The sequence below is a fragment of the Rhea pennata genome, chromosome 2 (genome assembly GCF_028389875.1).
Source record: "Rhea pennata isolate bPtePen1 chromosome 2, bPtePen1.pri, whole genome shotgun sequence".
Lineage (NCBI taxonomy): Eukaryota > Metazoa > Chordata > Aves > Rheiformes > Rheidae > Rhea > Rhea pennata.
This window is the reverse complement of record NC_084664.1, coordinates 52,074,071-52,187,094: the sequence shown is the minus strand read 5'-3', so window position 1 is coordinate 52,187,094 and position 113,024 is coordinate 52,074,071. Positions and strand designations below refer to the sequence as shown.

Below are 113,024 nucleotides of genomic sequence, written 5' to 3'. Positions count from 1 at the left end.
GCGGCGCGGCGGGGGGCGGGGCTTGGGGGTGGGGCTTGGCTTGGCGGCAGCGCATGTTAGCGCGCGCGCGCGCGCCGCTGAGCTGCTGGGGTGCGGGAAGGTCGTTGTGTGGCACCTGGAGCGTGCTGTGGCGTGTAGGAGTTGGTCGTAGCTGCAATGCCAAGAAATGGGAATTATTCCAGTTCAGAGTGCTCTGTTACTAGTACCTCTTCGTCTAATTTAATCAAGCATCAAGGATTTGTCCCGTTTGTAAAGGGCTGCCTTCGTGTTTGGGGTCACACATTAATTAAAAATAACATGTTGTAAGCAGTTTTCACTTTCTAGAAAACTAAAAAAAAAAAAACCCAAAACTAAAAAACTGAGAAGTGTACCTTCGCAGGTGTGTTTTGAAACAGGAGGGTCATGAGGTAGCTCAAGCTCTGGCAGTGTTGCAAGGAAGAAGATAACAAGCCCTGCAAGGAATGTGTGAAGCGTGAGGCAAATCAGGTGAGTCTTAAGTGTGTGAGACATGGGTTGGTGATATCTCAGCATTAGGTACATTGTATTGCAAGGAGATGTTGCTCCTTCACGCTGTCCGGGCTTTTGCTGTATAAAGTATCATTCTGCCTCATTCCTGCCCATAAGGAGAGGAGCCTGCAGTGGCAGCAGACAGGAGGGATCTTAACTTAAGCTACTTTAAGGCTGACTTCAGGTTGCCTGCTCGTTGTTCTTGGCAAAACTACACAGGATGAGGGCAGCAGTCCTGCCTGCCATCTCTCTGGCAGTGTCTTCCTAAGCCCTGGACCATTGTGCCCTTTTGCTTGGCTGTGCAGGGAGCAGTCCAAAATCTTGGTACAAGCTCCCCTGTTAGCACGACCGGGGCAGGTGGCAATGGTACAAAGAGGTGAGTGACTGTGCACTGACCTCGGGAGCATCAGGCTGCAGGTGGGTGAATGTGGCTCTGCTCCAGGATTTGCACCTCGGGGAGGAATCTATCTAGTTTTGGTGACCTCAGGCAGCTGGTGAGAAGACTGAAAGCAGAAGGCATCAGGTAGGTCCAAAACAAAATCTGGAAGAGAACACATCAATTCAAGCTCTTCACTGACAGTATTTTTTCTGACTGTATTTATGCGGTCAGTATCTGCCCTACATCAAACAGGAAGGAGATTTCCACAGATACTGCTTGCTTACACCTGTGCTATGGTTGCAGTTCATTCTGATGTATGCTGCTTGCATGCACCGCTCATGCTAAACTGTCAATTTACACATTCAAACATGCAGACAAGCCTATTTCTCTGTTTGGCAGCATAAAACCATCAGAGGACTTTTCCATATTTGCAACACAACAGCACCAACTGGAGGTCAGCTCTGCATGTTCACACCATACAAGCTTTGATCTGACATGTTCATTAAAAACTATTGTTTTGCATTGCAACCTGTTAAAAAAGAGAAACAGCAGTCACAAATTAGTCACTAAAAATAATTTACCAGAAAAGCCTGATAAAGACATACATGAAATATTGTCACGATAATACACACCTTTGATTTTTTGCTTTTCTTTTTCCCCTAAGAGAATACTGAGAAAGAATAATACATGAATTTGATTTTGCTAAAGCAATTTAAGAACAAATGATCTACATTTCATTTTGAATAATTTAGGAAGACAATGTATTTTGACATCACGGCTCAGTTTTCTAAAGAACTGATATAGAAGTGGCAAAGTATTAATGAAAAATACTTGTTGGAATCTTCATGTTTTTTAAGATCCCAAAGAAAATCTAATGAATACTAGAGAAATGAATGCTAACAAATTTCAGAGAGCAAACATTATTTTCTTAGGTGCACAAGAAACTTTAACAGCCCTTTAGTCACTTGAGGAATGTAGTAGGTTTTCCCTTGGAGACAGAGAAGATTATTTAATAAAAAGATGATGATAATGTAGTGGAAGAACTACAATCTCATCAAAATCATTCTTAGTACTGAGACCAGGTGGCCCAAGTGCCAGAAATAAAATAGATTTTGAATTCCTTTTTATTATAAAATGTATTTTGTTCCTAAAAACGCAAATGCATCTCTAATGGCTTAGTTTGATAAACTTAATATACTATATTGTGTACCATTTTCAACTCTTACTCACTTTTGATCTGCAGCATGTATTCACTATTCTGACTCAAATGTATTAAAGAGCCCAGAAAACAGTTTTTACAGTACAGTCTGAGCCCATGTCTCCTCAAATGTTTTAGTTTCAGCTAAGTTGAAGCCTAGGATATAGTTTAAATGGCAAGATACCATGAGTGGGAAGAGGTGTTTAAGTACCTTATGAACCTTATAAAAACAATTAAATTAAAAAAACATCTCTTGGAAATGTGATTTTGATGGCATAACCATTTGAAATGACTGATTCTTTAATGTAAATGGATGCTGTAGTTATTAATGCCTGAAAGTTGCTTTGAAATCCCTGTACTTACCCTCTGTATTTACAGTAGCCTTTCTTCACTTGATCCTCAGCTCCAGTGAAAAGCTGCAGAGGATCTCTTCCAAAAGATATTTAGGGTCTCTGAATTCTTCAAGACAATAATAACATCTTCCATTTACACACTAGTCACTCTATGGAAACTGTTGCTTAACAAGAGCCTTGGTTGGGAAAAATATCACTCTTCAAGAAAACACTTGAATGTATGTAAGACCTTTCCTAAATAAGGGCCAAAAAAATTTCATGCTCCACTGGAATCGGTATTTCACTGGAAGTAAGCCTAATTTCGATTTGGAATACTTCATTTCTCTATTTGTAACAAGTATGTGCTGAAAGATAGTGTTGAGCTGGAAATAATAGGTTTTATTTTCATAAATGATGGCTTGCACCTGATGCTAACATCTTCCATTCTGAAGATCTGAGCTCTGAAAATGCTTGTTTGCAGCCTGTACTGCAAACATGACTGTAGTTTCTATAAACTGTTTTTTTTTTCCTAGTTTAAATTCTTTTAGTCATTTTAAAATTATATGTAATTTGTTAGTGGCCCCCTTCAAAGTGAACATTGCTTTATTTGGATAAGCAATTAAAATAGAGTATAAGAAACAGTAAATAAGTTTTAAGAAAGAATTATATGCCTAAGTAATCTCTGGCTGGCATAAAACTATCGTTTTGCTTCATGAAACAAGACTGTGAAACTGTACTCACTGTAATATGATGAGTCAAAGTTGCAAAAAGGCAGAGACCTGCTACATTGAAAAAATGACTGAGGAATGCAGTATTATAGCAAAAGTATTCAAAGCTAATTAATGCTTTCCTGGGATCACAAGAAGCTAGGTACCCTAGTGCTTTGGAAGCAGCTGATTTTTCTCTGCCAGAAAAAGTGATGTTGTTAATACTGTTTAAAATCTAATGAAAGATTCTTGTGTGTCTTGGGAGCTTTAGCTTGATGAGATAAAGTTAGAAGTCTAAAATTATTAGCATTTCAGAATATAGCTCAAGCAGGATAGGAAATCACAACATGAAGATTATTTGACAAAAAAACGATATTTTTCTTTTAAGAGAGAGGCAAGCTGAGCATCATTCCGGGAAGTAAGAGACTTTTTCTTTGCTAGTATTTTATAAAACTCTTTGTGAGAATAAGCTCTTTTCATAGCTGATACTGCAGCCTCTGGAAATGTCTTCTCATTTGGCCTGAAATAATTTTTGTGATTGTGAACGTTACGAGGAAACATTGCTCTTTTTTTTCTACTTCTTTCTTACACTTTCTTATAGCCAAACAGAAAGGAAGCAGAAAAAAAAATCAGACTCATGTTCCAGCTAAGTCAAATTATCTTATGTTCAAGTCTCAAGTTACTATTCCTCACCTGACACAGGATAACTTGTTAAGCTGCAATAGTTGTACTCTGAGCTGATACCTCACTGCTCAGTGCCAGGTAAAAACATGTTCTACAGGTAGAAAGGTTGTTCAAGATTGTGTGTGTGACATGGCTTTATATATAGCCTTTGGCATTTACATATTGAAAGAGCAGGTTTTGCTAGAAAACAATGCTCTGATTTTTTTCCCCCTTAGATTGTAGTGAATATTTCAGAGCTCCGATGGTAAGCAGGTTCTCTAGAAGCTCATGATGAGAAAATACTTTTGAAGTTGATATGCTGTGCCTATATCTCTCCTCATCATACTCTGTGAGCACAGTCCTGTCAGATAAAGAATCACTTGATAGGTAGGACCCTGAAGCACAGAGAAGAACAGAGTAAGATCATATGGGACACATCTCATGGAAAATCAAAGCTAATTCTTTTGGTTAGTATATTAACTATAATATGGTTTATCTACCTAAAATATGGTCATGTGGACCTTAAAACATCCAGAGATGCATTTCCAATTTTACTCTGATATGTAAGCTGAAGACTTGTTACACTCAAAATCTTGTGGGTAAAAGGGAACAAACCACATATGTGGAATCAAGAATTTATCGTTAGTACAATTTTACAGTCTAATCACCATACAACAAAGCATTAATGTTAGCCCAATTACAATACATACAATAATAATACAAACTAATTCTGGAAAGTCACAACATTACAGTTAAAATAGTTATACAGAAAAGCCTTCCTAGTACATAACTTCTTTCTCTGGTGTCATGCTCCCTGTTCCAGTGTCCCTCCAGGTCCTGAGGTTGGCAGCAGCAGGTTTCCTCAAGCAGAGAGGTTGCAGAGAGTGTCACTGACACAGCGGCATCCCAAGTCATTCCCTGGGAGGAGTCTGATGCTACTGAAGGTCCTTTGCTCCTTGGTTGTGGGGACCACTAGGTTTTATTTTTATATGTTTTCTCAAGACAGGTTGCATATCTGAGCTTTCTCTTCATTGGTTCTCAATTATTCCATTTTCTGTTCTGTTCTATCTAAACTGGTTTTAAAAAGATATGTTCCTGTAATGACCATTATGATTTGTGTTTATAGCCTGGCACCTCTGCTGGTAACATCCCATGGTCCTTGCAAATCACATTTTATTCTAGGATAACAGATAATTCAGTCTACACAAAATAACTACGTTTTCTCCAGAAACTAAAGCTAACTTAAACCAAACCTGACCACTGAACAATTGCTCTCACTGCTGAGATAAGGCAAAATCAGCTTTGGCCAAGATAAGCCCAGACCAGTTGTGAGACCCTGTACTGTCAGGCCAGTGAAAAGCCTGCAGCCTGTTACTAGTAATGGCAAAAATCATATTTATTTAGCTGCAGACTAAGTGCTAACTCTCAGGGAGTACACTGCCATAGGCAGGCCATTCTGCAATTGTCTGCTACAGATACATCAGAGCACTATTTGTTATCTTTTTCTTTTCACTTGATATTGAAAATTGTCACAAGCAGAATGCCAATGTAAATCAGTCACACACTGATACAGAGGCAGCATTTTCCATGTTGCTGAAACAATGTAAAAATTGAATTTAGAGATTAACTCTATGCCAACTTTTTTTTCCAATACAGTAATTAGATCATTCCATAGTGTTTAGATTTTTCTGAGCCAGTATGCATAATGATGCTATTTTTCCTATCCTGTGTTTTACTTGTCTCTGAAACAAATCGTCTACTGAACTAGTCGGGAAGTATGAAGCAAAATCCTAATTTTTTGTTTAATCTTTTTAGTTTATTTACTATATGACATATCAACTGTATTCATCAGAATATAGAGCTTATCCCATCTTTTTAAAGCATTTATACATATTGTAAAATACTACTGCTGCATATATTCTGCATTGTTTTTTTTCCCCTTGGGATTTAATATATTCTGAAAGATCAGTTCTTTTGGCATAATCTGAGTGATGGCAAGTTTAAGACAAACTTAAAGCACACATTAATTATAGATAAGCTATTATAAATTAATGGTTATAAACTGAAGAATAAACATCCAATTATATATAGTTCTCATTGCATGTCTGGACTAGAGGAAAAAGTAACTGTTTTGTAATATTTGCTTTTGCAGCAAATATTGGGGGTGTTTTAACCTACTTTTGTTTGTGATTATTAGAGTATGAAAAAATCCCATTTTGATTCTGCTCTTTAACTTGAGCAAAACTCTTTTAACTTATATACTTGTAAAGTATTTACTTTACAAGAATGGACAAGAAACATACGAACTTTCAATACCTTAGTCTTTACTTTAGTAGAGAAACTAGCTCTTAAGGGACATCTAAGTCTTCCAAGAATTCTCTAACCAGCTACAGAAGGCAACACTACATTCCTGAATTTTTTAAGGTAAAATAAATGAAAAGGTTGAAACGCTTAATTTTAAGGAAGAAGTAAAACAGGAGACAACCTCATACTCTCTCACCTTTGGTCAATGATCTGCATGTTATAAAATTTAGAACTCATATTTTAGTATGTGTGTTTAGTTACTGGCAACGGCCCACGCCTATTTTCAGAGTATTTAATTTTTCTGAAATGGATTTCAAGATTGCATGGATTGCAAAAGCACCGTGGACTTCATTCAACCGAAAATACATGCAGGGTTTTGAATAGGTGGAGGTTTGCACAGTGATGACTACACTGTGATCAGTATTTAATGAACATGACCTGTAGTTTGTATTATGGTTTACCCTTTTGCTGTGCTGTACTTTGCTTTAACATGCTGAATTTGCATGAGGCAGTATTGGAGGGGTGATAGTGGTGAAAATATAAAGAAAAAAAAGAAGCTTTTATGTCAGTGAAGAGCAAGTGGGTGGCTGAAGCCCTGCTGAGTTTTCACTTTTTCCCTGACACAGAGAGACCTTGCTCCAAATGACAGAAAAGTCCAAAGTAAATAGCTACTGGCACTATCAGTGCGAGATCGTGCTGCACATGTGACTGGTGTTCAGAGGATCCATACTATCAGAAGGGCACAGTGACCAGGGCTTTTGCAGAACTGTAGAAAATTTGCATCACATTCTGCAGAGACCTATGGGCCTTTTAGGTAATAATAGCTGCAGCTTGTAATTCAGAACTAGTTGCCTGCCTGAGTGACGGTTAAATAGGTATATAAGCCTGTGAGAGTTGAAGTACCATGGAAGACTTTGTGACACATTTGAATAAGTTGGATTCAAACATTATATTTCAGAGAGACCCCTCACTTTTAATCAAAGTATATCATACATAATATAACAGATTTGACTGAGTTGTCTGATTTAGTCTGTGCAGATTCCCGACTGGTCTCCTGATGCACAGATATCTCTTGGCCTTTGGGCAGCACTTCCTGGGACCATTCCTCTTCCTCTCTGTCACTTAGACTGTCACTTCTGTTTCTCAATGCTGCTCTCCCTTGCAAAAGTCCTATTCAGTCCTTGCTGTCATAGATTGACATATTCTTTGCTGATTTGTAGAGAAACTTCAAGCCGTTCACCTTCATGTTCCAAAGCAGCTGGTAGCCCTTTGCTACTGCTTCCTTCATGATTGGGTTCACACTGTCTAAGTCATTGTTGACTGCAAACACAGAATTTCTGCCTTCCCATAACACCGCAATGACCACTGTCCTTAGGTGGTTGCACCCTTTAAAACATGATATGGAAGCATGATACATGACTCAAAGTTGTTTGCTCAAAATTACCTGAGAATAGAACTGGAACAAATTTATGGATTTACTTCAAAACAGTACCGATGCATGTACCTTTGTTTTATTATTATTATTATTATGGGTTTCTCCAGGATGATTTATTTCTGATGACAAGGGCTGTGTTTTTGTTTGTTCTGTTGCCACTGGGTGGTGGTTGCTCGCTCTTCAGATTTTCTTTGCCACTGCTGCCCAGTCTCACTGAGACTCACTGGTTCCACCCCATAGCAGTTGTCCCACCCTGTACCAGTGAGCCTCAGCCTTTTGCCCAGCCACCTTCTTCTCACCTCTTCTCAGTTTTCCACTTTTCTCTCTTCCTTTGCCCCCACTACCTCTTACTCAGCTATCTTGTCTGTGTAAATAGACTGAGTTGACAGGTACAGTGTAACACGTTTCTTTACCCTTGTCACACCTCCTATTGCTCTTCCTGCCCACTCTGTCACTTGCTTGGGTAAGTTTCTGCCTCTGGCGAGGCTATTTGAACTGCTCTCACAGGAAAGACTGCACCTCATGTAAACACTCTTGAACTTGCTGGGGTAGAGCAGATTGTTTAGCAGCCATAAAAGGATGCCAGAGAAATGACAGAAAAAGAAAATAACTATTTGTGTGAAACTAAAGAAGTTAATGCTGCTGTAGTTATGCTGCTATCTTTAGCCAGGTTAAAGTCTAGCTAAGATATATCTCTAGGGCAGTCTTCTCATGCTGGTGTTAAAGATTATGTTGCTTTCCTAACAATGCATACAGTGCTTGCTGTCACAGAACCCCATTCTCAACTCAGGACATACTGAGTTAAGTTGCTTAACACTGGAAAATGGCTGTGTACTGGGGTGTCGGCAAACACGAGAGGAATAAAACACCTTGTCTTGGGAAGAGCAGCAATGATTGTGGGTAGATCACAGACAATGGTTCATACAGTCATGCAGACCACTTCTTGGAGGGCTATAAAATGCCTTAACAGGCTTTCAAATGATTTACAGGAAGTATGTTAGCTTAAGCTACATGATGCTGAGAAGGTAAAGTTAAGCAGTCAGGGTTCTAGGAAATGGAAAAGCAGGAAAGGATAATAGGGAAGAAACACTGGACAGGAGAGATGTGACGGGATTTTCAGCATTAGGCCAACTAGAAGCAAAACAATAAAATAGATATGCATTTGCCATCAGTTGTGTTGCATTATTCTTTTCTTTGTCTTTTTTTTTTTTTTTTTTTTTAATCTGGTTAAGATTCCATTAAAAGTTCTTTTAAAGCTATTATTTTGAAACATCTGATTTCCTTCAGACTAGTTTCTTGACCCGAGACATAAACAAGTTCATCACCAGTATTATTACATCAGTTTGGAGATATGCCTTTAAAATCAAACATCTTGAAACAGTCACACTGAGAGAAACTTTAGCGTGGATGCCTTCGTGAAACCACACCCATGCTACACACTTTTGCCCTCATAGCAGTAATAGTTGGAGATATTGTTTGCAGCCAATGTCCTTTTGTTGACAGAAGATTCTAGTATAGGACAGTTATATCAAGAAAACAGTGCTTTTCCATGTATGGTGTCAGGATGCCATGGGTACCCTCATACTCACCATCCTAGCTGCCTGAGTGCTTTTGCACTTAGATACACAGGACTGGCCACCCTGAGGATCCACCATTTCCACTCCTGTTCTTTCCAGACCCTTTCAAAACAAGGAAATGCAAAAGTTTGCAGACTTCCTAATTCATTGTCAATGTGTGTACGTCACAGGGCTGCAGCTTTAGGACGTGTTTCACTTTCCACAAGAGGGAAACATGCTACAGTGCACAGACGCAAAGAGTTTACATGCTGCAAAGTTTCATTTTTAACACAGTTATGAAAAAGTTTCGGTTTCTGCTTTGTGACTCATTTGACAAAATACATCCTGCCAACATATGTAGCAAAGACTGTTTATTGTAAAGGTGATAAGGTCAGAGTCCCTTTTAAGTCAAAAAGCACTTTTCCACTTACTGCATCAGAATTTATATGGGTTTTCTGCACTGAAGAGAGACACTTAAGCAATGACGATACACAGTTGCAAAACTACATTGAAGGCTGGATAAGTTAGTCCTGATGAGCTTCTCACTATTCATATTTTCTTTTTAATCATGTGAGCACTTTAGCTTGAATAAGAACTGCAAAATCCCATGTATGGATTTTCATTTCCTTATGTCATTTAGCATTTACTAAATAAGATTACACCGAGGAGCGTGCTAATTTTTCCAACCTGATATCACTGTAGTTCCCGAACAAAAATTGTGGCAGTTCTATTGAGCCCTTTTCTTTTGCCCCATTATTTTGATGTATTTGATGTGGGGTGATGTGATGTGACAAAAATACACACATTAAGGTTAGCACTACTTTTTTTCCTCCAGTCAGTAAATCTGTATCAGGATAATTTATGTGAAAGCTCAATATGGAAGACAGAAACCCGTGAGAAATGTGTTTTTATATGAGAAAGATGTGCAATTTTAATACTTGATGACATAGAAAGACCCCTTTAAAAATGTAGTTTATGAAAAAGTGAGTTATTGAAGGATCTCCTGCAAATTATCAGTCTGTGTGGGTTGCTAATTTACTCTTCCTATATATTAAAAGATAGTGAGAAGTGATGCATTAGGAAGCAGTTCTGAATTACCTAAAAATGGGAGAAGCCTATGTTCTCTAAGTTTTCTCTAAGCGATAGAAGAGTGAAAAAAACCCCAACTACTTCTTTGGGCAAGGGTTTTCCTGAGAAATCAGTAATAATAGTAAAATGCCTCAAGATGAAGAGACACAGCAGAAGTGACAGCTGCCATTTCCACATATGCTGGTCACTGCTAAGCAACTGAAAAAAGATTACCTTTACACACCTCATATGATGTTAAGCATAAAATTATTCTACAGATTTCTGAAGCTGTTACAAGCTGGTTGTGTGTCATCATCTCTATTTTATACATACAGCAACCAAACAGCCCAAAAATCCCATGACTTCATCTTCAGGGGTGCTCATTACTCGTACTTAGCACAGAAAATCAAATGCTAGCGGCGGAGGGCAACACCACAACCAAATCGCACTGTGGAGAGGGACCTCCGCAGGCTCCCCAGCTCTTACTCTACCAGTCTATGCCACCGTGATCTGTGACTTTTTGCGAGTTACTAGATTTCAGAGTCATCCATAGCGCACCACATTTAAACACCTTAAGGGAAAGCACGCAGCAATGGGGCGTTAAAGAGAAGTCCCAGAGAGTAGCAGCCAACAGTTGTCTGCACGGTCCCAAGGCGTGAGAAAAACTCTCGAGAAAACAAAGAAAGAAAGAAAGAAAGAAAAAGAAAGAAAGAAAGAAAGAAAGAAAGAAAGAAAGAAAGAAAGAAAGAAAGAAAGAAAGAAAGGCAAGCGAGCAAGCGCGGGAGAGGGCCGGGTGCCGGGCTGCGCCGCTGCCGCCCCTTCCCCTCACGGCGCCCCCGGGGCGCGCGCGCGCAGCGCTCAGTTTCGATTCCCAACGGCCGCGCCCGGTGACGCGCGAGGCGGCGGCGGCGGCGGCGGCGGCGGCGGCGGGGGGGGAGGGGGGGGGCAGGGGGCGGAGCGCGGGCGGGGGGGGGCAGGGGGCGGGGCGCGGGCGGCGGTGGCGCCGCGGGTAAAGGGGCAGCGGGCGGCGCGCGCGGCCTGTGGGTCTCGGCGCGCGGCAGCGGCAGCGGCAGGTAGGTAGGTAGGTAGGTGCGTGCCGGCCGGGCCGGGCCGGGCCGGGCCTCACGGGGCATTGCAGCGAGCTGCCCCTCCGGGGGGAGGGAGGGTCTCCGGGGATGTCACCGGCCCCGCTCCCGCAGGCGGGTGGCGGGGGCGCCGCTGCGTGCAAGGTTTGCGGCTGCGCTTCCCCACGCGTGGGTCGGGGCGCATACCCGCCGCGGGAGGGCTGCTCGCGGCGCGATGCGGGGTGGTGGTGGTGGGGGATGCGCTGGGCTTGCGCTGCGCTGCATTGCGCGGAGCTCTGCGCGAGTGCGCTGCCTCGCAGCGGGGGAGGCGCCGCTGGAGCGTGGCTTCCCACCTGGGGCGGTGAGCTCGCCCGAGCTTATCTTCTCGTTAACGTAAGCGGGGGGAGGGTCCTGCCGTTTGGGGGTGCCTCGCGCCCCCCGCGACGAGGGGCCGCTGCGGGGTGCGGGGGGTGGATGGCGGGGCTCCCCGGGAAGCTCTCCGGGGGGGGGGGGGGGGGAGTGCATTCCTGCTTCTGGGAGTGCGTGTTCGCTCCGTGCACGGTTTGCATGGAAAAGCAGCGAGAGATGTTGCCATGTGCGTGTGCATAAAGAGGAAAAAAAGGGAAGAGGACTCCTTTGGCATAGCCCTGAGCGAGTTACTGTCTTCAGCGGTTTTGGATCCTTTCCCTGGAAAGCAAAACTGTTGCACAAAGTCGTGGAGTGGTCCCTTAACAATCACGCGTTTTATTTGAGAAGTAATTTGACCACAGCATGCTCTTTGGAAAAAAAGGAAAAAAAAAAAAAAAAAAAAACAGATCTTTCGTCAGTATTTGTATTGGTTGCTCAATTTACAGAAAACAAACTTCAGGGTGATGGAGTCAGTGTATTGCAAATGGGAAGAGGTTTTACACTCCCACAAAAACATGCAAAAGGGAGAGTTTCATACCTGTTTTTTGGCTTGCAGAAGACAGCTAGACTTGTCAGAGTTGACTGTGAGCTATGCACAAGCTTAAAAACTTCCCTGTTAGGAGATTCCTGGTATTTGTTTTGTTTTGTTTTTCCATTCCAGATGTCACATCATCTTGAGCTAATCTATACAAAGGAAATATTGAGACTGCTTGTTACCCTTGCTTTCTTGTCTGATCGGCTCTGTTTGATGGCAGGAACGTTGTTAACCTGAAAAAACAAGGGCAGTGGTGTAAATGCCTCTTCTGGGCTGCATCAGGGCTTGTGTGGCTGAGCTGGGTGAGGGATTTCGAGATAGTTTCAGACACAGGAAGCCAGGTTAGCTGTTCTGCTGTTTGGTGGGATCTTTTGCTTATTGTTTTTCCTTTTTAGTAACACAGTAACAACACTATGTAGGCAGAATATGGAACATGTTTTTTTATTACTTTTTTCTGCATAAAAATGGTAGATGTGACTCCTTTCTTAGCTTATTTAAATAAGCTGTGCTTCTGGAGACCATAAGTAGGCATACATACACCCAGTTTCTCATGAAAATGAAACTCCATGCCTGTCTTAATCTTTTTTTTCCTCATAGGTATAGCTTGTTATTGGCAGTTTATGAGGGCGAGAGGATCATTTGAATCCAAAAGCAAAAATCCAGTTTTGTTTTGCTTAGCAAAACAGGATACGCTGGGGAGCAGTGCCAAACTTGCTGCTGGCCCATCTGTGAAGCTGCCTTCAAAGAAAGCTGATGTTTGCGGACACCTGGAGGAGGTCCAGCCTCTGCGGTGGGAGGCGTGGCCGGAGATGACACCTGAAGTCCAGGATGGTGGTATTGCTGCCAGGGAGCCACGGTGCTGGGCAGGGCCAGCTCTGGGGCTTGCCCCGTGGCAGATGGAGGTGTTGGGCAGCTGGGCTCAGCTATCAGCAAGGGCCTTGTGTTAAGGGCTTGCCTAAAGTGAAGCCAATGTGCACAGGTAACGTGGAGGCTCGAGTCTTCGTGCATTTGTGTTGCTGTGTTGTTACGCCCCAGATGTTAGGCTCTTTTCTCCTTATCCGCTTCGTACGTGACTTTCCAGGTATTAGCAGACCACTGAGGCATCGGTGCTAGTTATATCCTGGTACGTGCAGGGTGGTGTGTTTGCTGAGCATCGATAAGGAAGTATGTCCTCTTTCTGAGGACTTCTGTACCCTGCAAGCAGCAGTACGAAGGAAAGGGTGCTCAGGGATGTTTGATTAAGCTCAGTGCAGCAGCCAGTGAGCACCTCCTGTAACCACAGCCACCGCATGGAGGAGACTTGCAGCTGACTCTCAAAATAGAGACTTGGCATATGCGTCCTAGACCAGGCGTGGGTCCCAGATATCTGGCCCTGGGGCAAGGTACAGTTGGTGTCTGCATGTGCAGCGGCTGGTGGGCTGGCTGCAGTGTGGTGGTGTACCACTGAAGCATGGAAAGGTAGGTTAGAGAGGGACCAGCTTCTAGCGGCGGCAAAGAGACTTCTGCGCAGCCGGGTTCCTTTGTGGGTCTGGTGAGAGGACTGGCCCCAAGAGTGGTTTTTTTGGTTTGCACATCAGAGCGGAGGAGCAGTGTTTTGTTTTCTAGATGACGTGCTTTTGGTTTGAGGTGACAGGCTTCTCCAAAGCGAGCCCATGTTTTTTGCAAAGGCTGAACGCAGTCTTCGTGAGGTAGTGACAGAGTGTTTGATCACAAATGCCATTAGCAGCTTTTCCAGACTAAACAGATCCTTGAGAATGGCCATGTCTAAGGCTGAACTTGTTTCCTCTCCTGTGTGAAGCTTTCTGTGGAGTCTAGCTATGGCCTGGCCATGCTGATTGTAGGATTTGTCTTTTTGTCCCTGCTGTTTTTCCAAGACCTCCTTGGAAAACAGCAGTTTTCAAGGGTTTTTTTTTTTTTGTTTTTGTTTTGACATTTTGGCAATTGGTGGAAAAGCGCAGCACCCTTAAGAAGGACCTTTTCTTGGCTTTTCACACTCACGTCTCTTAAGTGCTGGAGGTGTCTTTCAGAAGACCTGTATGGAGTGTCCCCTTTCCAGGTGATCATGGGACTTCTTGGACAGACAGACAGATGGATGGACAGACAGATGGTGGCAGGCAGCTGGAGCCATCCTTCTGGTGTGGTGGGTCTGGGTGACGTAGCTGTGTGTCCTCTTCTGTGGCGCTAGGCTCTTGCAGCCAGTGTGCTTTCACAGGGCACGAGCTATGGGAGGCTGAGAGACTTCCTGCTGAGGAAGCATAGATTGTGAGTGCTGATGAAGGTATTTCATTTTTTTTATTCAGCCACATCTGGGTGGTGGTGTTTTTTGTGTGTGTGCTGGATTTCTAGTTCCCTACCTGTTGCTCGTTGGTGATGTCTGCCTTTTAGGATAAGGTACAAAGAGGAAGGATTATAAATCCTATATCCCATTATAGTGGGAGTGGGGAAGTCAGATTTTGTGGAAGTGGGAGGATGCTCATTTTCCACCACTATTTAAATTCAGATACAGAGCTCCCCACATTAGTGTACTTGACTTGCTGCTTGCATTATGGAAAGCTGCTATGCATAAAACCATAATTCTGCCACAGAGTTTTGCCATAGGGATGAGCCCTCAAACTTAACTTTTAGCAGCAACAGTAATTAAAAGCTTTGCTTTGCAGAACTTCCAGATCTAGTTTCTTCTCTGTGAATAATTGGTACAATGCATAGTTTCTCTCTTAAAGTATGCAAACCAAATGCATACAAGCTGCTCAGGGTCGCTCTCAGGTTTACTGATAATAAAGTTTTGATACTGCTGCCTCAGATGTTCAGAAATCACAAGCTCGCCTCTTAGAATGGTACTGGGCATAAGGAGCACAATGTTTTTCAAAATCAATGAGCACACTCTAGTCATGTTTTCCGACTTACCTGCTTGAGTTGGAGGTGTCTTATCTGTGTGTGTGTTTTGTCTCTACATTGTACTGACAGCAGTGGGAAAAGGGTCTCCCAAACCTTGATATGTTTCCATAAATTTGTGTGCTTAATTGGCTCTGTATCTTAGGAAAAAATCCTCACTTTGGGAAGGGACTGTGTCTTACTAAGAAAAAAAAAAATCAGTAAGTTACCTTCAAATGCAGTTGCAGTCCTGGCTTTTTGCCTTCTACAGAGGCCAACTGAAGCCACAGGAATAAATGATGTTTTTGTTCAGTGCTTGCCATGCTCAATAGACTTTATATAATAGATCTTCATTCAGTTAATCCACTGGTTTTGAGTTAAAATTGTTTATGCTTCAGGAAGATGTTAGGCAATAGCAAGGCATGCTGCGCTAGGCAGTGCAGCAGTTCTTTTGGGTAGCTAAATGGATGCCAGATTTTCAAGCCTGGCTATCTCTTGGGCTTGCAGACTTGGGTGTAGTTGCTGAAGCCCTCAGCAGACATCCCAGTTACATAAATGATGTGCAGTTTGGAGCTTTGGCTGGGAAATGCCGGTGCTGGCAATGGAGCGGTGTGTGTGCTCTGCTGGAAGCAGCCCAGCTGCCACCAGAGACCAAATGGGATCCTCTGGTCCTGCAGTGTCTTGGCACGCAACGCACTTGAAAGTCCACTGGAAGTGCAGGTTGCAGCGGAAGGTCTTTTTCTGTATTGCAGGGAAAAAAATAGTGCTTTAGACTTCTTTTAAATACTTATTTTTAAATTTTACTTCAAATAGACACCCTTTTCTCCTCCCTCCTCCCCGCATGAAAAATAAGATAAACTAATATAATTCCAGGTGAAAATTTCAGCTGATATAGAAGTACAGAGTTAACACACACACACACACACACACACACACACACGAGAGGAAAAAAAAAGAGTTTGAAATTCAGCTGAAATTGCAAACTCTTGTATTCCCGTTTCAAGAAACTCCTGTGTTGATGAACTAGTTTAGGATTCTTCTTGGTGAAAGTCATTTATTTAATGTTTTTGTGATGCTAAAAAATTAAAAGCTGGAAGAATTACAAAAATACAAGGTAGAACCATCTATTTAGGATTTACTTTTTAGCATTTACTTCTGATTCTTTGTACTGCTACTCCACTTACTTTTTTTTGTCTTTTTTCCTTCTTCCCTCTCCCCCTCAGTATTTCCCACATGTGGAATGTGGGAAATTACACTGTGAGTGCAGTAACCTTGCTGGCTAGTTTAACGTTATACTTAAAATATAAACTTCTTGCACATCTTTCAATGAAGTCATGATTTAATTTACCTAAGGTAACCGTATCGTAACTAGTCCTCCAGCAAAACCTGGTCGTCCTGTCCTCCCTCCCCTGAAATAGATGGGACCTCTTATTAGTGTATGGTCGGGAAATTTCACATGGGTTCTTCATGCCTTTTGGAATTAGCAAGGTGGTGTTTGGGTTGCAGGTCTTTTTCTGTACTGAGGGAAGACATGGTGCTTTTTAGTGCTGGTTGCAGGTGGCATCACAGGATGTTTATTTACCTAAATAAATAAAACGTATCTGATGGGTCTTGCCTGGTGCCTCGGGTGTGCTACTTAGTATAGACGTTGTCCTGTTGACCGAGTCAATTTTTGCCCTTAAATAAGGGAGACGAAGCGGGATCTGTTCGTGATGTGCTTCTTGGGTCATGAGAAGTCCTACAAAGTATGTCAATAACCTGTTTTGTGTGTGCCTTCATCTGTTTGAAAACACCTGAGCACATCATTTTCTCTGATGTGAAGCCGTTTGAGTGGTTGTTTTAGTAGTCATGGTCTTGCAGGTCGTGTCACTCTTTGTTCCAGGCCTGCTGATAACTTGGGTAATAGGAAACCCGCACATCCCCTTTTGGGGAATCGCTCTTGCTGGCTAGCACTAACATTTGTGAGATAAATGCAGCCTTCCGCGTTGTGAGGAGCAATTCTAACTGAGGCTTTAGAATTTGACTCTTCGCTGGTCTGTGACTTTGACCTGCTGTCTCTGAACATGCATGTAATATTTTTCCCCTTTCCAGCTACCTGATTATCTGATTAGCTTTGTGTGAGGAACCAGATTTTGCTGGTTTAATTGTGACTTTTAATCAGCTGCAGTTGATGCCTGTTCCAACTCTTATTTTCTCCAGGCGCTTGCCATGTTCATTTTTATACCTATTTCGGAGTCAGTTTAATCTTTTTCTGCTATATTAATATACTTTTGTTTCAGGATTTTTCTGATGGTAGTCATTTTTAATGCAGTTTTGTATACATTGGGTTGTTAAACGTATAACCCAAAAGACTAGAGAAAAAGAAAAGCCATAAAGATTAAAAAAAAAAGTGAATAAACGTTGTGTTTAACTAATTGTATATATTCATGTATTAAGTATATGGACTTTTATCTCAGCTATTTCCTCCTGGATTTAGTATGTATGGACGTATTTAAATAATCTACAGTCTTAATTTTAAACATGTCATTTAAGACCCGAGAAAAAAAAATTGAAAAAATACATTCAAGTGGTAGATCAGCTTGGCTAAGGTTGATTAAAAAATAGAAGGAAAGCTGAGATATCAACAGCAAAGATGAGATTAGCATCTGAGCTCTATTTGACTATTTCAGATGCAGCAAACAAAACCTTTTTTTTTTCCCTCCTTTTCAAATGTGCAAAACCTGTGATGAAATTTTCAGTGGATTCGGGGGAAAGAAGAACTTTATAACATAGTACTTTGCTTTTGCTTTCATTTAGCATGGATGCCATGGAGCATGCACAGTTTATGAAACAAGCTGGGAATCAGGATTTTAAAAACGGAAATTACTCTTTGGCCATCAGAAAGTACGATCAAGCTTTACATACGCTCATTTGTTTGAGGCAATGGATCCCGTAAGTATTCTCTAATTACCAGGTATAAACCATTATGCAGTCTGAAATTTGTGCAGCGCTGCAGTTAACTCAGAACTGTATTTCCTGCTTTGACACCTGACTTTCCTATATCTGTTGTCATACTCTTTAGTGTACCAGGAATAGTAATTCCTGACATGTATGTGGGAGGTTAGGTACTATAATCTGAAAGTTTTTCTATAAGCATTAATTAAAAAAGTGTAATGAAAGCTTGAGAATCTGATCCCACTGCTGATTTGTTAAATGTGTTTCTGTCCTTAGCTGACATACTGTAGATTAATATTTCTGTGTTTCTGCCAGATACTAGTCCTATCTATGGCCTGTTTTGTATTGGCCATCAGATTGTTTTTAAAATGGTTCATACAAATTGCTTTGTTATGGTTATTTGGACATTCTTATTATTCTAAGATTTGGTCAAAAGTAATTTTTCAGAGGAAGAGTTCTCTGAGTACTACTTTTTCAAGTGTTAAATGCTTTTCATCCTGAACATCGGTTGCTAATGTTATTAATTGTTAAATAATTAAGTAGTAAATATTCATTGCTACTACATATTAGCACTGTTAACCTTATTTAATACTAAACATTCATTCATTTTGACTGTTTCTCTTTAGTATTTGCCATTTAGGCAAAGAATGGTAAAATGCTGTCTGGAGAGTATTTGGGAAGTGAAAGGAGGCAAGTGCAGTGACCAGCAGTCCGTTTTGGTCGGCTCTTCCATGTCTCCATTTGCCTTCCTGTAGGCAACGGCAGGATGCACGCACATAGAAAACACTACTCTGAACGCATTTAATGCAGCTGAAACAACTTTCTTGAGGGTAGGCTAGTAGGTAGGAGTATGATGGAGGATGCAATGCCATGCCATGTATAACTTGTCTGAGTGCAGGCAAAACAGGCTTTTCTATTTCCTCAGTCCTCTGTGGACTGCAGCCCTGTAAGTTCTGTGCAGCTGTTTCCAAAAACTCTTTTGGATCCAGATGGCTCTACATTACCATATTTTGTTCTCTCAAATGCATATTTCTTCATCTTGTGTAAATGTGGATAATTGTTGGCCTCATCAGCTGGTGATATAGTAAAATGTTTTCAGATTACCAAAATATTTCCACCTAGCTGCTTTCACTCATGTATCTGTTTTTCCTTCCATCCATTGAATATTTGTTGTGTTTCTAGATGGTCTCTTAACCTCCTCTTAAATCCTTATACCATGATATTCTGGTAGGTTGACTTTAAGCTTTGGAAGTGTCCAGCAGATGTAGGGACAGGCAGGTCGTTTTGCATTTTGACTGGCATAGCAGATATTCAGTATTATCCAGAGATTAAAAAAAACCTATGAAAATAGTCCATTTCATAGTGTTAGTGTCTCAAACTTGTGTGAGAAGGGATGGGGTACAATCAGGTTTGCTTGATGAATCTTCATACTGATTTTTCATGAGTCATCTGTGTAACTTTACTATTCTTTTAGAGTAATCTTGCCTCAGTGTTTTCTGTAGCTATAACATCTCTTATTAACATACTGAGATTCCAGTTATCTTTACTTTCTGAAACTTTTTTCTTTTTTTTTTCCCCTTCTAATTTTGTTAAATAGAATGATGGTAATTTTAACTAGTTATAAAGCACAATGTGTCTTTTTTTCTTTTTTTTTTTTCCCCACTAAATGGTTCTACTGTTAACTTTCATAGGTGTTCCAGAGACATAGCTGTGTTACACTGCAACAAATCAACTGCCTTATACAGTCTTGGTAAATGGAGAGAAGCAGCTTTTTCAGCCTATGAGAGCTTACGGTGGGATCCAGAGTATGTTAAGGTATTGAAAAGTTTAAGCTGACGATTTTTGCCTACTTCAGATTTTCAAACAAATGTCAATATTTGTTTCTTGTTGCTTTTATTTTTTTTAAGATGTAATAAACAAATATAGAATAAAATGCCAGAATCTGTCTCTGAGTATGTAGGAATTACTTCTGTAATACACTAATAAAGTGGAACAGATCCCAGATACTCTAGTAGGAGGTACATGATTTTAAATCTGGTAGAGTTGCATGCAAACCTCAATTTAACTTCCGCTGAATCATGGCATGCTGATTAGGTGTTTTGAACAAATTGATTCCACTGTAGCTCTGAGACATTAGTTCGGTGGTGAATTTGAATATATTCAAGAACCATTGACTGAATAATACAAGCATTATAATAAATATTGAAAAGTGCTGCGGAACAGTGAAATAAACTTGTATTCTGGACATTGTGGTGAAGACCCTATCCTGTCCAGAGGAGTCAAAATACGGTTATTAGCATTATGCGTTTGCATTCTTTGGGTGTTTTCCAAATTTTGTATTCCAGGATTTATTGCTCTTTCACAGTATAATGACCTCAGTAACATATAATATACTAGAATATCAATTTTGGGGGATATTGATTGCATGTTTTTTTTTTTTTGAATGTGTGTGAGAAGCAATGAAAATTGCTGGTCATGTTTTAGCATAATTAGTGAATTTAGGAGAAAATGCTATTTTGCTGTGTAGTATAGATCTCTGAATGTTTTCCCAATAAAAACATTGAATGTACCAGACCAGTGATTCTTTAGGGGGATAACAAATTCTTATCTTCTCACACCATCACCTGTTTTTGCTGTTAGGTTGGTACTTAAGAATTTCTCTCAGCTATTTCAGTGCTGATAACTTCAATGCAAAATCCCTGTGCGGACATTTGCAGGGGGATTTCTCCAATGGGTCTTTTTATCTCCTAAATTGTTGGCAGCTCATGGTGGTTTTTGTTCTTTTTTTCCCAGGCTTATTATAGAGCTGGCCACTCACTGATCATGTTGTCAAACTCTTTTGAGGCAGTTTCTGCATTTTATAAGGGTTTGAGTCTTCTGAATGCTTCTGCAGATCCATCTCAAGTTGCTGATTTTGTAGCGGGAATCTTCATAAGTGTCAATGGTAAACTCAAACTTATTTTTCTAAAAGCCTTTCAGCCATAGGGACAACACATGTCCTTGGTAGGACATTACTACCACAAGTATATCTTGAATATATTTAGTGGTGCTTTTCTGCACCGTTGCATGCTTCTTTTTGATGAATCTCTACCTTCAGTGTGTCTGTTCTCTTAAGCACTTCATGCTCTCCTCCCTGTCTTGCTTTTGGGTCTGAACTGCAAGCCTTGTGTAATGGGCTTGCAGGTGCTATGCACAGTTTCTGGCAGTTGCCCTCCTTCACTCACTCAAGCTTGTAGCCTTGTGCTAAGGACTTTCATTAATTTCATACCATCAATATGTGGATTCACCTACAGTAAGTGGAAAAAACAGCATAAAGTTCCAAATGTCATAGTCTAGAGTTTTTTTTTTTTTTTTTTTTTTTTCCCCATTGGCAAGGATTAATGTTTTCATATTTAATGAAGACAAACTACTGATAACAGGGCAGCTTTTCAGTTTAGTGGCCAGAAATACTTAGTATTAAGTCAGGTATATGCCCACATTTGACGTTCTCTTGGGTATTAATCAGTACTAAAGTTGCCACTGTACAATGAAGTAATTTATTTGGGAACCACAACTTCAAAAATGCTGCATGTGCTAAGTAATTCTCATAACTGCTTATTTTGGTAGATGAAAGAATCCTTCCACCGACTTACTTCCAGGCTCTTACTTATATTTTCAGTGCAAAGTTCGATGCACTGATTTGGCAAACGGTGATAGAAAAGTTGGCCCAGAAAGGAAAGTGGCGGGTAAGTTTGTTACTACATAAAGAAAACAAGTGTCCTATATTTCTGTGCAGAGCTGTGTATTTTTCTCTGTTCAGGGTAGGCTATCATTACCTTTAAAATCTGAAACAATGAATACTTACTGTTTTCCTTGTTGAAATATCCTGATTTTAGACTTCGAAAAATACTGAGTGGTAAATCTCTGAGATTCGGTTTACTTTCTCGGAGGACTAAAATTGACTAAAAATTCCATTTGTCTCATTATTTTCCTGTGATAATTACACTGCTATCTAAAATGATTATTGTTGAAAGATATGAGAGGAAAAAAATGTTTGTCGTCTCTTGCTCTTCCTTCTGTATGAGCAATTGGATTTTTGAAGTTGTCTGTGAAAGACCCAAACGTAAGAGACATCTCAGTGGGAGTATGTAACCATTAACCAAAACCAAATTAGTTAATAAACTCAGAAGGTGTATCACCTGAAATTTTTAATTCTCTTTTTATAGTGACTGTATGGAAAATAGATCATCCTTATGATTATACCCTGCAAACTTTTTAAAGTAACATCTAGATGGATCAATACCTGTTCAGAAATACTCCCCCCTGCTCTTCCCTCTCCCAAAAATTAATTTTGTTTTTGGAACTTGGAGCTAAACAGACATTGCACAAAAACATTTCCAAGTACCTTAGTATAATAAACAATCTCCAGTTCCCTCAAGGAGCTGCTCCAGCTGATTTCTGTGAAGATAGGTAGGTTTTTCAAGGAGCAAGGCACAGTTTTTAGGAAAATAGACAAAACAGAAAAACAAACAGTTGATTCCTGCTAAGGATTTTAGCATAACTGGGGAGCCTCATGTTCCTGAATGTGAAGGTCCACCTCAAAGCAGAGGGTCCATTCCAAAGTGGATTTGAGACTTCTAGGACCTGACCTTTCCATATATGTGTTGTTTTGAAGAATTTTTCATCTGTCATAGTTTTTCAGTCTGCTGCAATCAAGTAAAAGTGTTTTTGCCATTTTTGTAATTCATTGCTTGGTAATTTAAGACCATCCTTCAGTAATTCCTTTCCTTGCTGGGCTGCAGTGCTGTCTGCTTTAGCCAGTGTGGTTAATAAATAAATGGAAAGATGAGCTCTCGACACTAGCTGTGCTGTTCCAGGTGCATGATAGCACATGCCGTGGGGCAGGGCAGCTTGTTTGCAAGGTAAAGGACACAGTGAGGGAACATGTTTAAGTTATTAATGGAAGGGAAGGTTCAGCTGATAGTGTTTGAAGACCTGTCAAGATCCTAAAAATCAGAAATGTTGTTAATACTCGCTTAGTTTTCCCAAAACATCTGCTGAGGTGGTGAAAGACAGACAAAAATTCCTAAGTATGCTTACATGATCTCAAACGCTTTCCTTTTCTTTAGTCTTGTCTGCTTCTGTTCTCTGAGAAGAGAGAATTGCCCACAAATCTCAGAGTCAAGCAGTTATCACTGAAGAATCTCTTTGAGGTAGTGTCCATTTCTTTATTTTATGCATATTTCTTCATGTCGTTTACTGAAAGATTTTCAATCTTGTGTACAATGCTGTAATAGATCAAAGAAAAATAAAATGGAAAATAACTTATACTTTATATGGTTGTATTGAATCATCTATTTTGTTCTTTTTTATTTAGTCATTATAGAACAATTTATACAAATTAGAGTCCTAATTTAATACCTCTAATTTGATTAAAAGAAGATACTTTCTGTGCTTAAGAGGAACAAAATACATGTCAGACTTGGAAGCTGACATTTATATTAATGTAGAGAAATGTTTGACATCTGTTAAGTTGGATATTTTCCAACCACAATAATTTATGGTCTTCCTGGGATAGTGTATTGTTATGCTTTGCCAACCAGTCTCCACACTGTTACTCCATGCTGAGCATGATTCAAGGGAGATGAGCTTGGATGATAACTTTTCCTTCCCTCTACACCCCAAAGTTTTGGTAGGCTGCTTTATACCTAGGCAGCAATTGCTAAACTTTCTCCCTGGAAGCTCCAGATATGTAGAGGATTTCATCAAGATGTAAACACAGAGCCACAGGCTGAGTAGCCGCAATGCCTAGTGCCTTTTACTGAGATGGTGGCATCTGCAACTAGTAGAATTTAATCTTTTTATTGCCTTTCTGAAGCTTGCTGTGTTTTTTTTTCTTGCAATTCCTCATGTTCTGCAACACTTGGATGTCCAAAGCTATCTATACGGGGAAGCGTCTTCCAGCTGTCAAATTTCCAGCTGTCAAATTGCCAGTTATCCTGCATGGTTTGACAGCTACCAGCCCCATGCACATTGATATGTCCTGGGAGTCTGGTCACGTAATTGAGTGAACTGGATGGCCTCGTGGGGCTCACTGTTGCTTCCTCCCTGCCTGCATGTGCAGGAATCCTGCCAGACTACCTAGGGCATGTGGAGGGTTGTGCAACCAGTGCTCCTGACCCATGAGGAGCTGGGATGTGCCTGGGGGGCTGACTGTGCGGCAGGAGCTGCCTGGGGTTCACCAGCTCTGCAGCTTAGGAGCAGCCACTGTCTGCAGCAGGAACACGTGTGGCTTTTAAAGGCATCAGATAGTATGTCGGTCTGCTCTCATGCAACTGATGCCCAGCCTGTTTTAATTGCAGTTGAGGTAAAGCGTTCCTTTTGGCCGATTTAAGCAAAAAAAAAAACAAAAAAAAACAAAACAAAAAAAACCAAAAAACAAACAAAAAAAAACCCTGTATGCTTTTTTCTTCTGTTTTTCCATCTGTATAACTCAATTACAGTTCTGCTGTATGCAATGTGTTTTTAAAATATATGATTAAACCTTCATGGAGAAATTCTATTTGACTTTAACCTGAATTGTACTGTATTTCTTACACCACTGATTTTCCTAATGGAAGCTTTAGAAAATGTTAACTGCAGGCTACACAGTACCATTCCTTGGCATTTACTGGGTAGCAAATTAACAGTTTAGGGCATATTAATGGAATATATTGTAATTTGCCATTTAGCTGCTACAATGCCAGCGGTATTTCTGTCACAACAGTTTCAAATTGGGCTTTTTCCATAAGTACGTTTCACTTAAGTGACTGACAGAGCGAACAGGAATAATTCTGAAAAAGAAGGGGAGGCAGCAAAGGAAATATATCAGCAGCTTATTAGTCAGCTTGCATGTAACGATAGCAGAAGAATTATCAGATGGGGGTGCACAGACATGCTTTAGCTGCTGTCCAGGGTGTATGTTGTGTTTGTGCCAGTTGAGTAGCCCCTGTGGGGCTTAACGCTACCCTTGGTCACCCTTTGCATGTTGGCTCCCCTTCTTTGGAGTGCACTCAAGGCCCTGAGAGCAGAGCTTGTCAATGCCATCAAGGACCTGTAAGGCATCTTAGCAAAAATCTTCCTTCCTAGGTAGGCAATCAAGGCACTTCAGTGAGAGAGCAGGATGACCATGAGTTGCCCTTGCAAAATAGGATGTCATTTCTTGTTTAATGGCTCTTCCAGTCTTTGCTCTTGAAATTTTTTCTAGCAGGTGTTTTGTATGTGCAGAAGATTGAAAGATTAGAGATGAAAAATCCCTAAGCACTGCTTTTCTTTTGTAAGAGTTAGAGGAAAATACGGCTTTCTGACAACTGGAACTTCCCCTGCTGCCACTACATGTTCACTGTGTGTGGTATTTTGAATTTGTAACTGCACAAACAGTAATTTTTGCCAGTCAAAATCTGGCAAGAGGCATTAGAGAGAGACTTAATTGTGGATGTTGGAAGCATGTTTGAAGGCTGATCCTTTAAAAAAGTGACAGACACAAATGGAAAAAGTATGGTTGGATATTGTTCCCAAGCACCCCCCCTGCCATGGCCTGATCCTTTTGGCATATTGTCCCAACTTCCATCTCTGTTTCCTCTCTCCCCCTCCAGAGTTCCTCATATCGCTGTGCCCCTCTCTGCTAAGCTGTGCTTCATATTCATAAGTCATTACTAAAACATCTGTTTTTGGTTCAGCCTCCTTATGGTCAGCTGTACACTTCCAGTCTTGGACTGTAAACTTTCCTGTAAAATTCATACTGTTACCACATCACCTTTTTTTGAAGCAATCTGGCCTAAAATCTGCCTTAACACCTTTTCTTTATGTGAGCAGGCATATAGTTATTGCTGTCCTAATAACTCCAAATGTTTGCTGAGCTGGCAGAGAGAGTGTAAGGCTTTGATCTGCTATCTGTCTGTGGGGTTTCAGAGCTATAAAAGGCCCAATTGACTGCACTCCCTTTATCTCTTTCCGCAAGTCACTAACTCCCTTTAACCAATTTCAAGTATTTTTCCCCCCTCTTTGCCATGGAGTAATTGGCTTGAAATAACTACCTCATTGAGTTTAAAGGTACAATATACAAAATGACGCATTTGTTATACATGTAATTGATATGGCTTGATTTGTTATTGTCCTACTGATTCTTGTCATTAAAATGTCTTTTTGCATATATTAAATAATGTTTCACAACTACTTTCTTTTTATCAGACTTACGAGTTTTGTGGGCTTGATAACAGGATGCAGCAAGTCACAGAATTAGTCAAATGGCTAATTTCCATTGGGGCAAAAGTTGAAACCATTGGAACATGTCCACTTCATGCAGTTATCAGACTGTGTATCAAAGCAAGTGAGTTGACATCCCATGCTAAAATTAAATAAGGTGGCCTTTTCAGATAACTGATAGGTGGAGCTTTTTCTTTAATTAAAAGCAAAAACAAACAAAATCCTCAAGATCAGATCAAGCAGCTATGATCTTGCATATGTCAGTACAGTGCTATTTAAAGGAATGTTTTAAGTTCCCTTTTTTGATCATCTGTATCATTACTAATGATACGAAGCTAGTATTTGGATTGTGTGTATGGGATGGGATACCTGTAATATGGTTTGAAGCCAAAGTGTGGTTGATGAGGGTCTATCAGAGCCTGAATGCATTGGCTTTGAGGAAAATAGAGGATTTCTTCCTGCCACCTCAGTTGGAGCAACAATTTCTGTACGTGCCACGGGTTTCTGGGTCAGTCTCAGAGCTGAGCATGCTGAGAATGAGGTGCCACGTCTCGTGCGGTGCAGCTGGCTCTTACCACGATTTGGTTTACGTTTTTCTTCCCCTCTCTTAGTCTCCTTGTTCAAGAAAAGATTTCTTAAGGGTGCATCTTTCTGCTCATTAGGCAAAAAATAATGTCTGTTTATGCCATACCTCTGTTTACCATTTCATGACGAGCGAATGTCTTTAATCATTTCAGAAAGGAACCATCTTTTCAGCTGGTTACTAGCGCAGAAGCCACACTTGAAAGATAAGATTAACCAGCAAGACAGAGATGGATGCACTGTCCTACATGTTGTGGCATCTAGTGAATATTCCCGGAAATGTAGTAAATACACATCTATCTTTATTTTTTTCTTCTTTTTTTTTCTGTTGCTGTGCGGTTTTATTTTCTCACGGGAGGGGAAAAAAGAATGGAAGAAGATTTCAGACACCACTGTTAATTATTTCCTGCTAAGGAAGAAAACTGAGACCTCCGGAATGTCTGGAGTTTTCTTCCTTGCTTTTAAAGTAGGTGAAGGCTTAAAACGTAACCATAAGTAGTAATGTACCTTGGTCATCCCCTGGTCTTCTGAGGGATTTCTCTTACATTAACTTAGCCTGCCTTTTTTTTTCCTTGTATTTTTTACTATGTCCACTGGGTGGCAACAGGAAATAAGCATCAATTCCAAGGCGACAGTAGGATTTAGGTCATTAGATGTAATGACATTTTGGTCATTCTTTTTAATAATATGAATGAGATGCCCATAGCCTTTATGTAACTAAATCTGTTTTCTGTAGAGGAGTTGCACTTCTCAGAGCAGTTCCATCTGTTGCTAAATGGTTTCTGCATTTCCCAAACTGATTGTGCATGCACATATGTGTATATATATATACACATATACAATGTATATGTATACATTTTATATGTGTAAAATATACAGGTATACATGCATGCATATAGATATATATATACTCATATTTTTATATATCTAAATAAAACACACACACGCCAACCCCTCAGAACCAGCTGCAAACAAAAATAATCCCTGCAATAGCATGAATGGTAGGCAGACAAAGCAAGGAATCCGTGTAGCCATCTAGCACTGCTTTGCTAACCATGACTTGTTTTTTTCTTGTGTGGCGGATGGCGCCGCTCTCCTGTGCTCCTCTGGCTGTTTTTTGGGCATGGCATATTGCAGGCGTGCAGCTCTTGGAGGCCAGAGGAGTAGACAGCTGCTTGCAAGGCTATAGAAAGGCCCTGATAGGGGAAGGTGACTAATTAAGAAGGGAGCACATTTTTCACCCTGGATATTGCATAATGTGTGAAGGCTTTAAATCACTATTGTTTATTGTGTTTGTTTGATCTGTAGCACTTATTCTGAAATGCTACAGAGGACAGTAACTTCTGTGGAAAGAAGCAGTACCTACCATTAGTCAAATTAGAAATTTGAATAATCTTTGTTACAAGACTGCTTACGAAAAAAGTCATGTGTGTTATGCTCCTGGCTTAGGAAAGAAACTCGGTGTCTAGCTGCATGTATTCATTCCAGAATATGTGAAATACTCTCTTTTGTTGAGTCACCTTTTAAACAATAGTGAAAAGCCCATTTTTTTCCTTTTGTTCAGAGCAATTGGTTTAGAGAACAGAGAGTGGTGCTGGAGCATCAGAGAAGAGGGCTCCACACTCTGCCTCTGGCCTCTTGGATGCTCCTGAGGCACCCAGACACTTTACAGATGAGAAAATGGGAGCACAGAAAGCAATAAAGAAGATTTCAGTTTTTCTGAATAGGCTTTCTTTTCAACAGGTTTCTGTTGAGAAGTAATATCTACCAGTATCTCATTCTTATAACACTGATAGAATTCAGATTATGTTGTTTTGAGCAAAATTACATTAGAAATTGTGCCAGGAGCTTAAATCTGAAAAATGGGAATTTTGCTTCCTCTAACACTTACTCTTTTAATGCTTTAGATCAAACAGAAGATGTTGTCATGCTTCTGAATTTTGGGGTTGATCCCACCATTCCAGATGCACGGTCAAGATATGTCATAGATATCTTGAAAAAGAATAAAAACTTCAATGCTGTCAAAGCAGTCAGCATTCACATTGAGAAACATACTTCATCTGAGGAATTGTCAGGTATTGTATGGACTGTGTGGTTCCCCTGTTTTGAGATTTTAATTCTTTGGATATAAAATTGTTTTGTTTGTCATTAATAATAGTGTTTTTTTGTGAAAGTTTTCATACAAGTCATCACTCTGATTTCCCATCAGTCAATTTTAAACATTTTATTCGTGCCTGAAGGTGTCTGCTGTCTAATTACTGTTCTTAATATATCATGCAGTAAGTAACTCTAGGTTGCTCTAAATTACTGTAAACCATTATTTTTTCCTTAATGGAAAATGTGGTTCCTCCAATAAACTGCTGCTTCTTTTGATGCTTTTCCAGTTTTGACCTTTTACCTGAACCTTAGTTTTCAGAAAATGAAGCCTCTCGTAGAAGTATGGGTGGTGTATTTTAAAATACTAGTAAAATGCTTTTAATAAAGAAAAATGCTGGCAAGAAATAGAAACTCTGAAATGATGAATGTATATGTGTGAAAAGAAGCTGACTGTTTATAAGAATAAATAATATTTTAATGAGAGCTTTATTCACAAAGTTTCAGCCGTCTGATCTGTGTGGATGATGTATATGTAGAACTTCTGTGTTTGTTTGAAAATCTTAACCTCTGCACATCGGAAGGGAAAAGAGCAGCAAAGCATGCTATTAGTCTAAAGCTAAGAGTCTCTTACAACCAAAACTGGGGAGCTAAAATTTACACTCTTGGGAAATCTTCAAGTGTGTTGTAAAGGCTTTGCATTGTTGATATTTCTAGGCAGTTTGCAAAAGACCCTTTGTCTTACAGAAAAACAACAATGTTAATTGTCCAGGGCTAACATGAAATTTCATAAGCTGAGGTGATGAATTGCTTTCTGGTCTGCTTCTTCATGATAACTTGTCAGTTCCAGGGAGGATTCTGATTCATCTGTTGCTTGTAATTTTATGTGCTGGAAACTAATTATCAAGTGTGATAGTCCAAATAACTGGCATTTCTTCTTGCATACCAAAAAATGAGGATGAGAAAGCATACAAATTTTCTGATACTCCCCCAGAGTGGAAGTATCAAGATCAGCTATGCCTTATATGGTTCCTTTCTTATCTTGACGAATGGGATGACTTTGAGCTGCCTAGACTGTGGTATAGGTCAGAAATCCAGCTAGTCAGAAGATTGAAGCTGACTACCTGCAGGGCTGGAGGCTCTCTGTGGTATGTACTTTTCCAGGAGCATGGCACTGCAGCTTGGTTGCTACTTATATCCTATCTCTAAAAAATTCTATAGTGTCGCTACATATCTAGAAGGTCCAGTTCTAAGATGCCATTTGGACAAGCTTTTGTGAACCCACATGAGAACTGGCTGATCAGCTAATTAGGCAAGATGTTCCTGTGGGATTTTGAGATCCAGAAACTGAGGAGGCAGATCCTACAGCTGGTCTTTTCAAGCCATGGCTTAGACCACCATTTAAAGTTAGAAGATGAGTAAGTCCTAGGCATACACTTTTTTTGTCTTTAACCCATTTTTTTTTCAGTACAGTCTTTCTGAGGTGATGTGTTGCCTGATTTGTCTGTTTTTCCAGGCACTAACCTACTCCAGCTTTAAGGTAACATATGTATTAGCAGTATTACCATATTAGCCCAAAGCATACCCTTTTCAAACCAGAGCTTGCTCATCTTGTGCAGATCTCAGAGCACAGATGGAGCAAAAGAGGCAGGTCAAGCTCTGCAAAAAAACAAAGCTTTTAGGACTACATTTCTGATATCATGTGTACGTGGCATATGAAATTACTGGAAAGCACTGGGTTCCGTTGCACTTGTGTCTTATGGCTCCTGGCAAGCAGATTCCCACAGTGCTCCTTCTTTAGCATAGAGATCTCCTGATATGTTCTAGAGAAGGCCTTAGCCCAGTGGCTTCTCAGTTAGGAAGTTAAAAACCAATCCCCTGTGGTGGTAGTTGCTTTGTTCGGTGTTCCAGGTAGCTTGGGATGCCTTTTGTGTTCAATTTTTCTCTGCAGTGCACGGCCTCCAAGTGTTTTCTAGGATTGGTGCAAATAGGGAGGCTGGAGAACACGTTCTTGCATTACAGATAAGAATCTGGCATTAATCCTGAGTGCTAGAAAGACGACCAACCTCTTCTGTCTCTTTGATGTCCTAAAGGATAAAGTTGCTGTTTTATTTTGTTATAAAGTCAGGCTAAGTCTTTGAGTTTTCATTTAAGGGTATTTGTTAGGACAGCATTTAATCTGCCATTGTTTGTTGTATAAGTATCTTAACTTGTAGGTATCACTTTGGTGTGTAGTTTGTTTTGGATTTTTTTTAGAGGAAAACTTTATGGCCATATTTCATAAATCCCAGTGAAGATTTAGACCAGCTCAGGGCATCTAATTGAAATTGTATGCTGAAAACGTTGTATTCTTAATTGTCTAGCCTAAAAATCCTGAGCAGCATTATCACTGCAAGGCAGGGGTGTCCTGTCTGCTGCCAGATCAGTTTGTGAACTACTACAATTTTCAGCCTAGTGTATAAGGTGAAGAGCATGTTTCATGAGTGTGTGAAATACCCTCTGTGATGTAAAGTCCATCCTGGGAATTGCTAGGGCAGTAAGAGTTTCAGCTGTCTGATTTTAATCTGCCACCACACATTTCTCAGAGCCCTGAGATATTATGTATTACAGTCCTGCCCTGAAAACAGGCCAAAAAGGAACTGATTTATCAACTTCTGTGATGTTTTACAGGGGGAGGTGAAAGCAGAGCTGTATCTGATGCAGAGTCTCTCCTGGATGCTCTTCAACAGTTCCTCCAGTTCTGCAGGCCTGAAAATGGAGCACATCATAAAAATTTATTGAAGGAAGGCATGGTTCAGGGATTTCTGAAACGGCTCTCTACTGTGAAAGGTACAGCGAGTTCCTATTTCTCTCCTCTCCTTCACAGAACTTAATCAGTGTGAAAAATATTTGATGCTGACATACAGTTTCCACTCTCTTTCCCTTTCTTCACTTACCTCTTTCTGCAACTGAAATTACTGATGTAGTTTTACTTATTTTTACTGTTGTGTTTTTCCTTAAAAAAAAAAAAAAAGTATGATAAATCAAAGTGTTTAAACTTACTTGGCAGTTGGCATCAAGATAAAAGAATATAAGAGGAAAATGTTACTGTTCTTTCTTTTAATTTAATTTCTTCGGTTCATTATTCTGAAATTAGTTTACAGAGAGATGAATTTCATTATCTGTTTTGAATGAATTATTTTTTTCTTGGCTGTCTTGCAGAAATTCCTGAAGGGATGGTTTGTGACATCTCCCATGCCTGTGCTAACAACTTTATAAAACAGTTATTAGAGAAGCAAATGTGGCATGAAGTTTTGCTGTTGCTAACAGGGAAAACCACTGGGGAAAAGGCGTCAGGTGGAGGACTCTTCAAAGACTGCAGTCTTTCAGATGTTGACATTGGCAGCGTTATTCATCAGTGTGACAGACTGGATGAACCTGTGCATCTCATAAGATGCTTGATAGAAAGAGGAGGTGAAAAACTGAGCAATACTGATATGTTATAAAGAACTTGATGTTTTGTGTTGCATGTTTAGAGCAGCATAGATTCAGAAGCACCAAAGTATGACTATTGCGGCTCTGTATAAGTGCAGCGGCTTATTGGGCTTTGAGTTCCTCAGCTGCATCCACAATGTGCAGCATGGGGAAGGAAGCTGATAGAGCTGCTTGGGAAGCACAGTGTTTTACAAATGAAATTGGGCTGGTAGAGTTGGGTTTTGAGGGAAATGGCCAAGGATTATTGCTGCTCTTTTTTTTTGTGGGTTTTAGTTTCTCTATCTTCAGCCACAGTATTATCTTGATAGATACTGTAAGCCCCAGATTTTGGGTCAGTATGTTGTTGTCTCACAAGTAATTGATTACTTGAGTGACTCACGTTTTTCAAAGGCATGACCAAATGTCTTTCAGTTAGAGTGGGCATCATAATTTTGGGGTTTTTTTGTGTGAGGTTTGTTCCTGCACGTTTTCTTTTCATCTTATGATTTGATGTTTTTACATAAATTAGGGGTACACAGTAGCATTTTGAGCACTTGAGGTGTGAGGAAGCTTCTTTCTTTTTGGTCAGTGCTTGACTTTCTTGAAGAAAGTAAGTTCTGATTTTCCTATCTTCCTGTCTCAACAGCAGGACTGGTCGCTCAGTTTTGTGGGACACCAGAGGAAGCTCTGAAGATTTTCTTAGACACTTGTTACAAGCTGACTGGAGGGGAAAAAAAAAAAACTAAACCAAAGCCACCAAAGAATCCAGTCACCTGCTTAGCAGTCAAAATGTTCATCTTCCTCTTTAGCACTTTCTGTATTTTGTCAACCTGGTGTATGAAATTTAACCCCTGATATTTTCATGTACTTCACACTAGCTTTGCCAGATGGGATTAGAACTGACTCTGAAATACCATTGCAAATATGCCTGAAAAAGAACCATTTTGAACTGGTGCATTTGCTGCTGAGCAAAGGTGCAGATCCTCGAAATGTCTCCATGGCACAAGGAGATACTCCCTTACATGCTGCAGTTTCCATCTGTTTAGATAAAAGAGGTAAGGCTTCTGCTGGTGCACCTGGGCCTAAGGGACACAACGGGCTGCAGCAGATGTGCACGCTCAGTTTTTGCAGAAACTGCTTAAAACATCACCATCTCTTATATGTCTGGCTCACTATACCTTTAGCTGATGTTTACCGGTGAGGTAGCAGAGGCCAGGATGTGGGGCCATGTCTTGGTTGCTGAAGTTTGCAGCCTAGAGGAGGCGTAAAAATCTTTGAGGTGATGGGTTCTGTTTACAACTTAAAGAACTGAATCTTAATTTTTAAAGCAGACACATTTCATTTAAAAGCTTCAGAGAGATTAAAAGCATGGAAACTGCTAAAGGTAAACTTAAAATCAAAAGATTCAGAAATCAAATGACTGTATCTTCTTTTAAGTATTTTTTATTGTGAAAAATACAAGATGGATTTTTTTATAATGACTTATGTAACAGTCTTTTACAATTAAGAAAGAAATGTTTCACGTAAATTATCCAGACTAAATTCAGAAAGAGTAGCTTCCCTCCCAGAAAGTATTAGATTTATTTTTTATTTTGTAGGAAGATATTCTAGAGACTTCAGGTCTGGAAAAATAGGAGGATTCACCACAGATTATTTTAGTAACCAGAAGTTATCTGCACTAGATTCCATCTGGGTGGCATATTAAAATGAACCAAATGACCCCAGAGCAATACGTAAAGCTGCAGTCTGTCCACATCACCAGAGTCACCAGACTATCTTTGTTAGTCATGGCTGATTTTGGAGGATTAACTAATCTGCCTGCACCCAGCAGTTAAAAAAGAATGAAAATGAAATACTGTAATTGAAATGCATTGAAGAATTAAATGCTACAGGAGCAGTTGCAGCACAAGGGATTTTAATGCTCTGCTGCCATTGTACTGATTTTTGGAATCCTAGAGAAGCTCAGTTTTGAGGCATCTCAAAACAGCCTACAAACACGAAATGTAAAATTTCTCTTTTGAAAGCCCATTGATTTTTATTTAATAGCTGTAAGGGGGAAAAAAAGTATAAAAATTGTTGACCTTCAAAGCAGCATTTTAAAGCAAGTGATTTTGTTGTTCTCTTCCTTTCAGACAGCACTGGTTTAGACATCCTGAACTATCTGCTTGATCTATTTGCTTCAAGACCCTCAGACTTTCCATATCTTAATCCAAACATCCAAGATGAGAATGGAAATACAGTGATGCATATTATTTTTCAGAGAGGATTGTCAAAGCTGGCTAAGAGAATAATGGATTCATTAGCAAAATTTGATATTAACTTTAATATAAAAAACAAATTAGGAAGAGATGTGAGGCATAGAATTAAAAAAAGTGACCCACTACTACTTGCCTGGAATAATGCTGTATTGGAAAAGAAGAAGTATTGGCATGATACAGCAGGGCAGTCGGTTAAAACACCTAAGCCTGTTCCAGCTTGTAACACTTCACAGCCAAAGAATACAGGGTGTTCTTCATCTGGGGCTTCATTAAAGGCACCATCTGGCAACTCAGCATGTAATGATGTAAAAATCCTGTGTTCTCTACAGACAAAAAATGATCAGCTGGCAGAGCAAGAAACAGAAATAATAAATAGCCCGTTAACTCTGCATGAAAGTCTAGTGCAGGCAATCACAGCTTTAATTCAGCAACTGAAGTTGGGTGACACCCTGAGAAAAGATGATTCTCTAGTAAAAAAGCCTTCTTCAGCCCAGACTAACTTGGAAGGGGAAAAAAGTGAGTCCACACAACCTTGTGGAAGTGTAGCTTGTGCTGAAGGAAAAGAGGATGATCTTGAGAAAAAGAAGGGAGCAGGAGAGGGGCATGCTGAATTTAAAATGGATCTGCCTCATGGAGGGAAGGAAGAAACAGTGGAAGAGTATGAGAAGATTCAGGACATTGAGACATATGTGCAGGAGTTTGATAACATGACGTGGGAAATAGAGTGCACTCCGGAAACACTGAAGACTTTGCGCAGCAAAGCAGTACCTCATTATCTGAAAACCAAAACTATAATGACAATTAAGCATCTTGGCAATGGGGAATGGACCAGGGCCCTTCAAAAGCCACTCAAACATTTGAAATCCGATATCCAACTGTATGAAGCGAAGTTGGGCAAAGGTGAAAGAATGCTGTGGGAACTTGCAATAGACTTTTCTCCTCGTTGCAGTGAGAGTGCAGAAAAGATCATGGAGACAGAACAGTCAAAAAGTCGTCCAGAAAAGTCTGGAAGAGTTTACACCGAAATAATCAGAATTTGGGCCATTGTTCTGGACCACTGCAAGCTGGACCGTGTCTTAGATAATATATGTATTTCCTACAACCGTGGTTTGTCCTGTGTCCTGAGGAAAAAGCTCAAGGGCATAAATGAAGGACATCAGACCTATAATGTGAAAACACAGAAGCGCGTTCCACGTTGTTATATTGAAGACACAGAGGCAGAAAAAACAAAAGAACATACCATACCTGAGTATTTCCCACCAGCCAGTGCAGTGGAAATGGAATATAATATAATGAAGTTTCACAGCTTCAGTACTAACATGGCATATAACATTATAAATGATATACATTCTGCTGTTGAATACCCCTTCCGAGTTGGGGAGTTAGAATATGCAGTAATTGACCTCAATCCAAAGCCCATTGAACCAATCATTTTAATTGGGCGAAGTGGGACAGGGAAGACAACTTGCTGCTTGTACAGGCTGTGGAAGAAATTCCATTCATACTGGGAAAAATCCACCTTGGCAAAAGGTCCTCTACTGGAAAGGCAAACATGGCAGCAAAGGCAGTGCAGTGAAGTTGAAAAAGCTAAATTGGAGAAGGAAGAGAATGATGAAAAAGAAGAGAGTGATGATGCTAGTGAGGAGCAGGTCAGTGACGAGCAAGAACCAGACAGTGGCGATGAAGAGGTTCCTGCAGGCACAACTGGTGGAGAAACAAATCCTTCTGAGGACTGTGAAGAAGAGAAAGTGCAAAGCACAGAAGCATCAGACAGACTGGAACACTTGCACCAGATCTTTGTGACAAAAAATCCTGTCTTGTGTCAAGAAGTTCAGAAAAATTTCATTGAACTTAGCAAATCTTCTAGGGTAACCAGTCACTTCAAGCCTCTGGAGCCAAATATTCACAAACTACAAGATGTTAAAGATGAAAATTTCCCACTGTTCATCACCTCCAAGCAGTTGTTGCTGTTACTGGATGCATCCATGCCTGACCCGTTTTTTCTGAGGAATGAGGATGGAACCCTTAAAAGAACTGTTGTTGGTTGGAGTCCCCAGGAAGACTTGGTTATACCAAATTGGCAAGAAGAGGATGAAGAAGGTAATGCTGAAGGAGAACATGGTGATGATGAAGGAGCTGCAGGTGTATACTCTAGGGAAAGAGATCCTCGGACTTTCGTTACTTATGATGTGTTTGCTAATGAAATATGGCCAAGAATGATAAAAGGTAAAAGCTTGTACAATCCTGCACTCGTGTGGAAAGAAATAAAATCATTTTTGAAAGGCTCTTTTGAGGCACTGAGCTGCCCTGGGGGTAAACTTACTGAGGAACAGTACAAAAAATTAGGCCGGAAAAGATCGCCAAACTTCACAGAAGACAGGAGTGAAATCTATCACCTCTTCTGTCTTTATCAGCAGATAAGATCACAGAGAGGTTACTTCGATGAAGAAGATTTACTGTATAATTTATCTCAAAGACTGTCAAAGTTCAAGGAGCTGCCGTGGTCCATTCATGAGTTTTATGGTGATGAGATTCAGGATTTCACTCAGGCTGAGCTAGCACTGTTAATGAAATGCGTCAATGACCCTAATGCCATGTTTCTGACTGGTGACACCGCCCAGAGCATAATGAAAGGCGTTGCTTTTCGTTTTAGTGATCTGAGGTCACTGTTTCATTTTGCGAGCAAGAGCTCTGTGGACAAGAAGCAGCGTATTAGAAAACCAAAAAGGATATATCAGCTCTACCAGAATTACAGATCTCATTCAGGTAGAGTGCCAAGTTTATCGTATGTGCTTCTGCTCTTTAAGTGTCATAAGAGCTTTAAGTTTTCTAGTGACCCTCTCAAAACAACTTTAAAGAGCCTGATTTTTATTTTAAGAGCTCAGATGGTCAGCTCTTCCTGACATCTAGACTCTATATTTTGATGCCTCAACTAGAAAGCCAAGAATGAAGGCTTTTAAAATTGTCATTTTTGCAACACCTGTGCTTGCTGAATGTTTTGTTTGTATTTGACTGGAAGGAAAATTTAAATATATGTTTTCTTCCCTCACAATCCTCAATTGCTAGGCTTTGCAAGATTGCTGATGTACTTAAGCTTTTCTTCTTACTTGTTTCTCGTTTGTGACCTTCATTTTGTCATCGTTAAGTCTTTGTAATGTGCTTTCTGATCTATGCAGGTCCATTAGTCATATCTGGTCGAAGTAGCAGAAATATAAAATGGAGCTTACAGCTGCTTTTTTCTTTAAATAGGGTTTTTTGTTCTGATATTTCTTCAGTTCAAATTTTAACAAAATCGTTTAAAAGCATGTTTATGAGAAAGTATTAGACAGACTGAAAGTCTGTCTTTTGCTTATTAAAGGTATTCTCCGTCTTGCCTCTGGAGTGGTTGATTTGCTGCAGTACTATTTCCCAGAATCTTTTGATCGGCTTCCTAAGGACTGTGGTCTCTTCGATGGACCAAAGCCTACAGTCTTGGAGTCCTGCAGTGTTAGTGACCTGGCAATTCTACTGAGGGGCAACAAAAGGAAAACACAACCGATAGAATTTGGAGCACATCAGGTTTGCTTTTCTTAGGTATATGGCTTTTTGCGAATACTTCTGGGTTTGTTGCTAATTAAATCATCATTTTATATGAAATCTCTCTGCAACTTCTTTCTTTTTAGCCCTGCAGCTTACTCATAATGTGTACCTTTCAGACTCAGAAACCTTCTAATGCGTGTTTCAGTTTTTCTTTTCAATGTATTTCTGGCTTGCTTTTTCTACATTTTTGCATCAGATGTCTTCTATTTCTGTCTTGTTTCAAACTTTCTTTCATCAGTTCTATGACTTTCTTCTCATGTATTTGTCAGTGTTCTAGCAGCAGCTTAGCAGACTTCTTTGTGGAGTGTATGGAAGTATGTCCTGGTTGAATTTTGTCTGTTTTTGTGAGAGCTTTTGAAATATCATGACACATCTGTAAGCTTTCCCTATGTGACTATCACCTTTTTTGCTCCCTAATATGTTCTTTTTATTCATGTATTTTATGGTAGGTGGTATTAGTTGCAAATGAGATGGCCAAGGAGAAGATACCTGAGGAACTCAGTTTAGCACTTGTGCTGACAGTTTATGAAGCAAAAGGCTTGGAATTTGATGATGTCCTCCTCTACAATTTCTTCACAGATTCTGAGGTATTTAAGTCTTCCTTATTTTCTCTTTCAAGGCATTTTTTCTTAATGTCTTGATTTTATATACAGTTTAGTTGGCTTTGCAGCTAAGGAAGTGTTCACAATTTCCTCTGAAAACAAGTGGTTTCATCAGAGAGTAGAAAACAGGGTTCATAGGTGTATGAAATGAGCCTGTGTTTCCATTAGAGAGTTTTGATTTCCTTTAAGCTGTGTGTTGCTATTTGAGAAAGAGCCTTGAGATTCATCTGCACACATACATGCACACATGCATGCCCACACATGCACACACATGCACTCCTGCTGCGTTCCCGGAGTTCTCTGGTAGCTGACAGTGTGTTCCTCTGGGCTACACCCTCTCCAGGTCAAAGCAGTTGGTGGACAGGTGCTTCACAACCCCCTAGTATAGCTTTATCTTGAACTGTAATGCTGGGCCCCAAGAAAGTGCCTTAGTCCATCTTAGGATCATCACTCTTTTGACAGATTATTTTGATTTGTCAGTCATGGACTTGAAATCATTGATTTTATTTTGTACAAAGTTGACAAAATGATTCAGTTGTATTAAAAAAATAAAAGCTTAATAGAGCAACTATGATCAGAAGTAGATACTGTCTGGGGGCGGTGGGGGGAAGCATACCCTATAGCTATCCACAGTTTGGCTCCAGAAAACTCGCTGTGATCTAGCTCAGGAGTTGGCAGGAAACTTGGGAAGTCCTTACATTATACATCCGAGACCATCATCCCCAGAATGGCCTGCATTGAAGGTGGTTTTTCTTTCCTGGTAATGTTGTTGTTTTTATGTACTCCCTTCATGGTTCTTCTGGAGCGTGGACCCTCCTCCTCAAAAGCTTTCTGCAAGTCCAGACCTGGTGAGGACTCAGCTCTTAATGCTTCTCGCAAATGGCTGTTGACTGCCACAGCCTTGCTGCTGTCGTCAAGTCGTTACACTACCAAGCCGTCACCTGGCCAGGCAGTAGACAGTAACCTTACTGAATGTGGATGCAGATACTAATTAATGGCCTAGTGCTTAGTTTCTCTCCAGCGGATGTCCTCTGCTTTTGACCCTCAAAACAGTGTCTGAGATGTGGTTTTCAGCTGTTGAAAACTACAGATGTGTAAAGGAAAACTAACGGTAGCTTGCTGTTAGCCCTTCATAGAGTAAGACATTGTGGTGAGGGTGGAGGTAAACCACCTTTAACCTGGCTTACTGAGATTAGGGAATGATGATGATACTGGCTACTACTATAAATTTCTCTTAGTTGATGTTTTCAGTGATGTGAGTTGTGCTCAGAAAAATAATGAACTAATAGCAGAATATAGAGATGAGTGTGTTGAAGATTTTAACTTGGCTCTACTAATGTATGTCAGGCCTGGAGAATTATTTACATACAATTCTTCCATTTTCTTTTGAATCGAGAGTAATTGAGTTGAATAAATAAGCAGGCAAGCCGGAAACTCACACTGCAGTTTTTAGTTTTGAGAAAATCAATCTCTGGACTGCTGCAAACATAGTAAATTGGCTGTGTGCTGTTTGTAAATTGTTGGGTTTGCTTTTTATAGAGATTTAAAATGAGATTTGAGATGCATCTTGCTTTCATGAAGCAACATTGAATGAAGAAGTTGAAAGGGGAGGGGACCAACTGCTCCTCCTCCTGAACCCATAGAATAAATTTATACTGCTATCTGGTTGTTACTTTTTAATCCATAAAAGATTTAGGAATTTATTGATCATGATTTATTGCATTCAGAACTTCAAAGTACATTTGACAAGTTCTGCATTTTTTTTTCCATTAAGAAGACAGTTAATCTGTGTTAGTTTGTTCAAGGTTCTGACCTATAGAAACAAGAGTTCATGGTTGTTTATCAGCCTTAATATCAGCATTTTTCAGTTTGTGCCGCAGACTTGGCATTATATAAAACGTTTTTACTTACATACCCCCCAAAAACTCCAAATCAACATAACAATTTACCTATGATTTTATGGATTAGTTTTGTGGAGAGAGGGAGGGGATCAGGAACCTGCAGAAAAATATGATTTGTTGTATGTCATAAGTGCAGAGCGCAAATCTGCAGCAACACTTCACATATGTTTAAGCATGTTTGTACATACTTACAGAAAGTTTTTACATGTACATATGACCATATGTTTTGTATATGTGGGCACTAGTGCTGCATGCAACTAACCTCACACTGCTGACGTCTTAGGCTTACAAAGAATGGAAGATCATTTCTTCTTTTGCACCCAGTTCGGATGTGAAAGTAGAAAGCAAACTGCTAATTGAAACACCTTTAGAGGATGTTACTGCTACACCAAAGAGGCCTCCTCCTTTTAATGTAGAAATGTACAAGGTGAGTTTTTCATAACACTGGGAATAGGAAGGCATACGCTTAAATCTGAAAAGATGGGACATTTCTTCAAGTAGCACTTTCATCCTGTAGTTCCACATTTATTATTGTTGTTTTGTCTCTTTATTACTTGGTATTACCTGTATAATATAGGCTATGTGAGAATATAATTTTTTTGTGAATATAATTTTGTGAGAGAGTAAAACCGTATTAAATAGATTTTTAGGTATATTTACAGAACAGTTGTGATTAAAACAAATAGCAAATTAGTCAGTATTTGTTATTACTTTAGGCTGGTTTCAAACCAATGTCATTTCCTTAAAATTAAGGAAGCTTTTTAGAGTCAAGCAAGGCAGATATTTTCAGAATGCTCCTGAAAAAAAACAAAGTCATTGGATGTGCAAATGATTAGAAACAAAAGACAGTCCTATCTGCAGTTGCTATGTTTGCTGTAGTGGTATTTGTGTGCACATTAGCTGGACAGTTGCATATGGAATGGAAAATCACATCTTTAATATTTAGACTTACTTAAAGATACTTACTTCTGCATGTTTCACTCTGTGTTCATCGTTTTTCTCTTATTGCAAAGTGTGTCTGTCACTTTGTGACACTTTGGTTCATCCAGTATTTTATTTATTTTACTTTATTTTATTCTGCTTCAGATGCTGAATGGAGAACTAAAGCAACTGTATACTGCCATTACCAGAGCCAGGGTTAATCTTTGGATCTTCGATGAAAACAGAGATAAGCGGGCTCCAGCTTTTAAATATTTCATCAAAAGAGAATTTGTTCAGGTTGTCAAAACAGATGAAAATAAAGGTATTATTATACTAAAGCTCCTGTGAAACAGGACACTAAATGCTTTCTTGCTTTCAGGCTGCAAAGTATTTAATGATAAAATTCTTTGGTCCCACAAACTGTGCACTGATAGTGCCTTTGCAAATTGCTTTAGATTTCAATGCATCTTATTTCTTTAGGCTCTAAAGATTAGCTGTATCTGTTGATACATAATCTCATTGATAACGCATTGATACAATTTTTTTCTACACAGTAATGAAGGTGGTTCACAAAAAAATCAGATTTATCAAATGAGAAAACTTGGTTTCTGTGAGGACAGTGGATTTACTCAAGATCTTATCTGAAAAACAAGTGTGATTTTTAGAGGCCTTACAAAAACCAGACCCAACCTATTGATTTTCCATACAGTTCAAGAAGTGTAAAATGTATTTAACTCCTAGTTACCATTACTGATACGAGCATAAATCATAGGGAGTTTGGAGTACGGTGAGATGTCAATGCTTAGTGTTTCTATGTGGGTAATGGCTGTTTATTCATTCTAACATAAAATTATTACCCCTGTCCTTCTAGACTTGGATGACAGCATATTTGTTAAAACCTCAACTCCAGAAGAATGGATTGCACGGGGAGACTACTTTGCTAAACATCAGTGCTGGGAGGTAGGACGATATGTTTGTCTGAAATAAGAATTTTTGCCTGTTCTGAAACCTTTTTGTTTTTGCATCTCTAAATTTACTTTTAAGCTTTTCAGTTGCTCTGTAGCGGTACTTTTTAACCTGTGGTCTGAAGTTCTGTAGTCATCCACAGGCTACTTGTAAGCAATTTGCAAAAAGTAAGTTGGGAAGGTAAGCCTGTTGTCTGAAATTCACTGCCAAGAAATTTGCAGTCTGGTATGGGAGAAAATACTTTAATGTTCACAAATCAAAGATGGTTGAAAAAACAGTTATGCTTCAACAGTATGAGGTGATTGGCATTTGTAAATCTAAACCATGTCATTGCACATTAGTGTAGGCAAACAAAAACATATAATTGAAGTACATGGATCAGCGTGAAGATCCCAGAGCCCTTCTGTGGTTTTGTAGAGAGTAAATAGGGATGTATACAAAAAATATTAGAGAACAACATGTAAGAACCAAGGAGTTTCACTGCAATAAGAAAACTGCATAAAGGATAGCAAAATGATGGTATCATTCCTTTACTGCTTAAAGAACAATGGAGAAGTTGCTTCCAGTTGTTTTGAAACTTGATGATTTTAATCTGCTTTGCAGTTGAAATTTATTTATTGAATGATTGTTAATACAATCCAGATTTGGCATAACAGTTAATAGTATGGAACTGTTCTTAATATTTCTCAAGTCAGCAAACAAAATTTTGTGGATTTTTTTTAATGATGATAGAATGAAAGATTCTTTTCTGATGATAGCAACACATAGCTTTTTATGGAATATAGACATTAATAATAAAGCAAAAATTAAATAATTAGCTGCCACTGTACAAACAGTTTTTCTCTCCCTTTGGGGGGGAAAAAAGCAATTTCTTAAATGAACAGAAAAGAGTTTTGGTAAAAAAAAAAAAAAAAAAAAAAAAACACAGTTGTATCATCTTGAAAGTTGAAATTTATTAACTATATTATCTGCTGTTCTGTTTTCTTTATAACCCTAATCTTTGCTAATCATTGCTATATTAAGAAGAAATTATTTGAGGAATTTTGTAGTTTTAAGAGTGACTTGCAATGTTGAATTTTTGAACAGAAGACACTATTAAATTAATGGATAGAATAAACAGATATGATACTGCAAAATGAGTGAGGTGATAACTAAGCGAACCTTGCTAAGAGTTTGGTAGTTCCTGGTGTTTCTTTCTAGTCTATCGTGGAAGTTACTTTGTATGATAAAAACATGAATATATCTTCTGTGCTCTTCATTTTAACTTTGCACTCCTTGGCTTTCCTAACTTGTATTAATAGAATTTGTGGCAGATGCCTGTTGACTTACCAATTAATGGTTTAGGCTGTCATTCCAATGTATTTTTCTTTCCTTATTCCAAGCACTCTGCCAGTCTTGCTATTTTCCATAACAATGACTGTAAAGTTAAGTGTCACATTTATGTGATAAGCTATAAGTTGAATGCATATGTGTGACTGCTCTGTATTATCTCACCCCAGGTAGCAGCCAAATGTTACCAAAAGGGAAGAGCAGCAGAGAAGGAGAAGCTGGCCCTGGCACATGATGCTGTTCTTAAAGTGCGCTCCAAGAAATGCAGCCCCAAGTAAGCATAAAAACAAAAAAGTGGGCAGTTGTTCTGGGAAGCCAGACATTGTGGCTGAGAGCGTAGAGAGGCCCATGGTGGGACTAAATTGGAGACATCAGAGCAACGTGGGAAAGGTGTCTGTAATGGGAGCCAAGGGGTAGTCAGCTCTTAGCAAACACAGAAGCCCCTGTGAGGGGACGATGCTGTACATGACCGATGAAAGAAAATAACAAATTGGGAAGTCAGGCACAGGTAGAACGGAATTGGGGTTCCTGCTCCCTGTGAGAAACAGCGAAAGCAGCAATGATGCTGCAGTACGCTGTAGGCCGTCAGAGCCAAATTTGGCCACTGAAAGAGCTCTGTGGTTATGTGAGAGAAAACAAGAGGATTTGCATCACCTCAAGAGGCTTAAATATAGATAGGAGAGCCTATGTCATGAGTGGTGGCCAACTCCAGTTAAACCCACTGAGTATTCACTTCACCAAGAAGCAGAAGATGTTTCATGTTTTAGAAGAAGAGCTGCTAACAAAGTGAGTTTTGAGGTATCAACAGTGTTTGAGTCAATCTAAATTAAACGAGCAGAATGAGAGCTGAACCTAAAGCCATTTTTAAAGGGACTAATTTTGAGATGAATCTATTAGCTTGTGCTATTAGCTGGGCTGAAGAGCTCAAGAGTTTGACTGGGGAGAAAGTTTGCAGTTCCCTGGAGTCCGAAGGTTTGAGACTTGTGTCCCAACAAAGAGAGGGAAAAGCTTGTAGGGGAGGACTCTAAACCTAACTGAATTAATTGCTATTTATGCTGGGGAAACTGAGAACTAGCAGTGTGATAGCAGAGTGAGTAAGGGATGATGAGAATAGAGGAAGGTAGCTTTGAAGGGGGGAGGAGGAAGATATGAAGAAACTTTACTACTGGTGTTTCTCAAGGATTGATCTTATTTTTAAGACCCTTTTTATATTAGTGGTCCTAGCTAGGAATATGAGCATGCTGATAAAATTCACTGATCACATAAAATTTGTTTATGAGACTGAAGGTGGTGCTTGTCAACTGGATAAAATTTGAGATGAAGGAGTTGGGTATAAAAGTATATGGTAAGTTGACAGAATTTAGGTAAAAATGAATCTGTGAAAGTAGAATTTTTTCATAGAAATATGAATGCTGTTCAACAAAGCATAATTAGAATTCCTGTATGTATAATATGTAATGTTCTGTAGTATTCTGATCCTCCATGTTCAAGAAAAATGAATTCAGAGAAGCTCTGGGAAGACAACAGTTATCCTGCGATGACCCCAGAAAGGCTGGACTTGTTTAGTGCTACAGAGCAAAAGCTGAGAAGGAACTGGGTCACAGTTTTTAATGGCCTTAGGGGGGAAACAGCAGAAAGGAAGAAGGAACAACTTAAGCTTGAGAAGAAAACTGGCACAAACCACATTGGCCTTTAGTATATTTAGTTTGAAAATTAAAAGAAGCTTTTTACTACGCAGAGCAGTGATATTCTGGAGCAGGCTTCTGATCAGAGCAGTATGGGCCCAAAATCTAACTGGAGTAATGCCTCATTGGTTTATGAACAGCAGGCATGCTCTCAGTGTTGGTTGAATTCAGTGAGTGATCATGTGATCCTAAACTTGATTTGATTCTGTGTAAGCAGTAGTTTCCTCTTTCTTACTTTTGGCAGGGAAAAACAGATGGAATATATGGCATTGGCAAAAACTTACTTGGAATGTGGAGAACCAAACCTATCGCTAAAATGTCTGTTTCAGTCAAAGGAGTTCCGGCTTTGTGCAGAACTGTGTAAAAAATTAGGAAAGGTATTAAATTCTCTACCTTTATTTCTTTCCTTTTCTGAGAGCTTCCACCCATCCCACCCTTGACCCCCTTCCCGTTTGGCTTGCATTGTTTTAGAGAATTTGTAAAGGTGAACTTACTGCGAACACATGAAGTAATAAATATTTTTCTGCAACCTGGTAGCAGCTAAACATAAAATACAGCTCTTTAAGCTGAGCCGTTGTTTAAGAGGATGCATTTGTCACAGAATGGCTGTAAGATCACTGAAGAGGAGAATTATGTGATTGTGCACTGTAGATTTATTTCTTCGACTTCTTTCAAATCTGATCATCAGTTGTTTCTGCTTTGTAGTTGAAAGTTATTTATTTATTGATTTCATAAAATATAAGCTATTACTTCACTAATACAATAATCAATGATACTGAAATTTCACTGAATAATGCAGTCAACTAAAAGGAGCTCTAGAACTTGAAAGGGTTAATTAACATCCTTAACAGTAAGGTAGCAGTGCACTAATGACTACAGTATTAGATTTAATTCTGAACAGCAGACAATTTTCTAAGTGTATAAGGACATTTAGCATTTCTTATTTGCAGTGTTTCCACGAACAGATCGTGATATAATTGTTCCTATATTAATTGAAGTTCAAAGTGTCAGGTTAGCGTTCCCATTCTGCATGCAGAACTGATTTAATTCTTTTGCTTCTTATGTCAGTGAGAAGATTTTTGCATTGTGTTTTGTTTTTTTGTTCTCCCCAGTTTTTCCAACATAAATATTTTGAAGGTTTTTAAAAATCAATTTAGCTTTAACGATGGTTACTTTAATACATTTTTTGTTATATTACTTTAATTACATTTTTTGAAGTGTGTTCCTGTATGAGACACCTACATGATGAAATTACTGAATTTATTCTGTTCCTGTAGTTTTGACTGTTTAAAAGATTTCAGTTTTATTACTGGCTTCTGTGTTGCAGATGAAAGATGCTGCAGTTTACTATCAGAAAAGCCAGTGCTACAAAGAAGCATCCAGATGTTATGAACAAATTGAGGAATTTGATCTAGCAATTAAGATGTATTGTCAGGAGGAGCTCTATGAGGAAGCAGCTAAGGCTGTTGAAAGGTATGTCTTCCAAGAGGGTGTTAGGAAAGAAAATAACCTTTCTCTTTAATCTCCAGCTTCAGCATAATACAGCAGACTCTCCACAAAATGTTCAAAAGAGTTTCTTTCTAGTGACTTTCTTTTGTATGGAGTTAGTCATTTACTTCATCAGAAATCTCACTTTAGTCATGGTAACAGGGCTCATGCTGCCTCTCTGACAGATTCTTTGTCCCAAACACTGCTGTTGAGCTTTTCCATACCATCTCCCCCAAAACTGACTGGGTGCAGTTAAGATCTGTCTCACCCTGTGCCAAACTGATTTTTATTACTGTCTTTCGACAGGATTTTCATCTTGTAATATCCTTGTGATCTTTTCTGCATGTTCTTGTTCAAACAGTTCATTTATTGGCTGCTGCTTTTATTACACCTGATTTGGCTGATGCATTAGCAAGGACTTTTTAAGACTGTGTGTACCAATTATACTTTCAGCAAGGCCTGCGGTTACATTGAAATATAATGAAATCCTCTGTGATGCACCTTTAATAATTCTTATGCTATGGGAATTGCTTCTTAAAGGAACAAAAATTACTTAATGTGTAGAGATAGTTTGATCAAAAGGTGCAAGTATTAAAGTAACTTTACCATCTAATGTTTTGCTTTAAATCAGCCTCCCCAAATCATTTATGTAAATCTACCAGCAAAGGCACAAAACCTGCACTCCCACATTTGTCATGAAAAAGATAATAATGAAAGGCTAACGATAATTTACTTACCCATCAGAAAAAAAATTACTCATTCTCAGCATGGGAGAATGCTTCTTCAAGACTGAAGTTTAGCTAATAATTTGACATCAAGCAATAACAATTAACAACTGAGTGTTTTAAAGTGAATATTTTGAAAACTGCAACCATATACTCTGCTCAAGCACTTAGCAGTAAAGTGTATGTAGATGCATATGACAGGGCTGAAACAAATCTGTAAACTGACCAATTTGTGATATAAACTCTTACCCAATATTATCAAGATTGGCATGTGGAAAATTGATTGAAACTCTGATTTATTTAATTCTGATGACTGTTCACGTAAAGAACCACTGTATATTGAGGCTAACTTTAACAAGCAGAAGATGATCACTGGTAAAGTGTGATTAAATTAATTTGAAATGCAGTGATTTGACAGAATGAAGCAAGATTCATTAATGCAGTAAACCTTGTGATCTTGTTTATATTGGAAATTTTGGAGGTCTTGCTTCAGATAACCTTACGTTGCAATTAAATTTTTCTGTAGAACTTTTAAAATGATATGATTGTTTTTCATATGACAGACATAGCTTGAAATAATTGGCCTTTTAAGGAAGGGCTTCCTGGAGCAGCTGTGTGTTCAATGCTTTTTGGGCTTTTTTAAAATAAAATTAGTGGTTTTGTATCTAGGCTAGTCACCTGTGTTAGTAAATTGATGTGAATGTATCTTTTACTTTAGATATGAAGAGATATTAAGTACAAAAGGACAAATGGTTTCCAAACTCTCGTGCACAGCAAATCAGTTTTATTTGGAAGCAGCTGCAAGGTACTTGAATGCAAACAGAACTGAGGAAATGATGCGAGTCCTCTCAAAACTTGACATAGAGGACCAGCTTGAGTTTTTGAAGTCTCGTAGATGCTTGCACCAAGCAGCAGTCCTATTGAAAAATGAAGGTCGAGAGGAGGAGGCTGCAAAATTAATGAAGCAACACGGGTTTGCTCTGGAAGCAGCGAACCTCACATCTATAAAGGAGTTTCGTGCATCATGTTTGCTTGCTGCGGCTCGTGCTGGTGCAACTCCATCTTCAGAATCAGAACTTGCAGATAGAGAGGTCATCCTAAGAGAAGCCCTTGAACTTTATGAACAAACCAGACAAAAATGTGGCATTGCAGAAGCTCTGTTTTTGCAAGGAGCTCTGAAGGGAGACTTTGCAAAGCTGAAAAGTGCTTACTGTCAGTTCCTGTCTCTAAATCACTCTGCTGGGGCAGTGGAAGCCCTCTTTGTATTATCTCGTTGCAACGCTCCAAGCCAGGACATCCTGTTTTTGGCAACGTGTGGCTTAATGGCTCTTCTAAGACTGGTTAGGGGGTTGAAGAAAGCAGCCACCAATGCAGAGAAAGATATGGTGAAGTCATGCTTCGCCTATTTTGGGATTGTGCCAACAGGTGACAGTTGTTGCCAGGTGTCTCAAAATGAAGCCAAACCTATTCTCAAGTTTCTGTCAGACAACCCACGTCTAAGAGAGAGGAAGACAAAAGATGACTTCTCAGTAAGAACAGAGGAGATTAAATCTGCTTTGAAGCAGCACTTGTTAAGCAGGTTGTATTCTATCACCCATGAGTTACTGAGCAAGCATTACCCTGATATTTGTTTGAAGTTCATTGCCGGGTTGAACTGTGAAGATAAAACCTGTAAGGATTTCCACAGACCTTTGTTGCGCCATGAAGCAAAGATCATATTGCAGTGTAAAATGCATCTGGCAGCAATAAACGGACTGGTGTTGGAAGCCACAAGGATTTTCCCTAAAGAGATACTGAATCAGTACAAAGTCTTTGATGACATTTTGACTGCTGACAAATATGCATCATGTAAAGCCCTTCTAGAAATGTTTTTTCCTAAACATTTCCATTTGAGAATACTGTCTGAAAACCCAAAGGCATGCAAAGAAATACTGGAATTTAGTAACATTCTTTCCAAACCCTGTAGAGCAGTGTTAAAGGAGTACATCACATTTAAGTTTAAAAATGAAAATGCTAGAGCCAGAAGAGAATCAACTGACTTATGGCTAAGTGCCATGGAAGTTTTCATCTTATCTTCAGGATATCCTGAGGAATTTGAGAAACTTCTTTTTAAGGAAGAGGAAGATTACAACAAAGACCTAAACCTTGCATTTTCAAAGGTGAAAAACTCCCCAAAGAGTGAATGCCAAAGAAGAAAGATCAAAGGAATAGATGGCAGACATGGTATGTTGCTACCTGACAAAAATGCTGAAAATGCAGGAAGAATGCACTTGTGCTTCATTCGACTTCTTGAAAATTCACTTGAGCAATTTTATGTTTATAAGAACCCAGAAGACTGTAAATGGTTGTTTTTCCGTTTTATGAATGTCCTGGTCAGGAAATGTACTAGATACCTGATTCCAAACATACACAACACAGTGATGCTGTTGGAATTCCAGTATATTCTCTCTTGTGCTGTCCTGATGCATCTCTTCAAGAACATTACTCTGTGCCTTCCAAAGAGCTACATTGCTCTCATTCATTATTGGGACTTTTTGTTCAGAAACAGAGATCGTAATAAAGAACTTGGGGACACATTTTCCATTATACAGGAGTACAGACCAAAGGACATATATGCAGCTGCACAGAATTTCAGATTTCATCTCTGTTATCTTGCAGAAGTTTTGTGTGGAGTTTATGGGAACTTCAATGTTATTCTGGATGCTTTTGAGGATCTCGACTGCATAACTTCAGGGGAGGCTGAGCGGACTGTAGTGTTGTGCTTAGTGATGTTACTGAATGCTGATCAGGTGCATATTTCAAAATGTAAATCTCTCTTATGCCAGCACTTCCCTGAAATAAAGGCGATACTGAGATCAATGAGAAAAAATTCTCCCTCTAAAGTGCCTGAAAGGTTGCTAAAGATTGTGGAACAAGTGAGTGATGCTACACACGTAAGAGACATCGCTGAAGGCCTGCAAGAGCTGCTGACAGAGCGAGATGCAGAGTACTTAGTTGACTGTCGATGGAAGTGGGACTCTGGGTATACTCAGGGACATCCACCCATACGGGGCATCCTCTATGAAACCATAAACCTTGACAGGTTTGTGACTCCTTTGGATAACACAGAATATGCTGGTGAGATAGAAGAGGAACTTGAAAGGGATCGATGTCTAGCAGACAGAAAGGATCCCTTGGAAGTCATTGCACTCAGCAAGCAACAGAAGCAAGAGCAGAAAGCATCTGCACAACGGCAGGTGCGTCATGTCTTCCAATTTGTCTATCTGTGCATGAAGTGGAAAAGGAAGACATGCTCCAAAATGGAGCCAGTTGCAATGGAAGGAGAGGAATTTTTATCAGAGATCTTCAAAAAAGCAGATATTGACCAAACCCAGTGTGACCTCTGTGGAGTCAGGTTTATTCAGAGTCCTGAGAACTATTTCAGCCGGACAGAAAACATGGAGGTAGATGCTTCTGAAGCTGTGACACCAACAGAGATAAGTGTGGAAGGAAAGTTGCATGTGGAAGACAATGCAATTTCTGTGGCCAGTGAGGCTTACAAAGAGCACAGGAACACAGATGAACACAGAAATAATACTGCTGCCTACAAATACTACGCTGACTTTTTCAGAAGAAAGGTAGACACGATAATATATGATGGACTGGAAGTAGTGAAGGCTATTAAAGAAAAGACTTACACCCAAGATCATCTGGCGTATAAGGAAGGTTCCAAGTTGCACCAAAGAAAAATCAAAGAGAATATTAAGAAGATTTCAAATGCAGTAGAGGAAATCTATGAGAAAAAAGGCTGGGCTGAAGGTAAGATGTTTCACTTTTATTTTAAACAATTGTAATGCACCATTTTTGCCAAACACCTAGGCCTGACAAAGCTTCATTACAAAATACTTATGTAGATAAGAGACAGACCATATATTTCAGGTAGCTGAGGGAGAGAGGAACTGAGACAGTATGTAAGAAAATATTAAGTATTCTCATATTTTCCAAAACAGCAGTAAGTACATCAGATAGTACAGGTAAAGCTGTGTAAAGCGCTGCATTTTAACAACGTGATCAGGTGTGCTATGTTTTCTGAATTTATACAATCTTAAAACACCTAGTAAGGTAGCACTAGACCTGGTGATCTTTACTAATTTTCGTACTGTTTCGTACTTATTTAATTCTGCCAGCCACAGCAATTTGGGTATGCGGTGTAGAGTGGTGTATTCTTAAAGTTGATTTGCTGATTTTTTTGCATGAAAAATTTAATCAGTGATTGAGTGACCTAGGAGCAAGATTGTTTGAGGTGTTTGCTCTGGGAAAGTGATATCTGAAATCAAAACATTGTTACTGGCTTTAGTCGTAGAAATTCACAAGCCCTGTCAAGTTGTCACTTTGCTTGTGATGGCTGGCAGTAATGAAAAACTGTAAGGTTTGACTTGCTCATCAGTTCTGATCAGTGAAATATGTTAAATTTGTAACTAAATGCTGGGTTGTGCTCTTCACTTTGATGTGTTAACTTTATCTTTACTCCAAATGGAAAGCTTTTACATATGGATGAAGTTTGTAATGTTTGCTGCTTATATAGTTTGTTTTCTGCTCAGTGAACCATGGCAGTGATGGATATAATTAGTATAAATATTAATTAGTTAATACTTGATTTTGTTATGATAGTTGCTTGATGAATGTTACTTTGTTTCTCCACTTGGTGGAAATCTGTTTACAGAAGTCATTTGCCATTGGGATTACTTTTCCTGATGGAATTAAACAAGGGTCCCAGCATCTTGACTCCATGTTGTACTTTGACTTGTAGAAGTCCAGAGGGATGCTGAAAGCCAGGAACTCTTTCTCTAATGTCCCCAAAAAAGATGAACCATAATGTTTCCGGGAGGTTCAGGTATACCTTAGAAGGGTCAGCACAAGGATGGACACGTAAACTTCTCTTATTGTGCTAGTAATGTTTGACTAGCATGGAGAATAATACAAGTAGCATCTCCGTCCCCAGTAATGACGGAGTAACTTGGGACTTCTTGTTTTGCAGGATCATCATACAGCATGATTCTCTGATACCTTGTTTTTTCGCTTGGCTTTTAGCCACTATCCATCTCTCAGCTACTGTTCTTGTAAACTGTTAATTCCACTCTCTTTTAGCTGAAGAAGTAATGACCCAACATGCCAACAAATTGTCTGCCACCGTTGATGAGGCTCATAAGTGGTTGAAGAAAATGGACTCATATAGGGTAAAGGAAGAAGGTATGTTTTCAAATTAAACACGTTTCTGTGTTCCCCAGAAGTCATTGTCAGTAATAGTCTCTAAACATAATTTCAATCTCAAAGTCAGCAGTTTTGTGGATATTCACTTACCCTTAGGCACCAAGAGACAATTACCTCCTTGGTACTGGAAAACGTAAATTATCCAGTCTTCTTTCTTGGATCTTTGAAATAGAATACAAGTTTCAGAGCTGACTATGGGGTGACTCAAGTGGAGCAAACCTCCTCCCCTGCTACTGCATGAATCCTAGCCTGCATATAGAGTATATGAGTACACACACATGCACATCTGCACACACATGTAGCTTTGGTTCCAGTGCAGCCTTCAGTATAGAAACATGGGGGGAAGAAAGGAAGAGAAGCCATATTCATCTGTACCCATAAGTTAGTGCTGTTCACTTCTTAACTGTGATGTAGCAGTATGTTTATAGGCAGTTAACGGTGTGGTCCCAAGTTCTTGGAAACCAGCTTCCTAATAAAACTAGTTCTTGCCTTGTTTGTAAGATTATTAGGAAGAAATACTATGTGCAATTGAATTTCTTTTGGTTTTACTTTCATTTCACTTTGCTTTACACCAAAAGTAACACACACTGGTGCAGTCTATTGCATCACAGACCTTTGAACGCAAGTTTAATCATTGTGGCAATCTGTATGTTTAGGATTAAGCAAGTGATAGGACTGCAACAATTGTGTAAAAAGGAAGCAGTGAAGCAATGAGGCTTACAAATCACACTATATGTAAAGCATTAAAGCAGCTCTGTTTCAGAGAATTTTATCATAATAAAACTTTGTGTTACACCTTTCTATTCCAAGAAAGACATAGTTAATAAGCCTACATGGGAGTGCTCTCATAACCTTACAAGCAACATTATAGTCTGATTTGCACTCTTTTGAAGTCAGTAAGCAAATGTATTGTCTGCTGAAATTGCACCTTGATAGAAGAGATCATTCTTACTTGAAAAAGTCAAATGCTGTAACAGTAGAAGCAGGTTTTCAACATAAAAATAAATTCTAGTGCAGCAATCAGCCTAGCAGTCTCTCCATCCTAGCAGAGCTCTTAACCACAAGTGTAACTCATATGAAAACCAATGCTTCTTCAACATAATTCTACACAGACAAAGATATTTGGCTGACATATAAAATAGCTATGGCATAGTTTTGTCATGCCATTACAAGAAGAAGATGTCAGATTTTTAGACTTTACATTAATTTCTCATTTTTAATATAGGCTTTGCCCACGATAGAGACTTGGAAAATGAAGTAGAAGATGAAAGCATGGCTTTTGAAGAACTTATGTATAAAAAATCCTTGAGAAGAAAAGGAAGATATAGGAAATGGTAACTAGAAATAAAATGTGGTGGTTATTCTATCCTCTAACAATATAATTTTACAATAGAGTATTAAAAATATTTAAAAAAAATAAAAGAATGGGATCAGAAATGGGAAGAGTCTGAAGAAAAATAGCAACTTAAGAAATTGTTTTTTATTACTTGTATTCAGTCAGAATAATTACCTGTCACAATTGTTAAAACCTATGACAGGATAAATTTCCTTTCAAACAAGTGTGGTAACTTGAAAGTAATAAAAAGCCAAAGAGTAGATTTTTACTTAATCAAGTAGGAAAAAGTAATCATGTTTCTGCCTTATCTCAGGGGTATTTTTCTTTTTAGTGTTCTTTTTTTTCGCCCTGTTAATTTACGTCGTCATTCTGAGCTGGAATACTCAGAAAAAGAAGATAAATTTCTCCAATTTTAAGAGGTTTTAATTGATGGTTTTATATAATCATTGTAAACCTACTGTCTTCTGAATCTGAGTTATGTCTGGAAGGTTTTGAGTCTTAAGGTAGGATACATAGAGTATTTCTCTTATTTTAATTTTATAGACAAGAATGGTCATTTCTGAATACATTCATGTTTTTCAACAGTGTACATACTTCAAATTGGATAAGTATGAAAATTACATACTGAAATATAGATAATGTTTCTTTAAAGACTATTACACATTTCAAATATTTTATATCTTTTAATTGATAAAAAGCCTTTTTGTAATGTATGATAATGTTTTATAAAACCTGTAAGATTCTTAAAATCATTTGGTCTTGTCTCATTTTTTTAAATGCTTTATGAATGCCCTATGTGAGTGACTACATGAGTGAGGGTTAGAGGTTGAGCCCAAAGTGCAGTATCAGATCTTACTGACACTGTTTTACTTCTAGGATTTCAATGTTTTCAACATATACCTCCTTTAGAAAAGATTTCAAATTAATTCTTCTGTGTATTAAACATGCTTAGTTAGTGTATTGTTTAGTTGTTGAAATATTTTGCCTTGAAAAGGGAGTGGCTTTGTCTAAATAAAATAGTGTGTTTTAATAATTGAACTTTTGCAGAAAACTTAATAACAACTTGTTATTGTGCTGTCTTGGAAGTGGGACGCTTAATATGGGTAAAAATGAAATACTGCTGTAGAATGGGGCAATATGGGCAGCAGTAATAGTTGTCTATGGGTATATAGATTTCTTGTCTGCCAGAAGACAGTACTTTACTAATTGTGTCTTTTTAAATCCTTGTTACTTAAGTGAGCACGTAGTAGTTTGTAGAGAAGTAGTTTGAACACATACATTGAGGAAATAGAATGCCAGGCAATTGCACAGTACAGGAATTAAGAAATAAGAAAGTTAGATTGTTAATATGACTTCTTTGACTCTTTGCATATCTTTTGGTTGAAATTTCTGTTGGCTTGGGGTTTTAAAAAATACTTAACTTGCTTAGATATAAAAGGTTGGTCTTGTGATGTGTATTTTGCATTTAAGACTACTCCAAAAAATGTTTTTAGTTTCTTGACTTGAGTATTTAAATTTGTGGCATTAGATGTCATCGGAACATCTTAATGACAATTACCATTTAAAAATGCTTGCTATTCAGATTTTAAAGATATAGTGAACATATTTTTGCTTTCTCTTTGTGGGGAGAAAGGAAGCTTTGAAAACATAGTTGTACAATACCAAGCAAAGAGAAAACAAAGGAGAAGAATCTTAAGTTACATTACATTAAGAATTTCATCCAGGGTGTGTTTCTGTGGAGCCTAGGATCCTTGATATGTTTCAATTAAAACTAATGTGCTGGGTCTGTTTTTGAACCAGCTATCCCAGGTCGAAATCATTTCAGTGGCATGCAGAATCACATTTCAGGGCTCACAATTTCAGAAGTATATTAGGCCAAGATTTTGGCTGTGCTTATGTACTGTGGGAAATCTGGTTGGATTCCCAACCCAACCTCAACGCTTAAAGACTTTTTTTCTTTCTCCCTATGATGGTATACATAAATAAGTGTAAACCTTTCTCTTCCATGGTAGTTTCTTAGACAATAATGATTTGTGTGCATTAATCCTATTCGAATGTGTAATTAACAAAAGGGATTTCATCCAGATCTGCTCTTGTTTTTTCTGATTATTTAAAAATTCTTCTCAACCCTGGTAGGAAGCTGCAGTATTCTGGCATAGGTTATTTCCTTTGACTCAAAGGGACTTAAAAGGTATGACAGGTACCTTGGTACATGCAAGATTCGTGTTGTACCAAAACCCTCAGAATTGAATAGTGGATGCCAGTTGTCAACCTGAGCCACCCACTTCTACCTGTCTAAACCATGTTAAGTTGAAAAGAATTTAGAATATGGTTCAAAAGCATGGAAACCAGTGACTTAAAGTCTCTCTTGCCTTTGTAATACAAAAATGACATCTAAATGAAACAGAAGAAAGAATCATTTACAGTGGTTTGAGAGAAAGAGGTGTGGTCTAAAAATATGACAGATATTTCTCCAAATTCCAAGCTCCTAAAGAAGAAGAAGAAAAAAACTCATTTATCTGAACCTCATATATTAATATAATAATACAGCAAAGGGCTGAAGTGAAGAACATCTTCCAATATTTTTCTCCTGTATTCCTCTTAAAAACATCATTGTATAAATGCCCAAAGATATATTCCAAAGCATATTTCTAACAATAACTGGCTCTTATGAGCTCTGACTCAGCAAAACATTTAAACACTATGCTTTAAGCATTTGCTTTCATTTGCAAAGGGAAGCCTTTTGCCTTTATGCTTGCTTTATGCTCCATGTGGGAGAGGAAATGTCACGAGAACCTTGTCTGATCTCAGTGTAAATAAAATAAAAGATCTTATTGCCAGCAATCCCTTTGATGTTATTTGCTCAAAACCAGTTATGAAGTGTGCTTTCTCATCTGGAAGGTGACTACAGCCATTGCTGTTGGGCCTCTGCCTCTGGTCTTGGAGCATTCAGTTTTCACAAAAACCTTCACATCTGCACTACTAAAAGTAAGACTTTACGTCTTGATGTGTTACAGATTTGCAGCACCTCTATCATTCAGGCTTTCAGTTAGCATATAACTCAGAAATCTGTTAGCAAAATACTGTACAGCACCTGCACTCTACTTGTTCAGCTTGGTGTAGTAGTCTCTTAAGTTTTGAGTGTCCTCCCTAACACCTATGAAATAAAAGTACAGGTGCTTATTTCTGGGAAAAAAAAAAAAAAAAAAAAAAAAAAAAAAAAAAAAAACAGGTTTTAAGTTTAACTTCAGCAAGTACCACTGATGATTGGTTGTCTGTAAGGAGGTGAATTTAAAGTGCATCTTTTATAAAAGATAGTGTGCGTGTGTATGTGAAGAATTTCTGCTGGAAGCAATGTTGCTCTTTGAGAGGAGGTGCTTGCCTGGGTTTAATTATATTGGAATTAATTAACACCTCAGAAGGAGTGTAAGGTTTAGCAGTTGCTGAGTGTGTAAACTTGATGATAATGTCAGATCTGTTTATCCCAGTTTAGAACCCAATTAAGAACTAGGTGTTTTCTGGGTAGGCTGTCAGCATAGCTGAAATAAGGTGATTTGCTGTTAATGCAGACATTCAGCTCTCTCTACGCTTACCCTGTAGCCTTTCTCAGGAATGATTTATAAGAGCTGGTCTGGTCAGGCAGTGGAAGGGTTTGTGTTTTATTTTGTAGTTTTCATGACTATGTGCTTCAGACCAAGAATTCTGAGTGCAAGTACACTCAAGTGAAGTTATGTCAGACACCTGATGTAGGTACCTAAAGTCAAACGCCAGTCAAAGCAGTCAAATTTTCAGATTAATAACCATTCCAAATAAATACTCTGTGTCTGCAAAAATTAGACCATTTATTTCAGGTCCTGACCTCTGGATTTGTGATACTGTTTTAGCCCATGCTCTGAGCATGTTACGTATATGTGCATAGGTAATGTGTATGTTTTGGGTTTTTTTTTTTTTTTTGTCATCTTGATCCTGTCTTGGCTGCAGGAGGATGAATTAGTGTCTTCGAATTCTTATTTATGACCATTCTGTGCTGCTTTATCTGTGAAAGCAGTGTTTGTAACCGAACAGTTTTTTTTTTTTTTTTTTTTTTTAACACAAGTCTAACAAATACCTACCTATGGTTCATATTAGGTTTAGTCTGCATGCAAAATTTCATGGTTTAAATAAAGATTCAATTGTTAAGAATTTAAGCGATATCAATATTCCAGACACTGGGCTTTTGATCAACTTAAACTAAAAAGAGTTGAAAATTACCTTACCAGTTTTCATTGACCAAGCAAAACTGGTTTCTAAATTGTCCTTTGTAGATCAGTGCTGAAATTCTAGCACGCTAACAAATTTAGGTCATCGCTAAGATATTCTGCAGGAAAATAAATAATGGTGATGACAATGAGTAGTTTTTATTAAATTTCTAGCAGTAAATCCCTTTTGTGAAAGGCGAATAGGTCTTTACAGAAGCTGTGTCACAACGCTGTTTGCCTCTTTGGGAATTATTCATTATAATGTTTGCTTGTCCTGTGCTAGAAATGTTTTATGTAATCGTGGGAAGAGATTTTTTACCTTCAAGTAGTCAGAGATGGAACATTCAAGGCACCACACCAAGCTGTTTAGAAGTTGGCTGCTTCCATAAAAATAGAGAGGAAAAATAACATGAAAAAGATCAACAGGAAGTGAATACATATAGTACAACTTTTAGACTATTTCTGCTGCTCAGCAAGTTTCTTCTCCTGTGTATAGACACTGAGGAGAGGTTAATCAACCCCCTTTTTCCTCCTACTGCAGTCCTTGTGAAGATGGTATTAAAAAACCTTACATCTTGTAGCTATCTCCAAGCATTGCCTTCTCTTACTTTTCTCTTTTTCCTCTCTTTTTTTAAGGTAGGTAGATGAATGCTTGCATCATTGGAGCAAAACATTATAAGGAGATCTACAGCTGATTTGCCTTGTCAGCCTAGGTAATTGCTGAATGTTAAATTACTCCAATATTATTAGTAATGTCCCAGTCAAGGCCAGTATTATTTGGGGCTCTCTGCATGCACTATGTAGCCTTTTTCCCAGGGAGTTTACATTTCTAGTAGTGATAGGCAGGGTCCCCAAAGAGAGAGGAGCCATCAAAGAGGGAGCTGCCTGAAAGGACTGTGAAGTGTTATGTGATGAGGTGCCCATTTCCCATGGAGAAAGCTGGTACCTCTCTATGGGACGCAGAAGAGCGCAGAGCTGACACCTGAAATGGAATGTGTCAGCAAAAGACATGCAGAAAGGAAAACACTGAGGATAGAGGTGAGTCTCAGACTTATCTTTGGAGCTTAGACTGGGAAGCAGAAAAGTGTCGGAAGTGTGCAGCTGAGAAACTTCAATCGTCTCTCTTTTAAAGAACAAACCAGAGCTCTTGATTTTGCATTAGGACACAATCAGAAAAAGTTTGTGTAGAGGAGGAAGTGATGATGGGCACTTACATAATAACCTAGTGGTTGGAGTACTTACCTAGGCTTCTGAGACGCATGGGCTTTAAACTGATCTCCCAGGAGGATGCCCTGACCTGTGGGCTGATTTGTGTAGAAGAACATTTACTACAGTTGCTACTGAACCTTAGTTAATTAAGCTTTGGGGGGTTAGATGGATGGTAGAAGAGGGACCCATTTAGTAAAGGACTTGTGTTGTAGTTACAGGTATCAATACCGATAGTCCTACGTTTAAAAACCAACCAACCTTTAGAAGGGGACCTATAACTTCACTGTGAATTTCTTGCTGTGCAGTGGAAACAGCTTCAGGAAATTAGAAATGCCAGTAGCCTGGTAACCAGTTTACCCCATCTGGTACACTGCAGGAGATGTGGCGTTAAACGTGCATCTCCTGTTCCCTGGGAAATCACCCTTACTCAGAGGCTAGTCAGTAGTGAACCACCCAAGTTGTTAAGAGAAAAAACAACTGGTCACAAGATTCAGGATTAAAGCCCCAAATTTGGAAATAATGAGACATATGACTGAATTGGACTGTGGCAGGGAAAAGAGAAAGCAAAATATTATTTACTGTTGGATATCCTCTGTTCTTTTCATTCCCAAGAAATAGGGTGGATATGATCAGCAGTGAACATGTTGGGGTGGGGGGGTTAAAGCAGCTTTTTAGTCAGCACCTAATAGAATCATCTCTAGAATCCTATTCTTACAGAGGATGTTAACTAAGAAGCAAAGTCATATTTCAAAATGAAGCACTTGGGCAGTGGGTGTGCGTGGAGGAGAGAGTAGGATCATACTGTAAAAAGTGCTCACATTTTTAGCCAGACAGCACTTTTGCAGCAAATAAAATCTCTGTCTCCGACAGATGGAGGAGAAGTGAGTGGGAGGGAAGTTTGGAAGGTGCATTTCGTAACTTCTGTTCGTTCACTGCTGCAAGTGCAAGGGAGGATGCATGAAATACCAGTCAATAAAAGGGGGAATTAAAAAGTCTCCGCATCAAGGAGATAGCTGCGATTCTCTGTAGTTATGTAGCAGCTTTCATCTGGGACTATGTGCTTTGCCGGTGTTACTCAGTTGAGCTGTATGATATCCCAGTGGACATATATCGATCATCCCCAGTTAGAGATGGAGAAATTCAGGAATGGAGAGCATGTGACAAGCTTGGGGGATGCAAAAATGTTGACTTGTAGGTCTGTCCTACATGAGAGCTCCTCAAGCACCAAGTACAGGACCACACTCACCGTACGCGTTGCTCAGACTCAGGCTAGCTGCCTGTCATTAACATGGACATTTCTTACGTGCCTGACTGAACTTTCCGCTGGAGCACACTGTCACTAACTTCTGATCAGGCTTAATTTATTTGTCTCTTTCATTAGAACTGGTGACTTTAAAGCCATCCTGAAAATGAATTCTTACATTTGAAAATGGCAGGGGAATAGGCCTGCATTTCAGTGAGGGAATCACTAAGTGAGAGAGAATATCTGTGCTGTTACCACCTGCAGAATTGTAGTTCGTGACCATACAATTATTTCAAGTTTCCAATCTAACATGGAACTGAGTGGATGCACACCTAAAACTATGGATCTCATTTAACACTTGTGCTATTGGATTGGGGGGGGGGAAAGTATATCTGAAAATGTTTTACAATATAAATTAAGCAATTTTCCACATTTCCTCTAGAAAGAGCTACTGTTTTAAAGACTCGGGGTCAAAATCATGGTTACAGGAAGATACTCATATTTGAGTAAAATAGATTTCTGTGGCGAGTAGTGTGTGTCTCCAGGCATATAGTGATCTCTTAAGCTAAATTCCTGAATCTTTAAACTTTTGGGGTGTTTTTCTTTGTGAGGTGATTCTACTCCTGTCTCATAGGAGCCTGGTGTTCCGATTGCCTGAGTAGGCATCCAAAAATATGGACTTGGCTTCTGGGTTTATGCTTTTAACTGTGTCCTGTTTGTTCCTCCCTTGCTGAAATAAGGGAGCGAAATGCATTTCGCAAATGTCTATCTTTATCGCTTTACTGTTTTTATAATTGCAAACTATTTATGTCGTAAATGCTGATTCAAAAATCAAAATATTTCATTGAAGCTGAAAGGGAAATGACCCTGAAATTCTTCCAGCTTGATATGTCATTTCATTTTTTGTCCCTCTTTGGGGATCTTTGTCCTACTTTGTGTTTCACATATTAGTCTTGGCTGATTGATATGAAGAGATGCAGAGCCTCAAGCAAAAAACAGTTTTATAAACAATGATAGAAAATTATTTTTTTGCTTTATAAGAAAGAAAATTAAGCAGAATAAAAGAGCACTAACTGACCCATTTCTAGGCTAACTTAGGAGCAGATGAACACAGAAAATAAAATGCAAGTTTGATGGTTTATTTTTCTGCCTGGGTGAGAAAGATAAATCAAAATACTGATGGCTTCAGTAATGGCAGACATGCAACTGGGACCACTGTCAAGAGTATTTTGTGACAAAATGTATTTATGACTCATGACCTGAATATTGATACGACAACATATATTACAGAATAGATTTAATTTATGACATTCATGTAAATTGCACTTTAAAAAAAAAGAAAAGCTATCTGTATATGTGCTGCCTGTCACAAAAGTTCAGTCAATGAAAGGTCGAATCACCTATAAGAATCTGCTGGAGTGATAAATTATATGTAGATAATCTTATTTTTTGCTGCATGTTAGATAAATTCAGTATGGTGATCACTGGAGTCTGACAAGTCAATTGGGAGTTGAAACTTGGAGGAAGAAAATAAATAACCTGATGACAAAATCTACAAGACGGGGAGTTTAATATCCGCCAACACTAGATATTTTGAAGGACATATGGCCCCAAAGAATTTGTTATTCAAATAGTTTTAACTTCAAAATACTTTTCAATAAATGTTTTGTTGTTATTTATTCATAATATTTCATATATTTATATTTAACTTATTATAACATACCATGTTTTTGCCTTTCACATATAATTCAGATTTCTATCCAAAGTAGCAAAATACAAATCATGAATAAAAAGGAATCCTCTCAGAAATAAAAAGTACTATTTACCCTTTTCTAACAGAATAAAGTTTAAAAAATAAGATGCTTAATCTTACATTCTTCCATTTACCAAAGGAAAAGTACCAAATTTAGTATAAACACTACATGTATTGCAAATTAGCATGTCTTAATAATTACTAAAAATGAGAATCAGTCTTTAGAAAAATAACTCTAAGCATAACAAATGCGAGTTAAGAATAAAGCCAGATTTTGAATTAGGATGTGTTCCTTGCTATACTAAATCATGTTAAAATTAGCTTTTTCAGCCTTATCCATATGTTACCTTCCTATTTGAGCCCTTGTAGGCTTTGTGCGCATTTGATGATGGTTGTGTTGCTGAATTTAATTGTCAGGTTTCTTTCTGGTATCAATTGAGTAACGAACAATTAATAGGTGACCACAAATGAATTTTGTGACCTCAGACGTGGCTCTTTCTCTCTCAGTTTTCTGTTGAGTGAAGGCACAGTGCAGTGAACGTGTACTAAGCACTCAAGCAGCAGGTGCTTGGCCCCAGAAGGAAATCCCATATCCTCTGTTGGGATCTGCATGCAGTTCATGTTAAGAAGTTCTTCAGGATGTGATCTGGAGCAATCACTACACTGATTTATGATATGATAAAATCAACATGCAGCTGCTTCATGCTAGCCATGAAGAAACACCAAGCAGAAGGATGAACCTCTGTCTGAGGTGCCTTGATCTACACAGGAACCCTCTCTCTAAAGAATTGCCTGAAAATCCATCTTTTATATGAGTGCACAGAGGTTCAATTTTTTCCTTTAAAATGTGGCAAGAGGGAAGAGGCGATACTCTCCAAAACAACACTGAAACAGTGGGGCATTTGGACACTAAATAGGAGTGCAGTCAAATCTGTTCCTCACCCAGAACATTCAAACCAACACCTCCCCCTTCGAGACTTCAAGCCACGCTGGAGGTAAGGGTGGGAGACTACAGCAAACTTCCCCCACACCTCCAGGAGCTGGAGAGAGACTCGAGAACATGATTTTGATTTGATGAAGCCTAGTTTCACTTTGTGACATTCAGTTCTAACTTTTGCTCATTCCTTTGAGAGTTCAGGAGCAAAAGGATCGGTGTTGCTTTATTTCTTAGCACATGGATATTAATTGTTTTCCTTTGGATTTATGCAATCCCATTTTAAAAGTATGCAGGAAGTAAACAAAGCCATTAAGTCATGCACAGTCAACCTCAGCCTGGGTTCTTAACAGCACCTATTCATGGCATTTATGAGAGAGGCTCAGCTTGCCTTTAAATTTGGACTTTAAAAAAATGGACATAGGAAAACCCAAGCTCAGGCAGGCTCTACTCTGAAAGAATTGCCCTGTTCTTACTGAAAACTTTCAACAGTTCACCACAATGATTGATTAAAAGTTGTCCTTCATCGGAGCACTCACTGGAAACTTGGAAAAACTGAAAAGAGCTAATCACCTCAGTGCTGTCTGCATCAATAGGCTATTAAAGAGTTAGAAGAGTTAAAGAGGTGGCTAAGACTGTAATCTTGTCTCTGGATATTTTCCATGCCTTTGCAATGTAGGTGCATAGTAATACCGTATGTAACCTAGAAATTTGATTATATGTTTAAAAAATATCTAAAATAAATGAATCCTCCTTCCTCCTCTTTTTTTTTTTTTTTTTTTTTTTTTTTTTAACATTAAGCAGGAATTTGTTCTCCTAGTGCTGCTCTTTCCCTTGTCAACATACTGGACAGGCAATTTTTTGTTATAGTCTTAGTTGTCACATGCAGCTCATACTACAAAGCATGAAGTGCTCAACAGAGTGAAATAACGGATACAGCCTCCTTAAATCTTCCAGTGAAAAGGGTCAAGGAACAGCTAACCTATGTTCTTTTCAAAACATAATGTTAAAGGCAGTTCTGTACACACTGGATTCACTTCCTCAGCTGTGACTCTCTGGAATTAGTTATGCAGTTTGCAGTGTGGATGTATGGCCAGTGAATGGGCACATGTATGACCAGTCTATTTGATACACTTGGTATTTAAAAGTATGTGAAACTCCAGATAGCCGTAATCAATTATTTGATAATTGTAAAAATTATACATGGAAGACCCATTATCTCTTCAGAGAGTAGTCTCCAGGTTTGTCCCCAAAATGAACAGAGTATAAAAATGCATGATGCATCTTATCTGGCTTCAGCAATTAAGCTAGCAATTTTTATATCTATCTTTAGCTGCAACTGACTAACTCTTTTATCTTTGATGAAAAAACTTTGATGAAAAAATATATTATTGTAATTACTCTTTGATACAAAGATGGTGTTTTGAAGCAAATAGTTAATTTCACACAAAGGTCTAAGACATACTGCATTTCAGCACTAGCTTTGCATAAGGAAATGTATCCTTTGACTGTGTTTGATGGTCTTGCAGTTAGCTTCAGTACAAGCATGGGAGGATGAAGTACTGGCTAGCAACTACGTTCAATGATGTTTTCATTATAAACGTCTCTTCACTCCTTTCTCCTTTGGAGACTGTATTTGTATTTTGGTAAATAAATAAGAGACAAATAGCTGGTGAGATGCAGGATTTTTTATTCAGCTTAGTTCTCAGAGACTGTCCACAGGGCTTTACTGATGATGTGGATAAGTTGCCTGGGCAGCAATATGTAGTCCCCAGGCTCCCAGGCTGCAAGCAAATATCCTACCACAGGTTCATTCCTAACAAGCGTAGAGGGATTAGAAATTGTTTGCTTAGTTTGGTAAACTCCTTCTCTTCTGCTTCTTTACTTGAGAGAGATTTATGGATCGTTTAATGGAGGGGAAAAGTGTCGCTTTGTTGCAGGGGAAAGATTTGAAGTGAACTTGGATTTTTGGGTGACTTTCTATGTTTTCCAGTCAAATCGCAGCTTGACTAGACAAACTGACACAGGCAGCTTGCCCACACTGCTTTGTGGTGCCTTCACATAAAGTGAGGTGCCACGTGAGGTTTTGTGAAGTTATCTGCAGTGGATTTAAACTGGCTTTGAAGAGACTGATTTTTTTTTAAGAGAGAAGGAAATTGCTAGCTGTTTTTATTTTCTCACCTTTTCACCACTGAAATGTCAAGTCTAGTTTTCCTTGGTTTAGACAGAGACTGTGAGGAACACTGGCAAATGAGAAAAATATAGATAAAAGGCTGTAGCTATAACTATTGTCTTAATACTTCGTCCATTTCTTGTCTGAGGAGATTGAAAAAGTGCTCGTCAATGCATTATTCCTTACTATAAATAAATATAATCTCTTTTAGCAGAAGGAAACTTGGTCTAGTCTTAGGTGTCCCGTTCAAACTGGTTTTTAAAAGCTATGGTCAAGCTGTTTAGGTATGAAATTTGCGTGGAGGCCTGGTAGAAAGGGTATCTTCATCTGATGCAGAACGGCTAATTTATCCTTGTAATAGCTATCTCTGAGCTTCCGGTGAAAACAAGATCTTACGAATAGCATTGGATAGAGCACTGGACAATAAACTGGGGCCACAAATCTATGCCAGTGGAGGAATGACAGAAAATGCCTTATGCAGAGTATCTTGGGCCAAGTTCTGTTCCAAAAAGATGTTTCTGAGACAGAGGCAGCTCTGATCTGATTGAGCTGGGAAGGGGGACAGCGGATCATACCAATAATATTTGATGTGTAATGTGTGGGCAGGAGCAGGGAAGTGAGACTGCTTCCCTCTTAATTAATTTATTACTATGTGTGAAGGACACATGGCAGAGGAAAGGCCGATTAGGTGCTGTCCTCTTGGCTAAGTAGTTCTGTTGGGGGGAGTTCACTCAACTTCTCCATTTCTTTCATTGCACCACAAGGAGAAGGGCAAAACCAGAAAAACTTGGCATGCTGCTACATGGCTGTGTGCCAAAACATTCCATCTCCATCAAAAGTCTCATAAAGCATTCAGCTGCCTACTCTTCTCATTTATATCTTTCCCTTTGCTTGGGTACAGGTAACTTCACAACTATATAGAAACGCTTTCAGTACTTCAGTATCCCCTGTGTTGTCTGGGCTCAAGCAAAGCTCATTAGGGCCAGAGGAAAGCCACCTACGTCCCCACCACTTTTCAGCTTGTCCAGCTATGTGCATCTCTTGCACTCTTGTTTTGCAAGATAATAAAGAAAAGTAGTGAAGTTAACACAGGAAGAGTTCAAAACCTTGGAAATGAAGTCATACTGCATATTGACACAAGAAGCAAAGGAGAGTGCTGTCAGGGAAAAGGAGGTGGCATATTTTTTTTAAAAAAAATGCTTCTCTAAGGGGTCAATATTACTGCTGTGTGCATTTTACAATGTTTGTACTTCTAAAATTGGCAGACTGATTGTATCGTGGTGTGGCTCCTATCTTAAAGTCAGTGAGCTTTACACTAGTTGTCCTGTGAGCACTAGAACTAAGCAATCCCTTTTTCCTATGAATGCGTGTCCTTTGCCTCCAATCTTTTATCATTCCCACTTAAGTTTTCCTTCAGTCTGAATGATGTCAGCTCTCCATTGCATGCTGCTGATGCGGGAAAGAAAAATGGGCTAATGTGAAGCTACTTCTGTGTTTAATGGCCAATTGGTTGTCAATGAATGGCACATATGAAGAGCAGCTACTTTCTAGTTGCTTTTCCCTCACGAGGGAGAATGCTTTGGCTTGTTGTGCACCATGTTTTCACAAAATGTAAAGGAAGACATATGTATAGGAATAGGAAGTACATATGTAGTTATATAGGAAGTTCAAATGTCTACCCTCTTTTCAAGTTTGATGGAAATTAGCCAGTGGTTTCAAAACTCCTGGGTGAGCAGATGGAAAAGATATTCTTTCTTAACCAGAAAGGCTGAGTGTGTTCTTTATTTGATAATAGAAATTCTCTGTAACTGTAGCTGGGGTTTAAAAAAGAAAAAAAGAAACATTATTAGATAGTGAGATTCATAAAAAAAAAAAAAAAAAAAAAAAAAGAATACTGGAAGAAATTCTCCTGTTTTGGAATACTCTCACTGATTAAATGGCTAGTCCATCGGATTCCAGTGTAAATAGCTGATTCTAACCAGGGCTTCAAAAGTTATGGAATGGCACCAGTCATTCTAAGCTTGTAGAAAAGCAACAGCTGGTAACTGTTTTTAGATGCCATCTTCCTCTAAATACTTGTGGGTGCTTGGTAATGTAATATTATTATTTATGCTTCAGAAATACAAAGAGGTCCTAACCGAAAGTGGAGCCTGATGGTACTATTTTTTGTATCTACACAAAACAGAAGTTAATCCTGTCCCCAGTTCCCCTCCATCCCTTTCCCCCAAAATATCATAACAAATAATTAGGCAAAAGTGGAAGAAGAATGACAGATGCCATGAAATGAGATGACTTGCGCCTGGTTCCACAGCAGATCAATGTCTGAGCTGAGAATATAGCTCAGTCTCCTGACTCCCCATCGGAATCTTCTCTCTGGGCTCCCCTACAACTTAGCAAGTTCACAAATAAAAACATTGTGTTCTTAATATGCCATTAAAAAGCTCAGAATTTAAGGGAACATTATAAATACTTAACACTTGAAGTACACTGTACCTTGGGATGTGACTGAGTGGCATTCACACACTTTCATGCAAGGTTGTTAAAATCTTTATTGAGGCAAGAAAAAAAAAGGAAAAACAAACAAAAATATAATTAAATTTCAAGGATTCTACTTCAACATGTGTGTTTCTCAAACACTCATAAATTGTTATACTGCTATGATCTCTCATGAAAATTATTTTTTTGTTAAATATATTTGTGCTTACATTATCTTTAGCATAAATGCACGATCAGTCTATGTGTTCACTATGCATACTCTTGGCTTCTCTCTTGGCCTTGTCAAAGTGATACAAATCTTTTTCTACCACATTCTCCTCTTTAGTATGTGTTTCTCTCTTGTAGGACTCTACTTTATTTGTTGTTGACTTCAATCATAAATGGGCCATATCTATAAATCCATACATGATACAAATAAAAATATGTTAATTTCTCCTTGTGTAGGTTGTAGTCTATTAGAAATGTTCTCACTCTACGTGGTTTAACTTTGTCCTCTTTTCCTATCAGAACTGTCAAACCAAGACTAATTAAAGTGTAATTTGGGTCCCAGCTCATCGGACTGTTAGACTTGTTGGTAACAATGTATTTGTATAATTGCAGGTGCAAAGATGTATCAGTCTAAATCATTGCCTCTCAGTGTAACTGCACTATTATGATAAGGGATTGAACAACTGTGATTGCAAAGCCAGTTTTGGGGGGTTCAGGTATTACAACTAAAGGAAAATTAAGTGCCGTGAGCCCACCTCCCTGCTGGGTACAAAACACAACAGACTACCACTGGTTACCAAAGTTTAGTATTTCTGTGTAGAGTTCTGGCCAATCTCTGCTCTCATTTGGATACGGTAAGTGCAAGCTGATCCCTACAGCCTGTCTTCCCAGATGGCTTTCCTTGCCTGAAGTAATTGCCAAGAAGTCCTTTTGAGATCTGGGTTCATGGGAGCACCACCTGTATTCACTTATACTAAGAGTTGTCCTTGGGGAAGGGTGGCTAAGCATTGAACATCTCCATGCCTGAGCTCCTTTCATGTTGTTCGTGCTTGTTATGGACAGGCTGAGAAGGCCACCAAAAACCCTGTGTGGTCAGCTCTGCAAAAACACGGGGTAGCAGGAGATTGTCTCCTGAGAAAGAAAGCAAAGGAAAAGCATATTGCAAACAACCAGAAAGCAATGGAGATGGTGCTATATTTGCTCTATGTATTTTAGGTGCAGTGAATTTATTCAAGAACGAGGAGGAAAATATGGATCCATCTTTCCCAAGAATCTGAGCATTATTAATTAGGCTGAGCCTCCCACATATGACTGTTTTCAAATGTTCTTAATGAAGACCCACAAAATTGAGCTTAAGATGATGAGAAAGTACACATTTTATATTATTTGTATAGCTTTCTAAGATCAAATCTGCAGTTTTCAGGTTCTTGCTTTTCCTACTAACCATAGACTAGGACATAGTGACTACACAGTCAGTATTTTAAAAGATATGCTTTAATTTGAGCAAGAATGAATTCAGGAAAGACCTGCAACTGCAGTTGCAGTTGTAGGTTAATTCAGGAAAGACCTACAACACAGTAGGCAGACTGCTGTATCTTGGTGGGCCTCTCTGTCATGTATCTGTGAAAACATGTCAGGCTTTGGCTAAATTTAAAAGATGCAATTTGTTGAGTTTGGGCAGTTTGAGTCCAGCCCAGCTACTTTTTAAAACAGAAGTGTCTTCCTTGTTCCAGCTTTTGCATTCAATAGGGAAGGGAGGAAGTGAATTTCTTATCAATTTCAGCTGTTGAATGTGGGCAAGAAATGCGTATTGCCCATCAAGGCACCTGAAGAGATGCCTGGAAAATCAGTAATGTGTTCCCTCTCTGGTTTTGTCAGTAGCAGCTGCTTTGCTTTGGGGGCTCTCAGAAGTCAGACATCTTCATCAGTACTGATCTGCATTAGATTAAATGACCCTGAGGTGAAAGACTGTGTCATGTTGGCATTGTAATTTCTGGTTTACTGATCTATTTCTCCCATCCATCTCCTATTTTTCTGGTCATATTCCATTTCTGCAGTAAGAATATAGACATGATTAGTAACTGCAAGTTGGCTGCTTCCAAACACTCTAAATTGTGTCATTTTAAAATGTGTCTCTACAAACACTGTCTCATGCTATTTGCAGCTAAATTCTCTTCCGCCTGAGCCATTAGCGGCAATGAAAAACATTGTCTCCTATATGCAATTTTCTTAAGACTCTTCACTTTACATCAGGATATGAAATAAACAGATACATAGCAAGTAGTATAGCAGGGTGAATGATTAAAATTTTTGAGTAAGCGAGCAAAACTTTAAAGCTACATTATTAATTAGGGAATTGGGCTTCTTAAAAATGCACAAGGAGCCTACGTGTATACATAGATGTCTTAATACTTTTGAAAATCTAGGGTACCTTCAAGAAATGCATCCAGCATCAAATATTCTCAGTAATAATGATAAATATTGAGGGACAGACTGTCAGGTTTAGGTTCTGTTTCATTTCTGCCCGTGACTTGCTATGTGGCCCTCACTGAGTCTCTTTGTGCCTCAAATTTTTCACTTCTGATACTCATTTAAATATAGGTAAGATAATGTTTATGTATCTTAATTGCTTTTCTCTAGCTCTAGGCTTTGCTCAGGTCACACACACATTAATAAAGTTTCAACATGTCTTACATTATTGTATGAGATTTCACTGAATGTTTATGAGCGTTAAGAGCCTTGAATGAAATGCTTTATTAGTATTTTTAATAAAGCATTTATTAGTAATTTTAATAAAGTAAAATTTCTCCCTTGAGAGAAGTCTTCTTGAGGAACACTGAATTTTGTGAACTTTCTCAGAAGGCAAGAGTCATAACCCAGTGTGTGTCAGTTTAACACAGGTAAAGCATATAATGCAGCATGTCAGAGCATGTCAGGCAGTCACAATTTCTACTCACTTGATACCAGTGAGTCTCTCTTAAAATAATACATGAACTGTTTATAAAAACAAATTTAGAGAGAATGCTCCTGCCTTAACAAAGTGTTGCCATCTGTGATCAAGAGCCCCTTTCCATCACACTGAATTTGACACTGATTCTGTGATCTCAGTGACTTAGAAACCAAAATAGGCAATCAAAATAGGGGAAGATAATATAACCTTTTTTTTGATATGTACTTTCAAAAATATTTATTCTGAAAAGTAGTGCAGAATTACATCATTATCATTATTCCGTTTTAGGCAATAATAAGTTTCTTAAGCTTTTTTTTTTTTTTTTTTTTTTTAACTTTGAATATCTTCTGGTTTGCTGACTGTGGCTGAGAATCTTGATTTCTTTTCTTGATTGTGTGAATATGTTCAGCACTGTTGTTTAAATGACTAATATCACTGTTCTGGCAAAATGATACATTTTCTTACTTCCATTTAGGCATTGCCCCTTGATTTCTATCAGGAATTATTATTTTCATTACATTTATCCTATATATATCTAAGAGGTAGCACGTATGTAAATTCTTTCATTTTGAGGGGAGGGGAGGATAAAATCTACATTGTTCACATCTAGTTTGGCATTTGTTCATTGTGATCTGAGTACTAGCCATCATTTTCATCATTTTACTGAGAATGTTTGATTTCCTATTGAAGAAACCTGAAAAATCAACCCCTGGATTTCTAACAGCAGCTGTTAGCTATAATCACTGATCATTTAGATTAATTCCTTCATCTTCTACGCAGTATAGTTCATATGGGCAAGCCATAGCACATGAGGTAAAAATGTGTCTCTCTAGTCTCTCTAGAGACTAGACGCGTCTCTCTAGTTTAGAGAGAACTCAAATAAGATCTGTTTTAGTCTTATTTTTAGTCCTCAGTTTTTTGTCTTTATTTTTATATTAAATGCATTGGGGTTCTTTTTTTAGGCAATGCCATATTAACTGTTGTCTTATTTACAATATAGATATTTTTGCAAATATGAGTTCATCCCTGTTAGTTCTGCCAGTAACAGTGCTTTCAGGATGCCTGTTACACATGTCTCTATTTCCAGCCCTGTGTTGGTTAAAGCTGCTGTAAGCTATCTGATGTGACAAAGTTTAAAATGCCCACAGCAGCCATTGGCTACTTGGCATTTTGAATATCCCTGTCGCAGTGGTGCTGAGCTTCGTCTGAAAAGGATAAGCAAATTTTCCTTTATAGACAAAGGACAGGTTATGTTGTAGTGCTGGGTTTCAAAACATCCAACATAATTTGCCTCTTCGGGGGCTGTTAGCAAGCTGGAAAAACACTGACAGATGATTTTCACATACAAACTACAAGCCAAAAATTTTATTACTGAAGCCATGTCATGGAACTGCTACTTCTGTGCAGATTTGTTCAATATTCTGGATTAGATTTCTGGACATGAGGAAGACAGCTCTCATCAGACATTATGAATAAATAGATTAACCTTAAAGAAGCACTTTTCTTTATTCACAAGTAGTTGTAATGTATTTTAAACAAACTACATAAAACAAGTAGTAGTAAATATATATATTTGTTCCTCTACTCTTGCTACTTTTTCATGATCTAAGTGTGTACAAATGATTTATCATTTTCAAAACAACATATTGTAATATCAGAAAGAATGATCATATTTAGGGCACAACTTAATAGGTACACTGTGAAAAAATGTAGGTTTTATTTTCATAAAATTGTCCTAGAAATGTGATAAGAGAAGCCCACAAAACGCAATATCTACACACAGTCATCAAGAGAGAATAACTCATCAAGAAGATAAACAAGGCTTTTTGTTTTACACATCTCCTTTAATTTAAACGCAGCCCTTAAAACAGAGCAGGTGCCAGCAAAAGACTGTCTCAGGCAAAGGAAGAGAGAGGGAAAAAATAGGTGATATCTAAGAAGGAAGGAGACTGTTGAGTTTGGGATAAGATTGAAAGAAAGCAGAATTTCTTCCTAAAAGAGACTGACCATCAATTTCTGAGGGACTATTGCATTTACTTTAAAACTCCCATTGCCAGGCATAAGTAAATACTGCGTATAACCTGGTTCTGCAACAAAGATATAGAGATATTGTATTTGACAGCTTTCTTCTATTAGTCATTAGCTAATAATTTCAGTCCATGCACAAAAATGTTAACCATTCTCAAGGGTTAAAAGGCTTTTGTTGAGAAGTAAATCCTATGGGCCTGTTGATGCTAATTAGGAAATGGTAAGGAAGTTGCAGACGTTTAGTAGAGGAATGGAATGGTTCGGATCACTGGCTAGTTGAAAGAAAATTAAAAGAAAATGAGCATCACTGACTGTTGAAGAGAGAAATAACAAAATTTCAGAGGGAAGTAGGATATCACAGAATGTGATGCCTTCACAAGGCTATGTTAATTCTATATCTGTTTTTCATTCTACCCTAAGAAATATGAGTACTACCAAAGTGTGTTGACTTTTGAATGTATGAATATTACATGGGAAACAAACGGCAGGAAGTAATACCAAATAATTAGGGCTGACACTTAGCTCTTCTAAAGATTTTGCATCTAGAGAGAGCAAATCCTCTAGGATTGCTGGTATTATTGTCTACATTTTACAGGTGCAAAAGGTCTCACACAGAAATGTGAAATAGCTTGACAAAATATTCCCAGAGCCAGGAATAGAACACAGCCCCGGAAATCTTAGGCCAGTGTTGTACTCTGGCCTCTGCTTTTCTGGAAGTAGGTACACTTTTAATAAGGTATGACTAATTAAAAAAAAGACTGATAATCACCTTTTAAATGTATTTCTATGTTGACCATTAGATTTTGTTTGTAGAGGTGAAAAGATGGAATTCTGATTAATTTTTTAATACCAAGGAAATAATTTTGATGCTGTGATCATCATTAAAATACAATAGTGATGGTAATATAGGATTTCCAGCAGCTTTCCGGCATCTTCACACCTGCTTCATCCAGAAGCATCCAAGTTAGTTATTGAGATGCCAAGAATGACAGAAATTAGTGAGTTATAACATTGTTTAAAGAACCACCTAAAAGATGGAGAAATGCTGTTTCAGCAGAAAAAAACCTTGTGGAGTCAAGATTTCACAGCAACATTGAGTCTGATAGAACTTTTATAGTGCCTAAGCTGTGCATATAAAAATGACTTAAAACCTGCACTTGAGTTATGCTCTTCTAGGCAGTTCTAATCTTGAAGATGCCTTATTTGAAAATAACTTGGGCTTGTTTGGGAAACAAAAAAAATAATGATGACTATAGATTGAGCAAGGTCTAGATTAGGGATAAGGGAAAAACAGGAAAAAAATGGCGGCATTAGTATTTGAGGTTTTAAACAATCTGGAAGATTACAAACAGAAATGGAATTATGCTACTACAATTTGCTAACTTGCTATTATAATGAGTTATTGGTTTTGACAACCTAGGTTTTGATTAGCTTATGTGACAGGTTTTGTCTATGCTTTTATTTTGCATGGTTTTATTTACCAGATAGTCTAGCAAAACAGAAATGTTCTATGGAAATAAATCCAGAGAGCAAATTTAGGCTTTCTATCCATGTCTTTACACTCAGCTCTTAAAAAGCACACTGGAAGACTTTTCAGGAAAAATATTGATCAAAATCTACATTTACAAAGGTGTTTGTGTCAGACTGTATTGCTCCAAAACAGTGAAATACTGTGGAAGTAAAGTCATAGCAGACAAGATAGTAAAATTGGGCAGCAGGATACAACTTTCAGTAAATGAAAAAAAAAGTAGAGTGTAAGGGATATGTGTTTAAACGTTCTGATTGGTTCTGTTCACCAAATTTAAGGCCAGGAAGATGCAGCACTAAGTTGTTTAGTCTGACCTGCTATGTATCTCTAGCCATTGCATTTTATCTAGTTATCTCTGGGTAAGCCCAATAAATTGTATTGGAGTAAAGTGTATTTTCCATATCTTGTTTTATTTGAAGCTTTCAGGAGATGAAGGAACCAGAGCTTCCCTTTGTAATTTGTGCAGTGATTATTCACTCCCCTTGATAACATTTCCAATTTGAATTTGTCTGACTTCAGCTTCCAGACATTGATTCTCTTTATTCTCTTCCTCTGCAAGATTAAAGGGACTTTTAGTTCTTGGTATTTTGCCCTATGGAGATACGTACATGCTGCTATCAAATTGCTTCTCCTTCTTCGTAAGATAAACGGACCGAGTTCTTCTCATGTGAGCAGTTTTGTGGCTCTTTACTTCACTGCCAGCGATTTTTCAAACATGCCTTTACAAATGCGCGCATCGGATGTGTAGAGGGTGTTACAGCCCGGACGCCGCTGGATGCAGAGATGAAATCACGTCCTCGCCGCGGCTCGCTCTCCGCCGCGTTATCTCCCGATCCCGCTGCTCTCGTCTGGGAGCTAGCTCTGAGCTGCCTGTTTTCCAGAGCGCTCGCCCGTCTTTCCTGAGCCTTTACTTTTCCGAGGAGCGTACGGGACTGTACGGGTCCCTTGTTCTTCGGTGTGTGTTTCTGCATTTGCCCGCAGCCAAAGGTGTTGCGGGTGAGCGAGCCCAGGGTGCCAAGTGACCGCCCCGTACGGAGGCCTTGCCTCCACTGTCTGTCATGCTGCTGTTTCCATCAACCACCAAGGTGCCAGCAACCACAGTAATTCGCTTCTGAGTCACGGACAGAAACTGAATAGCGCCATGCCTGAGATGAGTCTCTTCGCAACTTCATTAAACACGGAAACAACGGGTCTCAAATTTTATGAGGTCTGCTGGGCAACCAGCTGTTCATGCACTTGATATATACTTTATTTACACTGTTTAGTACTTGTTTTTACATCCAAACCAGGTTAATGACTCACTAGGCCTACTCTGTCCATGAGTTGGCATTTAAGTGGACATTCAAAAAAAAAGGGGGGGGGGGTAAACTGATTAGTGTGCTAACGCTTGCTGTGTCCTCAATCCTTCCACCTGAAGAATAACATCGTGCCTGCCCGAAATCACGCGGGAAACCTTCGCATCACCCTTTGATAAAGCTCTAGTGGCAAACTGGAGAGTTGGCTGCGCAAAGGGAGGGGGGCAAAAAAAAAAAAAAAAAAAAAACAAAAAAAACCCCAAGAGTTTTGGGAGGGCCATGCTCATGCTGCGGGCAGGTCGCCGACACGAGGGGAGCCCCGGGGCATGGCAAGCAAAGGGCTGTAGCGGAGGGCGAACGAGAAGCAGGACGACGTTGGAAGGGTTTGGGCGGGCGGCGACGGGCGCGGACATGGCGGCAGCGGGCGGCGCGCTGCCCCGCGCGGCTGCGGGGGGAGGGCGGGGAGGGGCGCGGCCGTTGGCGCGGCCGTTGGCGCCGCGCCGCCTCCCGGCAGCTTCGCTGCCCTGACAGCGAGGAGGCGGCGAGGCGCCGCGCCACACCGCGCCGCACCCCGGCTCAAGCCGGCCGGACCGGGACGGCGGCGCCGCGCCATGCCGGCCGCCGCGCCGCACCCCGCCGCGGGCTCCTGCGGCCACTGCGCGGGTGAGTGCGCGGCGGCGGCGGCCCCCCTCGCCCCATCCCCGCTGCCTGCCTGCGCAGCTCCCCGGCGGCGGGACGCCCGCTTTCCGCGTGAGTTTGGCGGTGATCTGGGCAGGGCGAGCTGGAGGCAGCCGGACCCCGGCTCTGGTGGCAGTTGGCGGGCATGACCGGGCTTCGGTGGCGGGGGAAACTTCTTGCCTCGTTACTGTTTACCGTTACGTGTTTTTATTAATGCTGCGTGTGTATTACTGAGCTGACCGCGGTAGGGTGCGTGAGCAGGGAGCCAGCAGGGCTTGCTCCGTGCAAGCCCGGCGGTGCTCCCCGCGAGGGACGGAGGAGAGTTTCTGTGGCACTTGAGCTTGAAATAAGGATGGAGTGATTTAGGAAAGAGGGATTTCTGTTGCGGGGCAAGCTAGGGAAAAAGCAGCTGTGGCTGAATTCGGGCAACAGCTTCAAAGAGAGAAAAAAAATCTTTTAAAAAGGTGTTCCCCAAAGATGCGAGATTGGGATGTTTATTCTACTGTGCTCATCCCCTTGGTTGTGCAACATTCAGTTACTTTTCTTGGAATAGGGAGAAGTCACCCTGCTTTGCATCATAAGAAAAGCTAAATGAGGTAGCTTTGTTGTACAGCTTTGGGGAAATGAAGCAAAGTACTACTGAAAGCATAAAACATTACTAAAAGGGGAATACTTTGCTGCTTCATACTAAAGTGTTGGAGGTCAGGTTAACCTTCCTTTTCCCAGGCTGAGAGACTACCTAAGCAGCTGTAGAGGATACAAAAGCAAACTTTAAAATCTGAAGGTTAAATCATTGTTTACTATTCTGAAAGGCATGGACAGGGTTGTCTGTATTATGTTAAAAATAAAAAATGAGAAGTCCTTTGCAGTCTTCCAATATGTGGTGTGAATATAGTTCATATGAAATAAATGCTGATAGGCCAGTAAGAGAGCACTGATGCTGTGTAAGAATAAGCAGTATTTGTGCTAAAGATTTGTAGCTGTTGCACAGCTGTGTGTTAGAACACCTTTAAAGACTGAATTTTCCTTCAAATGGTGTTGAGTTTGGAGATTACTACACCTGTAGCTATGTGTGTTACAGGCTTAGGCTTAAAAGGTGGGGAAGGCTGCCGTGCCCCAGGTGTCAGATGTGGATGCCTTGACATGCAGCAGCCCAAACCATCCAGCTTTACAAGCAGCATTTTATGCCCCATAAGGCACTCTTGTGTGACCTGACTTCTGTAGTTAAATCACTTTTACTTGCTCCTGTTTAATAACAGAATGGATGTGTATAGGAAGACTATTCTGTAACTTCTCATTTTGTAGCATAATTTTTCTTCCCTTCCTCAGTAGTCAAGACTAGATGGGCTGCTGGTTTGACCTAAGGTGACAGTTTTCAATTTTTGAGAGGCAGTGCTTAGGAGCAACCTTATATTTTGAAGCTTTTGCTACACTGTGCACTGAAATACTATTTTTAAACAAGTTTGTCAAGTTGTCCATTCATTTTACCTTTGATATGTTGTAGCTTTTGATCAGATTTTTTCTTTTGCTTGTTGTTTCATGCAGTACTCTTTTCTGTGGACACTAGTCTGAAAAAATATTAGTTAAGTTATTCATCAAATAAATATAAAAGTCAAAGAGCAAAAAAGTGGGTAGATAAGAAAAGAAACAACCTAAAAGGTTTCTGGGGCTGAGTAAGTTGGAGCCAAGGAGAAGCATCTACAAATTAAAAAGGGGTGGGGAAAGCAACATTTTTGTATTATGGTTTCCAAGGAAGTGCTTCCTGACAACTCAGTAAGGGACAAGAGAAAAAAAGATTGTGTTAGTAAAAACAAACAAACAAAAAAAACCTTGGTGAGTTTTCCAGATGTAGTACAAAACTTTCGAATGCCTTCTGTAATGACATGGATATCAAACAGGTTTGACACCCTCCCCCCCGCCCCAGTCCTCTGGAACTCTTCCCCTGCCACCCTTTTCCCTCTTAACACTTTCGTGGGGTTTTTTTTTTCCTTCTACGCTCTGAATTTTGGCTCTTTGAAATATTGAGAAGTAGAGCACAGTCAAAAAACAGCTGTCAAGCGGCCTTAAGCTTACAAAATGTACTACAATTGGTTTACATGGTACAAGTTCAGTCATGTCTTCAACAGCAACTCTGTCATGCCCTTCTCAAGAGGTGGCAGCATTTTATATTTGAGGAATCTGTGCTGTGGTTCTTTAGACAGAACTGACTGATCCTGCAGATTCAGATCCTTTCTTGTATTAAAATGGATGTGGATCTACAGATATGGTATCAGTCTTCCCATAAAAGCTTTTGTAGGACATGTCAGCTGAGGGCTAGCCTCTGGTAAATCTCCATATGTGGTTCATTAACCTGAATTGGTTAATTGGACTTAAAGTGTCAGCACAGGTAAGATAATTTGATTTTAATTCAGGTTATTGGCACTTGTTCAGAAGTCTGAAGTTGAACTGTTCTAATGTTACATTGTCTTCATTGTTGTCTTTGCCCAAGTTAATTAACTTGGACATACTAATCTGAGTTTTGAATATATCTCTATCTACTACTTGCACAAGAGAATTTGTATTTGACTGTACTGCAGCTCTTTCTAGTCATGTCCTACCCAGCTTCTCTATTTTGGAGTCTGTGGGACTTTCCACATGGGGTGACTAAGGGAGGCTTTGTGGGATTCACTTCCCAATTTCTAAGCTCATTAGCTTTACATTGCTTTCTTCTACAGCTAGGTAGAGATCTGGAAGCTGGTGATCCTTCCTTCTTTTCCTACAGCTCTAGGGCTAATGGAGGGGGTTTTGTCGCTATATTCCCTCTTCTGCTTTGACATGATTATTTCTAAATATTTAACAATATTTGAAATCAGTGTTAAGTAGATTTTCTTGTAATGAACACTAGAATATTATGGAATATTCAGCAGTCTCATTTAGATTGATCCAACTCTCACTGAAGACAATGCAAATCTTAATTAGCTTCAATGTAACTTGGATCAGAGCTGAAAATGTAGAAATGGAAAGAGGTGAACGTGTCACTTTTTAACAGTACACTGTTTCCAAGATTTTCTTGTTTTCAGGGTAGATGGTCTTTTCTTTAGGAAAATGTCTGCTAGGTCCTTGGAAGCAGACTGAAAAAGGGCAGGGGAAGCTACTGCCTCAATTAGTTCTAATGTGAATTTTAGGTTTTGGTAATTTGCCTTCACTGCAAATGAAAATCGGGCACGTTTACAAGCTTCCTTCTGTTATTAATGTAATTCACTCTATGTAATTATTATAAGAACGCAAGACAATTACCTATGCTAAGTGTTCTTAGAAGCTTTCAGTAGTCATTTTGAAAACACCATCTCCCACTCAGTTTTGCTAGCCTGCAGATATATTTTAGCTTTTCAGTTTTCATATCACCACAAATAATCTGCTTAGTAGAGATGCTGAGAAGTGTCTGGTGATGTGAAGATCCTAATCTTTCTGCTTGTCATCATGCTTTTAAATATATTTAGCACTAGCTTAGAGTTTTGCCAAAAAGAAAAAAGCATTTTCTTTCATAAATGGTGCAAAACAGCTGATTTTGCAATGTTGACTTTAATAAACGACTCTCTCTTTAAAAAGTGATTCTGTAATAATGGGATTGGAAATTCTACTCTTACGTGTGAGTTAACATCTCTTAAGTGTGCTAAATTTCCAAGTAAAATGTTTGGATAATTGCCCCTTTTGCAAACTAAACAGAGAATTAGACTCTAGCTGGGTCTTCTCTTCAGTTATGCAACAGTGTTGTTAGTAATAAAGGTTCTAGAAGCCTAATTAAACCCTCAGTGACACCTCTGCAAGCCTTCTAATTTTCATTGGTTTTGCTCAGTTGCAACTGATTAGTCATCAAATTAAGATTTAGGAAGCAATCCAAGTAAAATCTGGTACAAAAATAAGCAGAATCCTGCTCCTTCCATTGAGATAGCATTGGCTAACAGGATTAAAAAGCAATGAAAACTTGCTTTGTGATGAAGCCTGAATAAGTAATTTGAAATATATGGTAATTCAAGAGTCCAGAACATCAACATGAAAATCCTTGTATACTGAACCTGGAGAAACACACAGAGAGCTTTAACAGATGGATGATTGCAAATGTGGCAGTTGTGTAAGATGCTTTTGCTTCCTTCTGCCAGTTCTACCCTCTCTGGAAAGATGCTCTTGATGGAAATGAGCTATGCAATCCAAGATCTTCCTTAGTTACTGAGGCTGACCCTAAACCTGTCAAACTACAAAAAGCAGGCATAGCTGTTACCAGTAAAATACACAGACTGTCACCTTTGAAAAAAATGAAATAAATGAGCAGTTTCATAATGTTCTTTTTTTTGATTTTATGCAGGGTAATAACTTTAAAAACTTAGCCTTGTATCTCCAAATGCACTGCTTCATTTCATGTGCAGTGCACTTCGTCTTTACAGATTATGTATCTGTATACTTCTTTAAAGGGATTTCATTATGCTTATTTTTTAATCTACCTTTAGAATGTCAGAAAGAAGAAAAGAATAATGGAAGTGGGCTTCTTCTCTTTAATAATAATAATAAAAAAAATAAAAATGATGGCACTTGTGACTCATTGCCAGACTGCATGAAATCTTTACCTTCATCTGCTGTTCTAGGGGTGATTCAGCTCAGTTTAACACTAACACATGGCAATAGCCATCTGTGTTTGCTGTAAATATTTTATTTTTTAATTACAAATGGCTTAATTTGGAAAACCTTATACTGTATAGTGGGCTTGCTGTGGGCCTGCAGGGGGAGCAGATGAGCTGGTAGGAAGGTAATTTTTGCCTAACCAGTATGGACGGATGGGGAAAGGAAGTGTAAAGCTGTCAGAAAGCAAAGCAGACTGCCCTGCAGCAGTCTGGCCCCAACTGCTGTCTCTGTGGGGAGCCAGATAGGGAAAGGCCAGGGCAGACTGAAAGGAGGCTCTGAACATTAAGCAAATGGGGGGGAGGGAGGAGGGAAAAAAGCTGAATTCATTTTTGTTGAGAGAGAAGGAAGATTGGTTGCTAAATGTCACTTATCCCTCATGGCTCTCAAATAAGTTAAATACAGTCACATGTTCCTGTGTGCTGAGCCTCCTACATGCATATCACTGTAGGTTGGCACTGGAGGTGTGGGTGACAAGGAGGCAGCATCCATCTTCAGAATGGAAAAATCCAGAGCTTACCTAGCTAGCTCTATCGAGAGATGCAGTGTGGGGATCTCTTGGTCTCCTGTCTTCAGCTGAAGTCCAGCCAGCTGCAAGGTTTTCCACCCAGGCTGTTCCTCCAGACAGCCCTTCACACCTGAGGAAATCCTTAGCCTGCTTTGCAGCCACTCTGTACTCCTTACCCTCTGGCATCTCCCATAAACTGAAGGATCCATATACCAAAACTGGCAGTGAAAAGGAGAGTCTGAAACGGGAGGAGGTGGTGGGCGGGAGGGGATTAGAGTGAATGCGTGAAAAACTGGGGAAGAATAATAGACCTTCATGGAGCTGAAACATTTAGAGATCTCTGGTTTCCAGTTTGCATGACATAACAGATGTTTATTTTATTCTTCAAATCAAAAGCTTTTTTTTTTTTTTTTTTTTTTTTACATGCTGTCACCAGATATGTTGTAGTGGTTCTTCTTGCATGCCAGGGGCTTGTGAGGGCAAGGAGTGGGTACAGAAGTGTGCGTCTCCCTTACTTTTGTCCTCTAGGACTAGTCTCTAATGATGTTTTCTTCCCTCACTGCTGATGTTTTGGAGCTCGCTTAATAGAACAAGATGTAATTTGGGTGGGAGAAACTTTAGTTCAATTGATATGTGGGAAAGAATGAACCCAACTTGACACGCAGTTGAGTTTGCAGGACTGACAGTTAAAGGAAAGATAATACTCTATGCAAATTTTAAGCATACTTGATGTGAAAGATAGTGAACTTGGAATCCATTATATTTATTTTATAGGCCCGTTGGACTAAAACTGTATATTTACAGGACATTCATTTCAATTACAAGATACATTCATAGTATATCTATATATCTTTATTCCTTTTTGTAGAACGGTCCATATTAGTTTTTCTTCAGTGAACTTAGAGTACTGTTTGAGCTGTTGAGTAATCTGTGTTTTCTACAAATTGGGTTTGATTGTGTCAGCAATTATCTCCTTTACACTAGTGCAAATTGGAGGTGGATGTGCTGGCATGAAAATGATAGCAGCTGACTGTTAAGGAAGGGGAAATGATGTTATAAAAGAGGGAAAGAGCTAATTTCTATTGTGACAGTATTAAACTTCTTATTGAAAGATTCCAGCTGATAAGCAGTGTTTGCAATATTGGATGTAGTTTTTGTTTTCATTCTACAGCAGTAGCTAATGCAATTAATAATTCCTGCAAATACTATGATAGGTAACTCCTGATGTTGTCTGCTAAAATACATGTCAGTTGTCTAAAAATACTTAGACTGTGCTTATCTCATTGGTTCAGGAAACCATGGTTATGATGACCAGATGATTTACCATACTGTTTTATTGCATCATATGATTTGTATTTGTTTCACCATCTAATATGTCCTGTGCACATATCATTTGACCAATGTGTTTCTATCAGAACAGGTACTTACAATCTAACATTTTTCAGGTTACAAAGTCAAGCCGTTACAACTATTGATTAGCGAGGTTGTCTTGCCCCTGCCCTGCTTGAATGCATTATGATATAACCATTAACTGCACTGTCAGATGTTGTTGTTTTCCCTGGAGTCTCTGACTCCATCAGTGCAAAGGATGGACATAGCTTACTTAATGAGCATCAACTCGCGGTTTACTCCGGATGTTCGTGCATTTTATGGCATGCTTTTTGAACTCTGCTGTAAATGTGGGGTTGTTAAATTCCTCTTGGGTTTTTCTGTCATGCTTGTCATTACGAGAACAGAATACTTCACAAATATGGATTAGCATCTTTGTGATAGGTCTAAAGAGAGTGTATTAACTATGTTTTTCTGAGTGGGAGTCAAGGTGCAAAAATTAAGGTCAAGTCCTTTAACTTGGAAAAGAGTGCAATTTGAGACATCCAGGCCCTCAATTTTCAGAATGACTTAGTGTTATGTATGTGGTATGTTGTGATACTTTGTATGCCTGAGGTACAGCTTCCTGCAAATTCTGTTGCAACTGTGGCCATTGAATACTTTTATGGATCAGGTCTTAGGATATTATTTTGCGCACCAGAATGTAAAGTCAATTGCTTGGAAACTCTGTGGAGCTGTCTGAGATAAAATCCAGTTCTCTAAGGCTGTAGTCCCTCACCTTGAGAACACATTCCTCCTCTTCCTGTATTCTTTCACAACACACTTTTCAGATGCTGTATTTAGAGAGACAAGGTCTCTGTAGACAACACACTTTTTCACTGCATGGTCCTGATTCTGTTTTTTTGGTTTTTGTTTTATTTTGTTTTTTTTTTTTTTTTTTTGTTTAAGAGGCTCCATCGTGGCCTGAAGAGGCCAAAGGAAAAATCTTATGCACTTGGAAACAGCCTTTTATGCAAGGAGGTGGTGAATGAAGTTGTGTTGACTTTAGTTCTGTCTTTTCTTCATAAAGAACTTAGTAATGTTCCTCTAATAGAACCATCTTCTAGTGTGCGTGCAGTTTCTCTATTCTTTGGGGGGGGGGGGGAAGAAGGTGAAATGATAAGGTGAAAATAGGAGGAGGTAGATATTCTGCAACAGAGCAGACCGAGGATGTAAGGACAATCCTGTTACTGGCTTTCTGCCCACCTTATTCCCATCCTCACGTCTACTGGTTCCCATTTCCAGTCTCCCTCTGCTTCCACTTTGTCAGCAAAGTTCAAAGGAATTGCAGTCAGCCAATATCTAAATATGGCCCTATTTGTCCAGTCTACTGCAGCCTTTTTCAGTCATTTTTCCTCCTCACTTGTGACTTCTTAGCCTTCTTTTTCTTTCATCCACTTAGTCAAAATCTCCAGTCATTCCTGTTCCAGTTCTAGTCACTGGCCCTGCTAGAGTCAATTTGGCTTCTATACAGAGTGATACTGGAAGAGCAATGTCCCCTCAATTCCCTTCCTATTGCTAGCCCTCTTGCTGTCACTCAGCAAGTTCCAGGTTCCTGTCCCAGCTCGTCCTCCATTCTGTCTCAATTGCCTTTCCCCAGCTGACTTACATTTTTAGTCTCTTTGCCAGGGCTCCTCATCCCCTGTTTTTAAGTAATTCCTTATCCTGCTGTATTTTATGATGCCAGTCTGTCTTTCACAATGCACTGGAGCACTGAGTGATGTCTCTTCTCCCTAGTCCTGGTTATCTGCATATACACATATTTGTCTATAGTCCTAGTTACTTTTGTTAGCCAAATTGTTGTGCTGCATGTTTTCCTCCAGCCTCCCTTCTGACAAACTGGTTCCACTCTCCTCCATTTCCCTTACTGACTTTCAGTAAAAGCCTGTGAGAGGCTCCAGCCACTCTAACTTATTCCAAACTTTTGATTCAACTGTCCAACCTTTTCTTATCAATATACCTCTGTAGCTGTTAAAAGGGAAAAGATATTTTTGAAGCTGGGCTGCCCCTCAAGGACATACACACCATGCCTCTGATCTATGTGAGCCTTCTGAGCTCGATCAGGCTAGAGCTAGTGGGGGGTTTTTTGCTGAATTTGGCACTGTCTCTTACTGAGATCTTGTGAAATTAGATTGCTTTTTCTAGGTGAAATCTTATATGGATAAAATTGACACGAGGTGACTATTTCCTAGTGGTGCTGAAGTAAAGGCTTGTCCTAACACTTGCAAAATCTCTGCCCTAAATGTCAGGAAAGAATGGCAAGGAGGAAAGGAAAGTGAGGGTATTCAGCTACAGTTATTTAGAGAAAAAACTCACCAGTGTTTTTGAATCTGGTAAAACAATATCTTTTTATCTTGCCTTTTTCCTAGAAAGGCTAAAAAATTTCACCTGAAATATTTAAAAAAGAGAAAAATCAACTTAAAGCAATTACTGGTATACTAGGTTCTTGCTCAAATAGTTGAAACTTGAAAATACTATAAGCTACTAAGGAATGATTGCTCTAAGGGGAAGTGTCAGCAACAATTATAATGGATGTTATGACAAACCATGCCTGTAATAAATATATAGATTTTTTTAAAAATAATCTTTTCAGCTGATGTCCTATATGCTTTCCAAGCTGGACTGACAGGTCTGTGTTTCCAACGGTAGGGCTGTAAATGATGCCCATGTAAAATTTACTTGCTGTAAAAGGATGCTGGTGAGCATATATTGTTTCCGTGCAACTAATTTAGTACATTCATCAAATTTGTCATACTACTACTACTGCTTCAGTCTTGGGCACTTACAGTATGCACTAGCCCTGAAAGTGGCAACATTTAATAATTCACAGCAAGAAGAGGAGATTAATATGGTATACTTTTAGAGGACTCCTATTGCATCCTGCAGCTGATGCGCACTGTTAACCTGCGTGAATTACAAACCTGGCTGCTCTGAGCTAAAGGCAGTCCAGAGAGACTGTTCTCCATCAATTACTTTGAAATACTTGTGGATACTTTGATATAAATATATTTTGGATGCCAATTCTTTCTGTTGTCGTTGTTTTACCCTCAACAAGAATTGCTGGGACTTCCTGAAAAAAATTTTGGTTCTACTCTTTTACTTCCCATTTGAAACAACATTTTGTCTGTGCTATTTTGGGGCTGATATATCAAAATTACTCCCAGTTATACTATTCCTGTTACCTGCAAATTTACTTCTATGAATAACTCAATGTTTTGGGGAGTTTTCACAACTGCTTTTTTAAATGGAGGCTTTTGTATTGATCTGCAGCCTGCTAAATTGTAGGACTTAAATTAAACCATCTTGTATGCTGAAAGTGATGGCATGACTAGATTCTATTTCAGTTTTCCCTTCAATTTTAAATTGTGTTGTAATACTTGTAAAAATTTAATTCCACTGCAACCTGTGACTTGATACCAGAATCAGCTGCTGGGAAAACCATTCAGTTAATTACTGAAACTGGGATCTCAAGAGGGAGAGCCAAGAAGGAATGCAAGGCGAGTGGAAACATTTTAATTAATACACACAAACTTAAAGACTGGTCAAGGGAAAGGATAAGCTTTGAAGGGCAAATGCCAGCAGCAGATTGTTAATTGTAGTGATAGTATGGGACCTCTGGCAGACATCATGACCTTGGTGTTGTAGGGCTGTAGCCATTTGTTAAGACGTAGATTGGTTGGAGCCTTGTATGCACACCTTATTCAGAGCTAAAGTGCCCTCAATTTCCTTTATCTTATTCCACTTCCAGAGTGGGAACCAAAACCCTCCAAGGAAAGGTCTGCTAGAGGAAATTTTATTTTGTTTTCAGTAGGAATTTTTGTGATTATCATAAATTATCATAAATTATCATAAATGGTTTGTGAATTGTCTGTTAAAAATGAACCCCAGAAACTGCAGCAGCTGTTTTCTCTCCAGGGAGCACTTGTGCTCTGGCCAGCAGAGGGGTGAACTTGCGTGCATGCTATCTGCTGCAGCCTGCAGATCTCTTGTGTCGCATTCTTCCTGCTTCCCTAGGGACCGGGTGCAATCAGTTTGCCCCCTCAAGACCTTTGTGTCCTCCCTTATCCAGAGCTCTGTATCTCTCTGCAAGTCTCAGTCTTCTTTTTCCAGTGCTGCTGTGCACAGCTTAGGTGGGATGCATGGTGTCTCTTACCAGTCAGGCTGCCCTACTGCTTCCCCTCCATAGCAATAGCCCTCGGCACTCACCACTGCCTTGATGCTCTCCCACAGTTTTCTGCCTTGTTCAGCTTTTGCATCATCCTGTATACTGACATTTGGTGATAACATAATAACATAACATAACCATGTATAGATAGAAGTGTATATGGGTAAAAATAGGCTTGCATGTATTTGTGCATATCAGCCTTTACAAGAAATATGTAGATTTTCAACTATTAGCTCTCACTAAGTCATTAAAAGAAAAAAAAAATGCATTTTCCAATAACTTTTTTCAGCACTGTATCATTTGTCAGTACTTGAACTCATTGAAATGTGTTTCTGATTCCCATGTCTACCTTCCTTCCTCTCCTACTTTTATATAAATACGGAAACAAGGTTTTGAAGTAATATAAATTGTAGGTATAGAATTGCGTATGTATATGCCCATGATCTTTCATAGCTTTTAAGAAATGTTTGTTATTGCTTTAGGTATGTGAACTTTCAGGAAAGATTGGGGCTTACTTCATATTTTAACAAGAATGTATCAGGTAAAATAAATGCATCTTAAGAGGAAAATAACTAGTATGTGTAGCTGTCACAGGTGAATGAAATTAATTTCTTAATTTATGTGGTATTTACATAGATTAGTCATTTTGACCACTTTGACAAAATATGGCTCTTCCTCCCTTCCTCAGAAAAGTTCAGGAGATAGTTGTATATGTTTAAGTATTTATGTAACTTCCTTTTTCTTTTTTGAAAAAGGTGCAAGATTCATCCATATTCTTAAAATGATTATTTTTAAATTTGTGATTTGTGTCAAACTACTTTTGACTAGGAATTGAACCAGTTTAAAATGTACAAAAACACATCTCTGGGCTGTTCTTATTAATGAAATATAATTGCTCACAGGCCATTAGTTATAGAGAAAAATTAAACATGTTTTCTGTTTAAAACTTAACTGATTTAGTAACCAAAGGAAACATTATCCAAACTCAGTTAATTGAAATAATCAACAGTGCAACCAGGCACTTAAAATGAATGTACTTGCAGAAAGGTGTGATAATAGCATCATAGCTGGGAGAAACATAATCTGTGGGAAAAGTCATTATTAGTGCAGCATTGTTTTTATGCTGGATCAAGATTATAAGCTGAAAAATGTTGTGCGCTGTTCCCATTAGCAAGGTAACGCTTTAGTGGCTGTACGCAAGAATCTAGAGATGTTGATCAAATTCAAAGCTTCAGCAGTTCCTGGTAACCAACATAATTTTCTGGAATTCATTTAGATTTCAGAAAACTATTATTACATCTGATTTTTTTTCCATTCAAAGTAGGCTTTTATTTTGCGTAAATACCTGATGCTGAAAAATCACTAGCACATATGTAGTCATTTTTCAATAACAAGAGATCATCTCTATAAAGTAGAATGAAGACAGAAATATCTTGCTCCAGTACAAACACCAAGCATTAGTCACACATAGCTCTTATATAATGCTTACGTCTTCAGTCAACATACTGGCAGCTGGGCTTCTTTGTAATATTTATTTGGAGAAAAAAAAATCATTTGGCAGAAGGGAAAAAATGAAGACAAGAGTTAAGGGAGGTGCCGAGGGGCACACTGTGCTTAGCTGGTGAGGCTTACGTTTCAGAAGTATCCATCGTGGTAGTACCAAATGAAGCCATTGCCAGAGTAGAGGTTTGTAGCTGTGTGTTCCCATGTCATACTTTGCACACACAGACTCTGTGTTGCCTTTTGGATAGGCTGTTTCTGAGGAAGGGTGAATGAGTACTAGAGCCGTTGTTGGGAAGAAGTAGTTTTCCCTTTTGTTAGTTATTCTAGGTGTGAAGGCATATTTTTTTTCTGGTCTGTTACGCCTTGATGAAAGGGACAAATAAAAATATGTACATTGAAATACTGAAGATATTTTAGCAGTTAAAAAACAAAACGTGGTAGGCCTAAGCCTGTGAGAGCTCTTGAACATATATATCTTAACTCTAGCACCAAGAAGAATGTTCATGAGAGTGAACTTTTTCACACTGTGGCTATTAAATCATAATGTTGTATAAAAAATGGGCTGATTTCTCTGGAGGATAAGCCATTTGTGTTTGGGAATTTTGTTGCAATGGTCCAATAATCATTTTGGCTACTTTCTTTTGGCTTTATCCTTTTAGTTCAAATTTATTGAATCTTTGTTCCCGGCTAAACTGTAAAACCATTAAATGGAGTTGGAAGCTCACTGTGATCTCATTATAAAAGTTTATTTCTTGTGGCTGAAAAGACTCCCATTGTAATCAAGTTCTAATCTTAGTAAGTACAAGAAATTGGAGTATTTAAGATACCGTTATTATTCTTAGTTCATTTATAGACAATGACTTATAACTTTGGACGTAGCTGTATATTAGGTTTTCCCTTTTTTTTTTTTCCTGTAATTACATGTGAAGAATAGTGCCATTTTCTTTGATTGGTGTTTCGAGATGAAATCCTGCTGGGAAAACTGCAAATGTCCCTGGGGAGGATTCAGGACTTCTTGCTTTTACATATGTTTTGGAATAAAAAAGTCAAACCGCAATATCAGAAAACCATGACTCTGAATATCAAACAGAATTAAGACAGTCTTTAAGAAAAAACTTATAATAATGTTTTTAGTATATTTAGTAATAATATAAAATTACAGCAAAAGTGGTACTTTTCTTTAAGGAATTTCTTTTTTTTTTTTTTTCTCCTGTGTTAAATTTACTTAACTTAGGAAGTAAGTAAATGGTCCAGAGAAAGTGAACAGCAAGATAATTATTTTAAGAATACAAGGCTGCACACAAATAGCCAACTGGTAGCAGTTTTGAAACAAAAGTAATTAATTTCTCCCACATTATGCAATTTAATTGTGGAACTTGTTGCCTCAGAGTTTGCAGGTGTGAATATTGCAATTGAGTTTAAAGTGGAATGGGCTGGGTTCATGGAAGTTGAATCTATTAAGGGATGTTAAACCCTCTGATTAGAGTCCTGGCATGAGTAACCCTATATCTGAGGATTGCTGGAAGTTGATGAGATATAGGAGAAAGATCTATTCGTTTCCAATATATTTCTCTGAATAGCGTGTCTCAGTCGCAAAGTGTGTATTTGTTAATGTAGGTATTTTATGACAAACTTAATGTTTGTAGTTGCATGTATGTGCAATTTAAGTGCTTTATAAACATTGCATGTGTGTATCCTGACTTAGAGACCATGTACACTGTTGCATGGAGTACTATTACTCAGAGACATCTGATGATGGATAATGAATAATATGCCTGCTGTTTGTTTATCCTAGGACATGGAGGCTTGTTTGACCATACGTCACACAATGCATGTTCGAAAGTAAAGGAAAGAAAACTACAAGGGACTTCTTCTGTTGGTCGAGGAAACTTTGGAAAACCATGTTTGAGTGCGCATAGTTACAGTTCACCATTTTTTAATCCCCGGAATGGTTTTCACACGATACATTCGGAGCATAGCCCTGTGAAGCCAAGGATTGTTACCGTGGTGAAGCCTGGTGGACACACACTCAGAAAGATAACTTTGCTTCTGAACAGGAGATCAGTCCAGACTTTTGAACAGCTGATGGCTGACATTTCAGAAGCTCTGGGATTTCCACGCTGGAAGAATGACCGTGTGAGAAGGCTTTACAATCTGAGAGGTAGAGAAATCCGAAGCGTTTCTGACTTCTTCAGGGAAGGTGATGCCTTCATAGCTATGGGAAGAGAGCAGCTCACTTTGAAGAATCTAGAACTGGTAATACAAGAACTTTATCCAGATAATCCGTATGCTGTCAATGCAATTCAGCAAAATGAGGAGCAGTCCCAAAAACTGAAGAGCAGGCTGTATGACAAGGCTTCAAAAGTGGATAGTGGCTTTGATGAGACAGAAGTTGCCAAGAACTGCAGTGATGCTGTGTCTCCCAAACTGATAGCCAGACGTGAAGGAAAAAGTCAAGCCAAGACAAGGCAAGAGGAAAAATTGAGAACCAAAAAAAAATGGACTAGAGAAAGTTGGGATGGTGAACAAGGGGTGAAGCCTAGAAAAGCCCGAGAAGGCGAGAGGCACTGTAACGAAGAGAAAAGTCCTGAGAAAAGAGTAGAAGAGAGTTCAGAAGAAGTTATGAGATGTGAGAAGTGTGAACGGGAGAGGCAGGCCAGAGAAAAGTTACAAAGGGAAAGGCAGGCTGAGACCTCATTTGAGAACAGAGACCTCAACACAGGTACATGTCAGAAGTACCATGTAGAAAGAAATGCAAAAGTCAGGAATTGTCGGAATTCTTCAGAAATTCCCCTGGAAGCTGAGGAGGTTGGACTGAAGGATGATGGCTGTAGGAGGACCTGGAAGCACTTATATAGGAACATTAACAAAGAGCTGGAAAAACAAAAATGGAGCATTGAGAAGGAAAGAGGTCTAGAGAGGCATGAAAACCATGAGAAAGAAGTAGTAAAAATCAAGAAGAATGTTGTAGAAGCAGGGCAGGTAGTTCATGAAGTGAAGGAAGGGAAAGGAAGTTGCTGTGTAACTAACCAAAGTGGTTGGTTAATGAAAGATACTCCAAGAGATGCAGAGAAACCACCAAAAACACACAGGGAGGGCAGAGAGGGGCAAAGGACTAAAGAGGAAGGTGCCAGAAGAGAGGGGGATATCCTACATAGGGAGAGTTATGTGAGACGACCTGAAAAAGCGGGAGGGCGCAGAATGAATACAGAGGCAAACAAGGCTCAGGGACTGGAAAACACAAGCCGGAGGCATGCTATTAAAAGCAGAAGCGATGTGGAAAAACACTATGAGATTGGCAGGACCATTGGGGATGGGAACTTTGCAGTGGTGAAGGAATGTCGCCACTGCATCTCCCATGAGATCTATGCCATGAAAATTGTTGATAAGTCCAAGCTGAAGGGGAAGGAGGACATGATGGAAAGTGAGATTCTGATCATCAGGAGTCTTTCTCATCCCAATATAGTAAGCTTAATTGAAGTGTATGAGACGGAGTCTGAGATTTATCTTATCCTGGAGTATGTCCCAGGTGGGGACTTATTTGATGCAATCATAGAAAGCGTGAAGTTCACAGAACATGATGCTGCTGTCATGATCACTGACCTGTGTGAGGCATTGGTTTATATTCACAGCAAAAACATTGTTCACAGAGATCTCAAACCAGAAAATCTTTTGGTAAGTATTGGCAATAACAACGTGTATGTGCAGGAGTTGGATTTAGTTTCCTTTTTGTTGTGGATCTTTGGATATTTCTTAAGGAAATACAATACAGAGAAGAGGTACTGTAGCTGTAACATTTGGAAAAGAGTACAATTTTGAAGTGAAAGTAGCCTTATAGTTTACTTTGCATGTATCTGCTGTACACTGCTGATAGCAGTGCCTGCAGATAGAAATTCATACTAAAGTGACCTGACTTTCATGCATAGTGAATTTTTCCAAATTTCTGGAAATCAGATCTGTTATTTAGCATCTGACTTTTAGGTACTCAAGCTTGAATGCTTTGCATGAAACATGCATTGAATCATAAGGCATCTCCTTTGCAGACCAAAATTTATTAAAATTACCAATTCAGCTTATTGATTGAAGCTCTTTTTGTCCACTGCAGTCACATTCTGCAGATCAACACGCTAGTCCTCTCCTGTAGTAGTTTCTATCTTGTGATGATTTTGTTTCTCAAAAGCAGAGGTATGATGCAGTTGACTGAAATAATCTAGAACTGCAAGGTGAGTATTTCGGTGAATATAGCACTGAACACTGAAGTCAGCCCAAGTACAACCTTTGTGCCAAAAAGCAAAATTCTTTTCTACTACACATTTCTGAGGCTACATTCTTTGCATTCAGCACTGAAGTCAGTTGTTACTCACATGAGCTCCTTTGCCAATCGCGTCTTACGCTTTTGCACTAAAGTTCCAAAATTCTGACCATGTATTTGCAAATAGAGACCATGTATTTGCAAATCTGATTTGATCTGCTGGTGGATGATTCTAATTAGCCAAAAATGGATTATAGGCAATTTAGTCTTATGCGTTCAGTTCTTTAATGGAATTAATATTGGGAAGATATCACTGGGAATTACTGGACAAAAAAGACGATGTAACCTGTAGGATAAGCAAGAGATTGGACAATGATGGGCATGAAAGGTTTACTCCTGAACCTTTTAATCAACCAATAATATGTATACTAGTTTCTGCTATGCAACCTGGGTAGTCTGAAGACGATTATTGGTATGTGGGCTGTGTTTAAAGAAAAGATGAGGAGTGTTAAGTGTCTGGTTTGTGGAAACAATTATGTTTCTATGCCCTGCCTTCATGCTTCTTGGTTTAATGTGAAAGCAAAACTTCAATCAGAACTGAAGAGTGCTCTTCCAGAGGCTGGAAGAACTTTCCGTTATGAACCAGTTTCTACTCCTTCCTCTTTCCTGAAATTAAACTGGTGCATGTGAAACACCTGAGACCAGATGCTTTATTTCCTTTTATAATGTGTAATCATCACAATGATGCAAGTAAGCAGAAAGAGGGGTATGATACAGATCTGTTCTGATTGTTTTCACGTTTAATTTGACGCTCTGCTAAACAGAGATTCTTGGGCAGCGGCAAAGTTTTGTAGCATTGAAATAATCATTCTGGCTAAACATATATGTCAGAAAATATTTTGCAAGGACAAATTTACCTCTGGCAGCAGGATTGCCCAAACTGAGTGTGAAAAGACTTATCTGTTGGAGTTTTCCCCTTGCTGCTAATTGACTGAACACCTACCTTTAGATGTAGTTTACATAAAGCTTCCCATTGAAAAGTTAAGGTAAGTAGCAAGTTCAACAAGTCAAATGAGGTTATAAGCTGTTAATAGTATTTTGTTTGTTTGTTTAGATATTCCAGTGGAACTTACTCCTGCCATTAAGTGCAGAGGTATGGGAATTGTATGAACTCTTTCCAGCAACACAGGTCCCTTCTGTAAGGATTCCTTCTCAGAAGGGTATTTTTAACCATGGTGTTTGGGAATGGTGCTTTAGCAAGGTTTTTGTGTGCTATCCAATAAGCATCTTAGTAAATACAAGTCATCTAAGCAAAGATTTCTTTATTTCTAACCTAAAAGGTGCTGTCTCTGACTCCTTGGAGTCACTGAAACAGTAATGAAGAAGGAAGGACTGCTGCTGCTAATCTTAAAGTGTCAGCCAGAGCTGAACAATAACAAATGTTGAAGAAAAATTCATGGGCTCATCCAGTGTTGGCAGGTCAGGCACTGTGGGTAGTCTACTGGAGAGGAAGCACAGTACTGTTAAGTGCTGGCATCCTGAGTCAGCACTATTTCTGTTCTTGGTGGTGGGATACTTCTCGTTTCACTTCAGATTGCCACTCAGTAGATGTTTAAGTCTAAGCTAGCCTTTCTAGGTTCTCTTTGTACCTAGTGAAAAGAAATAGGCACACACGTTAGGCTGACTCATTTGTCCTATTTTGGACCTCTGCTTTTGGTCAGGTGGATCCTGTCCTTTTTCTTTCTTGTAATTTTTCCGTATTTCTTAAATCTTAGCAAATGGAGAATGGAAGAGAAAGCATCCTTAGTCTTTTTTCCTAAGGCAATGTGTCTGTCAGCTGTAAACCTGCTCTGTCTAATACTGCTCCTAATGACTTTTGAGCCTACTGGCTAATTTCCATCAGAGTTGACAGAACAGTAATCTGAGGAGGAAGTATTTCTACAAGTTTCATGGAAATAAGTAGCTGGGGAAAGAAGAGAATCCCTATTCCCACCTCCCACAGAAGGGAAGGTGGAAATACACTTTGACTAATGAAATGTAAGGTTATTAACACAGGACAGAGTTGGAAAGCTGGTTTAATTAGTTCATTCTTATTTCTCTTGTAGAACTGTCCTCTAGTTACAAACTTCGATAACAATCCACAGTTACTCCGTTTTGTCCTTCCCTCCCTTTTTTATTGCTGTGCCTGCCAGCAACTTTCATGCTCCTTGCAGCATAACTGTGAGGCAGAAGGGTGGTGATTGCGTTACAAAAACAAAATCTGTTTGACAGCTGGTGTGAAGACAGCTGCTGTGACTCCCTCCCTTCAGCTGACACAGTCACCTGATTTAGGACTAGATGTTTAACAATAAAACCTTTGCCATTAAAGGTGAGCAATATGGTATATTTGGCTTCACAAAAGAGGCCAGTCACTTCTTTAATGCTGCCTGGAGGACCATGGGAGGAATAGAATTTTCTAACGAGGTTCTTGGCTAACGGACTTCTTAATTCTATTGGAAGTGGCATTTCTTGAGTTGTGGGTTAGAAATTAGTTTCAAAGTGTGGTGGCTGTTTTTCCAGGTTATGGCTGTAAAAGACCCGAAGTTCCATCCTTGCCCCTTGTATCAGTGATCGTAAACTTGTCTCTAAAACATGCCAGTATGGTAATTGTGTTTAACATTGGACTTTATAAGTAATATTATAAGTGCTATAGCTTTTCATACATTTTTTTCCATCTTTTTTTTTTTCTTTTTCTCTGAATTTTCATGTATATATGAGAACTTCAGGTTCAGCTCTTCTCTCATTTAACTTCAGTTTTGTGATACTATTTACAAATATACAAAGTACTGAGAAAGGTTTCCAAATGCATTGGAGTTAAAATTTTATTTAACCGATTGCCTGTCAGGAGCTTTCAGTATAAGAAGCCTACACAGGGCATTTTTTATAAGAATTTTTTCATGGAGGTATTATTCTAGCTAGCAGCAAAGGAAGTCTGAAACTTGAGTATATAAGCAGTACTTTAGCTCTGAGTAGCTCTTTAGCTCTCTTTCTAATATATAATCAGATCTTACAGACCAGATTGCTGTCATGATGTCTATATGAAGAATCTATGCTACTTTATGTATTTGCATACAGAGGAATATTTATGCTATAAATTACCATCTTAAACATCCTGTTGAAAATCACAATGTGTATGTGAAAACATATGAGAGCATGAAGAGGTGGCAGTCATCAGCATGGAAGATAAAGAAAAAACATCAGTCTGCCCTTTCTTTGAAGGTGGACTTGGCTTTCTATTAGAGATGACTGTATTAAAATCTTCTAGGCACATGGCTGGACTGGTTAGAAGTCCAAAACAGTATTTGGATATGCCACTATGGTGTCCACATTCAAGAGAGTGGTCAGTGTTCTCGGCTGCCTGCAGTGGAAGACTACTGGGCATTTGCCTTGCAGTTGAAGGACACGAATAGTTATAATACCTAAACTGGCTGCCTATAGAAAGTGTACTGAATACTATTCCTTCTTATCGCTGACTCTAGCTGGTAAGACGAGGCAGGCCTTTTAAATGGGCTTTTGGAACCATTCTTTTTTTTGAGTGCGGATGCTGTAATAGGTATCTTTTAGGCATCACAGTAAGGCTAGTATAATCATCTAATATTACCATTTTTGTTTTTTTAGCACCATTTCACATTGGCTCTGCAGAGCACATACTGTAGGTATGGGAAGAGTGGCTAGATTTCTCTTGAGCGTTTTTGTAGTGCTGCTGTGAGTAGATACGCTGGCCTCAGAAGAAACAAAAGTGACTGAGGGGCCTTTTGTTTGAGTGGCGTATACGTTTCTATTTTGAAAAGTATTTAAATGTTTTTCTTCTGCCATGCAACGGAAGGAATAGATCGGAATGTGCAAAGATTGGACCCTTCGTTTGAGCTTACTCTACCTGAGCCGAGTTTGAGTTGTTCAGAGTGTAGTATTAATGAAGATGCGGAGGAGCTTTGGGCTGAGGTTTCCAGGCGTGCTGACAGGTTACATGTTTTCTTTGAAATAGTTGTCACAAAACTGTGAAAATACACCTAAGTTACTACCTGTTTGGTTGTTACGTGAAATAAAAGCTTACTGATTTTGTCCTGGAAGAACAGGCAGTGCAGTATTGCCACCTTGTGCTCTGTTGAGAGATTAGAGTTTGATGTCCTGATAAAAGAAAAAGTGTAAGTATGTTTCACAGAGCAAGATAACCAGATGTTCCCTATTGACTTTGCTAAGATTGAGATTAGGACCAGTGATCCACCCTGGTTTCTAAATGTTTATGTAAGCATATAACAGTTATTTGTCTTAAATTTTCCACTGTAACTTTTTTAGCATGCTACCACTATTATCCATATGCTTAGATTCTAAAATTCTGTGCATAGATGCTTCTCCAGTAAGTAACTGTTACCTTAATATAATTCTATTTTTCATTTTTCTCAGCTGATGTGTTTACAGCACATCATGAGAAAGCATCATGAAGTTGTCTACTTTTAAAAATAAAGATAGCTACTACATTTTACTTTTCTCCAGCAAAAGTTTTTGCTGCCTGCCTGTAGGAAATGTTATTTTCAGTTTCACACTGAAAACTACTTTTCTTAGGAAAACAAAAAACCCTAAAAGTTTTTGTTGGATGGAAACTAGAAGAGTGTTTTTAATGTGATATAAAGAAGACAAGTAGGGATTATTTGGCTGTAATGTAGGAGAGCAAGTTTTGTCCCATCTGTGCCCTTAGGTGCCTTAATAACAGGGACTACCCTGAATTTTTGGCCTTCTCAAGCACTGTCTGATTGTAAAGTGTGATGTGTTAAAGCATGGTATATTTCTACCATATCATATTCCAACTTGTCCCTTCAAAATTGGTGAGTCTGGATTTCCTCATGTTTCTTGTAGACATGTTGACTGCAGATCTCTTCCCCGTAGTTACAGAGATGGACAATTTCTCATTTAAAGCAACGTAACACTTTTTTACTTCTTAATGTTGGAATATCAATCACCAGTATTAAGAATATTGATATGCTTTATTACCTTGCTGTCTTCATGCCTTGACCTTTGAATATTTTGTTTCTTAAAATGAAGTTACATTTCCACATTACAAATTAGAGACAGTCATAATTAGAATGGAAAGAAGCATTTTGACTACTTTTCAGGAGGACGTATGAGATGGGAACTGCAAAATAGACAGATTTAGGAGGATATTCTACTTGGATCTATTTTTCCAACTCTTAATATGTCATAACCGTGACTCATATTTGCTTTCAGGACAGCAGGTAGAGTAGCAGAGTAGTTTGCAAATAAATGAAGAGCGGTTGTTTTTTTCATTAGACTTTTGTGAGGGAGGTATGCTTTTTGGTTGACACTGTGAAGTCAGTAACTTACCTGGGAGTATCACATTTCAGTGTAAAGAAGCTCACAGCTTTCATCCTTCCAAAGGGAAAGAAGAACCTGTTTTCACAGGGGAAGAAAATTAACATTGAATTCACTCTCCTTTGCCTTTCATTCTCCTGCCTTTTCATTTCTTGGAAGTTAGTGTACCAGGGTTTTTAGAATAAAATTTCCTTTTCCATTATTGCTTCTCCTCTTAAATATATACACCAAGTTAGCATGTGCAAACAACTTTCTAAATACTGTTTATCAAAATGCTGTTTCCATTTCATTTTGATTTATTTGAAAGCATTACTATCAGGCCTTACTACTTTCTGCTTGTTATTAACTGGTTGCTTTATATTCTACTGTCTTCAAATGAATCTGGGTTAAATATGTACATTTTTTTGTTGTGTATAGGTCCAGCATAATGCAGATAAATCTACTACACTGAAACTGGCAGATTTTGGCCTTGCAAAGCAGGTTACGAAACCCATATTTACTGTCTGTGGAACACCAACGTATGTTGCCCCTGAAATACTTGCTGAGAAGGGTGAGTAAATCATATAATTACTCTGAACTTTCTAATGATGGAAATATTCTAGAATGCTTCAACCTATCAATGTGTCTTTACAGGATAGGAGATTGGCTAGCAGTATAATCTGTGGAAGGAAAGAAAATCTTTTAGCTTTTGAAAAATGTAAGCATGACACCAGTAATATCTGTAGTTTTAAAGTCTGTGGTAATGTAAATGTGGTATTTTTCAAGCAGGCAAGACATAAAATACCATAGATAATAGTTGCTGAAATGAGGTAAATGAGCAAGAGTTCCTCTTTCAAACCTGAGGATAGTCATCCTCATTTCATGTTTGCAATCCAACAACTATCCAAGGCCCATAATGATGCAAAAAGATTGTGAACGTTTATGCCATACTTATGTAACAACTCCAAACATAGTTCAATCAGAAGAAGGTTTGGAGATTTCGTATCCAAAAAGATTCAGACCTGGAAAAGAGGCAGCTCTGTTGATGACTCAAGTAAGCTATTTCTGTTTGTTGTTCTGTGGAGCTGGGTTGTGTATCTCCACTTATATTCCGTTTCAATGGAAACTTGGCACTTTCATAGTGCTTTTTTGGAGAGGAATCTGAGAAGGACTATTTTACAAATGCAGGCTGTGTTTCTTCAATTAGGCTCCAATTGGTACTGGCCGTGTGAGACGGAGAATGTGTTGAAGAAGAGAGGGACTTTGAGAACTGTAATTATTAACAAATAGTCAAGCTCAACTTGAAAACATGATGTACCAGCCACTCATTCTTCAGCTGACCTTATCTTTTCAAGAAACTATGCAAACTTACATGTTTCTTGGAGAATGGAATGAAAAAGTTCCCTACCATTTGTGATTTTTCTCTCTGAAACAGGACTTTTGGTAAAAGATAATTAACTCTTTTTTTTTTTTTTTTTTTTTCTGTTTCTCCCCCAAGGTTATGGGCTTGAAGTTGATATGTGGGCAGCTGGTGTGATCCTTTACATTCTCCTCTGTGGTTTTCCCCCTTTTCGCAGTCAGGAACGTGATCAAGAAGAGCTGTTTCAGATCATAAAACTGGGTCATTATGAGTTCCTTTCCCCGTACTGGGACAGTATTTCTGCAGGTAAGAGTCATCATTTACTCCATATCTGAGAAGTGACAGACTTCTTCCCTGAAATGGTTTGGGCACACAAAGTCCACTTTTGGACAGAACAAAGAACTTGGTGAATTTTGGGGTTGTCTTCAAGGTCTATTTTGTGTGAATCTGTATTTACTTCAAATCTGAAGTTAATCCTCTGGTAATATCCATGGCTGTGATTGTGACTATTGCCTATGACTGGCTTAACTGACTACTCCCTTTCTGAGAAAAGAGCAAAGATTTTCCTCACCTTGCTCGTATGAATTGGCTCCATGGAAAAGGCACCACAATTGTATGTCAGGTTGATAATCTGAGAAGGAAATCCTTGCTTTATAGAACTCTGTGGATTTTCCATTGAAATCAGTGGGGTCCGCACTGAATAAGTCTCTTTCCACCCACAGGCTGGTTTAGTCTCTTTGTGCATTTTTCAAAACTGAAAACCCTAAAACCCCTCTCTCCCTGCAAAACTGAAAACAAACTGTTCCTCCCCCTCACCCTGCAAAACCTCTTTTGCACTGAACTTTTAGAACTTTTACGCTCTTTGAGGGGTCAGATGCCTAACACTGATTCCTGTGAATGAGAGCACCTAGCCTGATGCCTACAGCATGCTTTCCACATTAAATTCCTTTCCCTTGCTTTTTTTTCCTTGCCCAAATCTTTCTGTAGGGCAGAAATGTTCAGTAAAGGACATGGTGAATATTTGACATCTCTTCCCTGCAGTTCTAAAATCCAGTTGATAGTATTCCTGACAGTAGCCTCAAAAGTCATTATGGTAAAATTAATAGGAAAAATTAGAAGGATGTTTTGTGTAGGTATAACTGCCTGCATTATCACATCACTTTTCTCCTCCCTCCTTTTCTATCTTTCATAATAGCAGCAAAAGACCTCATAACCAGGCTGTTGATAGTGAATCCCCAAAAGCGCTACACAGCACGACAAGTACTTCAGCATCCTTGGATCAGAACAGCTGGAAAAACTAACAACAGAAATTTGCAAAGGGAAGTGACAAAAAATATTGAGCGGCATTTCCGGACCCAGCGCCGCAAGGAAGCTGCAGATGACACCTGAAGTCTCTTCAAACTAATCTAGTCTTATTTTGGGGGGGAGGGGGGATTAATTGATTACTTTCATTTTCTTTTCTAAATGAATTGGGTCTTTACAGTTATTGCAGGCCATTGCAAGGTGTTTTTTGATTTTGAGCCTCTGGAGAAGGACAGGAATCAAATTCTAATCTACTTCTCTGATGTCAGTTGGGAGTCTTGCTGTTGACATCACTGGGGACTGGATATTTTCTGGAAGGTGTCCTTTATTAAATACTGATTAGGGCTTTTACATTACAAAATTATATCATTTATAGGCGACAAATGTTTGCTTCTACAGCCAACATTAGTGATGACAGTAAGGTGTTTTCTCTTTCTCTCTTTGTGTAATACCTTCTAGGAGTTTTGTTTATAGTATTGTCAAAATGGCTGTCTGTGTACACATCCTGAACTAATCTTCTGAACTGTTTTTCATCAATTCCTAAGAGCAATGAAGAAGGTGAGGGAATAAAACAATAAATAAATATATCCTTTAGCTGTAGGATATGTTAAGTAAATAGCAAGATACTACTTATTAAGCTGTGAGAGAAGAAAAATATAGACAAAATCAAATATTTTAGATTATCTCCCTTGGTAGCATCTTTCATTAGATGTTCTCAGAGACAGGGCAATAGACCGTACCATGTTTGTTAAAATATGGTAGTTTCTGTGTAGTGTGATAGCTTTATATATCTTTCAGAAGAGATGGAAAGATGACATGGGTGATGTATTTTCAGGACTGTAATAATAATACCTTGCAAAAGGCTTTTCCAGCTCTGTGAAATAAAAAGCTGGGCAGTTTCTTTTTTTTCTTTTCTTTTCTTTCCTTTCTTTTTATGAAGGTGCATGTATGGCGTTATTACCCCCACTTTTTTTTTGGTATTTGGTTTCTTCTTGGGAGCCATCCATATGAATCTGACTCCTCTATGCTGATGGAGAGGAGAAAACTAGGAAGTTGCTTTTGTGACTTTCTCATGTTTGCTCTTACCTTTATGATTCTCTTTCCATCAGCACGCTTGGCAGCTGAATTGCTTTTATACACTTTATTGGTTTAGTTTACCAACTTCTTTTTTTCTGTTGCCTCCCAAGGGAACTTTTTCTCATTGTTTATGTGAGAATGGGCAATGGAATGAAATTACATTAAACTCAGGAAAAAACAACTTCTTGTTTTTCTGTGGAAAAGTCTCCTGGGAGAAATGTCAGATACTTCATTGCTTATGTTATTTATAATTGAATTGGATAGCGTTTTAAAGAAATCTTTGGGGAAAATTCTAGTCCTGAGAATGCATGACCTAGAACAGCTTTTGTATCTTGGAATTTTTGGTTAACTAATCAAAACTGAAAAGCACATTTGTCTATTTTATAATACTTTGTCCGTGAGTTTCGTATGTCAGTAAATGATACTAACATTAAAAATACCAGTAGTGTTAGTGTTGAATTCATAGCTCATAGAAATGAATAAGGTTATTTTACAGTTGCAGAGCTGCTGTTCTGTATATGTATTTCATAGTGAGGGAGGTCAGAAGCATTTTGGAATCAGAAGTAGGTTTTCATAACTCTATGAACCAGAGCATTATTTTTATTGAATGATATAATTGTGTAACCTTTCTGAATTACCAAAAAATGTGAGTACTGCCATTGTGTTTCTGTTTCAACTTGTTATTATTTTCAAGCAAGAATGATGCTTGAAAGTAGAGACGACTTATTTCTAAATGAAGAATTGCACTTTCAATTAACTGGCTCATTTTTAATGCATATTGGATTAAGACTTGCTGTGGAATCCAACTATTCATAAAACAACCGTCAAATCTTTACTGTATGCCTAAGTAGTATTTATTTGATATATTATACCTCTGCTTAGAGGCCTTGGTCAGGAAAAGGTCTCCTTTTCCAAAAACAAGAATGGATTTAACTGCTTTCCTGAGTTAAGGCTATAGGTAAGAATATAGGTAATATTCTAAATGCATTTTGTGGTTGTTGTGTATTACTAATAATCTCTCTGCTAATTTAAGTCTCCCTTAGATAGGAAAGTGGAAAAATGGTTCTGAACTGCAAAATTATTTATTATTCTCTATAATTTTAATGCAGTAGTTTAGGAATTAAGTTGGAAGTGACAAAACCATACTGTATCAGGAATTAATTTTCCAGTTTGGAGATTCTGGGTTAAGGGTTGTCTTGTCATCTTTAAGTACTTGCCTACATTCTTTTCCATAGTACAGAAAATAGAAAATTTACTTGTAATAAATGTAAAAGTAATTATTTTTGCAAAGATTTTGTTGTTCTCTCAAGTTCTGTAGTTTCCAGAGTGACTACACACAGCCTGTGCTGTGTGCTGTCACAATACAGCTTTTCTGAGTACAGACACTGCCAGCACAGTGCTGAGGAGCAGGATTGTTGATATTGCTGATGGACATGTGGCACTAGACCTTCCTTCTTCAGGCTGGGGTCTCAAAAAGCTGCCAGGTACCTCTCCTCAGGGCTTTTACCTCCTCCTTTCTCTCTTATTTAGCTATTCTTTCTTTTTTTCCACAGCTTGAAGAGTTCTTGCACTGCTTCTGTGCTGCACTGAAGAGTCCAGGTTTCCAGTCTGATTTTAGTTGTTAGAAGCAATGGGCACATACGCGTAGGATCTTGGTGAGCTCAGTATGAAGGCTTCAGGTCTGAAGCATTGCTTGTTGGTGTTGAAAGCTAATAGATCTTAGAGGGCTGAGCCAAAGAACCTGTGAAAATCCCTTACTGATCTCAGGTCCGTGGTGTTTCTGCACCTACTACTCCCTCTTCTCAAGCTTTTGTCTTACCTACTGCAAGACCTCCCAACTTGGACCTGATTTTTAAGAAATACAAGACACACAGTTCTAATACATGAACCAAATTCAGACTCTAGGGGTGGGAGCTTTACTGTTCTCACTTACTTTCTTGAGATTCTTGTAATGGTCACTGTCTCCTTGGGCTTTGGAGTCATCTTTTCCCTTATTTTTGCACTTCCTGATCAGTTCCTTTATCTGAGGAAGCTCAAAGCTGGGATAGCGTAAAGCTGAGGGAGATTTATGTCTCGCAGAGAGCAAGTTCTTCTTGATTCATTAGAAAGATGAAAAAATTCTCCTCCTTGCCTCTTATCTTTCTGTGATTTAGATTCTCCTACGGCATTATTCTTCACTGGAATTAGAACTAGTTATACTGTCCCAAGATCTTTAGATATTAAAAGAAAGAAAGGAAGCACCACAAAACAGAAAAAATTAAGTGCAAAGTAGGACTTCCTATTGCAGAGCTCAATAGAAAAGGTCCAGTTGGAGGGTTTGCTAGCTCCAAGGCAACAAAAGGGAGGAACCTATTTTTCCTGCAAGCTTTCACAAGTCAGCTGAGTAGGAATCCTCTCATTACTATTAAAGTGTTGGTTGATTCCTCTCCCACAACCAGAGACCCTGACCAAGTTTTAGTTATTCCAGGTTTGTCTTGTTATCTACTATTTGCTATTGACTATTCCAAATTTTTTCTTTCTCCAGAAACCTGAGACCCTGGCTCTTTCAATCATCTTTAACCACAGACTCCATTTGTTTTTAGTGCAATAGGACAGATATGCTAAGCATATACCTACACTTTGTATTGATGTCAAATTATACATGCTCGAATCCCCCTATTCAAGGACCTGAAATTCCTGGCTGAGGACTGCACTTCTCCTGATACACATCTGGTTCCTAAATGCAATACGGTCCATTATCCTTTTGACTGTCAGCTCTGTAATGTGTGCTATCATATGCCCCCTAATTGGCTGCACTTTTGAAACATTTTCATTTTTTGCACTAGGACTTCTCAGACTTTGCAGGCACCAAGATCCAAGCATATAGTTCTAGAAGTGGATCATCCATATCTCATTTTCTAGTGACACATAGGCCTGATACTCAGTAGTCAAGACATTCCTGTTTGTTTATACAGGGCCAACAGCTAAAAATACAGTTAAAACTTTCATCTACAGTGGTCACAAAAATGATCTCTATGGAATAGCTGCAATCAAAATAAGAGTCTTCCAGTCCCAAAGATTTTGCAGTCCTAGGGAGCACTGCTAACATCTTTGAAAGCCAGTTACTACCTTTGTATATCTTGAAGTTGTCCTGACTGTTCCCTTGACTGACAAATTAAGTAGTAATTTTCTCCAGTGGCATCATTCACACTCTTTGAAGACAAAGTGGTCTGCAAACGTACCCTTCTGTTTGTCCAGCAAGAATCAACTTCCTTCTTCGTGTATGTTAGTACATTTCCTTGATGCTAGATGTCTCCTACCTGTTTTCTATCACCTGTCATCTGCCTTCTGTCATCTACTCTCAGATAGCTTCCATTACTGGGAGACAGTGAAATTTCTGGATATTAACTAATTTTTATTGATGGCACATTGGCTGTTATGGAAGCATTAGAAATAGGAAGTTGGGCATGTGCAGGAAATATGCTGGATTTAAAAAAGAGTTAGATATCTGAAAATGTGCAGAGGATATTAGCATTTTACATTTAGTGCTTAACTGCTATAAAATTAACAATGGGAATTTGGTCCCTGCCTGTATCGGTAGTCAATTAATATTTAAAAATCTGTACCCAAGTTACTTATGATTGATACTTGGCAATAAACCAGATACTCAAATCTAGTTCCTCAGAGTAGTGGAATTCCTCTAGATTCTTTTATTCAAGTGATGCCACTTCTTCATCTAAGGTTAGTTGGGCACTCTGTGGAATAGCTAAACTCAGAAATCTTTAAATCCAACATGTCGGTATACTGTTCTGATTGGCATTATACGTGCTTCTCCCAAATTTCTAGTATTGCAGTCCAGCAGTAGGATAAAAAAAAGAATCATAGAATTGTAGAATCAATAAGGTTGGAAGGGACCTCTGGAGATCATCTAGTCCAACATCCCTGCTCAGCAGGGTCACCTAGAGCATGGTAGACAGGGTTGCATCCATGCAGGCCTTGAAGATCTCCGGAGAAGGAGACTCCACAACCTCTCTGGGCAACCTGTGCCAGTGCTCCGTCACTCTCACAGGGAAGAAATTCCCCCTCACGTTCAGGTGGAACTTCCTGTGCTTCAATTTCTGCCCATTGCCTCTTGTCCTGTCACATGGGACAACTGAAAAGAGTTTGTCCCCGTCCCCTTGACACCCTCCCTTCAGGTATATATTATACACATTGCTAAGATCCCCCCTCACTCTTCTCTTCCCCAGGCTAAAGAGGTCCAGCTCTTGCAGCTGTTCCTCGTAGGGCAGGTGCTCCAGCCCTCTGATCATCTTTGTAGCCCTATGCTGGACTCTCTCCAGGGGCTCCATGTCTCTCTTGTACTGGGGAGCCCAGAACTGGACGCAGTACTCGAGATGAGGCCTCCCCAGGGCTGAGTAGAGGGGCAGCATCCCCTCCCTCCACCTGCTGGCAACACTCTTCACGATGCAGCCCAGGATCCCATTGGCCTTCTTGGCCACAAGGGCACGTTGCTGGCTCATGGTCACCTTGTCATCCTCCAGCACTCTCAGGTCTTTCTCTGCAGAGCTGCTCTCCAGAAGGTCAGCCCCCAGCTTGTACTGCCTAGGGTTATTTTTCCCTAGGTGCAGGACTCTGCACTTGCCCTTGTTGAACCTCATGAGGTTCCTCTCCGCCCAACTCTCCAGCCTGTCTAGGTCTCTCTGAATGGCAGCACAGCCCACAGGTGTGTCTGCCACTCCTCCCAGCTTGGTATCCTCAGCAAACCTGCTGAGGATGCACTCTGTCCCCTCATCCAGGTCATTGATGAAGAAGTTGAACAGGATGGGACCCAGGACTGAGCCCTGGGGGATGCCACTAGCCACAGGCCTCCAACCAGACTCCACGCCACTGATGATGATCCTCCGAGCTCTGCCTTTGAGCCAGTTCTCAATCCACCTTACTGTCCACTCATCTAACCCACATTTCCTGAGCTTGTCTAGAAGGATGTTGTGGGAGACAGTATCAAAAGCCTTGCTGAAGTCAAGGTACACAACGTCCACTGCTCTCCCCTCATCTACCCAGCCAGTCATTCCATCAGAGAAGGCTATCAGATCTGTTAAGCAGGATTTCCTCGTGGTGAATCTGTGCTGGCTACTCCTGATCACCTTCTTTTCCTCCATATGTCTGGAGATAACATCCAGAGTGAGCTGTTCCATCACCTCTCCAGGGATGGAGGTGAGGCTGACTGGCCTGTAGTTGCCTGGGTCCTCCTTCTTGCCCATCTTGAAGGCTGGAGTGACACTGGCTTTCTTCTAGTGCTCAGGCACCTCTCCAGTTCTCCAGGACCTTTCAAAGATGATGGAGAGCGGCTTGGCTACAACATTCGCCACCTCCCTCAGTACCCATGGGAGCATCCCATCCAGGCCCATGGATTTGTGGATGTCTAGCCTGCCCAAAGGTCTCTAATCCTTTCCTCCAGACTTTCTCCCTCACGTCCAGGCTGCAGGATTCCTGAGGGCTTCCCTTAGCAATGAAGACTGAAGCAAAGAAGGCATTCAGTAACTCTGCCTTCTCTGTATCCCTTGTCACCAGGATCCCCACCCCATTCAGTAGCGGGCCCACATTTTCCCTAGTCCTCCTCTTGCTGCTGATGTATTTGAAGAAGCCCTTCCTATTGTCCTTGACATCCCTTGCCAGACTCAATTACAAATGGGCCTTAGCCTTCCTTGCCGCATCTCTACATACTCTGACTGCATTCCTATAGTTCTCCCAAGTAGCCTGTCCCCTCTTCCACATTCTGTGTGCTTTCTTCTGTCTGAATTTGGCCAAGAACTCCTTGCTCACCCATGCAGGTCTCCTGCCCCTTTTGCTGCCCTTCTTACTCATAGGGATGCACCGCTCTTTAGCTTGGAGTAGTGATGTTTGAATACTAGCCAGCTCTCCTGGACCCGCCTTTCTTCTAGGGCCTTAACCCATGAGACTCCACCAGTTAGGTCTCTGAAGAGCCCGAAGTCCGCTCTCCTGAAGTCCAGGGTTGCAATCTTGCTTGTTTCCCTGCTTCTTTCCTGCAGAATCCTGAACTCCACCATCTCATGGTCACTGCAGTCAAAGCTACCGCCAACCTTCACATCTCTAACCAGTCCCTCTCTGTTGGTAAGGACAAGGTCCAGCAGGACACTCTTCCTTGTAGGCTCCTCCACCATTTGCCACAAGAAGTTATCATCAATACATTGCAGGAGCCTCCTGGACTGTTTTTGCCTTGCTGTGTTGTCCCTCCAGCAGATACCAGGGTGGCTGTAGTCTCCCATGAGAACCAGGGCCTGTGATCCTGAGGCTACTTCCAGCTGTGTATAGAAGGCCTCATCGACTTTCTTCCTGGCCAGGTGGCCTGTAGTAGACACCCACAACAATGTCCCCCATGTTAGCCTGCCCTTTGATCTGTACCCATAAGCTCTCAGCTGCCTCCTCCTCCTCCACCACTAGGCAGAGCTCGATGCATTCCAGTTGCTCTCTCACATAAAGAGCAGCTCCACCACCTCGCCTTCCTGGCTTGTCTTTCTTAAAAAGCACATAGCCATCCATGACAGCATTCCATGTGAGCTGTCCCACCGTGTCTCTGTGATTGCAGAGAGATCATGGCCCTGCGATTGCACACAGATCTCCAGCTCCTCCTGCTTGTTCCCCATGCTGCGTGCGTTGGTGTACAGGCATTTTAAAGAGGTGGTCATGCCTGCAGGTTTCCCAGGAAACGTTACTCTCTGAGCTTGGGTCTTTTGAGTTATGGTCTCACTGTGAAGGTGAAGTGTCTGGAGTTACCTGCTTGCTTTTTCTCCAAGTATCCAGATTTGGGGCTGTATTCAGTCTGCTTGGGAACACAGCAAGCTTATTGTGTTTAGAAACTGATCTTCCCGAAAGAAAATAAGTGTCTGTTAGTCTGAAGTCTTCCTTCTCTCATTTCCTTGCTCTCTTAGATTTCTCTCAACTTAAGCAGTTGTATGGAAAATGCTTTTCTGTCATTTTTCTGGGCATACCTTCTTCTGTCCTCCATGAGTCCACCAGTACGATTCTTTATGGTTGGCATGCTTGCTCCTGGAAGCAATATGGGCCCTTTAATGGGGCTGACAGGGTATATTGACACTGTTGTTTCTACAACATGGTTTATTTGCAACTCTGCTGAAATGGTGGCATTTTCTAAATTACAATAGGTTATAGACTTCAGCAGAAAAGTGATTTTTTTTTCCTGGTAAAGGAAAACTATATCGTATATGTTGTATTTTCTAACTTATTGGAAACAATATTCAAATAATTGCTTGGCTAGGTATCTTCAGTTTGTTTCACTTACTTTAGCTATTTGGGAAATGTTGATTTGAAAGGGCTAATAATTTCATTACTGTGTGTGCTCTCATTTACACTTCAAAAGACCCCTTCAAATGTTGCAGTCCTGCAAGTGCTTGCAAATATGCTTGATTTTGCTGCTGTATAGAAGCCTGTTAAAATCAACAAAGTTCTGGCAAAACTGGAGCTGAAATTCATACCAATGCCGTTTTTGTCCCTGCACTGCATTAATCATGTCCACTACAACATGATTTTTCCTTAGAGCGATGGTGACTAGCAGAGCTAATTCTCTTAAAGCTTAATGCATATAGAAATGAATTAATTCTTATTTTGTAAAATTCTAGTTTGTTTAAAAATAGATTTGCTTTGTGGAAACAGGCATAATGGTTGAAATTCACAGCTGATTGCATAAGTGAATTTTTCAAAGGACATAGCTTCTTGGTAGTTAAGTGTATATTTCAGTTCTAATATTTAAAAAGTTAGAGTACTGCGTGCCTGCAGGAAAATATCAGTTGAAACAGCAGAAATAAAAATACATCTAACACATTGATGGCATTTTAGAAGAAGCTGTTGTCTCTCTAGGTGTGAGCATGTGTGACGAAGAGGCTTCCAGTAAGAATCAGTACATGCTGTCATTTATTACGTATTGGTACCTAAGAGACCACAGGCTGCTTGCTATTAGAATAACTGTAGACTATCTGTCAGGAATGACTGACTTTTATGATAATCACTCAGATTTATAGCAATGCATTTTACTGATGTGTATAGGGAGGCTAACTAAAACTGATTTAATACTTTGTTGTTAGGAGTTGGGATTCAGCTGTTTTCTATGTTACTACTAGTTGAAGTCAGTCCAGCAATATATATATTTTTTTTTTGAAATGGACCATTAAAGTTATCACTGCTACATGCTCTTTGTTGGGAAGAGATGAGCCTTTTTTTTATCCAGTCTGTTGATTCACACTCTTGCCTTGCATTATAACATTGTAAACAGATTTTTTTTTCCTATTCCTGTAGAATTTGGTCTTTTGAAATCAGAGCCATTTTGATAATGTGGCAATTAGAAAAAACAGAAAGAGTAAAGCTAATAATCCTAAACAGCCAATGGAAGGATATTGTGTTTTCTGAATTCAGAAACTATGAAAAGAGCTGAGACTGTCTAGAAATGTAGAAAAATTCAGTTATTCCTGTAGTATTTCAGTAATTCAAGTGTTAAAATATATTGGCCTCAGGAAAGTGCAGAGACCTGCAATATATTGCTAGAGATAAGGATTTAGGATCTGCAATATTCAACTTCTGAAAGTGTTTGAGATTGCTGTATTGAATAAAGGGTGTAGGATACTCCCTCTAATGACTGGAAATGTGTGACACATCATAAACAGAAACTTACTCCTGCATTGTTTTTGCTGTGTTAGTTGGTAATGCTTTCTAGATTTCAATGACTGTCATTATATTATGAGAAGTCATTTTTCATGAAGAATTTCAACATTTTAGATAATATTTGATGTCAACGATTTCAGTGATGAAGACAATTTATCTAAAAAATGGCAAGTGTGTGATCATTATCTACTATGATAAGTTGCTAGCTTTTCAAAAAAAGGAAAAAAAAGTGCAATTTTGTGATCCTAAGCATTTGTAGCTACATAGCTTGCAATGTTGACAGTTCTAATGAAAATGAAATGTGTCAACATGTAAACTTATTTATCAGGCTCAGGCCTCATGGAAAGATGGAACTGGTCAGATATATTTTATTCATTTCAGCTTTGCTGGAAAAAGATGCTTGCAAAAGTAGTGTTCATATGATGACTGATACGTGGAAGATTTACTATAGACCAGTTCAAAGGCAGATGTAATGTTATGTGATTAAAAATACAAATATGTAGGCTGTAGAGATAAAGGCCAACATATGTCCCAGTGGGGCACTCCTTGTACTTTAACCAAAAGAAGAGAGTATGTAAAGTAGCCCTTCAGTAGAAGACAAGAAGAATGTATATATATAAAGTGGAAAAAACAAAAGGAGTAAAAGCTAAAGAAAACCTTTTTCCAAAATGTTTTATTGGAGTAAATCAATGCTGTAGACAAGTTTAACAAAGCTTTAATTAGAGAAATAAAGAACACTTCTTTTTTTCTGATGTGTATCATTCCTGTGATTGTTCTTCAGTTATTTCTTGTGTCTGGGGATAATTGATTCTAAGCAGATACTATAGCAACTGAGAACATTCTCCCACCTGGATAGTTCCCTAACAACAGGACAGGAAAAAAAATCTCTTAAAAGAAGTAAAACTGAAACTGCTCCACCGTGTAAATAACTGAGCAATTAGTCATCCATGCAAGGATGTTATGGAAATTTATTTTTAAACGCTTTCATAACTCACATGTTTAATGTGCAAGGGACTAGCAATCAGAGCTGGGTGCTAGAATGTAAGAACAATAAATCCCTCCTTACAGATAAAGCCCCACATAAATTAATGGCAAATGACTGGGAAGGTTGTAAAATGAGTGTTCTAAAATCTGTGTGTAGACACACAGGTGTCCTGGAGATAGGATATAGGAAATACAAGGAAAACTTAAACAAATACACACAGATAAACCCTTTAATGGCCAGAAAAATTAATCAGATTTCTGACTGTCAAAACAGACCACTAAATATGGTGGACACTCAAAATGATTCAGTGTTTCTTTAACAGTGATTTTACTTGCTTTGAGCTTTGAAGGTGGGATCTTAAAAGCCACTAACAAAGGATTTAGACTTTCACTTTCTGTGTAATAATGATAATATTTGGGCTTCTGAATTCATCAGACAGTTTTGAAAATCCCACCCTTCACTTAAACACTTCATTTTCTGCTGGTCATTAATCCAATTTTAATAGAAAATGGAAATAGATCTATATGGCATTAAACTTGGCTCCTATGGGTTTGTCATCACGAAGGAGTCCCTCTCAAACATCTTCTAGAATGTATATTTTGAAATTAAAATACCTGTTGGTATTTCTGGGGATTTTTCAATGAGTTTGAGCTGGATGACACCAATGGAGAATTTTGCCCGTTAGTTTCGCATACTGTTGCTTGACTGGGTCTTTAGCAGTCCTCTGTGGCTTTTCCAGCACGTGTGTGTCAATGACATAAATGCTTTGTTTTGTAATGCTGGCTGTGTTACTGCTTTTCCATATAGCACAAAAAATACATTATTTTAAAAGTGTAATTAAAAGGAATATCATTAGTTTGTTGTTTTAATGAATCAGTGATGGTACAATTTGTATCAACAACTAATCAGCCCTTACCAGAAGAATATTTTGGATGAACTCTTGGACTGACCACATGTGGGGGATTC

The 113,024-nt window shown here is 39.1% G+C and overlaps 2 protein-coding genes across 3 annotated transcripts; both read left to right on the top strand.

Moving 5' to 3' along the window:
* The first annotated feature begins 11,171 nt into the window (after nucleotides 1-11,171).
* On the top strand, nucleotides 11,172-54,969 carry TRANK1 (tetratricopeptide repeat and ankyrin repeat containing 1). The gene is made up of 24 exons (XM_062569495.1): nucleotides 11,172-11,222; nucleotides 17,824-17,958; nucleotides 19,653-19,776; nucleotides 20,755-20,905; nucleotides 21,568-21,686; nucleotides 23,070-23,153; nucleotides 26,170-26,308; nucleotides 26,922-27,050; nucleotides 28,674-28,841; nucleotides 31,531-31,689; nucleotides 32,062-32,313; nucleotides 33,192-33,368; nucleotides 34,446-37,337; nucleotides 37,930-38,129; nucleotides 38,600-38,737; nucleotides 40,937-41,080; nucleotides 41,740-41,896; nucleotides 42,446-42,534; nucleotides 44,040-44,143; nucleotides 45,799-45,931; nucleotides 46,882-47,027; nucleotides 48,486-51,565; nucleotides 52,895-52,996; nucleotides 54,243-54,969. The coding sequence occupies exons 2-24, from the start codon at nucleotides 17,825-17,827 to the stop codon at nucleotides 54,353-54,355; spliced, it is 8,934 nt and encodes a 2,977-aa protein (XP_062425479.1). The 5' UTR covers nucleotides 11,172-11,222; nucleotide 17,824; the 3' UTR covers nucleotides 54,356-54,969.
* Nucleotides 54,970-76,855: 21,886 nt separating this feature from the next.
* DCLK3 (doublecortin like kinase 3) lies at nucleotides 76,856-103,235 on the top strand. Of its 2 annotated transcripts, none has more exons than XM_062567895.1 (5): nucleotides 76,856-76,938; nucleotides 90,859-92,738; nucleotides 99,100-99,232; nucleotides 100,160-100,327; nucleotides 101,220-103,235. In XM_062567895.1, exons 2-5 carry the CDS (start codon nucleotides 91,149-91,151, stop codon nucleotides 101,408-101,410), a joined length of 2,082 nt encoding a protein of 693 aa, XP_062423879.1. In that variant the 5' UTR covers nucleotides 76,856-76,938; nucleotides 90,859-91,148; the 3' UTR covers nucleotides 101,411-103,235. The 2 variants fall into 2 exon arrangements, with proteins under 2 accessions (XP_062423879.1, XP_062423878.1); XM_062567894.1 differs by having other exon boundaries at nucleotides 101,217-103,235.
* The last annotated feature ends 9,789 nt before the right edge of the window (nucleotides 103,236-113,024 follow it).

Bases quoted from the DNA above. Each gene is read 5' to 3' on its own strand.
- TRANK1 (XM_062569495.1), top strand. From the start codon at position 17,825: ATGGATGCCATGGAGCATGCACAGTTTATGAAACAAGCTGGGAATCAG. The intron at 21,687-23,069 runs GTAAGTTTGTTA...CCTTTTCTTTAG, and splicing joins CCCAGAAAGGAAAGTGGCGG to TCTTGTCTGCTTCTGTTCTC. The intron at 44,144-45,798 runs GTAAGCATAAAA...TACTTTTGGCAG, and splicing joins TCCAAGAAATGCAGCCCCAA to GGAAAAACAGATGGAATATA.
- DCLK3 (XM_062567894.1), top strand. From the start codon at position 91,149: ATGGCTGACATTTCAGAAGCTCTGGGATTTCCACGCTGGAAGAATGAC. The intron at 92,739-99,099 runs GTAAGTATTGGC...TGTTGTGTATAG, and splicing joins TCAAACCAGAAAATCTTTTG to GTCCAGCATAATGCAGATAA. The intron at 99,233-100,159 runs GTGAGTAAATCA...TTCTCCCCCAAG, and splicing joins TGAAATACTTGCTGAGAAGG to GTTATGGGCTTGAAGTTGAT.